Consider the following 144,179-nt stretch of genomic DNA (forward strand, 5'->3'; position numbering starts at 1 on the left):
AGAGGGTTCCGTAGACCTCCCTTGCTATATGGTCGGTCTTTTTGATGTATGTATCTAATACGAATTTGTATCCGTATAGTAACACTTATCTTAATTTATCCACTCCTCCCACCTCTCCCTTTAGATGAGCATAGTTTGTTTTGTAAGCTTGTGAGCGTCTTTCTCTCTGGAAATATGTTCGTTTGCGTCAGTTATTAGATAACGCCTATAAGTGATATCATAGGATATAGGTCTTTTGCTTTCCGACTTACCTCCTGTTTTGTGATTATCTCCAGGCTCATCTGTGGTGCCTCAAAGAGCAGTGTTTCATTGTTTTCCATGGCTAATATTCCGTCGTGTACATGGACCACTTCTTCTCTATCCATTCACCAGTTGATGGACATTTTGGTCGCTTCACTGTCTTGGCTATTGTGAATAAGGCTGCAGTGCAGCAGCTTTTGCGGCCTGTGTCTTCTCGATTCGGGTCTTCTCAGGTGAGAGGCCCAGTGGTGCGCCTGCTGGATTGAATGGTACCTCCATTTTTACTTTTAAACGCAGCTCCTTTCTGTTCTCATTATTGGCTGTTACCACTTTACATCTCACCAGCAGGTGGAGGGTACACAGGTCTCTAAAACCCCTTCAGCATTTACGGTTTGTAGACCTTTTGCTGATGGTCAGTCGACTGGTGTGCGGTGAAACCGTTTTGTAGATTAGATTGCATGAGTCTAATACTTCCTGAGCTTGAGCTTTTATGCATTGTCCTTTTCTGTAGAGAGAGTGAGTAAAACTTACCTCCTCATACTATCTTCTTGAAGGATTTGCCTGTTTTGAATTTTTTTGTCCATTCCCTACCTCAGCACGATTTTTGAGGGCAGGTGTCCTTTACAGCCCCGAGTCCTTGTGACTGTGAAGTGACCATGAGCTGTGGGTTTAAAGCTGCTCTTGCGGGAAACGGCCGCAAGGCGGCAGCATTTCTCCTTTACCAAACCTGGTTACTAGGGCAACAGAGCCTTAAGGGAAGTGGTGTTGTAGGTTGTAAATTAGAATGCAGTGTGCCAGGAAAAAGCCCTTTAAGTTTATGGCTCATTACTTCTTGTTCGTACTTTTCACTTAATCTTTATTTTTTTATCACAGCAAATTTGATTACAATGTTTTGTTTGTTCTAGGTGTGCAAGATGTGGTTCTTTCACACATATCCATATATGTATTCTTCTTCGGATCCTTTTCCCACGTAGGTTATGACACAATGTTGAGTAGTCTTTTCTTGGTATTCCGTAGCTCTTTGGTGATTATATATTTCACATGTGTTTGTATATCTCTGTTAACCCCATTATCGGAATGTATCCAATCCTCACACCTTTCCATTTGGTGAACCATAAGTTTGTTTAATGAATCTGTGATTGCCTTTCTCTGTGGAGATGTCTTCATCGGTATCAATTTTTAGGTAACAGCTGTAAGTGATATGATAGGATATGTGTCTTTCGCTTACTCACTTACTACAAGTTGCGTGATTCCTTCTACACTCATCTGCGGCGCTGCAAATGGCATTGTTGCATTTTTTCGCTAGCTGAAATTCCATCTCGAAATGTAGAAGTTCTTCCTGGTCCACCCATCTGTTGGTGGACTTTTTTGGTTCCTTCCATATCTTGGCTATGATAATACTGTGCAATGCAGATTTGCCTGCCTGTGTCTTTCCGATTCTGTCTTCTTAGGTTATAGGTCCAGGAATGGGCCTGCTGCATAATATGGGAGCTCACTGTTTACCTTTTAAAGGCCCCTCCATTCTGTTCTCATTAGGGGCTCTTTCCAGGTTACGTCCCTCTTAAAGTTGAGGGTATGCCTTTCTCCACAACTCCTTCAGCATTTATTGTTTATAGTTGTCTTGCTGATGGTTATTCTGACTGGTGTGTGCTGATACCGCTTTGTGGTTGAGTTTGCTTGTGTCTCATAATCCGTTGAAATTGAGCTTTAAGGCATGTCCTTTTTTTTTTCAAAACTGTGATTACAGCTTAGTTCTTCAAAGTGTTTTCTTAAAGTATGTGTCACATTTTGAAATGTTTTGGCCATTACCCCCCTCAAGACATTTTGAGGGCAGGTGTCACTTACAGCTCTGCAGTACTTGTTCATATGAAGTGCCCATTAGCACAGGCTTTAAAGCTGCTCTTGCAGGTAACGGCCAGAGGGCGGCATCCTTTCTACGTTCCCCGCTCTGGTAACTAGGGAAACAGACCTCCCGACCAGTGGTGTTCCTCGCTTATAAATTAGAGTGGAATGTGCCCAGATAAACCCTCAAAAGCTGATGTCTCCTTACTTTTGTTTGTTTGTTTTTAAATTTTAATGTACATTTTTTATGGGAGTAGTATTCCATCGTGTACATGGACCACGTCTTCTTGGTGCATTCCTCTGTTGATGGACATTTTCGTTGCTTCCAAGTGCTGGCTGTGGTAAATATTGCTGGAGTGCAGGATTGCCAGCCTGTGACTTTTTGATTCTCGTTTTCTCAGGGGATAGGCCCAGCAGTGGGTGTGATTGATTGACTGGTAGCTCAATGTTCCCCGTTTCAAAGCACCTCCATTTTCTTTTCATTAGTGGCTAGTACCACGTCCCCCTTAGAACCGAGGGTACGCATTTCTCCACAATCCCTTCAGCATTTATTGTTTGCAGCATTTTTGCTAACGGCCATTCTGACTGCTGTGGGCTGATAGGTTTTGGGAACTTCGGTTTGCATGCCTTTAAAAATTCCTAAAATTCACCATTTTTCCAGGCCTTTTTCTTTTCTGTTAGAAAAAAGAAAAGAAAAAAGTGTGAGTACAGTATACCTCCTGAAATTGTCTTCTTGGAAGGTTGCGCTCTTTTGAATTTTTGGGTCGATTTTCGACCCCCGGTTTTTTTTTTGGGGAGGGCAGGTGTCATTTACAGAACTGCAAGTTTGGTGAATACTTAGGGACCTTTAGCAATGGGTTTAAAGCTGCTGTTATGGGAAACGGCCACAGGAGGCAGCATTTCTCCATTCCCAAATCTGGGTAGTAGGGCAGCAGAGCCTTTCTGGAAGTCGTGTTCCTAGGTTGTAAATTAGAATGGCACGTGCCAGGAGAATCCCCCGTAAGTTTTTGTCTCATTACTTCTTCTTGTTTTTTTTAAATTGTTTAAGTCGGGGTAAAGATTAGAATATTGTTTGTCCTAGGTGTCCACAATCTGGTTCATTTGTACATTTTATATGTCTATTCCTGTACAGATCCTCTTCCCGTGTAAAATATTACAGAGGGTTCCGTAGACCTCCCTTGCTATATGGTCGGTCTTTTTGATGTATGTATCTAATACGAATTTGTATCCGTATAGTAACACTTATCTTAATTTATCCACTCCTCCCACCTCTCCCTTTAGATGAGCATAGTTTGTTTTGTAAGCTTGTGAGCGTCTTTCTCTCTGGAAATATGTTCGTTTGCGTCAGTTATTAGATAACGCCTATAAGTGATATCATAGGATATAGGTCTTTTGCTTTCCGACTTACCTCCTGTTTTGTGATTATCTCCAGGCTCATCTGTGGTGCCTCAAAGAGCAGTGTTTCATTGTTTTCCATGGCTAATATTCCGTCGTGTACATGGACCACTTCTTCTCTATCCATTCACCAGTTGATGGACATTTTGGTCGCTTCACTGTCTTGGCTATTGTGAATAAGGCTGCAGTGCAGCAGCTTTTGCGGCCTGTGTCTTCTCGATTCGGGTCTTCTCAGGTGAGAGGCCCAGTGGTGCGCCTGCTGGATTGAATGGTACCTCCATTTTTACTTTTAAACGCAGCTCCTTTCTGTTCTCATTATTGGCTGTTACCACTTTACATCTCACCAGCAGGTGGAGGGTACACAGGTCTCTAAAACCCCTTCAGCATTTACGGTTTGTAGACCTTTTGCTGATGGTCAGTCGACTGGTGTGCGGTGAAACCGTTTTGTAGATTAGATTGCATGAGTCTAATACTTCCTGAGCTTGAGCTTTTATGCATTGTCCTTTTCTGTAGAGAGAGTGAGTAAAACTTACCTCCTCATACTATCTTCTTGAAGGATTTGCCTGTTTTGAATTTTTTTGTCCATTCCCTACCTCAGCACGATTTTTGAGGGCAGGTGTCCTTTACAGCCCCGAGTCCTTGTGACTGTGAAGTGACCATGAGCTGTGGGTTTAAAGCCGCTCTTGCGGGAAACGGCCGCAAGGCGGCAGCATTTCTCCTTTACCAAACCTGGTTACTAGGGCAACAGAGCCTTAAGGGAAGTGGTGTTGTAGGTTGTAAATTAGAATGCAGTGTGCCAGGAAAAAGCCCTTTAAGTTTATGGCTCATTACTTCTTGTTCGTACTTTTCACTTAATCTTTATTTTTTTATCACAGCAAATTTGATTACAATGTTTTGTTTGTTCTAGGTGTGCAAGATGTGGTTCTTTCACACATATCCATATATGTATTCTTCTTCGGATCCTTTTCCCACGTAGGTTATGACACAATGTTGAGTAGTCTTTTCTTGGTATTCCGTAGCTCTTTGGTGATTATATATTTCACATGTGTTTGTATATCTCTGTTAACCCCATTATCGGAATGTATCCAATCCTCACACCTTTCCATTTGGTGAACCATAAGTTTGTTTAATGAATCTGTGATTGCCTTTCTCTGTGGAGATGTCTTCATCGGTATCAATTTTTAGGTAACAGCTGTAAGTGATATGATAGGATATGTGTCTTTCGCTTACTCACTTACTACAAGTTGCGTGATTCCTTCTACACTCATCTGCGGCGCTGCAAATGGCATTGTTGCATTTTTTCGCTAGCTGAAATTCCATCTCGAAATGTAGAAGTTCTTCCTGGTCCACCCATCTGTTGGTGGACTTTTTTGGTTCCTTCCATATCTTGGCTATGATAATACTGTGCAATGCAGATTTGCCTGCCTGTGTCTTTCCGATTCTGTCTTCTTAGGTTATAGGTCCAGGAATGGGCCTGCTGCATAATATGGGAGCTCACTGTTTACCTTTTAAAGGCCCCTCCATTCTGTTCTCATTAGGGGCTCTTTCCAGGTTACGTCCCTCTTAAAGTTGAGGGTATGCCTTTCTCCACAACTCCTTCAGCATTTATTGTTTATAGTTGTCTTGCTGATGGTTATTCTGACTGGTGTGTGCTGATACCGCTTTGTGGTTGAGTTTGCTTGTGTCTCATAATCCGTTGAAATTGAGCTTTAAGGCATGTCCTTTTTTTTTTCAAAACTGTGATTACAGCTTAGTTCTTCAAAGTGTTTTCTTAAAGTATGTGTCACATTTTGAAATGTTTTGGCCATTACCCCCCTCAAGACATTTTGAGGGCAGGTGTCACTTACAGCTCTGCAGTACTTGTTCATATGAAGTGCCCATTAGCACAGGCTTTAAAGCTGCTCTTGCAGGTAACGGCCAGAGGGCGGCATCCTTTCTACGTTCCCCGCTCTGGTAACTAGGGAAACAGACCTCCCGACCAGTGGTGTTCCTCGCTTATAAATTAGAGTGGAATGTGCCCAGATAAACCCTCAAAAGCTGATGTCTCCTTACTTTTGTTTGTTTGTTTTTAAATTTTAATGTACATTTTTTATGGGAGTAGTATTCCATCGTGTACATGGACCACGTCTTCTTGGTGCATTCCTCTGTTGATGGACATTTTCGTTGCTTCCAAGTGCTGGCTGTGGTAAATATTGCTGGAGTGCAGGATTGCCAGCCTGTGACTTTTTGATTCTCGTTTTCTCAGGGGATAGGCCCAGCAGTGGGTGTGATTGATTGACTAGTAGCTCAATGTTCCCCGTTTCAAAGCACCTCCATTTTCTTTTCATTAGTGGCTAGTACCACGTCCCCCTTAGAACCGAGGGTACGCATTTCTCCACAATCCCTTCAGCATTTATTGTTTGCAGCATTTTTGCTAACGGCCATTCTGACTGCTGTGGGCTGATAGGTTTTGGGAACTTCGGTTTGCATGCCTTTAAAAATTCCTAAAATTCACCATTTTTCCAGGCCTTTTTCTTTTCTGTTAGAAAAAAGAAAAGAAAAAAGTGTGAGTACAGTATACCTCCTGAAATTGTCTTCTTGGAAGGTTGCGCTCTTTTGAATTTTTGGGTCGATTTTCGACCCCCGGTTTTTTTTTGGGGGAGGGCAGGTGTCATTTACAGAACTGCAAGTTTGGTGAATACTTAGGGACCTTTAGCAATGGGTTTAAAGCTGCTGTTATGGGAAACGGCCACAGGAGGCAGCATTTCTCCATTCCCAAATCTGGGTAGTAGGGCAGCAGAGCCTTTCTGGAAGTCGTGTTCCTAGGTTGTAAATTAGAATGGCACGTGCCAGGAGAATCCCCCGTAAGTTTTTGTCTCATTACTTCTTCTTGTTTTTTTTAAATTGTTTAAGTCGGGGTAAAGATTAGAATATTGTTTGTCCTAGGTGTCCACAATCTGGTTCATTTGTACATTTTATATGTCTATTCCTGTACAGATCCTCTTCCCGTGTAAAATATTACAGAGGGTTCCGTAGACCTCCCTTGCTATATGGTCGGTCTTTTTGATGTATGTATCTAATACGAATTTGTATCCGTATAGTAACACTTATCTTAATTTATCCACTCCTCCCACCTCTCCCTTTAGATGAGCATAGTTTGTTTTGTAAGCTTGTGAGCGTCTTTCTCTCTGGAAATATGTTCGTTTGCGTCAGTTATTAGATAACGCCTATAAGTGATATCATAGGATATAGGTCTTTTGCTTTCCGACTTACCTCCTGTTTTGTGATTATCTCCAGGCTCATCTGTGGTGCCTCAAAGAGCAGTGTTTCATTGTTTTCCATGGCTAATATTCCGTCGTGTACATGGACCACTTCTTCTCTATCCATTCACCAGTTGATGGACATTTTGGTCGCTTCACTGTCTTGGCTATTGTGAATAAGGCTGCAGTGCAGCAGCTTTTGCGGCCTGTGTCTTCTCGATTCGGGTCTTCTCAGGTGAGAGGCCCAGTGGTGCGCCTGCTGGATTGAATGGTACCTCCATTTTTACTTTTAAACGCAGCTCCTTTCTGTTCTCATTATTGGCTGTTACCACTTTACATCTCACCAGCAGGTGGAGGGTACACAGGTCTCTAAAACCCCTTCAGCATTTACGGTTTGTAGACCTTTTGCTGATGGTCAGTCGACTGGTGTGCGGTGAAACCGTTTTGTAGATTAGATTGCATGAGTCTAATACTTCCTGAGCTTGAGCTTTTATGCATTGTCCTTTTCTGTAGAGAGAGTGAGTAAAACTTACCTCCTCATACTATCTTCTTGAAGGATTTGCCTGTTTTGAATTTTTTTGTCCATTCCCTACCTCAGCACGATTTTTGAGGGCAGGTGTCCTTTACAGCCCCGAGTCCTTGTGACTGTGAAGTGACCATGAGCTGTGGGTTTAAAGCTGCTCTTGCGGGAAACGGCCGCAAGGCGGCAGCATTTCTCCTTTACCAAACCTGGTTACTAGGGCAACAGAGCCTTAAGGGAAGTGGTGTTGTAGGTTGTAAATTAGAATGCAGTGTGCCAGGAAAAAGCCCTTTAAGTTTATGGCTCATTACTTCTTGTTCGTACTTTTCACTTAATCTTTATTTTTTTATCACAGCAAATTTGATTACAATGTTTTGTTTGTTCTAGGTGTGCAAGATGTGGTTCTTTCACACATATCCATATATGTATTCTTCTTCGGATCCTTTTCCCACGTAGGTTATGACACAATGTTGAGTAGTCTTTTCTTGGTATTCCGTAGCTCTTTGGTGATTATATATTTCACATGTGTTTGTATATCTCTGTTAACCCCATTATCGGAATGTATCCAATCCTCACACCTTTCCATTTGGTGAACCATAAGTTTGTTTAATGAATCTGTGATTGCCTTTCTCTGTGGAGATGTCTTCATCGGTATCAATTTTTAGGTAACAGCTGTAAGTGATATGATAGGATATGTGTCTTTCGCTTACTCACTTACTACAAGTTGCGTGATTCCTTCTAGACTCATCTGCGGCGCTGCAAATGGCATTGTTGCATTTTTTCGCTAGCTGAAATTCCATCTCGAAATGTAGAAGTTCTTCCTGGTCCACCCATCTGTTGGTGGACTTTTTTGGTTCCTTCCATATCTTGGCTATGATAATACTGTGCAATGCAGATTTGCCTGCCTGTGTCTTTCCGATTCTGTCTTCTTAGGTGATAGGTCCAGGAATGGGCCTGCTGCATAATATGGGAGCTCACTGTTTACCTTTTAAAGGCCCCTCCATTCTGTTCTCATTAGGGGCTCTTTCCAGGTTACGTCCCTCTTAAAGTTGAGGGTATGCCTTTCTCCACAACTCCTTCAGCATTTATTGTTTATAGTTGTCTTGCTGATGGTTATTCTGACTGGTGTGTGCTGATACCGCTTTGTGGTTGAGTTTGCTTGTGTCTCATAATCCGTTGAAATTGAGCTTTAAGGCATGTCCTTTTTTTTTTCAAAACTGTGATTACAGCTTAGTTCTTCAAAGTGTTTTCTTAAAGTATGTGTCACATTTTGAAATGTTTTGGCCATTAGCCCCCTCAAGACATTTTGAGGGCAGGTGTCACTTACAGCTCTGCAGTACTTGTTCATATGAAGTGCCCATTAGCACAGGCTTTAAAGCTGCTCTTGCAGGTAACGGCCAGAGGGCGGCATCCTTTCTACGTTCCCCGCTCTGGTAACTAGGGAAACAGACCTCCCGACCAGTGGTGTTCCTCGCTTATAAATTAGAGTGGAATGTGCCCAGATAAACCCTCAAAAGCTGATGTCTCCTTACTTTTGTTTGTTTGTTTTTAAATTTTAATGTACATTTTTTATGGGAGTAGTATTCCATCGTGTACATGGACCACGTCTTCTTGGTGCATTCCTCTGTTGATGGACATTTTCGTTGCTTCCAAGTGCTGGCTGTGGTAAATATTGCTGGAGTGCAGGATTGCCAGCCTGTGACTTTTTGATTCTCGTTTTCTCAGGGGATAGGCCCAGCAGTGGGTGTGATTGATTGACTGGTAGCTCAATGTTCCCCGTTTCAAAGCACCTCCATTTTCTTTTCATTAGTGGCTAGTACCACGTCCCCCTTAGAACCGAGGGTACGCATTTCTCCACAATCCCTTCAGCATTTATTGTTTGCAGCATTTTTGCTAACGGCCATTCTGACTGCTGTGGGCTGATAGGTTTTGGGAACTTCGGTTTGCATGCCTTTAAAAATTCCTAAAATTCACCATTTTTCCAGGCCTTTTTCTTTTCTGTTAGAAAAAAGAAAAGAAAAAAGTGTGAGTACAGTATACCTCCTGAAATTGTCTTCTTGGAAGGTTGCGCTCTTTTGAATTTTTGGGTCGATTTTCGACCCCCGGTTTTTTTTTTGGGGAGGGCAGGTGTCATTTACAGAACTGCAAGTTTGGTGAATACTTAGGGACCTTTAGCAATGGGTTTAAAGCTGCTGTTATGGGAAACGGCCACAGGAGGCAGCATTTCTCCATTCCCAAATCTGGGTAGTAGGGCAGCAGAGCCTTTCTGGAAGTCGTGTTCCTAGGTTGTAAATTAGAATGGCACGTGCCAGGAGAATCCCCCGTAAGTTTTTGTCTCATTACTTCTTCTTGTTTTTTTTAAATTGTTTAAGTCGGGGTAAAGATTAGAATATTGTTTGTCCTAGGTGTCCACAATCTGGTTCATTTGTACATTTTATATGTCTATTCCTGTACAGATCCTCTTCCCGTGTAAAATATTACAGAGGGTTCCGTAGACCTCCCTTGCTATATGGTCGGTCTTTTTGATGTATGTATCTAATACGAATTTGTATCCGTATAGTAACACTTATCTTAATTTATCCACTCCTCCCACCTCTCCCTTTAGATGAGCATAGTTTGTTTTGTAAGCTTGTGAGCGTCTTTCTCTCTGGAAATATGTTCGTTTGCGTCAGTTATTAGATAACGCCTATAAGTGATATCATAGGATATAGGTCTTTTGCTTTCCGACTTACCTCCTGTTTTGTGATTATCTCCAGGCTCATCTGTGGTGCCTCAAAGAGCAGTGTTTCATTGTTTTCCATGGCTAATATTCCGTCGTGTACATGGACCACTTCTTCTCTATCCATTCACCAGTTGATGGACATTTTGGTCGCTTCACTGTCTTGGCTATTGTGAATAAGGCTGCAGTGCAGCAGCTTTTGCGGCCTGTGTCTTCTCGATTCGGGTCTTCTCAGGTGAGAGGCCCAGTGGTGCGCCTGCTGGATTGAATGGTACCTCCATTTTTACTTTTAAACGCAGCTCCTTTCTGTTCTCATTATTGGCTGTTACCACTTTACATCTCACCAGCAGGTGGAGGGTACACAGGTCTCTAAAACCCCTTCAGCATTTACGGTTTGTAGACCTTTTGCTGATGGTCAGTCGACTGGTGTGCGGTGAAACCGTTTTGTAGATTAGATTGCATGAGTCTAATACTTCCTGAGCTTGAGCTTTTATGCATTGTCCTTTTCTGTAGAGAGAGTGAGTAAAACTTACCTCCTCATACTATCTTCTTGAAGGATTTGCCTGTTTTGAATTTTTTTGTCCATTCCCTACCTCAGCACGATTTTTGAGGGCAGGTGTCCTTTACAGCCCCGAGTCCTTGTGACTGTGAAGTGACCATGAGCTGTGGGTTTAAAGCCGCTCTTGCGGGAAACGGCCGCAAGGCGGCAGCATTTCTCCTTTACCAAACCTGGTTACTAGGGCAACAGAGCCTTAAGGGAAGTGGTGTTGTAGGTTGTAAATTAGAATGCAGTGTGCCAGGAAAAAGCCCTTTAAGTTTATGGCTCATTACTTCTTGTTCGTACTTTTCACTTAATCTTTATTTTTTTATCACAGCAAATTTGATTACAATGTTTTGTTTGTTCTAGGTGTGCAAGATGTGGTTCTTTCACACATATCCATATATGTATTCTTCTTCGGATCCTTTTCCCACGTAGGTTATGACACAATGTTGAGTAGTCTTTTCTTGGTATTCCGTAGCTCTTTGGTGATTATATATTTCACATGTGTTTGTATATCTCTGTTAACCCCATTATCGGAATGTATCCAATCCTCACACCTTTCCATTTGGTGAACCATAAGTTTGTTTAATGAATCTGTGATTGCCTTTCTCTGTGGAGATGTCTTCATTGGTATCAATTTTTAGGTAACAGCTGTAAGTGATATGATAGGATATGTGTCTTTCGCTTACTCACTTACTACAAGTTGCGTGATTCCTTCTAGACTCATCTGCGGCGCTGCAAATGGCATTGTTGCATTTTTTCGCTAGCTGAAATTCCATCTCGAAATGTAGAAGTTCTTCCTGGTCCACCCATCTGTTGGTGGACTTTTTTGGTTCCTTCCATATCTTGGCTATGATAATACTGTGCAATGCAGATTTGCCTGCCTGTGTCTTTCCGATTCTGTCTTCTTAGGTTATAGGTCCAGGAATGGGCCTGCTGCATAATATGGGAGCTCACTGTTTACCTTTTAAAGGCCCCTCCATTCTGTTCTCATTAGGGGCTCTTTCCAGGTTACGTCCCTCTTAAAGTTGAGGGTATGCCTTTCTCCACAACTCCTTCAGCATTTATTGTTTATAGTTGTCTTGCTGATGGTTATTCTGACTGGTGTGTGCTGATACCGCTTTGTGGTTGAGTTTGCTTGTGTCTCATAATCCGTTGAAATTGAGCTTTAAGGCATGTCCTTTTTTTTTTCAAAACTGTGATTACAGCTTAGTTCTTCAAAGTGTTTTCTTAAAGTATGTGTCACATTTTGAAATGTTTTGGCCATTACCCCCCTCAAGACATTTTGAGGGCAGGTGTCACTTACAGCTCTGCAGTACTTGTTCATATGAAGTGCCCATTAGCACAGGCTTTAAAGCTGCTCTTGCAGGTAACGGCCAGAGGGCGGCATCCTTTCTACGTTCCCCGCTCTGGTAACTAGGGAAACAGACCTCCCGACCAGTGGTGTTCCTCGCTTATAAATTAGAGTGGAATGTGCCCAGATAAACCCTCAAAAGCTGATGTCTCCTTACTTTTGTTTGTTTGTTTTTAAATTTTAATGTACATTTTTTATGGGAGTAGTATTCCATCGTGTACATGGACCACGTCTTCTTGGTGCATTCCTCTGTTGATGGACATTTTCGTTGCTTCCAAGTGCTGGCTGTGGTAAATATTGCTGGAGTGCAGGATTGCCAGCCTGTGACTTTTTGATTCTCGTTTTCTCAGGGGATAGGCCCAGCAGTGGGTGTGATTGATTGACTGGTAGCTCAATGTTCCCCGTTTCAAAGCACCTCCATTTTCTTTTCATTAGTGGCTAGTACCACGTCCCCCTTAGAACCGAGGGTACGCATTTCTCCACAATCCCTTCAGCATTTATTGTTTGCAGCATTTTTGCTAACGGCCATTCTGACTGCTGTGGGCTGATAGGTTTTGGGAACTTCGGTTTGCATGCCTTTAAAAATTCCTAAAATTCACCATTTTTCCAGGCCTTTTTCTTTTCTGTTAGAAAAAAGAAAAGAAAAAAGTGTGAGTACAGTATACCTCCTGAAATTGTCTTCTTGGAAGGTTGCGCTCTTTTGAATTTTTGGGTCGATTTTCGACCCCCGGTTTTTTTTTGGGGGAGGGCAGGTGTCATTTACAGAACTGCAAGTTTGGTGAATACTTAGGGACCTTTAGCAATGGGTTTAAAGCTGCTGTTATGGGAAACGGCCACAGGAGGCAGCATTTCTCCATTCCCAAATCTGGGTAGTAGGGCAGCAGAGCCTTTCTGGAAGTCGTGTTCCTAGGTTGTAAATTAGAATGGCACGTGCCAGGAGAATCCCCCGTAAGTTTTTGTCTCATTACTTCTTCTTGTTTTTTTTAAATTGTTTAAGTCGGGGTAAAGATTAGAATATTGTTTGTCCTAGGTGTCCACAATCTGGTTCATTTGTACATTTTATATGTCTATTCCTGTACAGATCCTCTTCCCGTGTAAAATATTACAGAGGGTTCCGTAGACCTCCCTTGCTATATGGTCGGTCTTTTTGATGTATGTATCTAATACGAATTTGTATCCGTATAGTAACACTTATCTTAATTTATCCACTCCTCCCACCTCTCCCTTTAGATGAGCATAGTTTGTTTTGTAAGCTTGTGAGCGTCTTTCTCTCTGGAAATATGTTCGTTTGCGTCAGTTATTAGATAACGCCTATAAGTGATATCATAGGATATAGGTCTTTTGCTTTCCGACTTACCTCCTGTTTTGTGATTATCTCCAGGCTCATCTGTGGTGCCTCAAAGAGCAGTGTTTCATTGTTTTCCATGGCTAATATTCCGTCGTGTACATGGACCACTTCTTCTCTATCCATTCACCAGTTGATGGACATTTTGGTCGCTTCACTGTCTTGGCTATTGTGAATAAGGCTGCAGTGCAGCAGCTTTTGCGGCCTGTGTCTTCTCGATTCGGGTCTTCTCAGGTGAGAGGCCCAGTGGTGCGCCTGCTGGATTGAATGGTACCTCCATTTTTACTTTTAAACGCAGCTCCTTTCTGTTCTCATTATTGGCTGTTACCACTTTACATCTCACCAGCAGGTGGAGGGTACACAGGTCTCTAAAACCCCTTCAGCATTTACGGTTTGTAGACCTTTTGCTGATGGTCAGTCGACTGGTGTGCGGTGAAACCGTTTTGTAGATTAGATTACATGAGTCTAATACTTCCTGAGCTTGAGCTTTTATGCATTGTCCTTTTCTGTAGAGAGAGTGAGTAAAACTTACCTCCTCATACTATCTTCTTGAAGGATTTGCCTGTTTTGAATTTTTTTGTCCATTCCCTACCTCAGCACGATTTTTGAGGGCAGGTGTCCTTTACAGCCCCGAGTCCTTGTGACTGTGAAGTGACCATGAGCTGTGGGTTTAAAGCTGCTCTTGCGGGAAACGGCCGCAAGGCGGCAGCATTTCTCCTTTACCAAACCTGGTTACTAGGGCAACAGAGCCTTAAGGGAAGTGGTGTTGTAGGTTGTAAATTAGAATGCAGTGTGCCAGGAAAAAGCCCTTTAAGTTTATGGCTCATTACTTCTTGTTCGTACTTTTCACTTAATCTTTATTTTTTTATCACAGCAAATTTGATTACAATGTTTTGTTTGTTCTAGGTGTGCAAGATGTGGTTCTTTCACACATATCCATATATGTATTCTTCTTCGGATCCTTTTCCCACGTAGGTTATGACACAATGTTGAGTAGTCTTTTCTTGGTATTCCGTAGCTCTTTGGTGATTATATATTTCACATGTGTTTGTATATCTCTGTTAACCCCATTATCGGAATGTATCCAATCCTCACACCTTTCCATTTGGTGAACCATAAGTTTGTTTAATGAATCTGTGATTGCCTTTCTCTGTGGAGATGTCTTCATCGGTATCAATTTTTAGGTAACAGCTGTAAGTGATATGATAGGATATGTGTCTTTCGCTTACTCACTTACTACAAGTTGCGTGATTCCTTCTAGACTCATCTGCGGCGCTGCAAATGGCATTGTTGCATTTTTTCGCTAGCTGAAATTCCATCTCGAAATGTAGAAGTTCTTCCTGGTCCACCCATCTGTTGGTGGACTTTTTTGGTTCCTTCCATATCTTGGCTATGATAATACTGTGCAATGCAGATTTGCCTGCCTGTGTCTTTCCGATTCTGTCTTCTTAGGTTATAGGTCCAGGAATGGGCCTGCTGCATAATATGGGAGCTCACTGTTTACCTTTTAAAGGCCCCTCCATTCTGTTCTCATTAGGGGCTCTTTCCAGGTTACGTCCCTCTTAAAGTTGAGGGTATGCCTTTCTCCACAACTCCTTCAGCATTTATTGTTTATAGTTGTCTTGCTGATGGTTATTCTGACTGGTGTGTGCTGATACCGCTTTGTGGTTGAGTTTGCTTGTGTCTCATAATCTGTTGAAATTGAGCTTTAAGGCATGTCCTTTTTTTTTTCAAAACTGTGATTACAGCTTAGTTCTTCAAAGTGTTTTCTTAAAGTATGTGTCACATTTTGAAATGTTTTGGCCATTACCCCCCTCAAGACATTTTGAGGGCAGGTGTCACTTACAGCTCTGCAGTACTTGTTCATATGAAGTGCCCATTAGCACAGGCTTTAAAGCTGCTCTTGCAGGTAACGGCCAGAGGGCGGCATCCTTTCTACGTTCCCCGCTCTGGTAACTAGGGAAACAGACCTCCCGACCAGTGGTGTTCCTCGCTTATAAATTAGAGTGGAATGTGCCCAGATAAACCCTCAAAAGCTGATGTCTCCTTACTTTTGTTTGTTTGTTTTTAAATTTTAATGTACATTTTTTATGGGAGTAGTATTCCATCGTGTACATGGACCACGTCTTCTTGGTGCATTCCTCTGTTGATGGACATTTTCGTTGCTTCCAAGTGCTGGCTGTGGTAAATATTGCTGGAGTGCAGGATTGCCAGCCTGTGACTTTTTGATTCTCGTTTTCTCAGGGGATAGGCCCAGCAGTGGGTGTGATTGATTGACTGGTAGCTCAATGTTCCCCGTTTCAAAGCACCTCCATTTTCTTTTCATTAGTGGCTAGTACCACGTCCCCCTTAGAACCGAGGGTACGCATTTCTCCACAATCCCTTCAGCATTTATTGTTTGCAGCATTTTTGCTAACGGCCATTCTGACTGCTGTGGGCTGATAGGTTTTGGGAACTTCGGTTTGCATGCCTTTAAAAATTCCTAAAATTCACCATTTTTCCAGGCCTTTTTCTTTTCTGTTAGAAAAAAGAAAAGAAAAAAGTGTGAGTACAGTATACCTCCTGAAATTGTCTTCTTGGAAGGTTGCGCTCTTTTGAATTTTTGGGTCGATTTTCGACCCCCGGTTTTTTTTTTGGGGAGGGCAGGTGTCATTTACAGAACTGCAAGTTTGGTGAATACTTAGGGACCTTTAGCAATGGGTTTAAAGCTGCTGTTATGGGAAACGGCCACAGGAGGCAGCATTTCTCCATTCCCAAATCTGGGTAGTAGGGCAGCAGAGCCTTTCTGGAAGTCGTGTTCCTAGGTTGTAAATTAGAATGGCACGTGCCAGGAGAATCCCCCGTAAGTTTTTGTCTCATTACTTCTTCTTGTTTTTTTTAAATTGTTTAAGTCGGGGTAAAGATTAGAATATTGTTTGTCCTAGGTGTCCACAATCTGGTTCATTTGTACATTTTATATGTCTATTCCTGTACAGATCCTCTTCCCGTGTAAAATATTACAGAGGGTTCCGTAGACCTCCCTTGCTATATGGTCGGTCTTTTTGATGTATGTATCTAATACGAATTTGTATCCGTATAGTAACACTTATCTTAATTTATCCACTCCTCCCACCTCTCCCTTTAGATGAGCATAGTTTGTTTTGTAAGCTTGTGAGCGTCTTTCTCTCTGGAAATATGTTCGTTTGCGTCAGTTATTAGATAACGCCTATAAGTGATATCATAGGATATAGGTCTTTTGCTTTCCGACTTACCTCCTGTTTTGTGATTATCTCCAGGCTCATCTGTGGTGCCTCAAAGAGCAGTGTTTCATTGTTTTCCATGGCTAATATTCCGTCGTGTACATGGACCACTTCTTCTCTATCCATTCACCAGTTGATGGACATTTTGGTCGCTTCACTGTCTTGGCTATTGTGAATAAGGCTGCAGTGCAGCAGCTTTTGCGGCCTGTGTCTTCTCGATTCGGGTCTTCTCAGGTGAGAGGCCCAGTGGTGCGCCTGCTGGATTGAATGGTACCTCCATTTTTACTTTTAAACGCAGCTCCTTTCTGTTCTCATTATTGGCTGTTACCACTTTACATCTCACCAGCAGGTGGAGGGTACACAGGTCTCTAAAACCCCTTCAGCATTTACGGTTTGTAGACCTTTTGCTGATGGTCAGTCGACTGGTGTGCGGTGAAACCGTTTTGTAGATTAGATTGCATGAGTCTAATACTTCCTGAGCTTGAGCTTTTATGCATTGTCCTTTTCTGTAGAGAGAGTGAGTAAAACTTACCTCCTCATACTATCTTCTTGAAGGATTTGCCTGTTTTGAATTTTTTTGTCCATTCCCTACCTCAGCACGATTTTTGAGGGCAGGTGTCCTTTACAGCCCCGAGTCCTTGTGACTGTGAAGTGACCATGAGCTGTGGGTTTAAAGCTGCTCTTGCGGGAAACGGCCGCAAGGCGGCAGCATTTCTCCTTTACCAAACCTGGTTACTAGGGCAACAGAGCCTTAAGGGAAGTGGTGTTGTAGGTTGTAAATTAGAATGCAGTGTGCCAGGAAAAAGCCCTTTAAGTTTATGGCTCATTACTTCTTGTTCGTACTTTTCACTTAATCTTTATTTTTTTATCACAGCAAATTTGATTACAATGTTTTGTTTGTTCTAGGTGTGCAAGATGTGGTTCTTTCACACATATCCATATATGTATTCTTCTTCGGATCCTTTTCCCACGTAGGTTATGACACAATGTTGAGTAGTCTTTTCTTGGTATTCCGTAGCTCTTTGGTGATTATATATTTCACATGTGTTTGTATATCTCTGTTAACCCCATTATCGGAATGTATCCAATCCTCACACCTTTCCATTTGGTGAACCATAAGTTTGTTTAATGAATCTGTGATTGCCTTTCTCTGTGGAGATGTCTTCATCGGTATCAATTTTTAGGTAACAGCTGTAAGTGATATGATAGGATATGTGTCTTTCGCTTACTCACTTACTACAAGTTGCGTGATTCCTTCTACACTCATCTGCGGCGCTGCAAATGGCATTGTTGCATTTTTTCGCTAGCTGAAATTCCATCTCGAAATGTAGAAGTTCTTCCTGGTCCACCCATCTGTTGGTGGACTTTTTTGGTTCCTTCCATATCTTGGCTATGATAATACTGTGCAATGCAGATTTGCCTGCCTGTGTCTTTCCGATTCTGTCTTCTTAGGTTATAGGTCCAGGAATGGGCCTGCTGCATAATATGGGAGCTCACTGTTTACCTTTTAAAGGCCCCTCCATTCTGTTCTCATTAGGGGCTCTTTCCAGGTTACGTCCCTCTTAAAGTTGAGGGTATGCCTTTCTCCACAACTCCTTCAGCATTTATTGTTTATAGTTGTCTTGCTGATGGTTATTCTGACTGGTGTGTGCTGATACCGCTTTGTGGTTGAGTTTGCTTGTGTCTCATAATCCGTTGAAATTGAGCTTTAAGGCATGTCCTTTTTTTTTTCAAAACTGTGATTACAGCTTAGTTCTTCAAAGTGTTTTCTTAAAGTATGTGTCACATTTTGAAATGTTTTGGCCATTACCCCCCTCAAGACATTTTGAGGGCAGGTGTCACTTACAGCTCTGCAGTACTTGTTCATATGAAGTGCCCATTAGCACAGGCTTTAAAGCTGCTCTTGCAGGTAACGGCCAGAGGGCGGCATCCTTTCTACGTTCCCCGCTCTGGTAACTAGGGAAACAGACCTCCCGACCAGTGGTGTTCCTCGCTTATAAATTAGAGTGGAATGTGCCCAGATAAACCCTCAAAAGCTGATGTCTCCTTACTTTTGTTTGTTTGTTTTTAAATTTTAATGTACATTTTTTATGGGAGTAGTATTCCATCGTGTACATGGACCACGTCTTCTTGGTGCATTCCTCTGTTGATGGACATTTTCGTTGCTTCCAAGTGCTGGCTGTGGTAAATATTGCTGGAGTGCAGGATTGCCAGCCTGTGACTTTTTGATTCTCGTTTTCTCAGGGGATAGGCCCAGCAGTGGGTGTGATTGATTGACTGGTAGCTCAATGTTCCCCGTTTCAAAGCACCTCCATTTTCTTTTCATTAGTGGCTAGTACCACGTCCCCCTTAGAACCGAGGGTACGCATTTCTCCACAATCCCTTCAGCATTTATTGTTTGCAGCATTTTTGCTAACGGCCATTCTGACTGCTGTGGGCTGATAGGTTTTGGGAACTTCGGTTTGCATGCCTTTAAAAATTCCTAAAATTCACCATTTTTCCAGGCCTTTTTCTTTTCTGTTAGAAAAAAGAAAAGAAAAAAGTGTGAGTACAGTATACCTCCTGAAATTGTCTTCTTGGAAGGTTGCGCTCTTTTGAATTTTTGGGTCGATTTTCGACCCCCGGTTTTTTTTTTGGGGAGGGCAGGTGTCATTTACAGAACTGCAAGTTTGGTGAATACTTAGGGACCTTTAGCAATGGGTTTAAAGCTGCTGTTATGGGAAACGGCCACAGGAGGCAGCATTTCTCCATTCCCAAATCTGGGTAGTAGGGCAGCAGAGCCTTTCTGGAAGTCGTGTTCCTAGGTTGTAAATTAGAATGGCACGTGCCAGGAGAATCCCCCGTAAGTTTTTGTCTCATTACTTCTTCTTGTTTTTTTTAAATTGTTTAAGTCGGGGTAAAGATTAGAATATTGTTTGTCCTAGGTGTCCACAATCTGGTTCATTTGTACATTTTATATGTCTATTCCTGTACAGATCCTCTTCCCGTGTAAAATATTACAGAGGGTTCCGTAGACCTCCCTTGCTATATGGTCGGTCTTTTTGATGTATGTATCTAATACGAATTTGTATCCGTATAGTAACACTTATCTTAATTTATCCACTCCTCCCACCTCTCCCTTTAGATGAGCATAGTTTGTTTTGTAAGCTTGTGAGCGTCTTTCTCTCTGGAAATATGTTCGTTTGCGTCAGTTATTAGATAACGCCTATAAGTGATATCATAGGATATAGGTCTTTTGCTTTCCGACTTACCTCCTGTTTTGTGATTATCTCCAGGCTCATCTGTGGTGCCTCAAAGAGCAGTGTTTCATTGTTTTCCATGGCTAATATTCCGTCGTGTACATGGACCACTTCTTCTCTATCCATTCACCAGTTGATGGACATTTTGGTCGCTTCACTGTCTTGGCTATTGTGAATAAGGCTGCAGTGCAGCAGCTTTTGCGGCCTGTGTCTTCTCGATTCGGGTCTTCTCAGGTGAGAGGCCCAGTGGTGCGCCTGCTGGATTGAATGGTACCTCCATTTTTACTTTTAAACGCAGCTCCTTTCTGTTCTCATTATTGGCTGTTACCACTTTACATCTCACCAGCAGGTGGAGGGTACACAGGTCTCTAAAACCCCTTCAGCATTTACGGTTTGTAGACCTTTTGCTGATGGTCAGTCGACTGGTGTGCGGTGAAACCGTTTTGTAGATTAGATTGCATGAGTCTAATACTTCCTGAGCTTGAGCTTTTATGCATTGTCCTTTTCTGTAGAGAGAGTGAGTAAAACTTACCTCCTCATACTATCTTCTTGAAGGATTTGCCTGTTTTGAATTTTTTTGTCCATTCCCTACCTCAGCACGATTTTTGAGGGCAGGTGTCCTTTACAGCCCCGAGTCCTTGTGACTGTGAAGTGACCATGAGCTGTGGGTTTAAAGCCGCTCTTGCGGGAAACGGCCGCAAGGCGGCAGCATTTCTCCTTTACCAAACCTGGTTACTAGGGCAACAGAGCCTTAAGGGAAGTGGTGTTGTAGGTTGTAAATTAGAATGCAGTGTGCCAGGAAAAAGCCCTTTAAGTTTATGGCTCATTACTTCTTGTTCGTACTTTTCACTTAATCTTTATTTTTTTATCACAGCAAATTTGATTACAATGTTTTGTTTGTTCTAGGTGTGCAAGATGTGGTTCTTTCACACATATCCATATATGTATTCTTCTTCGGATCCTTTTCCCACGTAGGTTATGACACAATGTTGAGTAGTCTTTTCTTGGTATTCCGTAGCTCTTTGGTGATTATATATTTCACATGTGTTTGTATATCTCTGTTAACCCCATTATCGGAATGTATCCAATCCTCACACCTTTCCATTTGGTGAACCATAAGTTTGTTTAATGAATCTGTGATTGCCTTTCTCTGTGGAGATGTCTTCATCGGTATCAATTTTTAGGTAACAGCTGTAAGTGATATGATAGGATATGTGTCTTTCGCTTACTCACTTACTACAAGTTGCGTGATTCCTTCTACACTCATCTGCGGCGCTGCAAATGGCATTGTTGCATTTTTTCGCTAGCTGAAATTCCATCTCGAAATGTAGAAGTTCTTCCTGGTCCACCCATCTGTTGGTGGACTTTTTTGGTTCCTTCCATATCTTGGCTATGATAATACTGTGCAATGCAGATTTGCCTGCCTGTGTCTTTCCGATTCTGTCTTCTTAGGTTATAGGTCCAGGAATGGGCCTGCTGCATAATATGGGAGCTCACTGTTTACCTTTTAAAGGCCCCTCCATTCTGTTCTCATTAGGGGCTCTTTCCAGGTTACGTCCCTCTTAAAGTTGAGGGTATGCCTTTCTCCACAACTCCTTCAGCATTTATTGTTTATAGTTGTCTTGCTGATGGTTATTCTGACTGGTGTGTGCTGATACCGCTTTGTGGTTGAGTTTGCTTGTGTCTCATAATCCGTTGAAATTGAGCTTTAAGGCATGTCCTTTTTTTTTTCAAAACTGTGATTACAGCTTAGTTCTTCAAAGTGTTTTCTTAAAGTATGTGTCACATTTTGAAATGTTTTGGCCATTACCCCCCTCAAGACATTTTGAGGGCAGGTGTCACTTACAGCTCTGCAGTACTTGTTCATATGAAGTGCCCATTAGCACAGGCTTTAAAGCTGCTCTTGCAGGTAACGGCCAGAGGGCGGCATCCTTTCTACGTTCCCCGCTCTGGTAACTAGGGAAACAGACCTCCCGACCAGTGGTGTTCCTCGCTTATAAATTAGAGTGGAATGTGCCCAGATAAACCCTCAAAAGCTGATGTCTCCTTACTTTTGTTTGTTTGTTTTTAAATTTTAATGTACATTTTTTATGGGAGTAGTATTCCATCGTGTACATGGACCACGTCTTCTTGGTGCATTCCTCTGTTGATGGACATTTTCGTTGCTTCCAAGTGCTGGCTGTGGTAAATATTGCTGGAGTGCAGGATTGCCAGCCTGTGACTTTTTGATTCTCGTTTTCTCAGGGGATAGGCCCAGCAGTGGGTGTGATTGATTGACTAGTAGCTCAATGTTCCCCGTTTCAAAGCACCTCCATTTTCTTTTCATTAGTGGCTAGTACCACGTCCCCCTTAGAACCGAGGGTACGCATTTCTCCACAATCCCTTCAGCATTTATTGTTTGCAGCATTTTTGCTAACGGCCATTCTGACTGCTGTGGGCTGATAGGTTTTGGGAACTTCGGTTTGCATGCCTTTAAAAATTCCTAAAATTCACCATTTTTCCAGGCCTTTTTCTTTTCTGTTAGAAAAAAGAAAAGAAAAAAGTGTGAGTACAGTATACCTCCTGAAATTGTCTTCTTGGAAGGTTGCGCTCTTTTGAATTTTTGGGTCGATTTTCGACCCCCGGTTTTTTTTTGGGGGAGGGCAGGTGTCATTTACAGAACTGCAAGTTTGGTGAATACTTAGGGACCTTTAGCAATGGGTTTAAAGCTGCTGTTATGGGAAACGGCCACAGGAGGCAGCATTTCTCCATTCCCAAATCTGGGTAGTAGGGCAGCAGAGCCTTTCTGGAAGTCGTGTTCCTAGGTTGTAAATTAGAATGGCACGTGCCAGGAGAATCCCCCGTAAGTTTTTGTCTCATTACTTCTTCTTGTTTTTTTTAAATTGTTTAAGTCGGGGTAAAGATTAGAATATTGTTTGTCCTAGGTGTCCACAATCTGGTTCATTTGTACATTTTATATGTCTATTCCTGTACAGATCCTCTTCCCGTGTAAAATATTACAGAGGGTTCCGTAGACCTCCCTTGCTATATGGTCGGTCTTTTTGATGTATGTATCTAATACGAATTTGTATCCGTATAGTAACACTTATCTTAATTTATCCACTCCTCCCACCTCTCCCTTTAGATGAGCATAGTTTGTTTTGTAAGCTTGTGAGCGTCTTTCTCTCTGGAAATATGTTCGTTTGCGTCAGTTATTAGATAACGCCTATAAGTGATATCATAGGATATAGGTCTTTTGCTTTCCGACTTACCTCCTGTTTTGTGATTATCTCCAGGCTCATCTGTGGTGCCTCAAAGAGCAGTGTTTCATTGTTTTCCATGGCTAATATTCCGTCGTGTACATGGACCACTTCTTCTCTATCCATTCACCAGTTGATGGACATTTTGGTCGCTTCACTGTCTTGGCTATTGTGAATAAGGCTGCAGTGCAGCAGCTTTTGCGGCCTGTGTCTTCTCGATTCGGGTCTTCTCAGGTGAGAGGCCCAGTGGTGCGCCTGCTGGATTGAATGGTACCTCCATTTTTACTTTTAAACGCAGCTCCTTTCTGTTCTCATTATTGGCTGTTACCACTTTACATCTCACCAGCAGGTGGAGGGTACACAGGTCTCTAAAACCCCTTCAGCATTTACGGTTTGTAGACCTTTTGCTGATGGTCAGTCGACTGGTGTGCGGTGAAACCGTTTTGTAGATTAGATTGCATGAGTCTAATACTTCCTGAGCTTGAGCTTTTATGCATTGTCCTTTTCTGTAGAGAGAGTGAGTAAAACTTACCTCCTCATACTATCTTCTTGAAGGATTTGCCTGTTTTGAATTTTTTTGTCCATTCCCTACCTCAGCACGATTTTTGAGGGCAGGTGTCCTTTACAGCCCCGAGTCCTTGTGACTGTGAAGTGACCATGAGCTGTGGGTTTAAAGCTGCTCTTGCGGGAAACGGCCGCAAGGCGGCAGCATTTCTCCTTTACCAAACCTGGTTACTAGGGCAACAGAGCCTTAAGGGAAGTGGTGTTGTAGGTTGTAAATTAGAATGCAGTGTGCCAGGAAAAAGCCCTTTAAGTTTATGGCTCATTACTTCTTGTTCGTACTTTTCACTTAATCTTTATTTTTTTATCACAGCAAATTTGATTACAATGTTTTGTTTGTTCTAGGTGTGCAAGATGTGGTTCTTTCACACATATCCATATATGTATTCTTCTTCGGATCCTTTTCCCACGTAGGTTATGACACAATGTTGAGTAGTCTTTTCTTGGTATTCCGTAGCTCTTTGGTGATTATATATTTCACATGTGTTTGTATATCTCTGTTAACCCCATTATCGGAATGTATCCAATCCTCACACCTTTCCATTTGGTGAACCATAAGTTTGTTTAATGAATCTGTGATTGCCTTTCTCTGTGGAGATGTCTTCATCGGTATCAATTTTTAGGTAACAGCTGTAAGTGATATGATAGGATATGTGTCTTTCGCTTACTCACTTACTACAAGTTGCGTGATTCCTTCTAGACTCATCTGCGGCGCTGCAAATGGCATTGTTGCATTTTTTCGCTAGCTGAAATTCCATCTCGAAATGTAGAAGTTCTTCCTGGTCCACCCATCTGTTGGTGGACTTTTTTGGTTCCTTCCATATCTTGGCTATGATAATACTGTGCAATGCAGATTTGCCTGCCTGTGTCTTTCCGATTCTGTCTTCTTAGGTGATAGGTCCAGGAATGGGCCTGCTGCATAATATGGGAGCTCACTGTTTACCTTTTAAAGGCCCCTCCATTCTGTTCTCATTAGGGGCTCTTTCCAGGTTACGTCCCTCTTAAAGTTGAGGGTATGCCTTTCTCCACAACTCCTTCAGCATTTATTGTTTATAGTTGTCTTGCTGATGGTTATTCTGACTGGTGTGTGCTGATACCGCTTTGTGGTTGAGTTTGCTTGTGTCTCATAATCCGTTGAAATTGAGCTTTAAGGCATGTCCTTTTTTTTTTCAAAACTGTGATTACAGCTTAGTTCTTCAAAGTGTTTTCTTAAAGTATGTGTCACATTTTGAAATGTTTTGGCCATTAGCCCCCTCAAGACATTTTGAGGGCAGGTGTCACTTACAGCTCTGCAGTACTTGTTCATATGAAGTGCCCATTAGCACAGGCTTTAAAGCTGCTCTTGCAGGTAACGGCCAGAGGGCGGCATCCTTTCTACGTTCCCCGCTCTGGTAACTAGGGAAACAGACCTCCCGACCAGTGGTGTTCCTCGCTTATAAATTAGAGTGGAATGTGCCCAGATAAACCCTCAAAAGCTGATGTCTCCTTACTTTTGTTTGTTTGTTTTTAAATTTTAATGTACATTTTTTATGGGAGTAGTATTCCATCGTGTACATGGACCACGTCTTCTTGGTGCATTCCTCTGTTGATGGACATTTTCGTTGCTTCCAAGTGCTGGCTGTGGTAAATATTGCTGGAGTGCAGGATTGCCAGCCTGTGACTTTTTGATTCTCGTTTTCTCAGGGGATAGGCCCAGCAGTGGGTGTGATTGATTGACTGGTAGCTCAATGTTCCCCGTTTCAAAGCACCTCCATTTTCTTTTCATTAGTGGCTAGTACCACGTCCCCCTTAGAACCGAGGGTACGCATTTCTCCACAATCCCTTCAGCATTTATTGTTTGCAGCATTTTTGCTAACGGCCATTCTGACTGCTGTGGGCTGATAGGTTTTGGGAACTTCGGTTTGCATGCCTTTAAAAATTCCTAAAATTCACCATTTTTCCAGGCCTTTTTCTTTTCTGTTAGAAAAAAGAAAAGAAAAAAGTGTGAGTACAGTATACCTCCTGAAATTGTCTTCTTGGAAGGTTGCGCTCTTTTGAATTTTTGGGTCGATTTTCGACCCCCGGTTTTTTTTTTGGGGAGGGCAGGTGTCATTTACAGAACTGCAAGTTTGGTGAATACTTAGGGACCTTTAGCAATGGGTTTAAAGCTGCTGTTATGGGAAACGGCCACAGGAGGCAGCATTTCTCCATTCCCAAATCTGGGTAGTAGGGCAGCAGAGCCTTTCTGGAAGTCGTGTTCCTAGGTTGTAAATTAGAATGGCACGTGCCAGGAGAATCCCCCGTAAGTTTTTGTCTCATTACTTCTTCTTGTTTTTTTTAAATTGTTTAAGTCGGGGTAAAGATTAGAATATTGTTTGTCCTAGGTGTCCACAATCTGGTTCATTTGTACATTTTATATGTCTATTCCTGTACAGATCCTCTTCCCGTGTAAAATATTACAGAGGGTTCCGTAGACCTCCCTTGCTATATGGTCGGTCTTTTTGATGTATGTATCTAATACGAATTTGTATCCGTATAGTAACACTTATCTTAATTTATCCACTCCTCCCACCTCTCCCTTTAGATGAGCATAGTTTGTTTTGTAAGCTTGTGAGCGTCTTTCTCTCTGGAAATATGTTCGTTTGCGTCAGTTATTAGATAACGCCTATAAGTGATATCATAGGATATAGGTCTTTTGCTTTCCGACTTACCTCCTGTTTTGTGATTATCTCCAGGCTCATCTGTGGTGCCTCAAAGAGCAGTGTTTCATTGTTTTCCATGGCTAATATTCCGTCGTGTACATGGACCACTTCTTCTCTATCCATTCACCAGTTGATGGACATTTTGGTCGCTTCACTGTCTTGGCTATTGTGAATAAGGCTGCAGTGCAGCAGCTTTTGCGGCCTGTGTCTTCTCGATTCGGGTCTTCTCAGGTGAGAGGCCCAGTGGTGCGCCTGCTGGATTGAATGGTACCTCCATTTTTACTTTTAAACGCAGCTCCTTTCTGTTCTCATTATTGGCTGTTACCACTTTACATCTCACCAGCAGGTGGAGGGTACACAGGTCTCTAAAACCCCTTCAGCATTTACGGTTTGTAGACCTTTTGCTGATGGTCAGTCGACTGGTGTGCGGTGAAACCGTTTTGTAGATTAGATTGCATGAGTCTAATACTTCCTGAGCTTGAGCTTTTATGCATTGTCCTTTTCTGTAGAGAGAGTGAGTAAAACTTACCTCCTCATACTATCTTCTTGAAGGATTTGCCTGTTTTGAATTTTTTTGTCCATTCCCTACCTCAGCACGATTTTTGAGGGCAGGTGTCCTTTACAGCCCCGAGTCCTTGTGACTGTGAAGTGACCATGAGCTGTGGGTTTAAAGCCGCTCTTGCGGGAAACGGCCGCAAGGCGGCAGCATTTCTCCTTTACCAAACCTGGTTACTAGGGCAACAGAGCCTTAAGGGAAGTGGTGTTGTAGGTTGTAAATTAGAATGCAGTGTGCCAGGAAAAAGCCCTTTAAGTTTATGGCTCATTACTTCTTGTTCGTACTTTTCACTTAATCTTTATTTTTTTATCACAGCAAATTTGATTACAATGTTTTGTTTGTTCTAGGTGTGCAAGATGTGGTTCTTTCACACATATCCATATATGTATTCTTCTTCGGATCCTTTTCCCACGTAGGTTATGACACAATGTTGAGTAGTCTTTTCTTGGTATTCCGTAGCTCTTTGGTGATTATATATTTCACATGTGTTTGTATATCTCTGTTAACCCCATTATCGGAATGTATCCAATCCTCACACCTTTCCATTTGGTGAACCATAAGTTTGTTTAATGAATCTGTGATTGCCTTTCTCTGTGGAGATGTCTTCATTGGTATCAATTTTTAGGTAACAGCTGTAAGTGATATGATAGGATATGTGTCTTTCGCTTACTCACTTACTACAAGTTGCGTGATTCCTTCTAGACTCATCTGCGGCGCTGCAAATGGCATTGTTGCATTTTTTCGCTAGCTGAAATTCCATCTCGAAATGTAGAAGTTCTTCCTGGTCCACCCATCTGTTGGTGGACTTTTTTGGTTCCTTCCATATCTTGGCTATGATAATACTGTGCAATGCAGATTTGCCTGCCTGTGTCTTTCCGATTCTGTCTTCTTAGGTTATAGGTCCAGGAATGGGCCTGCTGCATAATATGGGAGCTCACTGTTTACCTTTTAAAGGCCCCTCCATTCTGTTCTCATTAGGGGCTCTTTCCAGGTTACGTCCCTCTTAAAGTTGAGGGTATGCCTTTCTCCACAACTCCTTCAGCATTTATTGTTTATAGTTGTCTTGCTGATGGTTATTCTGACTGGTGTGTGCTGATACCGCTTTGTGGTTGAGTTTGCTTGTGTCTCATAATCCGTTGAAATTGAGCTTTAAGGCATGTCCTTTTTTTTTTCAAAACTGTGATTACAGCTTAGTTCTTCAAAGTGTTTTCTTAAAGTATGTGTCACATTTTGAAATGTTTTGGCCATTACCCCCCTCAAGACATTTTGAGGGCAGGTGTCACTTACAGCTCTGCAGTACTTGTTCATATGAAGTGCCCATTAGCACAGGCTTTAAAGCTGCTCTTGCAGGTAACGGCCAGAGGGCGGCATCCTTTCTACGTTCCCCGCTCTGGTAACTAGGGAAACAGACCTCCCGACCAGTGGTGTTCCTCGCTTATAAATTAGAGTGGAATGTGCCCAGATAAACCCTCAAAAGCTGATGTCTCCTTACTTTTGTTTGTTTGTTTTTAAATTTTAATGTACATTTTTTATGGGAGTAGTATTCCATCGTGTACATGGACCACGTCTTCTTGGTGCATTCCTCTGTTGATGGACATTTTCGTTGCTTCCAAGTGCTGGCTGTGGTAAATATTGCTGGAGTGCAGGATTGCCAGCCTGTGACTTTTTGATTCTCGTTTTCTCAGGGGATAGGCCCAGCAGTGGGTGTGATTGATTGACTGGTAGCTCAATGTTCCCCGTTTCAAAGCACCTCCATTTTCTTTTCATTAGTGGCTAGTACCACGTCCCCCTTAGAACCGAGGGTACGCATTTCTCCACAATCCCTTCAGCATTTATTGTTTGCAGCATTTTTGCTAACGGCCATTCTGACTGCTGTGGGCTGATAGGTTTTGGGAACTTCGGTTTGCATGCCTTTAAAAATTCCTAAAATTCACCATTTTTCCAGGCCTTTTTCTTTTCTGTTAGAAAAAAGAAAAGAAAAAAGTGTGAGTACAGTATACCTCCTGAAATTGTCTTCTTGGAAGGTTGCGCTCTTTTGAATTTTTGGGTCGATTTTCGACCCCCGGTTTTTTTTTGGGGGAGGGCAGGTGTCATTTACAGAACTGCAAGTTTGGTGAATACTTAGGGACCTTTAGCAATGGGTTTAAAGCTGCTGTTATGGGAAACGGCCACAGGAGGCAGCATTTCTCCATTCCCAAATCTGGGTAGTAGGGCAGCAGAGCCTTTCTGGAAGTCGTGTTCCTAGGTTGTAAATTAGAATGGCACGTGCCAGGAGAATCCCCCGTAAGTTTTTGTCTCATTACTTCTTCTTGTTTTTTTTAAATTGTTTAAGTCGGGGTAAAGATTAGAATATTGTTTGTCCTAGGTGTCCACAATCTGGTTCATTTGTACATTTTATATGTCTATTCCTGTACAGATCCTCTTCCCGTGTAAAATATTACAGAGGGTTCCGTAGACCTCCCTTGCTATATGGTCGGTCTTTTTGATGTATGTATCTAATACGAATTTGTATCCGTATAGTAACACTTATCTTAATTTATCCACTCCTCCCACCTCTCCCTTTAGATGAGCATAGTTTGTTTTGTAAGCTTGTGAGCGTCTTTCTCTCTGGAAATATGTTCGTTTGCGTCAGTTATTAGATAACGCCTATAAGTGATATCATAGGATATAGGTCTTTTGCTTTCCGACTTACCTCCTGTTTTGTGATTATCTCCAGGCTCATCTGTGGTGCCTCAAAGAGCAGTGTTTCATTGTTTTCCATGGCTAATATTCCGTCGTGTACATGGACCACTTCTTCTCTATCCATTCACCAGTTGATGGACATTTTGGTCGCTTCACTGTCTTGGCTATTGTGAATAAGGCTGCAGTGCAGCAGCTTTTGCGGCCTGTGTCTTCTCGATTCGGGTCTTCTCAGGTGAGAGGCCCAGTGGTGCGCCTGCTGGATTGAATGGTACCTCCATTTTTACTTTTAAACGCAGCTCCTTTCTGTTCTCATTATTGGCTGTTACCACTTTACATCTCACCAGCAGGTGGAGGGTACACAGGTCTCTAAAACCCCTTCAGCATTTACGGTTTGTAGACCTTTTGCTGATGGTCAGTCGACTGGTGTGCGGTGAAACCGTTTTGTAGATTAGATTACATGAGTCTAATACTTCCTGAGCTTGAGCTTTTATGCATTGTCCTTTTCTGTAGAGAGAGTGAGTAAAACTTACCTCCTCATACTATCTTCTTGAAGGATTTGCCTGTTTTGAATTTTTTTGTCCATTCCCTACCTCAGCACGATTTTTGAGGGCAGGTGTCCTTTACAGCCCCGAGTCCTTGTGACTGTGAAGTGACCATGAGCTGTGGGTTTAAAGCTGCTCTTGCGGGAAACGGCCGCAAGGCGGCAGCATTTCTCCTTTACCAAACCTGGTTACTAGGGCAACAGAGCCTTAAGGGAAGTGGTGTTGTAGGTTGTAAATTAGAATGCAGTGTGCCAGGAAAAAGCCCTTTAAGTTTATGGCTCATTACTTCTTGTTCGTACTTTTCACTTAATCTTTATTTTTTTATCACAGCAAATTTGATTACAATGTTTTGTTTGTTCTAGGTGTGCAAGATGTGGTTCTTTCACACATATCCATATATGTATTCTTCTTCGGATCCTTTTCCCACGTAGGTTATGACACAATGTTGAGTAGTCTTTTCTTGGTATTCCGTAGCTCTTTGGTGATTATATATTTCACATGTGTTTGTATATCTCTGTTAACCCCATTATCGGAATGTATCCAATCCTCACACCTTTCCATTTGGTGAACCATAAGTTTGTTTAATGAATCTGTGATTGCCTTTCTCTGTGGAGATGTCTTCATCGGTATCAATTTTTAGGTAACAGCTGTAAGTGATATGATAGGATATGTGTCTTTCGCTTACTCACTTACTACAAGTTGCGTGATTCCTTCTAGACTCATCTGCGGCGCTGCAAATGGCATTGTTGCATTTTTTCGCTAGCTGAAATTCCATCTCGAAATGTAGAAGTTCTTCCTGGTCCACCCATCTGTTGGTGGACTTTTTTGGTTCCTTCCATATCTTGGCTATGATAATACTGTGCAATGCAGATTTGCCTGCCTGTGTCTTTCCGATTCTGTCTTCTTAGGTTATAGGTCCAGGAATGGGCCTGCTGCATAATATGGGAGCTCACTGTTTACCTTTTAAAGGCCCCTCCATTCTGTTCTCATTAGGGGCTCTTTCCAGGTTACGTCCCTCTTAAAGTTGAGGGTATGCCTTTCTCCACAACTCCTTCAGCATTTATTGTTTATAGTTGTCTTGCTGATGGTTATTCTGACTGGTGTGTGCTGATACCGCTTTGTGGTTGAGTTTGCTTGTGTCTCATAATCTGTTGAAATTGAGCTTTAAGGCATGTCCTTTTTTTTTTCAAAACTGTGATTACAGCTTAGTTCTTCAAAGTGTTTTCTTAAAGTATGTGTCACATTTTGAAATGTTTTGGCCATTACCCCCCTCAAGACATTTTGAGGGCAGGTGTCACTTACAGCTCTGCAGTACTTGTTCATATGAAGTGCCCATTAGCACAGGCTTTAAAGCTGCTCTTGCAGGTAACGGCCAGAGGGCGGCATCCTTTCTACGTTCCCCGCTCTGGTAACTAGGGAAACAGACCTCCCGACCAGTGGTGTTCCTCGCTTATAAATTAGAGTGGAATGTGCCCAGATAAACCCTCAAAAGCTGATGTCTCCTTACTTTTGTTTGTTTGTTTTTAAATTTTAATGTACATTTTTTATGGGAGTAGTATTCCATCGTGTACATGGACCACGTCTTCTTGGTGCATTCCTCTGTTGATGGACATTTTCGTTGCTTCCAAGTGCTGGCTGTGGTAAATATTGCTGGAGTGCAGGATTGCCAGCCTGTGACTTTTTGATTCTCGTTTTCTCAGGGGATAGGCCCAGCAGTGGGTGTGATTGATTGACTGGTAGCTCAATGTTCCCCGTTTCAAAGCACCTCCATTTTCTTTTCATTAGTGGCTAGTACCACGTCCCCCTTAGAACCGAGGGTACGCATTTCTCCACAATCCCTTCAGCATTTATTGTTTGCAGCATTTTTGCTAACGGCCATTCTGACTGCTGTGGGCTGATAGGTTTTGGGAACTTCGGTTTGCATGCCTTTAAAAATTCCTAAAATTCACCATTTTTCCAGGCCTTTTTCTTTTCTGTTAGAAAAAAGAAAAGAAAAAAGTGTGAGTACAGTATACCTCCTGAAATTGTCTTCTTGGAAGGTTGCGCTCTTTTGAATTTTTGGGTCGATTTTCGACCCCCGGTTTTTTTTTGGGGGAGGGCAGGTGTCATTTACAGAACTGCAAGTTTGGTGAATACTTAGGGACCTTTAGCAATGGGTTTAAAGCTGCTGTTATGGGAAACGGCCACAGGAGGCAGCATTTCTCCATTCCCAAATCTGGGTAGTAGGGCAGCAGAGCCTTTCTGGAAGTCGTGTTCCTAGGTTGTAAATTAGAATGGCACGTGCCAGGAGAATCCCCCGTAAGTTTTTGTCTCATTACTTCTTCTTGTTTTTTTTAAATTGTTTAAGTCGGGGTAAAGATTAGAATATTGTTTGTCCTAGGTGTCCACAATCTGGTTCATTTGTACATTTTATATGTCTATTCCTGTACAGATCCTCTTCCCGTGTAAAATATTACAGAGGGTTCCGTAGACCTCCCTTGCTATATGGTCGGTCTTTTTGATGTATGTATCTAATACGAATTTGTATCCGTATAGTAACACTTATCTTAATTTATCCACTCCTCCCACCTCTCCCTTTAGATGAGCATAGTTTGTTTTGTAAGCTTGTGAGCGTCTTTCTCTCTGGAAATATGTTCGTTTGCGTCAGTTATTAGATAACGCCTATAAGTGATATCATAGGATATAGGTCTTTTGCTTTCCGACTTACCTCCTGTTTTGTGATTATCTCCAGGCTCATCTGTGGTGCCTCAAAGAGCAGTGTTTCATTGTTTTCCATGGCTAATATTCCGTCGTGTACATGGACCACTTCTTCTCTATCCATTCACCAGTTGATGGACATTTTGGTCGCTTCACTGTCTTGGCTATTGTGAATAAGGCTGCAGTGCAGCAGCTTTTGCGGCCTGTGTCTTCTCGATTCGGGTCTTCTCAGGTGAGAGGCCCAGTGGTGCGCCTGCTGGATTGAATGGTACCTCCATTTTTACTTTTAAACGCAGCTCCTTTCTGTTCTCATTATTGGCTGTTACCACTTTACATCTCACCAGCAGGTGGAGGGTACACAGGTCTCTAAAACCCCTTCAGCATTTACGGTTTGTAGACCTTTTGCTGATGGTCAGTCGACTGGTGTGCGGTGAAACCGTTTTGTAGATTAGATTACATGAGTCTAATACTTCCTGAGCTTGAGCTTTTATGCATTGTCCTTTTCTGTAGAGAGAGTGAGTAAAACTTACCTCCTCATACTATCTTCTTGAAGGATTTGCCTGTTTTGAATTTTTTTGTCCATTCCCTACCTCAGCACGATTTTTGAGGGCAGGTGTCCTTTACAGCCCCGAGTCCTTGTGACTGTGAAGTGACCATGAGCTGTGGGTTTAAAGCTGCTCTTGCGGGAAACGGCCGCAAGGCGGCAGCATTTCTCCTTTACCAAACCTGGTTACTAGGGCAACAGAGCCTTAAGGGAAGTGGTGTTGTAGGTTGTAAATTAGAATGCAGTGTGCCAGGAAAAAGCCCTTTAAGTTTATGGCTCATTACTTCTTGTTCGTACTTTTCACTTAATCTTTATTTTTTTATCACAGCAAATTTGATTACAATGTTTTGTTTGTTCTAGGTGTGCAAGATGTGGTTCTTTCACACATATCCATATATGTATTCTTCTTCGGATCCTTTTCCCACGTAGGTTATGACACAATGTTGAGTAGTCTTTTCTTGGTATTCCGTAGCTCTTTGGTGATTATATATTTCACATGTGTTTGTATATCTCTGTTAACCCCATTATCGGAATGTATCCAATCCTCACACCTTTCCATTTGGTGAACCATAAGTTTGTTTAATGAATCTGTGATTGCCTTTCTCTGTGGAGATGTCTTCATCGGTATCAATTTTTAGGTAACAGCTGTAAGTGATATGATAGGATATGTGTCTTTCGCTTACTCACTTACTACAAGTTGCGTGATTCCTTCTAGACTCATCTGCGGCGCTGCAAATGGCATTGTTGCATTTTTTCGCTAGCTGAAATTCCATCTCGAAATGTAGAAGTTCTTCCTGGTCCACCCATCTGTTGGTGGACTTTTTTGGTTCCTTCCATATCTTGGCTATGATAATACTGTGCAATGCAGATTTGCCTGCCTGTGTCTTTCCGATTCTGTCTTCTTAGGTTATAGGTCCAGGAATGGGCCTGCTGCATAATATGGGAGCTCACTGTTTACCTTTTAAAGGCCCCTCCATTCTGTTCTCATTAGGGGCTCTTTCCAGGTTACGTCCCTCTTAAAGTTGAGGGTATGCCTTTCTCCACAACTCCTTCAGCATTTATTGTTTATAGTTGTCTTGCTGATGGTTATTCTGACTGGTGTGTGCTGATACCGCTTTGTGGTTGAGTTTGCTTGTGTCTCATAATCTGTTGAAATTGAGCTTTAAGGCATGTCCTTTTTTTTTTCAAAACTGTGATTACAGCTTAGTTCTTCAAAGTGTTTTCTTAAAGTATGTGTCACATTTTGAAATGTTTTGGCCATTACCCCCCTCAAGACATTTTGAGGGCAGGTGTCACTTACAGCTCTGCAGTACTTGTTCATATGAAGTGCCCATTAGCACAGGCTTTAAAGCTGCTCTTGCAGGTAACGGCCAGAGGGCGGCATCCTTTCTACGTTCCCCGCTCTGGTAACTAGGGAAACAGACCTCCCGACCAGTGGTGTTCCTCGCTTATAAATTAGAGTGGAATGTGCCCAGATAAACCCTCAAAAGCTGATGTCTCCTTACTTTTGTTTGTTTGTTTTTAAATTTTAATGTACATTTTTTATGGGAGTAGTATTCCATCGTGTACATGGACCACGTCTTCTTGGTGCATTCCTCTGTTGATGGACATTTTCGTTGCTTCCAAGTGCTGGCTGTGGTAAATATTGCTGGAGTGCAGGATTGCCAGCCTGTGACTTTTTGATTCTCGTTTTCTCAGGGGATAGGCCCAGCAGTGGGTGTGATTGATTGACTGGTAGCTCAATGTTCCCCGTTTCAAAGCACCTCCATTTTCTTTTCATTAGTGGCTAGTACCACGTCCCCCTTAGAACCGAGGGTACGCATTTCTCCACAATCCCTTCAGCATTTATTGTTTGCAGCATTTTTGCTAACGGCCATTCTGACTGCTGTGGGCTGATAGGTTTTGGGAACTTCGGTTTGCATGCCTTTAAAAATTCCTAAAATTCACCATTTTTCCAGGCCTTTTTCTTTTCTGTTAGAAAAAAGAAAAGAAAAAAGTGTGAGTACAGTATACCTCCTGAAATTGTCTTCTTGGAAGGTTGCGCTCTTTTGAATTTTTGGGTCGATTTTCGACCCCCGGTTTTTTTTTGGGGGAGGGCAGGTGTCATTTACAGAACTGCAAGTTTGGTGAATACTTAGGGACCTTTAGCAATGGGTTTAAAGCTGCTGTTATGGGAAACGGCCACAGGAGGCAGCATTTCTCCATTCCCAAATCTGGGTAGTAGGGCAGCAGAGCCTTTCTGGAAGTCGTGTTCCTAGGTTGTAAATTAGAATGGCACGTGCCAGGAGAATCCCCCGTAAGTTTTTGTCTCATTACTTCTTCTTGTTTTTTTTAAATTGTTTAAGTCGGGGTAAAGATTAGAATATTGTTTGTCCTAGGTGTCCACAATCTGGTTCATTTGTACATTTTATATGTCTATTCCTGTACAGATCCTCTTCCCGTGTAAAATATTACAGAGGGTTCCGTAGACCTCCCTTGCTATATGGTCGGTCTTTTTGATGTATGTATCTAATACGAATTTGTATCCGTATAGTAACACTTATCTTAATTTATCCACTCCTCCCACCTCTCCCTTTAGATGAGCATAGTTTGTTTTGTAAGCTTGTGAGCGTCTTTCTCTCTGGAAATATGTTCGTTTGCGTCAGTTATTAGATAACGCCTATAAGTGATATCATAGGATATAGGTCTTTTGCTTTCCGACTTACCTCCTGTTTTGTGATTATCTCCAGGCTCATCTGTGGTGCCTCAAAGAGCAGTGTTTCATTGTTTTCCATGGCTAATATTCCGTCGTGTACATGGACCACTTCTTCTCTATCCATTCACCAGTTGATGGACATTTTGGTCGCTTCACTGTCTTGGCTATTGTGAATAAGGCTGCAGTGCAGCAGCTTTTGCGGCCTGTGTCTTCTCGATTCGGGTCTTCTCAGGTGAGAGGCCCAGTGGTGCGCCTGCTGGATTGAATGGTACCTCCATTTTTACTTTTAAACGCAGCTCCTTTCTGTTCTCATTATTGGCTGTTACCACTTTACATCTCACCAGCAGGTGGAGGGTACACAGGTCTCTAAAACCCCTTCAGCATTTACGGTTTGTAGACCTTTTGCTGATGGTCAGTCGACTGGTGTGCGGTGAAACCGTTTTGTAGATTAGATTACATGAGTCTAATACTTCCTGAGCTTGAGCTTTTATGCATTGTCCTTTTCTGTAGAGAGAGTGAGTAAAACTTACCTCCTCATACTATCTTCTTGAAGGATTTGCCTGTTTTGAATTTTTTTGTCCATTCCCTACCTCAGCACGATTTTTGAGGGCAGGTGTCCTTTACAGCCCCGAGTCCTTGTGACTGTGAAGTGACCATGAGCTGTGGGTTTAAAGCTGCTCTTGCGGGAAACGGCCGCAAGGCGGCAGCATTTCTCCTTTACCAAACCTGGTTACTAGGGCAACAGAGCCTTAAGGGAAGTGGTGTTGTAGGTTGTAAATTAGAATGCAGTGTGCCAGGAAAAAGCCCTTTAAGTTTATGGCTCATTACTTCTTGTTCGTACTTTTCACTTAATCTTTATTTTTTTATCACAGCAAATTTGATTACAATGTTTTGTTTGTTCTAGGTGTGCAAGATGTGGTTCTTTCACACATATCCATATATGTATTCTTCTTCGGATCCTTTTCCCACGTAGGTTATGACACAATGTTGAGTAGTCTTTTCTTGGTATTCCGTAGCTCTTTGGTGATTATATATTTCACATGTGTTTGTATATCTCTGTTAACCCCATTATCGGAATGTATCCAATCCTCACACCTTTCCATTTGGTGAACCATAAGTTTGTTTAATGAATCTGTGATTGCCTTTCTCTGTGGAGATGTCTTCATCGGTATCAATTTTTAGGTAACAGCTGTAAGTGATATGATAGGATATGTGTCTTTCGCTTACTCACTTACTACAAGTTGCGTGATTCCTTCTACACTCATCTGCGGCGCTGCAAATGGCATTGTTGCATTTTTTCGCTAGCTGAAATTCCATCTCGAAATGTAGAAGTTCTTCCTGGTCCACCCATCTGTTGGTGGACTTTTTTGGTTCCTTCCATATCTTGGCTATGATAATACTGTGCAATGCAGATTTGCCTGCCTGTGTCTTTCCGATTCTGTCTTCTTAGGTTATAGGTCCAGGAATGGGCCTGCTGCATAATATGGGAGCTCACTGTTTACCTTTTAAAGGCCCCTCCATTCTGTTCTCATTAGGGGCTCTTTCCAGGTTACGTCCCTCTTAAAGTTGAGGGTATGCCTTTCTCCACAACTCCTTCAGCATTTATTGTTTATAGTTGTCTTGCTGATGGTTATTCTGACTGGTGTGTGCTGATACCGCTTTGTGGTTGAGTTTGCTTGTGTCTCATAATCCGTTGAAATTGAGCTTTAAGGCATGTCCTTTTTTTTTTCAAAACTGTGATTACAGCTTAGTTCTTCAAAGTGTTTTCTTAAAGTATGTGTCACATTTTGAAATGTTTTGGCCATTACCCCCCTCAAGACATTTTGAGGGCAGGTGTCACTTACAGCTCTGCAGTACTTGTTCATATGAAGTGCCCATTAGCACAGGCTTTAAAGCTGCTCTTGCAGGTAACGGCCAGAGGGCGGCATCCTTTCTACGTTCCCCGCTCTGGTAACTAGGGAAACAGACCTCCCGACCAGTGGTGTTCCTCGCTTATAAATTAGAGTGGAATGTGCCCAGATAAACCCTCAAAAGCTGATGTCTCCTTACTTTTGTTTGTTTGTTTTTAAATTTTAATGTACATTTTTTATGGGAGTAGTATTCCATCGTGTACATGGACCACGTCTTCTTGGTGCATTCCTCTGTTGATGGACATTTTCGTTGCTTCCAAGTGCTGGCTGTGGTAAATATTGCTGGAGTGCAGGATTGCCAGCCTGTGACTTTTTGATTCTCGTTTTCTCAGGGGATAGGCCCAGCAGTGGGTGTGATTGATTGACTGGTAGCTCAATGTTCCCCGTTTCAAAGCACCTCCATTTTCTTTTCATTAGTGGCTAGTACCACGTCCCCCTTAGAACCGAGGGTACGCATTTCTCCACAATCCCTTCAGCATTTATTGTTTGCAGCATTTTTGCTAACGGCCATTCTGACTGCTGTGGGCTGATAGGTTTTGGGAACTTCGGTTTGCATGCCTTTAAAAATTCCTAAAATTCACCATTTTTCCAGGCCTTTTTCTTTTCTGTTAGAAAAAAGAAAAGAAAAAAGTGTGAGTACAGTATACCTCCTGAAATTGTCTTCTTGGAAGGTTGCGCTCTTTTGAATTTTTGGGTCGATTTTCGACCCCCGGTTTTTTTTTGGGGGAGGGCAGGTGTCATTTACAGAACTGCAAGTTTGGTGAATACTTAGGGACCTTTAGCAATGGGTTTAAAGCTGCTGTTATGGGAAACGGCCACAGGAGGCAGCATTTCTCCATTCCCAAATCTGGGTAGTAGGGCAGCAGAGCCTTTCTGGAAGTCGTGTTCCTAGGTTGTAAATTAGAATGGCACGTGCCAGGAGAATCCCCCGTAAGTTTTTGTCTCATTACTTCTTCTTGTTTTTTTTAAATTGTTTAAGTCGGGGTAAAGATTAGAATATTGTTTGTCCTAGGTGTCCACAATCTGGTTCATTTGTACATTTTATATGTCTATTCCTGTACAGATCCTCTTCCCGTGTAAAATATTACAGAGGGTTCCGTAGACCTCCCTTGCTATATGGTCGGTCTTTTTGATGTATGTATCTAATACGAATTTGTATCCGTATAGTAACACTTATCTTAATTTATCCACTCCTCCCACCTCTCCCTTTAGATGAGCATAGTTTGTTTTGTAAGCTTGTGAGCGTCTTTCTCTCTGGAAATATGTTCGTTTGCGTCAGTTATTAGATAACGCCTATAAGTGATATCATAGGATATAGGTCTTTTGCTTTCCGACTTACCTCCTGTTTTGTGATTATCTCCAGGCTCATCTGTGGTGCCTCAAAGAGCAGTGTTTCATTGTTTTCCATGGCTAATATTCCGTCGTGTACATGGACCACTTCTTCTCTATCCATTCACCAGTTGATGGACATTTTGGTCGCTTCACTGTCTTGGCTATTGTGAATAAGGCTGCAGTGCAGCAGCTTTTGCGGCCTGTGTCTTCTCGATTCGGGTCTTCTCAGGTGAGAGGCCCAGTGGTGCGCCTGCTGGATTGAATGGTACCTCCATTTTTACTTTTAAACGCAGCTCCTTTCTGTTCTCATTATTGGCTGTTACCACTTTACATCTCACCAGCAGGTGGAGGGTACACAGGTCTCTAAAACCCCTTCAGCATTTACGGTTTGTAGACCTTTTGCTGATGGTCAGTCGACTGGTGTGCGGTGAAACCGTTTTGTAGATTAGATTGCATGAGTCTAATACTTCCTGAGCTTGAGCTTTTATGCATTGTCCTTTTCTGTAGAGAGAGTGAGTAAAACTTACCTCCTCATACTATCTTCTTGAAGGATTTGCCTGTTTTGAATTTTTTTGTCCATTCCCTACCTCAGCACGATTTTTGAGGGCAGGTGTCCTTTACAGCCCCGAGTCCTTGTGACTGTGAAGTGACCATGAGCTGTGGGTTTAAAGCCGCTCTTGCGGGAAACGGCCGCAAGGCGGCAGCATTTCTCCTTTACCAAACCTGGTTACTAGGGCAACAGAGCCTTAAGGGAAGTGGTGTTGTAGGTTGTAAATTAGAATGCAGTGTGCCAGGAAAAAGCCCTTTAAGTTTATGGCTCATTACTTCTTGTTCGTACTTTTCACTTAATCTTTATTTTTTTATCACAGCAAATTTGATTACAATGTTTTGTTTGTTCTAGGTGTGCAAGATGTGGTTCTTTCACACATATCCATATATGTATTCTTCTTCGGATCCTTTTCCCACGTAGGTTATGACACAATGTTGAGTAGTCTTTTCTTGGTATTCCGTAGCTCTTTGGTGATTATATATTTCACATGTGTTTGTATATCTCTGTTAACCCCATTATCGGAATGTATCCAATCCTCACACCTTTCCATTTGGTGAACCATAAGTTTGTTTAATGAATCTGTGATTGCCTTTCTCTGTGGAGATGTCTTCATCGGTATCAATTTTTAGGTAACAGCTGTAAGTGATATGATAGGATATGTGTCTTTCGCTTACTCACTTACTACAAGTTGCGTGATTCCTTCTAGACTCATCTGCGGCGCTGCAAATGGCATTGTTGCATTTTTTCGCTAGCTGAAATTCCATCTCGAAATGTAGAAGTTCTTCCTGGTCCACCCATCTGTTGGTGGACTTTTTTGGTTCCTTCCATATCTTGGCTATGATAATACTGTGCAATGCAGATTTGCCTGCCTGTGTCTTTCCGATTCTGTCTTCTTAGGTTATAGGTCCAGGAATGGGCCTGCTGCATAATATGGGAGCTCACTGTTTACCTTTTAAAGGCCCCTCCATTCTGTTCTCATTAGGGGCTCTTTCCAGGTTACGTCCCTCTTAAAGTTGAGGGTATGCCTTTCTCCACAACTCCTTCAGCATTTATTGTTTATAGTTGTCTTGCTGATGGTTATTCTGACTGGTGTGTGCTGATACCGCTTTGTGGTTGAGTTTGCTTGTGTCTCATAATCCGTTGAAATTGAGCTTTAAGGCATGTCCTTTTTTTTTTCAAAACTGTGATTACAGCTTAGTTCTTCAAAGTGTTTTCTTAAAGTATGTGTCACATTTTGAAATGTTTTGGCCATTACCCCCCTCAAGACATTTTGAGGGCAGGTGTCACTTACAGCTCTGCAGTACTTGTTCATATGAAGTGCCCATTAGCACAGGCTTTAAAGCTGCTCTTGCAGGTAACGGCCAGAGGGCGGCATCCTTTCTACGTTCCCCGCTCTGGTAACTAGGGAAACAGACCTCCCGACCAGTGGTGTTCCTCGCTTATAAATTAGAGTGGAATGTGCCCAGATAAACCCTCAAAAGCTGATGTCTCCTTACTTTTGTTTGTTTGTTTTTAAATTTTAATGTACATTTTTTATGGGAGTAGTATTCCATCGTGTACGTGGACCACGTCTTCTTGGTGCATTCCTCTGTTGATGGACATTTTCGTTGCTTCCAAGTGCTGGCTGTGGTAAATATTGCTGGAGTGCAGGATTGCCAGCCTGTGACTTTTTGATTCTCGTTTTCTCAGGGGATAGGCCCAGCAGTGGGTGTGATTGATTGACTGGTAGCTCAATGTTCCCCGTTTCAAAGCACCTCCATTTTCTTTTCATTAGTGGCTAGTACCACGTCCCCCTTAGAACCGAGGGTACGCATTTCTCCACAATCCCTTCAGCATTTATTGTTTGCAGCATTTTTGCTAACGGCCATTCTGACTGCTGTGGGCTGATAGGTTTTGGGAACTTCGGTTTGCATGCCTTTAAAAATTCCTAAAATTCACCATTTTTCCAGGCCTTTTTCTTTTCTGTTAGAAAAAAGAAAAGAAAAAAGTGTGAGTACAGTATACCTCCTGAAATTGTCTTCTTGGAAGGTTGCGCTCTTTTGAATTTTTGGGTCGATTTTCGACCCCCGGTTTTTTTTTGGGGGAGGGCAGGTGTCATTTACAGAACTGCAAGTTTGGTGAATACTTAGGGACCTTTAGCAATGGGTTTAAAGCTGCTGTTATGGGAAACGGCCACAGGAGGCAGCATTTCTCCATTCCCAAATCTGGGTAGTAGGGCAGCAGAGCCTTTCTGGAAGTCGTGTTCCTAGGTTGTAAATTAGAATGGCACGTGCCAGGAGAATCCCCCGTAAGTTTTTGTCTCATTACTTCTTCTTGTTTTTTTTAAATTGTTTAAGTCGGGGTAAAGATTAGAATATTGTTTGTCCTAGGTGTCCACAATCTGGTTCATTTGTACATTTTATATGTCTATTCCTGTACAGATCCTCTTCCCGTGTAAAATATTACAGAGGGTTCCGTAGACCTCCCTTGCTATATGGTCGGTCTTTTTGATGTATGTATCTAATACGAATTTGTATCCGTATAGTAACACTTATCTTAATTTATCCACTCCTCCCACCTCTCCCTTTAGATGAGCATAGTTTGTTTTGTAAGCTTGTGAGCGTCTTTCTCTCTGGAAATATGTTCGTTTGCGTCAGTTATTAGATAACGCCTATAAGTGATATCATAGGATATAGGTCTTTTGCTTTCCGACTTACCTCCTGTTTTGTGATTATCTCCAGGCTCATCTGTGGTGCCTCAAAGAGCAGTGTTTCATTGTTTTCCATGGCTAATATTCCGTCGTGTACATGGACCACTTCTTCTCTATCCATTCACCAGTTGATGGACATTTTGGTCGCTTCACTGTCTTGGCTATTGTGAATAAGGCTGCAGTGCAGCAGCTTTTGCGGCCTGTGTCTTCTCGATTCGGGTCTTCTCAGGTGAGAGGCCCAGTGGTGCGCCTGCTGGATTTAATGGTACCTCCATTTTTACTTTTAAACGCAGCTCCTTTCTGTTCTCATTATTGGCTGTTACCACTTTACATCTCACCAGCAGGTGGAGGGTACACAGGTCTCTAAAACCCCTTCAGCATTTACGGTTTGTAGACCTTTTGCTGATGGTCAGTCGACTGGTGTGCGGTGAAACCGTTTTGTAGATTAGATTACATGAGTCTAATACTTCCTGAGCTTGAGCTTTTATGCATTGTCCTTTTCTGTAGAGAGAGTGAGTAAAACTTACCTCCTCATACTATCTTCTTGAAGGATTTGCCTGTTTTGAATTTTTTTGTCCATTCCCTACCTCAGCACGATTTTTGAGGGCAGGTGTCCTTTACAGCCCCGAGTCCTTGTGACTGTGAAGTGACCATGAGCTGTGGGTTTAAAGCTGCTCTTGCGGGAAACGGCCGCAAGGCGGCAGCATTTCTCCTTTACCAAACCTGGTTACTAGGGCAACAGAGCCTTAAGGGAAGTGGTGTTGTAGGTTGTAAATTAGAATGCAGTGTGCCAGGAAAAAGCCCTTTAAGTTTATGGCTCATTACTTCTTGTTCGTACTTTTCACTTAATCTTTATTTTTTTATCACAGCAAATTTGATTACAATGTTTTGTTTGTTCTAGGTGTGCAAGATGTGGTTCTTTCACACATATCCATATATGTATTCTTCTTCGGATCCTTTTCCCACGTAGGTTATGACACAATGTTGAGTAGTCTTTTCTTGGTATTCCGTAGCTCTTTGGTGATTATATATTTCACATGTGTTTGTATATCTCTGTTAACCCCATTATCGGAATGTATCCAATCCTCACACCTTTCCATTTGGTGAACCATAAGTTTGTTTAATGAATCTGTGATTGCCTTTCTCTGTGGAGATGTCTTCATCGGTATCAATTTTTAGGTAACAGCTGTAAGTGATATGATAGGATATGTGTCTTTCGCTTACTCACTTACTACAAGTTGCGTGATTCCTTCTAGACTCATCTGCGGCGCTGCAAATGGCATTGTTGCATTTTTTCGCTAGCTGAAATTCCATCTCGAAATGTAGAAGTTCTTCCTGGTCCACCCATCTGTTGGTGGACTTTTTTGGTTCCTTCCATATCTTGGCTATGATAATACTGTGCAATGCAGATTTGCCTGCCTGTGTCTTTCCGATTCTGTCTTCTTAGGTTATAGGTCCAGGAATGGGCCTGCTGCATAATATGGGAGCTCACTGTTTACCTTTTAAAGGCCCCTCCATTCTGTTCTCATTAGGGGCTCTTTCCAGGTTACGTCCCTCTTAAAGTTGAGGGTATGCCTTTCTCCACAACTCCTTCAGCATTTATTGTTTATAGTTGTCTTGCTGATGGTTATTCTGACTGGTGTGTGCTGATACCGCTTTGTGGTTGAGTTTGCTTGTGTCTCATAATCCGTTGAAATTGAGCTTTAAGGCATGTCCTTTTTTTTTTCAAAACTGTGATTACAGCTTAGTTCTTCAAAGTGTTTTCTTAAAGTATGTGTCACATTTTGAAATGTTTTGGCCATTACCCCCCTCAAGACATTTTGAGGGCAGGTGTCACTTACAGCTCTGCAGTACTTGTTCATATGAAGTGCCCATTAGCACAGGCTTTAAAGCTGCTCTTGCAGGTAACGGCCAGAGGGCGGCATCCTTTCTACGTTCCCCGCTCTGGTAACTAGGGAAACAGACCTCCCGACCAGTGGTGTTCCTCGCTTATAAATTAGAGTGGAATGTGCCCAGATAAACCCTCAAAAGCTGATGTCTCCTTACTTTTGTTTGTTTGTTTTTAAATTTTAATGTACATTTTTTATGGGAGTAGTATTCCATCGTGTACATGGACCACGTCTTCTTGGTGCATTCCTCTGTTGATGGACATTTTCGTTGCTTCCAAGTGCTGGCTGTGGTAAATATTGCTGGAGTGCAGGATTGCCAGCCTGTGACTTTTTGATTCTCGTTTTCTCAGGGGATAGGCCCAGCAGTGGGTGTGATTGATTGACTGGTAGCTCAATGTTCCCCGTTTCAAAGCACCTCCATTTTCTTTTCATTAGTGGCTAGTACCACGTCCCCCTTAGAACCGAGGGTACGCATTTCTCCACAATCCCTTCAGCATTTATTGTTTGCAGCATTTTTGCTAACGGCCATTCTGACTGCTGTGGGCTGATAGGTTTTGGGAACTTCGGTTTGCATGCCTTTAAAAATTCCTAAAATTCACCATTTTTCCAGGCCTTTTTCTTTTCTGTTAGAAAAAAGAAAAGAAAAAAGTGTGAGTACAGTATACCTCCTGAAATTGTCTTCTTGGAAGGTTGCGCTCTTTTGAATTTTTGGGTCGATTTTCGACCCCCGGTTTTTTTTTGGGGGAGGGCAGGTGTCATTTACAGAACTGCAAGTTTGGTGAATACTTAGGGACCTTTAGCAATGGGTTTAAAGCTGCTGTTATGGGAAACGGCCACAGGCGGCAGCATTTCTCCATTCCCAAATCTGGGTAGTAGGGCAGCAGAGCCTTTCTGGAAGTCGTGTTCCTAGGTTGTAAATTAGAATGGCACGTGCCAGGAGAATCCCCCGTAAGTTTTTGTCTCATTACTTCTTCTTGTTTTTTTTAAATTGTTTAAGTCGGGGTAAAGATTAGAATATTGTTTGTCCTAGGTGTCCACAATCTGGTTCATTTGTACATTTTATATGTCTATTCCTGTACAGATCCTCTTCCCGTGTAAAATATTACAGAGGGTTCCGTAGACCTCCCTTGCTATATGGTCGGTCTTTTTGATGTATGTATCTAATACGAATTTGTATCCGTATAGTAACACTTATCTTAATTTATCCACTCCTCCCACCTCTCCCTTTAGATGAGCATAGTTTGTTTTGTAAGCTTGTGAGCGTCTTTCTCTCTGGAAATATGTTCGTTTGCGTCAGTTATTAGATAACGCCTATAAGTGATATCATAGGATATAGGTCTTTTGCTTTCCGACTTACCTCCTGTTTTGTGATTATCTCCAGGCTCATCTGTGGTGCCTCAAAGAGCAGTGTTTCATTGTTTTCCATGGCTAATATTCCGTCGTGTACATGGACCACTTCTTCTCTATCCATTCACCAGTTGATGGACATTTTGGTCGCTTCACTGTCTTGGCTATTGTGAATAAGGCTGCAGTGCAGCAGCTTTTGCGGCCTGTGTCTTCTCGATTCGGGTCTTCTCAGGTGAGAGGCCCAGTGGTGCGCCTGCTGGATTGAATGGTACCTCCATTTTTACTTTTAAACGCAGCTCCTTTCTGTTCTCATTATTGGCTGTTACCACTTTACATCTCACCAGCAGGTGGAGGGTACACAGGTCTCTAAAACCCCTTCAGCATTTACGGTTTGTAGACCTTTTGCTGATGGTCAGTCGACTGGTGTGCGGTGAAACCGTTTTGTAGATTAGATTACATGAGTCTAATACTTCCTGAGCTTGAGCTTTTATGCATTGTCCTTTTCTGTAGAGAGAGTGAGTAAAACTTACCTCCTCATACTATCTTCTTGAAGGATTTGCCTGTTTTGAATTTTTTTGTCCATTCCCTACCTCAGCACGATTTTTGAGGGCAGGTGTCCTTTACAGCCCCGAGTCCTTGTGACTGTGAAGTGACCATGAGCTGTGGGTTTAAAGCTGCTCTTGCGGGAAACGGCCGCAAGGCGGCAGCATTTCTCCTTTACCAAACCTGGTTACTAGGGCAACAGAGCCTTAAGGGAAGTGGTGTTGTAGGTTGTAAATTAGAATGCAGTGTGCCAGGAAAAAGCCCTTTAAGTTTATGGCTCATTACTTCTTGTTCGTACTTTTCACTTAATCTTTATTTTTTTATCACAGCAAATTTGATTACAATGTTTTGTTTGTTCTAGGTGTGCAAGATGTGGTTCTTTCACACATATCCATATATGTATTCTTCTTCGGATCCTTTTCCCACGTAGGTTATGACACAATGTTGAGTAGTCTTTTCTTGGTATTCCGTAGCTCTTTGGTGATTATATATTTCACATGTGTTTGTATATCTCTGTTAACCCCATTATCGGAATGTATCCAATCCTCACACCTTTCCATTTGGTGAACCATAAGTTTGTTTAATGAATCTGTGATTGCCTTTCTCTGTGGAGATGTCTTCATCGGTATCAATTTTTAGGTAACAGCTGTAAGTGATATGATAGGATATGTGTCTTTCGCTTACTCACTTACTACAAGTTGCGTGATTCCTTCTACACTCATCTGCGGCGCTGCAAATGGCATTGTTGCATTTTTTCGCTAGCTGAAATTCCATCTCGAAATGTAGAAGTTCTTCCTGGTCCACCCATCTGTTGGTGGACTTTTTTGGTTCCTTCCATATCTTGGCTATGATAATACTGTGCAATGCAGATTTGCCTGCCTGTGTCTTTCCGATTCTGTCTTCTTAGGTTATAGGTCCAGGAATGGGCCTGCTGCATAATATGGGAGCTCACTGTTTACCTTTTAAAGGCCCCTCCATTCTGTTCTCATTAGGGGCTCTTTCCAGGTTACGTCCCTCTTAAAGTTGAGGGTATGCCTTTCTCCACAACTCCTTCAGCATTTATTGTTTATAGTTGTCTTGCTGATGGTTATTCTGACTGGTGTGTGCTGATACCGCTTTGTGGTTGAGTTTGCTTGTGTCTCATAATCCGTTGAAATTGAGCTTTAAGGCATGTCCTTTTTTTTTTCAAAACTGTGATTACAGCTTAGTTCTTCAAAGTGTTTTCTTAAAGTATGTGTCACATTTTGAAATGTTTTGGCCATTACCCCCCTCAAGACATTTTGAGGGCAGGTGTCACTTACAGCTCTGCAGTACTTGTTCATATGAAGTGCCCATTAGCACAGGCTTTAAAGCTGCTCTTGCAGGTAACGGCCAGAGGGCGGCATCCTTTCTACGTTCCCCGCTCTGGTAACTAGGGAAACAGACCTCCCGACCAGTGGTGTTCCTCGCTTATAAATTAGAGTGGAATGTGCCCAGATAAACCCTCAAAAGCTGATGTCTCCTTACTTTTGTTTGTTTGTTTTTAAATTTTAATGTACATTTTTTATGGGAGTAGTATTCCATCGTGTACATGGACCACGTCTTCTTGGTGCATTCCTCTGTTGATGGACATTTTCGTTGCTTCCAAGTGCTGGCTGTGGTAAATATTGCTGGAGTGCAGGATTGCCAGCCTGTGACTTTTTGATTCTCGTTTTCTCAGGGGATAGGCCCAGCAGTGGGTGTGATTGATTGACTGGTAGCTCAATGTTCCCCGTTTCAAAGCACCTCCATTTTCTTTTCATTAGTGGCTAGTACCACGTCCCCCTTAGAACCGAGGGTACGCATTTCTCCACAATCCCTTCAGCATTTATTGTTTGCAGCATTTTTGCTAACGGCCATTCTGACTGCTGTGGGCTGATAGGTTTTGGGAACTTCGGTTTGCATGCCTTTAAAAATTCCTAAAATTCACCATTTTTCCAGGCCTTTTTCTTTTCTGTTAGAAAAAAGAAAAGAAAAAAGTGTGAGTACAGTATACCTCCTGAAATTGTCTTCTTGGAAGGTTGCGCTCTTTTGAATTTTTGGGTCGATTTTCGACCCCCGGTTTTTTTTTGGGGGAGGGCAGGTGTCATTTACAGAACTGCAAGTTTGGTGAATACTTAGGGACCTTTAGCAATGGGTTTAAAGCTGCTGTTATGGGAAACGGCCACAGGAGGCAGCATTTCTCCATTCCCAAATCTGGGTAGTAGGGCAGCAGAGCCTTTCTGGAAGTCGTGTTCCTAGGTTGTAAATTAGAATGGCACGTGCCAGGAGAATCCCCCGTAAGTTTTTGTCTCATTACTTCTTCTTGTTTTTTTTAAATTGTTTAAGTCGGGGTAAAGATTAGAATATTGTTTGTCCTAGGTGTCCACAATCTGGTTCATTTGTACATTTTATATGTCTATTCCTGTACAGATCCTCTTCCCGTGTAAAATATTACAGAGGGTTCCGTAGACCTCCCTTGCTATATGGTCGGTCTTTTTGATGTATGTATCTAATACGAATTTGTATCCGTATAGTAACACTTATCTTAATTTATCCACTCCTCCCACCTCTCCCTTTAGATGAGCATAGTTTGTTTTGTAAGCTTGTGAGCGTCTTTCTCTCTGGAAATATGTTCGTTTGCGTCAGTTATTAGATAACGCCTATAAGTGATATCATAGGATATAGGTCTTTTGCTTTCCGACTTACCTCCTGTTTTGTGATTATCTCCAGGCTCATCTGTGGTGCCTCAAAGAGCAGTGTTTCATTGTTTTCCATGGCTAATATTCCGTCGTGTACATGGACCACTTCTTCTCTATCCATTCACCAGTTGATGGACATTTTGGTCGCTTCACTGTCTTGGCTATTGTGAATAAGGCTGCAGTGCAGCAGCTTTTGCGGCCTGTGTCTTCTCGATTCGGGTCTTCTCAGGTGAGAGGCCCAGTGGTGCGCCTGCTGGATTGAATGGTACCTCCATTTTTACTTTTAAACGCAGCTCCTTTCTGTTCTCATTATTGGCTGTTACCACTTTACATCTCACCAGCAGGTGGAGGGTACACAGGTCTCTAAAACCCCTTCAGCATTTACGGTTTGTAGACCTTTTGCTGATGGTCAGTCGACTGGTGTGCGGTGAAACCGTTTTGTAGATTAGATTGCATGAGTCTAATACTTCCTGAGCTTGAGCTTTTATGCATTGTCCTTTTCTGTAGAGAGAGTGAGTAAAACTTACCTCCTCATACTATCTTCTTGAAGGATTTGCCTGTTTTGAATTTTTTTGTCCATTCCCTACCTCAGCACGATTTTTGAGGGCAGGTGTCCTTTACAGCCCCGAGTCCTTGTGACTGTGAAGTGACCATGAGCTGTGGGTTTAAAGCCGCTCTTGCGGGAAACGGCCGCAAGGCGGCAGCATTTCTCCTTTACCAAACCTGGTTACTAGGGCAACAGAGCCTTAAGGGAAGTGGTGTTGTAGGTTGTAAATTAGAATGCAGTGTGCCAGGAAAAAGCCCTTTAAGTTTATGGCTCATTACTTCTTGTTCGTACTTTTCACTTAATCTTTATTTTTTTATCACAGCAAATTTGATTACAATGTTTTGTTTGTTCTAGGTGTGCAAGATGTGGTTCTTTCACACATATCCATATATGTATTCTTCTTCGGATCCTTTTCCCACGTAGGTTATGACACAATGTTGAGTAGTCTTTTCTTGGTATTCCGTAGCTCTTTGGTGATTATATATTTCACATGTGTTTGTATATCTCTGTTAACCCCATTATCGGAATGTATCCAATCCTCACACCTTTCCATTTGGTGAACCATAAGTTTGTTTAATGAATCTGTGATTGCCTTTCTCTGTGGAGATGTCTTCATCGGTATCAATTTTTAGGTAACAGCTGTAAGTGATATGATAGGATATGTGTCTTTCGCTTACTCACTTACTACAAGTTGCGTGATTCCTTCTAGACTCATCTGCGGCGCTGCAAATGGCATTGTTGCATTTTTTCGCTAGCTGAAATTCCATCTCGAAATGTAGAAGTTCTTCCTGGTCCACCCATCTGTTGGTGGACTTTTTTGGTTCCTTCCATATCTTGGCTATGATAATACTGTGCAATGCAGATTTGCCTGCCTGTGTCTTTCCGATTCTGTCTTCTTAGGTTATAGGTCCAGGAATGGGCCTGCTGCATAATATGGGAGCTCACTGTTTACCTTTTAAAGGCCCCTCCATTCTGTTCTCATTAGGGGCTCTTTCCAGGTTACGTCCCTCTTAAAGTTGAGGGTATGCCTTTCTCCACAACTCCTTCAGCATTTATTGTTTATAGTTGTCTTGCTGATGGTTATTCTGACTGGTGTGTGCTGATACCGCTTTGTGGTTGAGTTTGCTTGTGTCTCATAATCCGTTGAAATTGAGCTTTAAGGCATGTCCTTTTTTTTTTCAAAACTGTGATTACAGCTTAGTTCTTCAAAGTGTTTTCTTAAAGTATGTGTCACATTTTGAAATGTTTTGGCCATTACCCCCCTCAAGACATTTTGAGGGCAGGTGTCACTTACAGCTCTGCAGTACTTGTTCATATGAAGTGCCCATTAGCACAGGCTTTAAAGCTGCTCTTGCAGGTAACGGCCAGAGGGCGGCATCCTTTCTACGTTCCCCGCACAGGTAACTAGGGAAACAGACCTCCCGACCAGTGGTGTTCCTCGCTTATAAATTAGAGTGGAATGTGCCCAGATAAACCCTCAAAAGCTGATGTCTCCTTACTTTTGTTTGTTTGTTTTTAAATTTTAATGTACATTTTTTATGGGAGTAGTATTCCATCGTGTACGTGGACCACGTCTTCTTGGTGCATTCCTCTGTTGATGGACATTTTCGTTGCTTCCAAGTGCTGGCTGTGGTAAATATTGCTGGAGTGCAGGATTGCCAGCCTGTGACTTTTTGATTCTCGTTTTCTCAGGGGATAGGCCCAGCAGTGGGTGTGATTGATTGACTGGTAGCTCAATGTTCCCCGTTTCAAAGCACCTCCATTTTCTTTTCATTAGTGGCTAGTACCACGTCCCCCTTAGAACCGAGGGTACGCATTTCTCCACAATCCCTTCAGCATTTATTGTTTGCAGCATTTTTGCTAACGGCCATTCTGACTGCTGTGGGCTGATAGGTTTTGGGAACTTCGGTTTGCATGCCTTTAAAAATTCCTAAAATTCACCATTTTTCCAGGCCTTTTTCTTTTCTGTTAGAAAAAAGAAAAGAAAAAAGTGTGAGTACAGTATACCTCCTGAAATTGTCTTCTTGGAAGGTTGCGCTCTTTTGAATTTTTGGGTCGATTTTCGACCCCCGGTTTTTTTTTGGGGGAGGGCAGGTGTCATTTACAGAACTGCAAGTTTGGTGAATACTTAGGGACCTTTAGCAATGGGTTTAAAGCTGCTGTTATGGGAAACGGCCACAGGAGACAGCATTTCTCCATTCCCAAATCTGGGTAGTAGGGCAGCAGAGCCTTTCTGGAAGTCGTGTTCCTAGGTTGTAAATTAGAATGGCACGTGCCAGGAGAATCCCCCGTAAGTTTTTGTCTCATTACTTCTTCTTGTTTTTTTTAAATTGTTTAAGTCGGGGTAAAGATTAGAATATTGTTTGTCCTAGGTGTCCACAATCTGGTTCATTTGTACATTTTATATGTCTATTCCTGTACAGATCCTCTTCCCGTGTAAAATATTACAGAGGGTTCCGTAGACCTCCCTTGCTATATGGTCGGTCTTTTTGATGTATGTATCTAATACGAATTTGTATCCGTATAGTAACACTTATCTTAATTTATCCACTCCTCCCACCTCTCCCTTTAGATGAGCATAGTTTGTTTTGTAAGCTTGTGAGCGTCTTTCTCTCTGGAAATATGTTCGTTTGCGTCAGTTATTAGATAACGCCTATAAGTGATATCATAGGATATAGGTCTTTTGCTTTCCGACTTACCTCCTGTTTTGTGATTATCTCCAGGCTCATCTGTGGTGCCTCAAAGAGCAGTGTTTCATTGTTTTCCATGGCTAATATTCCGTCGTGTACATAGACCACTTCTTCTCTATCCTCACCAGTTGATGGACATTTTGGTCGCTTCACTGTCTTGGCTATTGTGAATAAGGCTGCAGTGCAGCAGCTTTTGCGGCCTGTGTCTTCTCGATTCGAGTCTTCTCTGGTGAGAGGCCCAGTGGTGCGCCTGCTGGATTGAATGGTACCTCCATTCTTACTTTTAAACGCAGCTCCTTTCTGTTCTCATTATTGGCTGTTACCACTTTACATCTCCCCAGCAGGTGGAGGGTACACAGGTCTCTAAAACCCCTTCAGCATTTACGGTTTGTAGACCTTTTGCTGATGGTCAGTCGACTGGTGTGCGGTGAAACCGTTTTGTAGATTAGATTGCATGAGTCTAATACTTCCTGAGCTTGAGCTTTTATGCATTGTCCTTTTCTGTAGAGAGAGTGAGTAAAACTTACCTCCTCATACTATCTTCTTGAAGGATTTGCCTGTTTTGAATTTTTTTGTCCATTCCCTACCTCAGCACGATTTTTGAGGGCAGGTGTCCTTTACAGCCCCGAGTCCTTGTGACTGTGAAGTGACCATGAGCTGTGGGTTTAAAGCCGCTCTTGCGGGAAACGGACGCAAGGCGGCAGCATTTCTCCTTTACCAAACCTGGTTACTAGGGCAACAGAGCCTTAAGGGAAGTGGTGTTGTAGGTTGTAAATTAGAATGCAGTGTGCCAGGAAAAAGCCCTTTAAGTTTTTGGCTCATTACTTCTTGTTCGTACTTTTCACTTAATCTTTATTTTTTTATCACAGCAAATTTGATTACAATGTTTTGTTTGTTCTAGGTGTGCAAGATGTGGTTCTTTCACACATATCCATATATGTATTCTTCTTCGGATCCTTTTCCCACGTAGGTTATGACACAATGTTGAGTAGTCTTTTCTTGGTATTCCGTAGCTCTTTGGTGATTATATATTTCACATGTGTTTGTATATCTCTGTTAACCCCATTATCGGAATGTATCCAATCCTCACACCTTTCCATTTGGTGAACCATAAGTTTGTTTAATGAATCTGTGATTGCCTTTCTCTGTGGAGATGTCTTCATCGGTATCAATTTTTAGGTAACAGCTGTAAGTGATATGATAGGATATGTGTCTTTCGCTTACTCACTTACTACAAGTTGCGTGATTCCTTCTAGACTCATCTGCGGCGCTGCAAATGGCATTGTTGCATTTTTTCACTAGCTGAAATTCCATCTCGAAATGTAGAAGTTCTTCCTGGTCCACCCATCTGTTGGTGGACTTTTTTGGTTCCTTCCATATCTTGGCTATGATAATACTGTGCAATGCAGATTTGCCTGCCTGTGTCTTTCCGATTCTGTCTTCTTAGGTTATAGGTCCAGGAATGGGCCTGCTGCATAATATGGGAGCTCACTGTTTACCTTTTAAAGGCCCCTCCATTCTGTTCTCATTAGGGGCTCTTTCCAGGTTACGTCCCTCTTAAAGTTGAGGGTATGCCTTTCTCCACAACTCCTTCAGCATTTATTGTTTATAGTTGTCTTGCTGATGGTTATTCTGACTGGTGTGTGCTGATACCGCTTTGTGGTTGAGTTTGCTTGTGTCTCATAATCCGTTGAAATTGAGCTTTAAGGCATGTCCTTTTTTTTTTCAAAACTGTGATTACAGCTTAGTTCTTCAAAGTGTTTTCTTAAAGTATGTGTCACATTTTGAAATGTTTTGGCCATTACCCCCCTCAAGACATTTTGAGGGCAGGTGTCACTTACAGCTCTGCAGTACTTGTTCATATGAAGTGCCCATTAGCACAGGCTTTAAAGCTGCTCTTGCAGGTAACGGCCAGAGGGCAGCATCCTTTCTACGTTCCCCGCTCTGGTAACTAGGGAAACAGACCTCCCGACCAGTGGTGTTCCTCGCTTATAAATTAGAGTGGAATGTGCCCAGATAAACCCTCAAAAGCTGATGTCTCCTTACTTTTGTTTGTTTGTTTTTAAATTTTAATGTACATTTTTTATGGGAGTAGTATTCCATCGTGTACATGGACCACGTCTTCTTGGTGCATTCCTCTGTTGATGGACATTTTCGTTGCTTCCAAGTGCTGGCTGTGGTAAATATTGCTGGAGTGCAGGATTGCCAGCCTGTGACTTTTTGATTCTCGTTTTCTCAGGGGATAGGCCCAGCAGTGGGTGTGATTGATTGACTGGTAGCTCAATGTTCCCCGTTTCAAAGCACCTCCATTTTCTTTTCATTAGTGGCTAGTACCACGTCCCCCTTAGAACCGAGGGTACGCATTTCTCCACAATCCCTTCAGCATTTATTGTTTGCAGCATTTTTGCTAACGGCCATTCTGACTGCTGTGGGCTGATAGGTTTTGGGAACTTCGGTTTGCGTGCCTTTAAAAATTCCTAAAATTCACCATTTTTCCAGGCCTTTTTCTTTTCTGTTAGAAAAAAGAAAAGAAAAAAGTGTGAGTACAGTATACCTCCTGAAATTGTCTTCTTGGAAGGTTGCGCTCTTTTGAATTTTTGGGTCGATTTTCGACCCCCGGTTTTTTTTTTGGGGAGGGCAGGTGTCATTTACAGAACTGCAAGTTTGGTGAATACTTAGGGACCTTTAGCAATGGGTTTAAAGCTGCTGTTATGGGAAACGGCCACAGGAGGCAGCATTTCTCCATTCCCAAATCTGGGTAGTAGGGCAGCAGAGCCTTTCTGGAAGTCGTGTTCCTAGGTTGTAAATTAGAATGGCACGTGCCAGGAGAATCCCCCGTAAGTTTTTGTCTCATTACTTCTTCTTGTTTTTTTTAAATTGTTTAAGTCGGGGTAAAGATTAGAATATTGTTTGTCCTAGGTGTCCACAATCTGGTTCATTTGTACATTTTATATGTCTATTCCTGTACAGATCCTCTTCCCGTGTAAAATATTACAGAGGGTTCCGTAGACCTCCCTTGCTATATGGTCGGTCTTTTTGATGTATGTATCTAATACGAATTTGTATCCGTATAGTAACACTTATCTTAATTTATCCACTCCTCCCACCTCTCCCTTTAGATGAGCATAGTTTGTTTTGTAAGCTTGTGAGCGTCTTTCTCTCTGGAAATATGTTCGTTTGCGTCAGTTATTAGATAACGCCTATAAGTGATATCATAGGATATAGGTCTTTTGCTTTCCGACTTACCTCCTGTTTTGTGATTATCTCCAGGCTCATCTGTGGTGCCTCAAAGAGCAGTGTTTCATTGTTTTCCATGGCTAATATTCCGTCGTGTACATGGACCACTTCTTCTCTATCCATTCACCAGTTGATGGACATTTTGGTCGCTTCACTGTCTTGGCTATTGTGAATAAGGCTGCAGTGCAGCAGCTTTTGCGGCCTGTGTCTTCTCGATTCGGGTCTTCTCAGGTGAGAGGCCCAGTGGTGCGCCTGCTGGATTGAATGGTACCTCCATTTTTACTTTTAAACGCAGCTCCTTTCTGTTCTCATTATTGGCTGTTACCACTTTACATCTCACCAGCAGGTGGAGGGTACACAGGTCTCTAAAACCCCTTCAGCATTTACGGTTTGTAGACCTTTTGCTGATGGTCAGTCGACTGGTGTGCGGTGAAACCGTTTTGTAGATTAGATTGCATGAGTCTAATACTTCCTGAGCTTGAGCTTTTATGCATTGTCCTTTTCTGTAGAGAGAGTGAGTAAAACTTACCTCCTCATACTATCTTCTTGAAGGATTTGCCTGTTTTGAATTTTTTTGTCCATTCCCTACCTCAGCACGATTTTTGAGGGCAGGTGTCCTTTACAGCCCCGAGTCCTTGTGACTGTGAAGTGACCATGAGCTGTGGGTTTAAAGCCGCTCTTGCGGGAAACGGCCGCAAGGCGGCAGCATTTCTCCTTTACCAAACCTGGTTACTAGGGCAACAGAGCCTTAAGGGAAGTGGTGTTGTAGGTTGTAAATTAGAATGCAGTGTGCCAGGAAAAAGCCCTTTAAGTTTATGGCTCATTACTTCTTGTTCGTACTTTTCACTTAATCTTTATTTTTTTATCACAGCAAATTTGATTACAATGTTTTGTTTGTTCTAGGTGTGCAAGATGTGGTTCTTTCACACATATCCATATATGTATTCTTCTTCGGATCCTTTTCCCACGTAGGTTATGACACAATGTTGAGTAGTCTTTTCTTGGTATTCCGTAGCTCTTTGGTGATTATATATTTCACATGTGTTTGTATATCTCTGTTAACCCCATTATCGGAATGTATCCAATCCTCACACCTTTCCATTTGGTGAACCATAAGTTTGTTTAATGAATCTGTGATTGCCTTTCTCTGTGGAGATGTCTTCATCGGTATCAATTTTTAGGTAACAGCTGTAAGTGATATGATAGGATATGTGTCTTTCGCTTACTCACTTACTACAAGTTGCGTGATTCCTTCTAGACTCATCTGCGGCGCTGCAAATGGCATTGTTGCATTTTTTCGCTAGCTGAAATTCCATCTCGAAATGTAGAAGTTCTTCCTGGTCCACCCATCTGTTGGTGGACTTTTTTGGTTCCTTCCATATCTTGGCTATGATAATACTGTGCAATGCAGATTTGCCTGCCTGTGTCTTTCCGATTCTGTCTTCTTAGGTTATAGGTCCAGGAATGGGCCTGCTGCATAATATGGGAGCTCACTGTTTACCTTTTAAAGGCCCCTCCATTCTGTTCTCATTAGGGGCTCTTTCCAGGTTACGTCCCTCTTAAAGTTGAGGGTATGCCTTTCTCCACAACTCCTTCAGCATTTATTGTTTATAGTTGTCTTGCTGATGGTTATTCTGACTGGTGTGTGCTGATACCGCTTTGTGGTTGAGTTTGCTTGTGTCTCATAATCCGTTGAAATTGAGCTTTAAGGCATGTCCTTTTTTTTTTCAAAACTGTGATTACAGCTTAGTTCTTCAAAGTGTTTTCTTAAAGTATGTGTCACATTTTGAAATGTTTTGGCCATTACCCCCCTCAAGACATTTTGAGGGCAGGTGTCACTTACAGCTCTGCAGTACTTGTTCATATGAAGTGCCCATTAGCACAGGCTTTAAAGCTGCTCTTGCAGGTAACGGCCAGAGGGCAGCATCCTTTCTACGTTCCCCGCTCTGGTAACTAGGGAAACAGACCTCCCGACCAGTGGTGTTCCTCGCTTATAAATTAGAGTGGAATGTGCCCAGATAAACCCTCAAAAGCTGATGTCTCCTTACTTTTGTTTGTTTGTTTTTAAATTTTAATGTACATTTTTTATGGGAGTAGTATTCCATCGTGTACATGGACCACGTCTTCTTGGTGCATTCCTCTGTTGATGGACATTTTCGTTGCTTCCAAGTGCTGGCTGTGGTAAATATTGCTGGAGTGCAGGATTGCCAGCCTGTGACTTTTTGATTCTCGTTTTCTCAGGGGATAGGCCCAGCAGTGGGTGTGATTGATTGACTGGTAGCTCAATGTTCCCCGTTTCAAAGCACCTCCATTTTCTTTTCATTAGTGGCTAGTACCACGTCCCCCTTAGAACCGAGGGTACGCATTTCTCCACAATCCCTTCAGCATTTATTGTTTGCAGCATTTTTGCTAACGGCCATTCTGACTGCTGTGGGCTGATAGGTTTTGGGAACTTCGGTTTGCATGCCTTTAAAAATTCCTAAAATTCACCATTTTTCCAGGCCTTTTTCTTTTCTGTTAGAAAAAAGAAAAGAAAAAAGTGTGAGTACAGTATACCTCCTGAAATTGTCTTCTTGGAAGGTTGCGCTCTTTTGAATTTTTGGGTCGATTTTCGACCCCCGGTTTTTTTTTGGGGGAGGGCAGGTGTCATTTACAGAACTGCAAGTTTGGTGAATACTTAGGGACCTTTAGCAATGGGTTTAAAGCTGCTGTTATGGGAAACGGCCACAGGAGGCAGCATTTCTCCATTCCCAAATCTGGGTAGTAGGGCAGCAGAGCCTTTCTGGAAGTCGTGTTCCTAGGTTGTAAATTAGAATGGCACGTGCCAGGAGAATCCCCCGTAAGTTTTTGTCTCATTACTTCTTCTTGTTTTTTTTAAATTGTTTAAGTCGGGGTAAGGATTAGAATATTGTTTGTCCTAGGTGTCCACAATCTGGTTCATTTGTACATTTTATATGTCTATTCCTGTACAGATCCTCTTCCCGTGTAAAATATTACAGAGGGTTCCGTAGACCTCCCTTGCTATATGGTCGGTCTTTTTGATGTATGTATCTAATACGAATTTGTATCCGTATAGTAACACTTATCTTAATTTATCCACTCCTCCCACCTCTCCCTTTAGATGAGCATAGTTTGTTTTGTAAGCTTGTGAGCGTCTTTCTCTCTGGAAATATGTTCGTTTGCGTCAGTTATTAGATAACGCCTATAAGTGATATCATAGGATATAGGTCTTTTGCTTTCCGACTTACCTCCTGTTTTGTGATTATCTCCAGGCTCATCTGTGGTGCCTCAAAGAGCAGTGTTTCATTGTTTTCCATGGCTAATATTCCGTCGTGTACATGGACCACTTCTTCTCTATCCATTCACCAGTTGATGGACATTTTGGTCGCTTCACTGTCTTGGCTATTGTGAATAAGGCTGCAGTGCAGCAGCTTTTGCGGCCTGTGTCTTCTCGATTCGGGTCTTCTCAGGTGAGAGGCCCAGTGGTGCGCCTGCTGGATTGAATGGTACCTCCATTTTTACTTTTAAACGCAGCTCCTTTCTGTTCTCATTATTGGCTGTTACCACTTTACATCTCCCCAGCAGGTGGAGGGTACACAGGTCTCTAAAACCCCTTCAGCATTTACGGTTTGTAGACCTTTTGCTGATGGTCAGTCGACTGGTGTGCGGTGAAACCATTTTGTAGATTAGATTGCATGAGTCTAATACTTCCTGAGCTTGAGCTTTTATGCATTGTCCTTTTCTGTAGAGAGAGTGAGTAAAACTTACCTCCTCATACTATCTTCTTGAAGGATTTGCCTGTTTTGAATTTTTTTGTCCATTCCCTACCTCAGCACGATTTTTGAGGGCAGGTGTCCTTTACAGCCCCGAGTCCTTGTGACTGTGAAGTGACCATGAGCTGTGGGTTTAAAGCCGCTCTTGCGGGAAACGGACGCAAGGCGGCAGCATTTCTCCTTTACCAAACCTGGTTACTAGGGCAACAGAGCCTTAAGGGAAGTGGTGTTGTAGGTTGTAAATTAGAATGCAGTGTGCCAGGAAAAAGCCCTTTAAGTTTTTGGCTCATTACTTCTTGTTCGTACTTTTCACTTAATCTTTATTTTTTTATCACAGCAAATTTGATTACAATGTTTTGTTTGTTCTAGGTGTGCAAGATGTGGTTCTTTCACACATATCCATATATGTATTCTTCTTCGGATCCTTTTCCCACGTAGGTTATGACACAATGTTGAGTAGTCTTTTCTTGGTATTCCGTAGCTCTTTGGTGATTATATATTTCACATGTGTTTGTATATCTCTGTTAACCCCATTATCGGAATGTATCCAATCCTCACACCTTTCCATTTGGTGAACCATAAGTTTGTTTAATGAATCTGTGATTGCCTTTCTCTGTGGAGATGTCTTCATCGGTATCAATTTTTAGGTAACAGCTGTAAGTGATATGATAGGATATGTGTCTTTCGCTTACTCACTTACTACAAGTTGCGTGATTCCTTCTAGACTCATCTGCGGCGCTGCAAATGGCATTGTTGCATTTTTTCACTAGCTGAAATTCCATCTCGAAATGTAGAAGTTCTTCCTGGTCCACCCATCTGTTGGTGGACTTTTTTGGTTCCTTCCATATCTTGGCTATGATAATACTGTGCAATGCAGATTTGCCTGCCTGTGTCTTTCCGATTCTGTCTTCTTAGGTTATAGGTCCAGGAATGGGCCTGCTGCATAATATGGGAGCTCACTGTTTACCTTTTAAAGGCCCCTCCATTCTGTTCTCATTAGGGGCTCTTTCCAGGTTACGTCCCTCTTAAAGTTGAGGGTATGCCTTTCTCCACAACTCCTTCAGCATTTATTGTTTATAGTTGTCTTGCTGATGGTTATTCTGACTGGTGTGTGCTGATACCGCTTTGTGGTTGAGTTTGCTTGTGTCTCATAATCCGTTGAAATTGAGCTTTAAGGCATGTCCTTTTTTTTTTCAAAACTGTGATTACAGCTTAGTTCTTCAAAGTGTTTTCTTAAAGTATGTGTCACATTTTGAAATGTTTTGGCCATTACCCCCCTCAAGACATTTTGAGGGCAGGTGTCACTTACAGCTCTGCAGTACTTGTTCATATGAAGTGCCCATTAGCACAGGCTTTAAAGCTGCTCTTGCAGGTAACGGCCAGAGGGCAGCATCCTTTCTACGTTCCCCGCTCTGGTAACTAGGGAAACAGACCTCCCGACCAGTGGTGTTCCTCGCTTATAAATTAGAGTGGAATGTGCCCAGATAAACCCTCAAAAGCTGATGTCTCCTTACTTTTGTTTGTTTGTTTTTAAATTTTAATGTACATTTTTTATGGGAGTAGTATTCCATCGTGTACGTGGACCACGTCTTCTTGGTGCATTCCTCTGTTGATGGACATTTTCGTTGCTTCCAAGTGCTGGCTGTGGTAAATATTGCTGGAGTGCAGGATTGCCAGCCTGTGACTTTTTGATTCTCGTTTTCTCAGGGGATAGGCCCAGCAGTGGGTGTGATTGATTGACTGGTAGCTCAATGTTCCCCGTTTCAAAGCACCTCCATTTTCTTTTCATTAGTGGCTAGTACCACGTCCCCCTTAGAACCGAGGGTACGCATTTCTCCACAATCCCTTCAGCATTTATTGTTTGCAGCATTTTTGCTAACGGCCATTCTGACTGCTGTGGGCTGATAGGTTTTGGGAACTTCGGTTTGCGTGCCTTTAAAAATTCCTAAAATTCACCATTTTTCCAGGCCTTTTTCTTTTCTGTTAGAAAAAAGAAAAGAAAAAAGTGTGAGTACAGTATACCTCCTGAAATTGTCTTCTTGGAAGGTTGCGCTCTTTTGAATTTTTGGGTCGATTTTCGACCCCCGGTTTTTTTTTTGGGGAGGGCAGGTGTCATTTACAGAACTGCAAGTTTGGTGAATACTTAGGGACCTTTAGCAATGGGTTTAAAGCTGCTGTTATGGGAAACGGCCACAGGAGGCAGCATTTCTCCATTCCCAAATCTGGGTAGTAGGGCAGCAGAGCCTTTCTGGAAGTCGTGTTCCTAGGTTGTAAATTAGAATGGCACGTGCCAGGAGAATCCCCCGTAAGTTTTTGTCTCATTACTTCTTCTTGTTTTTTTTAAATTGTTTAAGTCGGGGTAAAGATTAGAATATTGTTTGTCCTAGGTGTCCACAATCTGGTTCATTTGTACATTTTATATGTCTATTCCTGTACAGATCCTCTTCCCGTGTAAAATATTACAGAGGGTTCCGTAGACCTCCCTTGCTATATGGTCGGTCTTTTTGATGTATGTATCTAATACGAATTTGTATCCGTATAGTAACACTTATCTTAATTTATCCACTCCTCCCACCTCTCCCTTTAGATGAGCATAGTTTGTTTTGTAAGCTTGTGAGCGTCTTTCTCTCTGGAAATATGTTCGTTTGCGTCAGTTATTAGATAACGCCTATAAGTGATATCATAGGATATAGGTCTTTTGCTTTCCGACTTACCTCCTGTTTTGTGATTATCTCCAGGCTCATCTGTGGTGCCTCAAAGAGCAGTGTTTCATTGTTTTCCATGGCTAATATTCCGTCGTGTACATGGACCACTTCTTCTCTATCCATTCACCAGTTGATGGACATTTTGGTCGCTTCACTGTCTTGGCTATTGTGAATAAGGCTGCAGTGCAGCAGCTTTTGCGGCCTGTGTCTTCTCGATTCGGGTCTTCTCAGGTGAGAGGCCCAGTGGTGCGCCTGCTGGATTGAATGGTACCTCCATTTTTACTTTTAAACGCAGCTCCTTTCTGTTCTCATTATTGGCTGTTACCACTTTACATCTCACCAGCAGGTGGAGGGTACACAGGTCTCTAAAACCCCTTCAGCATTTACGGTTTGTAGACCTTTTGCTGATGGTCAGTCGACTGGTGTGCGGTGAAACCGTTTTGTAGATTAGATTGCATGAGTCTAATACTTCCTGAGCTTGAGCTTTTATGCATTGTCCTTTTCTGTAGAGAGAGTGAGTAAAACTTACCTCCTCATACTATCTTCTTGAAGGATTTGCCTGTTTTGAATTTTTTTGTCCATTCCCTACCTCAGCACGATTTTTGAGGGCAGGTGTCCTTTACAGCCCCGAGTCCTTGTGACTGTGAAGTGACCATGAGCTGTGGGTTTAAAGCCGCTCTTGCGGGAAACGGCCGCAAGGCGGCAGCATTTCTCCTTTACCAAACCTGGTTACTAGGGCAACAGAGCCTTAAGGGAAGTGGTGTTGTAGGTTGTAAATTAGAATGCAGTGTGCCAGGAAAAAGCCCTTTAAGTTTATGGCTCATTACTTCTTGTTCGTACTTTTCACTTAATCTTTATTTTTTTATCACAGCAAATTTGATTACAATGTTTTGTTTGTTCTAGGTGTGCAAGATGTGGTTCTTTCACACATATCCATATATGTATTCTTCTTCGGATCCTTTTCCCACGTAGGTTATGACACAATGTTGAGTAGTCTTTTCTTGGTATTCCGTAGCTCTTTGGTGATTATATATTTCACATGTGTTTGTATATCTCTGTTAACCCCATTATCGGAATGTATCCAATCCTCACACCTTTCCATTTGGTGAACCATAAGTTTGTTTAATGAATCTGTGATTGCCTTTCTCTGTGGAGATGTCTTCATCGGTATCAATTTTTAGGTAACAGCTGTAAGTGATATGATAGGATATGTGTCTTTCGCTTACTCACTTACTACAAGTTGCGTGATTCCTTCTAGACTCATCTGCGGCGCTGCAAATGGCATTGTTGCATTTTTTCGCTAGCTGAAATTCCATCTCGAAATGTAGAAGTTCTTCCTGGTCCACCCATCTGTTGGTGGACTTTTTTGGTTCCTTCCATATCTTGGCTATGATAATACTGTGCAATGCAGATTTGCCTGCCTGTGTCTTTCCGATTCTGTCTTCTTAGGTGATAGGTCCAGGAATGGGCCTGCTGCATAATATGGGAGCTCACTGTTTACCTTTTAAAGGCCCCTCCATTCTGTTCTCATTAGGGGCTCTTTCCAGGTTACGTCCCTCTTAAAGTTGAGGGTATGCCTTTCTCCACAACTCCTTCAGCATTTATTGTTTATAGTTGTCTTGCTGATGGTTATTCTGACTGGTGTGTGCTGATACCGCTTTGTGGTTGAGTTTGCTTGTGTCTCATAATCCGTTGAAATTGAGCTTTAAGGCATGTCCTTTTTTTTTTCAAAACTGTGATTACAGCTTAGTTCTTCAAAGTGTTTTCTTAAAGTATGTGTCACATTTTGAAATGTTTTGGCCATTACCCCCCTCAAGACATTTTGAGGGCAGGTGTCACTTACAGCTCTGCAGTACTTGTTCATATGAAGTGCCCATTAGCACAGGCTTTAAAGCTGCTCTTGCAGGTAACGGCCAGAGGGCAGCATCCTTTCTACATTCCCCGCTCTGGTAACTAGGGAAACAGACCTCCCGACCAGTGGTGTTCCTCGCTTATAAATTAGAGTGGAATGTGCCCAGATAAACCCTCAAAAGCTGATGTCTCCTTACTTTTGTTTGTTTGTTTTTAAATTTTAATGTACATTTTTTATGGGAGTAGTATTCCATCGTGTACATGGACCACGTCTTCTTGGTGCATTCCTCTGTTGATGGACATTTTCGTTGCTTCCAAGTGCTGGCTGTGGTAAATATTGCTGGAGTGCAGGATTGCCAGCCTGTGACTTTTTGATTCTCGTTTTCTCAGGGGATAGGCCCAGCAGTGGGTGTGATTGATTGACTGGTAGCTCAATGTTCCCCGTTTCAAAGCACCTCCATTTTCTTTTCATTAGTGGCTAGTACCACGTCCCCCTTAGAACCGAGGGTACGCATTTCTCCACAATCCCTTCAGCATTTATTGTTTGCAGCATTTTTGCTAACGGCCATTCTGACTGCTGTGGGCTGATAGGTTTTGGGAACTTCGGTTTGCATGCCTTTAAAAATTCCTAAAATTCACCATTTTTCCAGGCCTTTTTCTTTTCTGTTAGAAAAAAGAAAAGAAAAAAGTGTGAGTACAGTATACCTCCTGAAATTGTCTTCTTGGAAGGTTGCGCTCTTTTGAATTTTTGGGTCGATTTTCGACCCCCGGTTTTTTTTTGGGGGAGGGCAGGTGTCATTTACAGAACTGCAAGTTTGGTGAATACTTAGGGACCTTTAGCAATGGGTTTAAAGCTGCTGTTATGGGAAACGGCCACAGGAGGCAGCATTTCTCCATTCCCAAATCTGGGTAGTAGGGCAGCAGAGCCTTTCTGGAAGTCGTGTTCCTAGGTTGTAAATTAGAATGGCACGTGCCAGGAGAATCCCCCGTAAGTTTTTGTCTCATTACTTCTTCTTGTTTTTTTTAAATTGTTTAAGTCGGGGTAAGGATTAGAATATTGTTTGTCCTAGGTGTCCACAATCTGGTTCATTTGTACATTTTATATGTCTATTCCTGTACAGATCCTCTTCCCGTGTAAAATATTACAGAGGGTTCCGTAGACCTCCCTTGCTATATGGTCGGTCTTTTTGATGTATGTATCTAATACGAATTTGTATCCGTATAGTAACACTTATCTTAATTTATCCACTCCTCCCACCTCTCCCTTTAGATGAGCATAGTTTGTTTTGTAAGCTTGTGAGCGTCTTTCTCTCTGGAAATATGTTCGTTTGCGTCAGTTATTAGATAACGCCTATAAGTGATATCATAGGATATAGGTCTTTTGCTTTCCGACTTACCTCCTGTTTTGTGATTATCTCCAGGCTCATCTGTGGTGCCTCAAAGAGCAGTGTTTCATTGTTTTCCATGGCTAATATTCCGTCGTGTACATGGACCACTTCTTCTCTATCCATTCACCAGTTGATGGACATTTTGGTCGCTTCACTGTCTTGGCTATTGTGAATAAGGCTGCAGTGCAGCAGCTTTTGCGGCCTGTGTCTTCTCGATTCGGGTCTTCTCAGGTGAGAGGCCCAGTGGTGCGCCTGCTGGATTGAATGGTACCTCCATTTTTACTTTTAAACGCAGCTCCTTTCTGTTCTCATTATTGGCTGTTACCACTTTACATCTCACCAGCAGGTGGAGGGTACACAGGTCTCTAAAACCCCTTCAGCATTTACGGTTTGTAGACCTTTTGCTGATGGTCAGTCGACTGGTGTGCGGTGAAACCGTTTTGTAGATTAGATTGCATGAGTCTAATACTTCCTGAGCTTGAGCTTTTATGCATTGTCCTTTTCTGTAGAGAGAGTGAGTAAAACTTACCTCCTCATACTATCTTCTTGAAGGATTTGCCTGTTTTGAATTTTTTTGTCCATTCCCTACCTCAGCACGATTTTTGAGGGCAGGTGTCCTTTACAGCCCCGAGTCCTTGTGACTGTGAAGTGACCATGAGCTGTGGGTTTAAAGCCGCTCTTGCGGGAAACGGCCGCAAGGCGGCAGCATTTCTCCTTTACCAAACCTGGTTACTAGGGCAACAGAGCCTTAAGGGAAGTGGTGTTGTAGGTTGTAAATTAGAATGCAGTGTGCCAGGAAAAAGCCCTTTAAGTTTATGGCTCATTACTTCTTGTTCGTACTTTTCACTTAATCTTTATTTTTTTATCACAGCAAATTTGATTACAATGTTTTGTTTGTTCTAGGTGTGCAAGATGTGGTTCTTTCACACATATCCATATATGTATTCTTCTTCGGATCCTTTTCCCACGTAGGTTATGACACAATGTTGAGTAGTCTTTTCTTGGTATTCCGTAGCTCTTTGGTGATTATATATTTCACATGTGTTTGTATATCTCTGTTAACCCCATTATCGGAATGTATCCAATCCTCACACCTTTCCATTTGGTGAACCATAAGTTTGTTTAATGAATCTGTGATTGCCTTTCTCTGTGGAGATGTCTTCATCGGTATCAATTTTTAGGTAACAGCTGTAAGTGATATGATAGGATATGTGTCTTTCGCTTACTCACTTACTACAAGTTGCGTGATTCCTTCTAGACTCATCTGCGGCGCTGCAAATGGCATTGTTGCATTTTTTCGCTAGCTGAAATTCCATCTCGAAATGTAGAAGTTCTTCCTGGTCCACCCATCTGTTGGTGGACTTTTTTGGTTCCTTCCATATCTTGGCTATGATAATACTGTGCAATGCAGATTTGCCTGCCTGTGTCTTTCCGATTCTGTCTTCTTAGGTTATAGGTCCAGGAATGGGCCTGCTGCATAATATGGGAGCTCACTGTTTACCTTTTAAAGGCCCCTCCATTCTGTTCTCATTAGGGGCTCTTTCCAGGTTACGTCCCTCTTAAAGTTGAGGGTATGCCTTTCTCCACAACTCCTTCAGCATTTATTGTTTATAGTTGTCTTGCTGATGGTTATTCTGACTGGTGTGTGCTGATACCGCTTTGTGGTTGAGTTTGCTTGTGTCTCATAATCCGTTGAAATTGAGCTTTAAGGCATGTCCTTTTTTTTTTCAAAACTGTGATTACAGCTTAGTTCTTCAAAGTGTTTTCTTAAAGTATGTGTCACATTTTGAAATGTTTTGGCCATTACCCCCCTCAAGACATTTTGAGGGCAGGTGTCACTTACAGCTCTGCAGTACTTGTTCATATGAAGTGCCCATTAGCACAGGCTTTAAAGCTGCTCTTGCAGGTAACGGCCAGAGGGCGGCATCCTTTCTACGTTCCCCGCTCTGGTAACTAGGGAAACAGACCTCCCGACCAGTGGTGTTCCTCGCTTATAAATTAGAGTGGAATGTGCCCAGATAAACCCTCAAAAGCTGATGTCTCCTTACTTTTGTTTGTTTGTTTTTAAATTTTAATGTACATTTTTTATGGGAGTAGTATTCCATCGTGTACATGGACCACGTCTTCTTGGTGCATTCCTCTGTTGATGGACATTTTCGTTGCTTCCAAGTGCTGGCTGTGGTAAATATTGCTGGAGTGCAGGATTGCCAGCCTGTGACTTTTTGATTCTCGTTTTCTCAGGGGATAGGCCCAGCAGTGGGTGTGATTGATTGACTGGTAGCTCAATGTTCCCCGTTTCAAAGCACCTCCATTTTCTTTTCATTAGTGGCTAGTACCACGTCCCCCTTAGAATCGAGGGTACGCATTTCTCCACAATCCCTTCAGCATTTATTGTTTGCAGCATTTTTGCTAACGGCCATTCTGACTGCTGTGGGCTGATAGGTTTTGGGAACTTCGGTTTGCATGCCTTTAAAAATTCCTAAAATTCACCATTTTTCCAGGCCTTTTTCTTTTCTGTTAGAAAAAAGAAAAGAAAAAAGTGTGAGTACAGTATACCTCCTGAAATTGTCTTCTTGGAAGGTTGCGCTCTTTTGAATTTTTGGGTCGATTTTCGACCCCCGGTTTTTTTTTTGGGGAGGGCAGGTGTCATTTACAGAACTGCAAGTTTGGTGAATACTTAGGGACCTTTAGCAATGGGTTTAAAGCTGCTGTTATGGGAAACGGCCACAGGAGGCAGCATTTCTCCATTCCCAAATCTGGGTAGTAGGGCAGCAGAGCCTTTCTGGAAGTCGTGTTCCTAGGTTGTAAATTAGAATGGCACGTGCCAGGAGAATCCCCCGTAAGTTTTTGTCTCATTACTTCTTCTTGTTTTTTTTAAATTGTTTAAGTCGGGGTAAAGATTAGAATATTGTTTGTCCTAGGTGTCCACAATCTGGTTCATTTGTACATTTTATATGTCTATTCCTGTACAGATCCTCTTCCCGTGTAAAATATTACAGAGGGTTCCGTAGACCTCCCTTGCTATATGGTCGGTCTTTTTGATGTATGTATCTAATACGAATTTGTATCCGTATAGTAACACTTATCTTAATGTATCCACTCCTCCCACCTCTCCCTTTAGATGAGCATAGTTTGTTTTGTAAGCTTGTGAGCGTCTTTCTCTCTGGAAATATGTTCGTTTGCGTCAGTTATTAGATAACGCCTATAAGTGATATCATAGGATATAGGTCTTTTGCTTTCCGACTTACCTCCTGTTTTGTGATTATCTCCAGGCTCATCTGTGGTGCCTCAAAGAGCAGTGTTTCATTGTTTTCCATGGCTAATATTCCGTCGTGTACATGGACCACTTCTTCTCTATCCATTCACCAGTTGATGGACATTTTGGTCGCTTCACTGTCTTGGCTATTGTGAATAAGGCTGCAGTGCAGCAGCTTTTGCGGCCTGTGTCTTCTCGATTCGGGTCTTCTCAGGTGAGAGGCCCAGTGGTGCGCCTGCTGGATTGAATGGTACCTCCATTTTTACTTTTAAACGCAGCTCCTTTCTGTTCTCATTATTGGCTGTTACCACTTTACATCTCACCAGCAGGTGGAGGGTACACAGGTCTCTAAAACCCCTTCAGCATTTACGGTTTGTAGACCTTTTGCTGATGGTCAGTCGACTGGTGTGCGGTGAAACCGTTTTGTAGATTAGATTGCATGAGTCTAATACTTCCTGAGCTTGAGCTTTTATGCATTGTCCTTTTCTGTAGAGAGAGTGAGTAAAACTTACCTCCTCATACTATCTTCTTGAAGGATTTGCCTGTTTTGAATTTTTTTGTCCATTCCCTACCTCAGCACGATTTTTGAGGGCAGGTGTCCTTTACAGCCCCGAGTCCTTGTGACTGTGAAGTGACCATGAGCTGTGGGTTTAAAGCCGCTCTTGCGGGAAACGGCCGCAAGGCGGCAGCATTTCTCCTTTACCAAACCTGGTTACTAGGGCAACAGAGCCTTAAGGGAAGTGGTGTTGTAGGTTGTAAATTAGAATGCAGTGTGCCAGGAAAAAGCCCTTTAAGTTTATGGCTCATTACTTCTTGTTCGTACTTTTCACTTAATCTTTATTTTTTTATCACAGCAAATTTGATTACAATGTTTTGTTTGTTCTAGGTGTGCAAGATGTGGTTCTTTCACACATATCCATATATGTATTCTTCTTCGGATCCTTTTCCCACGTAGGTTATGACACAATGTTGAGTAGTCTTTTCTTGGTATTCCGTAGCTCTTTGGTGATTATATATTTCACATGTGTTTGTATATCTCTGTTAACCCCATTATCGGAATGTATCCAATCCTCACACCTTTCCATTTGGTGAACCATAAGTTTGTTTAATGAATCTGTGATTGCCTTTCTCTGTGGAGATGTCTTCATCGGTATCAATTTTTAGGTAACAGCTGTAAGTGATATGATAGGATATGTGTCTTTCGCTTACTCACTTACTACAAGTTGCGTGATTCCTTCTAGACTCATCTGCGGCGCTGCAAATGGCATTGTTGCATTTTTTCGCTAGCTGAAATTCCATCTCGAAATGTAGAAGTTCTTCCTGGTCCACCCATCTGTTGGTGGACTTTTTTGGTTCCTTCCATATCTTGGCTATGATAATACTGTGCAATGCAGATTTGCCTGCCTGTGTCTTTCCGATTCTGTCTTCTTAGGTTATAGGTCCAGGAATGGGCCTGCTGCATAATATGGGAGCTCACTGTTTACCTTTTAAAGGCCCCTCCATTCTGTTCTCATTAGGGGCTCTTTCCAGGTTACGTCCCTCTTAAAGTTGAGGGTATGCCTTTCTCCACAACTCCTTCAGCATTTATTGTTTATAGTTGTCTTGCTGATGGTTATTCTGACTGGTGTGTGCTGATACCGCTTTGTGGTTGAGTTTGCTTGTGTCTCATAATCCGTTGAAATTGAGCTTTAAGGCATGTCCTTTTTTTTTTTTTCAAAACTGTGATTACAGCTTAGTTCTTCAAAGTGTTTTCTTAAAGTATGTGTCACATTTTGAAATGTTTTGGCCATTACCCCCCTCAAGACATTTTGAGGGCAGGTGTCACTTACAGCTCTGCAGTACTTGTTCATATGAAGTGCCCATTAGCACAGGCTTTAAAGCTGCTCTTGCAGGTAACGGCCAGAGGGCGGCATCCTTTCTACGTTCCCCGCTCTGGTAACTAGGGAAACAGACCTCCCGACCAGTGGTGTTCCTCGCTTATAAATTAGAGTGGAATGTGCCCAGATAAACCCTCAAAAGCTGATGTCTCCTTACTTTTGTTTGTTTGTTTTTAAATTTTAATGTACATTTTTTATGGGAGTAGTATTCCATCGTGTACATGGACCACGTCTTCTTGGTGCATTCCTCTGTTGATGGACATTTTCGTTGCTTCCAAGTGCTGGCTGTGGTAAATATTGCTGGAGTGCAGGATTGCCAGCCTGTGACTTTTTGATTCTCGTTTTCTCAGGGGATAGGCCCAGCAGTGGGTGTGATTGATTGACTGGTAGCTCAATGTTCCCCGTTTCAAAGCACCTCCATTTTCTTTTCATTAGTGGCTAGTACCACGTCCCCCTTAGAACCGAGGGTACGCATTTCTCCACAATCCCTTCAGCATTTATTGTTTGCAGCATTTTTGCTAACGGCCATTCTGACTGCTGTGGGCTGATAGGTTTTGGGAACTTCGGTTTGCGTGCCTTTAAAAATTCCTAAAATTCACCATTTTTCCAGGCCTTTTTCTTTTCTGTTAGAAAAAAGAAAAGAAAAAAGTGTGAGTACAGTATACCTCCTGAAATTGTCTTCTTGGAAGGTTGCGCTCTTTTGAATTTTTGGGTCGATTTTCGACCCCCGGTTTTTTTTGGGGGAGGGCAGGTGTCATTTACAGAACTGCAAGTTTGGTGAATACTTAGGGACCTTTAGCAATGGGTTTAAAGCTGCTGTTATGGGAAACGGCCACAGGAGGCAGCATTTCTCCATTCCCAAATCTGGGTAGTAGGGCAGCAGAGCCTTTCTGGAAGTCGTGTTCCTAGGTTGTAAATTAGAATGGCACGTGCCAGGAGAATCCCCCGTAAGTTTTTGTCTCATTACTTCTTCTTGTTTTTTTTAAATTGTTTAAGTCGGGGTAAAGATTAGAATATTGTTTGTCCTAGGTGTACACAATCTGGTTCATTTGTACATTTTATATGTCTATTCCTGTACAGATCCTCTTCCCGTGTAAAATATTACAGAGGGTTCTGTAGACCTCCCTTGCTATATGGTCGGTCTTTTTGATGTATGTATCTAATACGAATTTGTATCCGTATAGTAACACTTATCTTAATGTATCCACTCCTCCCACCTCTCCCTTTAGATGAGCATAGTTTGTTTTGTAAGCTTGTGAGCGTCTTTCTCTCTGGAAATATGTTCGTTTGCGTCAGTTATTAGATAACGCCTATAAGTGATATCATAGGATATAGGTCTTTTGCTTTCCGACTTACCTCCTGTTTTGTGATTATCTCCAGGCTCATCTGTGGTGCCTCAAAGAGCAGTGTTTCATTGTTTTCCATGGCTAATATTCCGTCGTGTACATGGACCACTTCTTCTCTATCCATTCACCAGTTGATGGACATTTTGGTCGCTTCACTGTCTTGGCTATTGTGAATAAGGCTGCAGTGCAGCAGCTTTTGCGGCCTGTGTCTTCTCGATTCGGGTCTTCTCAGGTGAGAGGCCCAGTGGTGCGCCTGCTGGATTGAATGGTACCTCCATTTTTACTTTTAAACGCAGCTCCTTTCTGTTCTCATTATTGGCTGTTACCACTTTACATCTCACCAGCAGGTGGAGGGTACACAGGTCTCTAAAACCCCTTCAGCATTTACGGTTTGTAGACCTTTTGCTGATGGTCAGTCGACTGGTGTGCGGTGAAACCGTTTTGTAGATTAGATTGCATGAGTCTAATACTTCCTGAGCTTGAGCTTTTATGCATTGTCCTTTTCTGTAGAGAGAGTGAGTAAAACTTACCTCCTCATACTATCTTCTTGAAGGATTTGCCTGTTTTGAATTTTTTTGTCCATTCCCTACCTCAGCACGATTTTTGAGGGCAGGTGTCCTTTACAGCCCCGAGTCCTTGTGACTGTGAAGTGACCATGAGCTGTGGGTTTAAAGCCGCTCTTGCGGGAAACGGCCGCAAGGCGGCAGCATTTCTCCTTTACCAAACCTGGTTACTAGGGCAACAGAGCCTTAAGGGAAGTGGTGTTGTAGGTTGTAAATTAGAATGCAGTGTGCCAGGAAAAAGCCCTTTAAGTTTATGGCTCATTACTTCTTGTTCGTACTTTTCACTTAATCTTTATTTTTTTATCACAGCAAATTTGATTACAATGTTTTGTTTGTTCTAGGTGTGCAAGATGTGGTTCTTTCACACATATCCATATATGTATTCTTCTTCGGATCCTTTTCCCACGTAGGTTATGACACAATGTTGAGTAGTCTTTTCTTGGTATTCCGTAGCTCTTTGGTGATTATATGTTTCACATGTGTTTGTATATCTCTGTTAACCCCATTATCGGAATGTATCCAATCCTCACACCTTTCCATTTGGTGAACCATAAGTTTGTTTAATGAATCTGTGATTGCCTTTCTCTGTGGAGATGTCTTCATTGGTATCAATTTTTAGGTAACAGCTGTAAGTGATATGATAGGATATGTGTCTTTCGCTCACTCACTTACTACAAGTTGCGTGATTCCTTCTAGACTCATCTGCGGCGCTGCAAATGGCATTGTTGCATTTTTTCGCTAGCTGAAATTCCATCTCGAAATGTAGAAGTTCTTCCTGGTCCACCCATCTGTTGGTGGACTTTTTTGGTTCCTTCCATATCTTGGCTATGATAATACTGTGCAATGCAGATTTGCCTGCCTGTGTCTTTCCGATTCTGTCTTCTTAGGTTATAGGTCCAGGAATGGGCCTGCTGCATAATATGGGAGCTCACTGTTTACCTTTTAAAGGCCCCTCCATTCTGTTCTCATTAGGGGCTCTTTCCAGGTTACGTCCCTCTTAAAGTTGAGGGTATGCCTTTCTCCACAACTCCTTCAGCATTTATTGTTTATAGTTGTCTTGCTGATGGTTATTCTGACTGGTGTGTGCTGATACCGCTTTGTGGTTGAGTTTGCTTGTGTCTCATAATCCGTTGAAATTGAGCTTTAAGGCATGTCCTTTTTTTTTTCAAAACTGTGATTACAGCTTAGTTCTTCAAAGTGTTTTCTTAAAGTATGTGTCACATTTTGAAATGTTTTGGCCATTACCCCCCTCAAGACATTTTGAGGGCAGGTGTCACTTACAGCTCTGCAGTACTTGTTCATATGAAGTGCCCATTAGCACAGGCTTTAAAGCTGCTCTTGCAGGTAACGGCCAGAGGGCGGCATCCTTTCTACGTTCCCCGCTCTGGTAACTAGGGAAACAGACCTCCCGACCAGTGGTGTTCCTCGCTTATAAATTAGAGTGGAATGTGCCCAGATAAACCCTCAAAAGCTGATGTCTCCTTACTTTTGTTTGTTTGTTTTTAAATTTTAATGTACATTTTTTATGGGAGTAGTATTCCATCGTGTACATGGACCACGTCTTCTTGGTGCATTCCTCTGTTGATGGACATTTTCGTTGCTTCCAAGTGCTGGCTGTGGTAAATATTGCTGGAGTGCAGGATTGCCAGCCTGTGACTTTTTGATTCTCGTTTTCTCAGGGGATAGGCCCAGCAGTGGGTGTGATTGATTGACTGGTAGCTCAATGTTCCCCGTTTCAAAGCACCTCCATTTTCTTTTCATTAGTGGCTAGTACCACGTCCCCCTTAGAACCGAGGGTACGCATTTCTCCACAATCCCTTCAGCATTTATTGTTTGCAGCATTTTTGCTAACGGCCATTCTGACTGCTGTGGGCTGATAGGTTTTGGGAACTTCGGTTTGCATGCCTTTAAAAATTCCTAAAATTCACCATTTTTCCAGGCCTTTTTCTTTTCTGTTAGAAAAAAGAAAAGAAAAAAGTGTGAGTACAGTATACCTCCTGAAATTGTCTTCTTGGAAGGTTGCGCTCTTTTGAATTTTTGGGTCGATTTTCGACCCCCGGTTTTTTTTTGGGGAGGGCAGGTGTCATTTACAGAACTGCAAGTTTGGTGAATACTTAGGGACCTTTAGCAATGGGTTTAAAGCTGCTGTTATGGGAAACGGCCACAGGAGGCAGCATTTCTCCATTCCCAAATCTGGGTAGTAGGGCAGCAGAGCCTTTCTGGAAGTCGTGTTCCTAGGTTGTAAATTAGAATGGCACGTGCCAGGAGAATCCCCCGTAAGTTTTTGTCTCATTACTTCTTCTTGTTTTTTTTAAATTGTTTAAGTCGGGGTAAAGATTAGAATATTGTTTGTCCTAGGTGTCCACAATCTGGTTCATTTGTACATTTTATATGTCTATTCCTGTACAGATCCTCTTCCCGTGTAAAATATTACAGAGGGTTCCGTAGACCTCCCTTGCTATATGGTCGGTCTTTTTGATGTATGTATCTAATACGAATTTGTATCCGTATAGTAACACTTATCTTAATTTATCCACTCCTCCCACCTCTCCCTTTAGATGAGCATAGTTTGTTTTGTAAGCTTGTGAGCGTCTTTCTCTCTGGAAATATGTTCGTTTGCGTCAGTTATTAGATAACGCCTATAAGTGATATCATAGGATATAGGTCTTTTGCTTTCCGACTTACCTCCTGTTTTGTGATTATCTCCAGGCTCATCTGTGGTGCCTCAAAGAGCAGTGTTTCATTGTTTTCCATGGCTAATATTCCGTCGTGTACATGGACCACTTCTTCTCTATCCATTCACCAGTTGATGGACATTTTGGTCGCTTCACTGTCTTGGCTATTGTGAATAAGGCTGCAGTGCAGCAGCTTTTGCGGCCTGTGTCTTCTCGATTCGGGTCTTCTCAGGTGAGAGGCCCAGTGGTGCGCCTGCTGGATTGAATGGTACCTCCATTTTTACTTTTAAACGCAGCTCCTTTCTGTTCTCATTATTGGCTGTTACCACTTTACATCTCACCAGCAGGTGGAGGGTACACAGGTCTCTAAAACCCCTTCAGCATTTACGGTTTGTAGACCTTTTGCTGATGGTCAGTCGACTGGTGTGCGGTGAAACCGTTTTGTAGATTAGATTGCATGAGTCTAATACTTCCTGAGCTTGAGCTTTTATGCATTGTCCTTTTCTGTAGAGAGAGTGAGTAAAACTTACCTCCTCATACTATCTTCTTGAAGGATTTGCCTGTTTTGAATTTTTTTGTCCATTCCCTACCTCAGCACGATTTTTGAGGGCAGGTGTCCTTTACAGCCCCGAGTCCTTGTGACTGTGAAGTGACCATGAGCTGTGGGTTTAAAGCCGCTCTTGCGGGAAACGGCCGCAAGGCGGCAGCATTTCTCCTTTACCAAACCTGGTTACTAGGGCAACAGAGCCTTAAGGGAAGTGGTGTTGTAGGTTGTAAATTAGAATGCAGTGTGCCAGGAAAAAGCCCTTTAAGTTTATGGCTCATTACTTCTTGTTCGTACTTTTCACTTAATCTTTATTTTTTTATCACAGCAAATTTGATTACAATGTTTTGTTTGTTCTAGGTGTGCAAGATGTGGTTCTTTCACACATATCCATATATGTATTCTTCTTCGGATCCTTTTCCCACGTAGGTTATGACACAATGTTGAGTAGTCTTTTCTTGGTATTCCGTAGCTCTTTGGTGATTATATGTTTCACATGTGTTTGTATATCTCTGTTAACCCCATTATCGGAATGTATCCAATCCTCACACCTTTCCATTTGGTGAACCATAAGTTTGTTTAATGAATCTGTGATTGCCTTTCTCTGTGGAGATGTCTTCATTGGTATCAATTTTTAGGTAACAGCTGTAAGTGATATGATAGGATATGTGTCTTTCGCTCACTCACTTACTACAAGTTGCGTGATTCCTTCTAGACTCATCTGCGGCGCTGCAAATGGCATTGTTGCATTTTTTCGCTAGCTGAAATTCCATCTCGAAATGTAGAAGTTCTTCCTGGTCCACCCATCTGTTGGTGGACTTTTTTGGTTCCTTCCATATCTTGGCTATGATAATACTGTGCAATGCAGATTTGCCTGCCTGTGTCTTTCCGATTCTGTCTTCTTAGGTTATAGGTCCAGGAATGGGCCTGCTGCATAATATGGGAGCTCACTGTTTACCTTTTAAAGGCCCCTCCATTCTGTTCTCATTAGGGGCTCTTTCCAGGTTACGTCCCTCTTAAAGTTGAGGGTATGCCTTTCTCCACAACTCCTTCAGCATTTATTGTTTATAGTTGTCTTGCTGATGGTTATTCTGACTGGTGTGTGCTGATACCGCTTTGTGGTTGAGTTTGCTTGTGTCTCATAATCCGTTGAAATTGAGCTTTAAGGCATGTCCTTTTTTTTTTTCAAAACTGTGATTACAGCTTAGTTCTTCAAAGTGTTTTCTTAAAGTATGTGTCACATTTTGAAATGTTTTGGCCATTACCCCCCTCAAGACATTTTGAGGGCAGGTGTCACTTACAGCTCTGCAGTACTTGTTCATATGAAGTGCCCATTAGCACAGGCTTTAAAGCTGCTCTTGCAGGTAACGGCCAGAGGGCGGCATCCTTTCTACGTTCCCTGCTCTGGTAACTAGGGAAACAGACCTCCCGACCAGTGGTGTTCCTCGCTTATAAATTAGAGTGGAATGTGCCCAGATAAACCCTCAAAAGCTGATGTCTCCTTACTTTTGTTTGTTTGTTTTTAAATTTTAATGTACATTTTTTATGGGAGTAGTATTCCATCGTGTACATGGACCACGTCTTCTTGGTGCATTCCTCTGTTGATGGACATTTTCGTTGCTTCCAAGTGCTGGCTGTGGTAAATATTGCTGGAGTGCAGGATTGCCAGCCTGTGACTTTTTGATTCTCGTTTTCTCAGGGGATAGGCCCAGCAGTGGGTGTGATTGATTGACTGGTAGCTCAATGTTCCCCGTTTCAAAGCACCTCCATTTTCTTTTCATTAGTGGCTAGTACCACGTCCCCCTTAGAACCGAGGGTACGCATTTCTCCACAATCCCGTCAGCATTTATTGTTTGCAGCATTTTTGCTAACGGCCATTCTGACTGCTGTGGGCTGATAGGTTTTGGGAACTTCGGTTTGCATGCCTTTAAAAATTCCTAAAATTCACCATTTTTCCAGGCCTTTTTCTTTTCTGTTAGAAAAAAGAAAAGAAAAAAGTGTGAGTACAGTATACCTCCTGAAATTGTCTTCTTGGAAGGTTGCGCTCTTTTGAATTTTTGGGTCGATTTTCGACCCCCGGTTTTTTTTTGGGGAGGGCAGGTGTCATTTACAGAACTGCAAGTTTGGTGAATACTTAGGGACCTTTAGCAATGGGTTTAAAGCTGCTGTTATGGGAAACGGCCACAGGAGGCAGCATTTCTCCATTCCCAAATCTGGGTAGTAGGGCAGCAGAGCCTTTCTGGAAGTCGTGTTCCTAGGTTGTAAATTAGAATGGCACGTGCCAGGAGAATCCCCCGTAAGTTTTTGTCTCATTACTTCTTCTTGTTTTTTTTAAATTGTTTAAGTCGGGGTAAAGATTAGAATATTGTTTGTCCTAGGTGTCCACAATCTGGTTCATTTGTACATTTTATATGTCTATTCCTGTACAGATCCTCTTCCCGTGTAAAATATTACAGAGGGTTCCGTAGACCTCCCTTGCTATATGGTCGGTCTTTTTGATGTATGTATCTAATACGAATTTGTATCCGTATAGTAACACTTATCTTAATTTATCCACTCCTCCCACCTCTCCCTTTAGATGAGCATAGTTTGTTTTGTAAGCTTGTGAGCGTCTTTCTCTCTGGAAATATGTTCGTTTGTGTCAGTTATTAGATAACGCCTATAAGTGATATCATAGGATATAGGTCTTTTGCTTTCCGACTTACCTCCTGTTTTGTGATTATCTCCAGGCTCATCTGTGGTGCCTCAAAGAGCAGTGTTTCATTGTTTTCCATGGCTAATATTCCGTCGTGTACATGGACCACTTCTTCTCTATCCATTCACCAGTTGATGGACATTTTGGTCGCTTCACTGTCTTGGCTATTGTGAATAAGGCTGCAGTGCAGCAGCTTTTGCGGCCTGTGTCTTCTCGATTCGGGTCTTCTCAGGTGAGAGGCCCAGTGGTGCGCCTGCTGGATTGAATGGTACCTCCATTTTTACTTTTAAACGCAGCTCCTTTCTGTTCTCATTATTGGCTGTTACCACTTTACATCTCACCAGCAGGTGGAGGGTACACAGGTCTCTAAAACCCCTTCAGCATTTACGGTTTGTAGACCTTTTGCTGATGGTCAGTCGACTGGTGTGCGTTGAAACCGTTTTGTAGATTAGATTGCATGAGTCTAATACTTCCTGAGCTTGAGCTTTTATGCATTGTCCTTTTCTGTAGAGAGAGTGAGTAAAACTTACCTCCTCATACTATCTTCTTGAAGGATTTGCCTGTTTTGAATTTTGTTGTCCATTCCCTACCTCAGCACGATTTTTGAGGGCAGGTGTCCTTTACAGCCCCGAGTCCTTGTGACTGTGAAGTGACCATGAGCTGTGGGTTTAAAGCCGCTCTTGCGGGAAACGGCCGCAAGGCGGCAGCATTTCTCCTTTACCAAACCTGGTTACTAGGGCAACAGAGCCTTAAGGGAAGTGGTGTTGTAGGTTGTAAATTAGAATGCAATGTGCCAGGAAAAAGCCCTTTAAGTTTATGGCTCATTACTTCTTGTTCGTACTTTTCACTTAATCTTTATTTTTTTATCACAGCAAATTTGATTACAATGTTTTGTTTGTTCTAGGTGTGCAAGATGTGGTTCTTTCACACATATCCATATATGTATTCTTCTTCGGATCCTTTTCCCACGTAGGTTATGACACAATGTTGAGTAGTCTTTTCTTGGTATTCCGTAGCTCTTTGGTGATTATATATTTCACATGTGTTTGTATATCTCTGTTAACCCCATTATCGGAATGTATCCAATCCTCACACCTTTCCATTTGGTGAACCATAAGTTTGTTTAATGAATCTGTGATTGCCTTTCTCTGTGGAGATGTCTTCATTGGTATCAATTTTTAGGTAACAGCTGTAAGTGATATGATAGGATATGTGTCTTTCGCTTACTCACTTACTACAAGTTGCGTGATGCCTTCTAGACTCATCTGCGGCGCTGCAAATGGCATTGTTGCATTTTTTCGCTAGCTGAAATTCCATCTCGAAATGTAGAAGTTCTTCCTGGTCCACCCATCTGTTGGTGGACTTTTTTGGTTCCTTCCATATCTTGGCTATGATAATACTGTGCAATGCAGATTTGCCTGCCTGTGTCTTTCCGATTCTGTCTTCTTAGGTTATAGGTCCAGGAATGGGCCTGCTGCATAATATGGGAGCTCACTGTTTACCTTTTAAAGGCCCCTCCATTCTGTTCTCATTAGGGGCTCTTTCCAGGTTACGTCCCTCTTAAAGTTGAGGGTATGCCTTTCTCCACAACTCCTTCAGCATTTATTGTTTATAGTTGTCTTGCTGATGGTTATTCTGACTGGTGTGTGCTGATACCGCTTTGTGGTTGAGTTTGCTTGTGTCTCATAATCCGTTGAAATTGAGCTTTAAGGCATGTCCTTTTTTTTTTCAAAACTGTGATTACAGCTTAGTTCTTCAAAGTGTTTTCTTAAAGTATGTGTCACATTTTGAAATGTTTTGGCCATTACCCCCCTCAAGACATTTTGAGGGCAGGTGTCACTTACAGCTCTGCAGTACTTGTTCATATGAAGTGCCCATTAGCACAGGCTTTAAAGCTGCTCTTGCAGGTAACGGCCAGAGGGCGGCATCCTTTCTACGTTCCCCGCTCTGGTAACTAGGGAAACAGACCTCCCGACCAGTGGTGTTCCTCGCTTATAAATTAGAGTGGAATGTGCCCAGATAAACCCTCAAAAGCTGATGTCTCCTTACTTTTGTTTGTTTGTTTTTAAATTTTAATGTACATTTTTTATGGGAGTAGTATTCCATCGTGTACATGGACCACGTCTTCTTGGTGCATTCCTCTGTTGATGGACATTTTCGTTGCTTCCAAGTGCTGGCTGTGGTAAATATTGCTGGAGTGCAGGATTGCCAGCCTGTGACTTTTTGATTCTCGTTTTCTCAGGGGATAGGCCCAGCAGTGGGTGTGATTGATTGACTGGTAGCTCAATGTTCCCCGTTTCAAAGCACCTCCATTTTCTTTTCATTAGTGGCTAGTACCACGTCCCCCTTAGAACCGAGGGTACGCATTTCTCCACAATCCCGTCAGCATTTATTGTTTGCAGCATTTTTGCTAACGGCCATTCTGACTGCTGTGGGCTGATAGGTTTTGGGAACTTCGGTTTGCGTGCCTTTAAAAATGCCTAAAATTCACCATTTTTCCAGGCCTTTTTCTTTTCTGTTAGAAAAAAGAAAAGAAAAAAGTGTGAGTACAGTATACCTCCTGAAATTGTCTTCTTGGAAGGTTGCGCTCTTTTGAATTTTTGGGTCGATTTTCGACCCCCGGTTTTTTTTTGGGGAGGGCAGGTGTCATTTACAGAACTGCAAGTTTGGTGAATACTTAGGGACCTTTAGCAATGGGTTTAAAGCTGCTGTTATGGGAAACGGCCACAGGAGGCAGCATTTCTCCATTCCCAAATCTGGGTAGTAGGGCAGCAGAGCCTTTCTGGAAGTCGTGTTCCTAGGTTGTAAATTAGAATGGCACGTGCCAGGAGAATCCCCCGTAAGTTTTTGTCTCATTACTTCTTCTTGTTTTTTTTAAATTGTTTAAGTCGGGGTAAAGATTAGAATATTGTTTGTCCTAGGTGTCCACAATCTGGTTCATTTGTACATTTTATATGTCTATTCCTGTACAGATCCTCTTCCCGTGTAAAATATTACAGAGGGTTCCGTAGACCTCCCTTGCTATATGGTCGGTCTTTTTGATGTATGTATCTAATACGAATTTGTATCCGTATAGTAACACTTATCTTAATTTATCCACTCCTCCCACCTCTCCCTTTAGATGAGCATAGTTTGTTTTGTAAGCTTGTGAGCGTCTTTCTCTCTGGAAATATGTTCGTTTGCGTCAGTTATTAGATAACGCCTATAAGTGATATCATAGGATATAGGTCTTTTGCTTTCCGACTTACCTCCTGTTTTGTGATTATCTCCAGGCTCATCTGTGGTGCCTCAAAGAGCAGTGTTTCATTGTTTTCCATGGCTAATATTCCGTCGTGTACATGGACCACTTCTTCTCTATCCATTCACCAGTTGATGGACATTTTGGTCGCTTCACTGTCTTGGCTATTGTGAATAAGGCTGCAGTGCAGCAGCTTTTGCGGCCTGTGTCTTCTCGATTCGGGTCTTCTCAGGTGAGAGGCCCAGTGGTGCGCCTGCTGGATTGAATGGTACCTCCATTTTTACTTTTAAACGCAGCTCCTTTCTGTTCTCATTATTGGCTGTTACCACTTTACATCTCACCAGCAGGTGGAGGGTACACAGGTCTCTAAAACCCCTTCAGCATTTACGGTTTGTAGACCTTTTGCTGATGGTCAGTCGACTGGTGTGCGGTGAAACCGTTTTGTAGATTAGATTGCATGAGTCTAATACTTCCTGAGCTTGAGCTTTTATGCATTGTCCTTTTCTGTAGAGAGAGTGAGTAAAACTTACCTCCTCATACTATCTTCTTGAAGGATTTGCCTGTTTTGAATTTTTTTGTCCATTCCCTACCTCAGCACGATTTTTGAGGGCAGGTGTCCTTTACAGCCCCGAGTCCTTGTGACTGTGAAGTGACCATGAGCTGTGGGTTTAAAGCCGCTCTTGCGGGAAACGGCCGCAAGGCGGCAGCATTTCTCCTTTACCAAACCTCGTTACTAGGGCAACAGAGCCTTAAGGGAAGTGGTGTTGTAGGTTGTAAATTAGAATGCAATGTGCCAGGAAAAAGCCCTTTAAGTTTATGGCTCATTACTTCTTGTTCGTACTTTTCACTTAATCTTTATTTTTTTATCACAGCAAATTTGATTACAATGTTTTGTTTGTTCTAGGTGTGCAAGATGTGGTTCTTTCACACATATCCATATATGTATTCTTCTTCGGATCCTTTTCCCACGTAGGTTATGACACAATGTTGAGTAGTCTTTTCTTGGTATTCCGTAGCTCTTTGGTGATTATATATTTCACATGTGTTTGTATATCTCTGTTAACCCCATTATCGGAATGTATCCAATCCTCACACCTTTCCATTTGGTGAACCATAAGTTTGTTTAATGAATCTGTGATTGCCTTTCTCTGTGGAGATGTCTTCATTGGTATCAATTTTTAGGTAACAGCTGTAAGTGATATGATAGGATATGTGTCTTTCGCTTACTCACTTACTACAAGTTGCGTGATGCCTTCTAGACTCATCTGCGGCGCTGCAAATGGCATTGTTGCATTTTTTCGCTAGCTGAAATTCCATCTCGAAATGTAGAAGTTCTTCCTGGTCCACCCATCTGTTGGTGGACTTTTTTGGTTCCTTCCATATCTTGGCTATGATAATACTGTGCAATGCAGATTTGCCTGCCTGTGTCTTTCCGATTCTGTCTTCTTAGGTTATAGGTCCAGGAATGGGCCTGCTGCATAATATGGGAGCTCACTGTTTACCTTTTAAAGGCCCCTCCATTCTGTTCTCATTAGGGGCTCTTTCCAGGTTACGTCCCTCTTAAAGTTGAGGGTATGCCTTTCTCCACAACTCCTTCAGCATTTATTGTTTATAGTTGTCTTGCTGATGGTTATTCTGACTGGTGTGTGCTGATACCGCTTTGTGGTTGAGTTTGCTTGTGTCTCATAATCCGTTGAAATTGAGCTTTAAGGCATGTCCTTTTTTTTTTCAAAACTGTGATTACAGCTTAGTTCTTCAAAGTGTTTTCTTAAAGTATGTGTCACATTTTGAAATGTTTTGGCCATTACCCCCCTCAAGACATTTTGAGGGCAGGTGTCACTTACAGCTCTGCAGTACTTGTTCATATGAAGTGCCCATTAGCACAGGCTTTAAAGCTGCTCTTGCAGGTAACGGCCAGAGGGCGGCATCCTTTCTACGTTCCCCGCTCTGGTAACTAGGGAAACAGACCTCCCGACCAGTGGTGTTCCTCGCTTATAAATTAGAGTGGAATGTGCCCAGATAAACCCTCAAAAGCTGATGTCTCCTTACTTTTGTTTGTTTGTTTTTAAATTTTAATGTACATTTTTTATGGGAGTAGTATTCCATCGTGTACATGGACCACGTCTTCTTGGTGCATTCCTCTGTTGATGGACATTTTCGTTGCTTCCAAGTGCTGGCTGTGGTAAATATTGCTGGAGTGCAGGATTGCCAGCCTGTGACTTTTTGATTCTCGTTTTCTCAGGGGATAGGCCCAGCAGTGGGTGTGATTGATTGACTGGTAGCTCAATGTTCCCCGTTTCAAAGCACCTCCATTTTCTTTTCATTAGTGGCTAGTACCACGTCCCCCTTAGAACCGAGGGTACGCATTTCTCCACAATCCCGTCAGCATTTATTGTTTGCAGCATTTTTGCTAACGGCCATTCTGACTGCTGTGGGCTGATAGGTTTTGGGAACTTCGGTTTGCGTGCCTTTAAAAATGCCTAAAATTCACCATTTTTCCAGGCCTTTTTCTTTTCTGTTAGAAAAAAGAAAAGAAAAAAGTGTGAGTACAGTATACCTCCTGAAATTGTCTTCTTGGAAGGTTGCGCTCTTTTGAATTTTTGGGTCGATTTTCGACCCCCGGTTTTTTTTTGGGGAGGGCAGGTGTCATTTACAGAACTGCAAGTTTGGTGAATACTTAGGGACCTTTAGCAATGGGTTTAAAGCTGCTGTTATGGGAAACGGCCACAGGAGGCAGCATTTCTCCATTCCCAAATCTGGGTAGTAGGGCAGCAGAGCCTTTCTGGAAGTCGTGTTCCTAGGTTGTAAATTAGAATGGCACGTGCCAGGAGAATCCCCCGTAAGTTTTTGTCTCATTACTTCTTCTTGTTTTTTTTAAATTGTTTAAGTCGGGGTAAAGATTAGAATATTGTTTGTCCTAGGTGTCCACAATCTGGTTCATTTGTACATTTTATATGTCTATTCCTGTACAGATCCTCTTCCCGTGTAAAATATTACAGAGGGTTCCGTAGACCTCCCTTGCTATATGGTCGGTCTTTTTGATGTATGTATCTAATACGAATTTGTATCCGTATAGTAACACTTATCTTAATTTATCCACTCCTCCCACCTCTCCCTTTAGATGAGCATAGTTTGTTTTGTAAGCTTGTGAGCATCTTTCTCTCTGGAAATATGTTCGTTTGCGTCAGTTATTAGATAACGCCTATAAGTGATATCATAGGATATAGGTCTTTTGCTTTCCGACTTACCTCCTGTTTTGTGATTATCTCCAGGCTCATCTGTGGTGCCTCAAAGAGCAGTGTTTCATTGTTTTCCATGGCTAATATTCCGTCGTGTACATGGACCACTTCTTCTCTATCCATTCACCAGTTGATGGACATTTTGGTCGCTTCACTGTCTTGGCTATTGTGAATAAGGCTGCAGTGCAGCAGCTTTTGCGGCCTGTGTCTTCTCGATTCGGGTCTTCTCAGGTGAGAGGCCCAGTGGTGCGCCTGCTGGATTGAATGGTACCTCCATTTTTACTTTTAAACGCAGCTCCTTTCTGTTCTCATTATTGGCTGTTACCACTTTACATCTCACCAGCAGGTGGAGGGTACACAGGTCTCTAAAACCCCTTCAGCATTTACGGTTTGTAGACCTTTTGCTGATGGTCAGTCGACTGGTGTGCGGTGAAACCGTTTTGTAGATTAGATTGCATGAGTCTAATACTTCCTGAGCTTGAGCTTTTATGCATTGTCCTTTTCTGTAGAGAGAGTGAGTAAAACTTACCTCCTCATACTATCTTCTTGAAGGATTTGCCTGTTTTGAATTTTTTTGTCCATTCCCTACCTCAGCACGATTTTTGAGGGCAGGTGTCCTTTACAGCCCCGAGTCCTTGTGACTGTGAAGTGACCATGAGCTGTGGGTTTAAAGCCGCTCTTGCGGGAAACGGCCGCAAGGCGGCAGCATTTCTCCTTTACCAAACCTGGTTACTAGGGCAACAGAGCCTTAAGGGAAGTGGTGTTGTAGGTTGTAAATTAGAATGCAATGTGCCAGGAAAAAGCCCTTTAAGTTTATGGCTCATTACTTCTTGTTCGTACTTTTCACTTAATCTTTATTTTTTTATCACAGCAAATTTGATTACAATGTTTTGTTTGTTCTAGGTGTGCAAGATGTGGTTCTTTCACACATATCCATATATGTATTCTTCTTCGGATCCTTTTCCCACGTAGGTTATGACACAATGTTGAGTAGTCTTTTCTTGGTATTCCGTAGCTCTTTGGTGATTATATATTTCACATGTGTTTGTATATCTCTGTTAACCCCATTATCGGAATGTATCCAATCCTCACACCTTTCCATTTGGTGAACCATAAGTTTGTTTAATGAATCTGTGATTGCCTTTCTCTGTGGAGATGTCTTCATTGGTATCAATTTTTAGGTAACAGCTGTAAGTGATATGATAGGATATGTGTCTTTCGCTTACTCACTTACTACAAGTTGCGTGATTCCTTCTAGACTCATCTGCGGTGCTGCAAATGGCATTGTTGCATTTTTTCGCTAGCTGAAATTCCATCTCGAAATGTAGAAGTTCTTCCTGGTCCACCCATCTGTTGGTGGACTTTTTTGGTTCCTTCCATATCTTGGCTATGATAATACTGTGCAATGCAGATTTGCCTGCCTGTGTCTTTCCGATTCTGTCTTCTTAGGTTATAGGTCCAGGAATGGGCCTGCTGCATAATATGGGAGCTCACTGTTTACCTTTTAAAGGCCCCTCCATTCTGTTCTCATTAGGGGCTCTTTCCAGGTTACGTCCCTCTTAAAGTTGAGGGTATGCCTTTCTCCACAACTCCTTCAGCATTTATTGTTTATAGTTGTCTTGCTGATGGTTATTCTGACTGGTGTGTGCTGATACCGCTTTGTGGTTGAGTTTGCTTGTGTCTCATAATCCGTTGAAATTGAGCTTTAAGGCATGTCCTTTTTTTTTTCAAAACTGTGATTACAGCTTAGTTCTTCAAAGTGTTTTCTTAAAGTATGTGTCACATTTTGAAATGTTTTGGCCATTACCCCCCTCAAGACATTTTGAGGGCAGGTGTCACTTACAGCTCTGCAGTACTTGTTCATACGAAGTGCCCATTAGCACAGGCTTTAAAGCTGCTCTTGCAGGTAACGGCCAGAGGGCGGCATCCTTTCTACGTTCCCCGCTCTGGTAACTAGGGAAACAGACCTCCCGACCAGTGGTGTTCCTCGCTTATAAATTAGAGTGGAATGTGCCCAGATAAACCCTCAAAAGCTGATGTCTCCTTACTTTTGTTTGTTTGTTTTTAAATTTTAATGTACATTTTTTATGGGAGTAGTATTCCATCGTGTACATGGACCACGTCTTCTTGGTGCATTCCTCTGTTGATGGACATTTTCGTTGCTTCCAAGTGCTGGCTGTGGTAAATATTGCTGGAGTGCAGGATTGCCAGCCTGTGACTTTTTGATTCTCGTTTTCTCAGGGGATAGGCCCAGCAGTGGGTGTGATTGATTGACTGGTAGCTCAATGTTCCCCGTTTCAAAGCACCTCCATTTTCTTTTCATTAGTGGCTAGTACCACGTCCCCCTTAGAACCGAGGGTACGCATTTCTCCACAATCCCTTCAGCATTTATTGTTTGCAGCATTTTTGCTAACGGCCATTCTGACTGCTGTGGGCTGATAGGTTTTGGGAACTTCGGTTTGCGTGCCTTTAAAAATTCCTAAAATTCACCATTTTTCCAGGCCTTTTTCTTTTCTGTTAGAAAAAAGAAAAGAAAAATGTGTGAGTACAGTATACCTCCTGAAATTGTCTTCTTGGAAGGTTGCGCTCTTTTGAATTTTTGGGTCGATTTTCGACCCCCGGTTTTTTTTTGGGGAGGGCAGGTGTCATTTACAGAACTGCAAGTTTGGTGAATACTTAGGGACCTTTAGCAATGGGTTTAAAGCTGCTGTTATGGGAAACGGCCAAAGGAGGCAGCATTTCTCCATTCCCAAATCTGGGTAGTAGGGCAGCAGAGCCTTTCTGGAAGTCGTGTTCCTAGGTTGTAAATTAGAATGGCACGTGCCAGGAGAATCCCCCGTAAGTTTTTGTCTCATTACTTCTTCTTGTTTTTTTTAAATTGTTTAAGTCGGGGTAAAGATTAGAATATTGTTTGTCCTAGGTGTACACAATCTGGTTCATTTGTACATTTTATATGTCTATTCCTGTACAGATCCTCTTCCCATGTAAAATATTACAGAGGGTTCCGTAGACCTCCCTTGCTATATGGTCGGTCTTTTTGATGTATGTATCTAATACGAATTTGTATCCGTATAGTAACACTTATCTTAATTTATCCACTCCTCCCACCTCTCCCTTTAGATGAGCATAGTTTGTTTTGTAAGCTTGTGAGCGTCTTTCTCTCTGGAAATATGTTCGTTTGCGTCAGTTATTAGATAACGCCTATAAGTGATATCATAGGATATAGGTCTTTTGCTTTCCGACTTACCTCCTGTTTTGTGATTATCTCCAGGCTCATCTGTGGTGCCTCAAAGAGCAGTGTTTCATTGTTTTCCATGGCTAATATTCCGTCGTGTACATGGACCACTTCTTCTCTATCCATTCACCAGTTGATGGACATTTTGGTCGCTTCACTGTCTTGGCTATTGTGAATAAGGCTGCAGTGCAGCAGCTTTTGCGGCCTGTGTCTTCTCGATTCGGGTCTTCTCAGGTGAGAGGCCCAGTGGTGCGCCTGCTGGATTGAATGGTACCTCCATTTTTACTTTTAAACGCAGCTCCTTTCTGTTCTCATTATTGGCTGTTACCACTTTACATCTCACCAGCAGGTGGAGGGTACACAGGTCTCTAAAACCCCTTCAGCATTTACGGTTTGTAGACCTTTTGCTGATGGTCAGTCGACTGGTGTGCGGTGAAACCGTTTTGTAGATTAGATTGCATGAGTCTAATACTTCCTGAGCTTGAGCTTTTATGCATTGTCCTTTTCTGTAGAGAGAGTGAGTAAAACTTACCTCCTCATACTATCTTCTTGAAGGATTTGCCTGTTTTGAATTTTTTTGTCCATTCCCTACCTCAGCACGATTTTTGAGGGCAGGTGTCCTTTACAGCCCCGAGTCCTTGTGACTGTGAAGTGACCATGAGCTGTGGGTTTAAAGCCGCTCTTGCGGGAAACGGCCGCAAGGCGGCAGCATTTCTCCTTTACCAAACCTGGTTACTAGGGCAACAGAGCCTTAAGGGAAGTGGTGTTGTAGGTTGTAAATTAGAATGCAATGTGCCAGGAAAAAGCCCTTTAAGTTTATGGCTCATTACTTCTTGTTCGTACTTTTCACTTAATCTTTATTTTTTTATCACAGCAAATTTGATTACAATGTTTTGTTTGTTCTAGGTGTGCAAGATGTGGTTCTTTCACACATATCCATATATGTATTCTTCTTCGGATCCTTTTCCCACGTAGGTTATGACACAATGTTGAGTAGTCTTTTCTTGGTATTCCGTAGCTCTTTGGTGATTATATATTTCACATGTGTTTGTATATCTCTGTTAACCCCATTATCGGAATGTATCCAATCCTCACACCTTTCCATTTGGTGAACCATAAGTTTGTTTAATGAATCTGTGATTGCCTTTCTCTGTGGAGATGTCTTCATTGGTATCAATTTTTAGGTAACAGCTGTAAGTGATATGATAGGATATGTGTCTTTCGCTTACTCACTTACTACAAGTTGCGTGATTCCTTCTAGACTCATCTGCGGCGCTGCAAATGGCATTGTTGCATTTTTTCGCTAGCTGAAATTCCATCTCGAAATGTAGAAGTTCTTCCTGGTCCACCCATCTGTTGGTGGACTTTTTTGGTTCCTTCCATATCTTGGCTATGATAATACTGTGCAATGCAGATTTGCCTGCCTGTGTCTTTCCGATTCTGTCTTCTTAGGTTATAGGTCCAGGAATGGGCCTGCTGCATAATATGGGAGCTCACTGTTTACCTTTTAAAGGCCCCTCCATTCTGTTCTCATTAGGGGCTCTTTCCAGGTTACGTCCCTCTTAAAGTTGAGGGTATGCCTTTCTCCACAACTCCTTCAGCATTTATTGTTTATAGTTGTCTTGCTGATGGTTATTCTGACTGGTGTGTGCTGATACCGCTTTGTGGTTGAGTTTGCTTGTGTCTCATAATCCGTTGAAATTGAGCTTTAAGGCATGTCCTTTTTTTTTTCAAAACTGTGATTATAGCTTAGTTCTTCAAAGTGTTTTCTTAAAGTATGTGTCACATTTTGAAATGTTTTGGCCATTACCCCCCTCAAGACATTTTGAGGGCAGGTGTCACTTACAGCTCTGCAGTACTTGTTCATATGAAGTGCCCATTAGCACAGGCTTTAAAGCTGCTCTTGCAGGTAACGGCCAGAGGGCGGCATCCTTTCTACGTTCCCCGCTCTGGTAACTAGGGAAACAGACCTCCCGACCAGTGGTGTTCCTCGCTTATAAATTAGAGTGGAATGTGCCCAGATAAACCCTCAAAAGCTGATGTCTCCTTACTTTTGTTTGTTTGTTTTTAAATTTTAATGTACATTTTTTATGGGAGTAGTATTCCATCGTGTACATGGACCACGTCTTCTTGCTGCATTCCTCTGTTGATGGACATTTTCGTTGCTTCCAAGTGCTGGCTGTGGTAAATATTGCTGGAGTGCAGGATTGCCAGCCTGTGACTTTTTGATTCTCGTTTTCTCAGGGGATAGGCCCAGCAGTGGGTGTGATTGATTGACTGGTAGCTCAATGTTCCCCGTTTCAAAGCACCTCCATTTTCTTTTCATTAGTGGCTAGTACCACGTCCCCCTTAGAACCGAGGGTACGCATTTCTCCACAATCCCGTCAGCATTTATTGTTTGCAGCATTTTTGCTAACGGCCATTCTGACTGCTGTGGGCTGATAGGTTTTGGGAACTTCGGTTTGCGTGCCTTTAAAAATTCCTAAAATTCACCATTTTTCCAGGCCTTTTTCTTTTCTGTTAGAAAAAAGAAAAGAAAAAAGTGTGAGTACAGTATACCTCCTGAAATTGTCTTCTTGGAAGGTTGCGCTCTTTTGAATTTTTGGGTCGATTTTCGACCCCCGGTTTTTTTTTGGGGAGGGCAGGTGTCATTTACAGAACTGCAAGTTTGGTGAATACTTAGGGACCTTTAGCAATGGGTTTAAAGCTGCTGTTATGGGAAACGGCCACAGGAGGCAGCATTTCTCCATTCCCAAATCTGGGTAGTAGGGCAGCAGAGCCTTTCTGGAAGTCGTGTTCCTAGGTTGTAAATTAGAATGGCACGTGCCAGGAGAATCCCCCGTAAGTTTTTGTCTCATTACTTCTTCTTGTTTTTTTTAAATTGTTTAAGTCGGGGTAAAGATTAGAATATTGTTTGTCCTAGGTGTCCACAATCTGGTTCATTTGTACATTTTATATGTCTATTCCTGTACAGATCCTCTTCCCGTGTAAAATATTACAGAGGGTTCCGTAGACCTCCCTTGCTATATGGTCGGTCTTTTTGATGTATGTATCTAATACGAATTTGTATCCGTATAGTAACACTTATCTTAATTTATCCACTCCTCCCACCTCTCCCTTTAGATGAGCATAGTTTGTTTTGTAAGCTTGTGAGCGTCTTTCTCTCTGGAAATATGTTCGTTTGCGTCAGTTATTAGATAACGCCTATAAGTGATATCATAGGATATAGGTCTTTTGCTTTCCGACTTACCTCCTGTTTTGTGATTATCTCCAGGCTCATCTGTGGTGCCTCAAAGAGCAGTGTTTCATTGTTTTCCATGGCTAATATTCCGTCGTGTACATGGACCACTTCTTCTCTATCCATTCACCAGTTGATGGACATTTTGGTCGCTTCACTGTCTTGGCTATTGTGAATAAGGCTGCAGTGCAGCAGCTTTTGCGGCCTGTGTCTTCTCGATTCGGGTCTTCTCAGGTGAGAGGCCCAGTGGTGCGCCTGCTGGATTGAATGGTACCTCCATTTTTACTTTTAAACGCAGCTCCTTTCTGTTCTCATTATTGGCTGTTACCACTTTACATCTCACCAGCAGGTGGAGGGTACACAGGTCTCTAAAACCCCTTCAGCATTTACGGTTTGTAGACCTTTTGCTGATGGTCAGTCGACTGGTGTGCGGTGAAACCGTTTTGTAGATTAGATTGCATGAGTCTAATACTTCCTGAGCTTGAGCTTTTATGCATTGTCCTTTTCTGTAGAGAGAGTGAGTAAAACTTACCTCCTCATACTATCTTCTTGAAGGATTTGCCTGTTTTGAATTTTTTTGTCCATTCCCTACCTCAGCACGATTTTTGAGGGCAGGTGTCCTTTACAGCCCCGAGTCCTTGTGACTGTGAAGTGACCATGAGCTGTGGGTTTAAAGCCGCTCTTGCGGGAAACGGCCGCAAGGCGGCAGCATTTCTCCTTTACCAAACCTGGTTACTAGGGCAACAGAGCCTTAAGGGAAGTGGTGTTGTAGGTTGTAAATTAGAATGCAATGTGCCAGGAAAAAGCCCTTTAAGTTTATGGCTCATTACTTCTTGTTCGTACTTTTCACTTAATCTTTATTTTTTTATCACAGCAAATTTGATTACAATGTTTTGTTTGTTCTAGGTGTGCAAGATGTGGTTCTTTCACACATATCCATATATGTATTCTTCTTCGGATCCTTTTCCCACGTAGGTTATGACACAATGTTGAGTAGTCTTTTCTTGGTATTCCGTAGCTCTTTGGTGATTATATATTTCACATGTGTTTGTATATCTCTGTTAACCCCATTATCGGAATGTATCCAATCCTCACACCTTTCCATTTGGTGAACCATAAGTTTGTTTAATGAATCTGTGATTGCCTTTCTCTGTGGAGATGTCTTCATTGGTATCAATTTTTAGGTAACAGCTGTAAGTGATATGATAGGATATGTGTCTTTCGCTTACTCACTTACTACAAGTTGCGTGATTCCTTCTAGACTCATCTGCGGCGCTGCAAATGGCATTGTTGCATTTTTTCGCTAGCTGAAATTCCATCTCGAAATGTAGAAGTTCTTCCTGGTCCACCCATCTGTTGGTGGACTTTTTTGGTTCCTTCCATATCTTGGCTATGATAATACTGTGCAATGCAGATTTGCCTGCCTGTGTCTTTCCGATTCTGTCTTCTTAGGTTATAGGTCCAGGAATGGGCCTGCTGCATAATATGGGAGCTCACTGTTTACCTTTTAAAGGCCCCTCCATTCTGTTCTCATTAGGGGCTCTTTCCAGGTTACGTCCCTCTTAAAGTTGAGGGTATGCCTTTCTCCACAACTCCTTCAGCATTTATTGTTTATAGTTGTCTTGCTGATGGTTATTCTGACTGGTGTGTGCTGATACCGCTTTGTGGTTGAGTTTGCTTGTGTCTCATAATCCGTTGAAATTGAGCTTTAAGGCATGTCCTTTTTTTTTTCAAAACTGTGATTACAGCTTAGTTCTTCAAAGTGTTTTCTTAAAGTATGTGTCACATTTTGAAATGTTTTGGCCATTACCCCCCTCAAGACATTTTGAGGGCAGGTGTCACTTACAGCTCTGCAGTACTTGTTCATATGAAGTGCCCATTAGCACAGGCTTTAAAGCTGCTCTTGCAGGTAACGGCCAGAGGGCGGCATCCTTTCTACGTTCCCCGCTCTGGTAACTAGGGAAACAGACCTCCCGACCAGTGGTGTTCCTCGCTTATAAATTAGAGTGGAATGTGCCCAGATAAACCCTCAAAAGCTGATGTCTCCTTACTTTTGTTTGTTTGTTTTTAAATTTTAATGTACATTTTTTATGGGAGTAGTATTCCATCGTGTACATGGACCACGTCTTCTTGGTGCATTCCTCTGTTGATGGACATTTTCGTTGCTTCCAAGTGCTGGCTGTGGTAAATATTGCTGGAGTGCAGGATTGCCAGCCTGTGACTTTTTGATTCTCGTTTTCTCAGGGGATAGGCCCAGCAGTGGGTGTGATTGATTGACTGGTAGCTCAATGTTCCCCGTTTCAAAGCACCTCCATTTTCTTTTCATTAGTGGCTAGTACCACGTCCCCCTTAGAACCGAGGGTACGCATTTCTCCACAATCCCGTCAGCATTTATTGTTTGCAGCATTTTTGCTAACGGCCATTCTGACTGCTGTGGGCTGATAGGTTTTGGGAACTTCGGTTTGCGTGCCTTTAAAAATTCCTAAAATTCACCATTTTTCCAGGCCTTTTTCTTTTCTGTTAGAAAAAAGAAAAGAAAAAAGTGTGAGTACAGTATACCTCCTGAAATTGTCTTCTTGGAAGGTTGCACTCTTTTGAATTTTTGGGTCGATTTTCGACCCCCGTTTTTTTTCTGGGGAGGGCAGGTGTCATTTACAGAACTGCAAGTTTGGTGAATACTTAGGGACCTTTAGCAATGGGTTTAAAGCTGCTGTTATGGGAAACGGCCACAGGAGGCAGCATTTCTCCATTCCCAAATCTGGGTAGTAGGGCAGCAGAGCCTTTCTGGAAGTCGTGTTCCTAGGTTGTAAATTAGAATGGCACATGCCAGGAGAATCCCCCGTAAGTTTTTGTCTCATTACTTCTTCTTGTTTTTTTTAAATTGTTTAAGTCGGGGTAAAGATTAGAATATTGTTTGTCCTAGGTGTCCACAATCTGGTTCATTTGTACATTTTATATGTCTATTCCTGTACAGATCCTCTTCCCGTGTAAAATATTACAGAGGGTTCCGTAGACCTCCCTTGCTATATGGTCGGTCTTTTTGATGTATGTATCTAATACGAATTTGTATCCGTATAGTAACACTTATCTTAATTTATCCACTCCTCCCACCTCTCCCTTTAGATGAGCATAGTTTGTTTTGTAAGCTTGTGAGCGTCTTTCTCTCTGGAAATATGTTCGTTTGCGTCAGTTATTAGATAACGCCTATAAGTGATATCATAGGATATAGGTCTTTTGCTTTCCGACTTACCTCCTGTTTTGTGATTATCTCCAGGCTCATCTGTGGTGCCTCAAAGAGCAGTGTTTCATTGTTTTCCATGGCTAATATTCCGTCGTGTACATGGACCACTTCTTCTCTATCCATTCACCAGTTGATGGACATTTTGGTCGCTTCACTGTCTTGGCTATTGTGAATAAGGCTGCAGTGCAGCAGCTTTTGCGGCCTGTGTCTTCTCGATTCGGGTCTTCTCAGGTGAGAGGCCCAGTGGTGCGCCTGCTGGATTGAATGGTACCTCCATTTTTACTTTTAAACGCAGCTCCTTTCTGTTCTCATTATTGGCTGTTACCACTTTACATCTCACCAGCAGGTGGAGGGTACACAGGTCTCTAAAACCCCTTCAGCATTTACGGTTTGTAGACCTTTTGCTGATGGTCAGTCGACTGGTGTGCGTTGAAACCGTTTTGTAGATTAGATTGCATGAGTCTAATACTTCCTGAGCTTGAGCTTTTATGCATTGTCCTTTTCTGTAGAGAGAGTGAGTAAAACTTACCTCCTCATACTATCTTCTTGAAGGATTTGCCTGTTTTGAATTTTTTTGTCCATTCCCTACCTCAGCACGATTTTTGAGGGCAGGTGTCCTTTACAGCCCCGAGTCCTTGTGACTGTGAAGTGACCATGAGCTGTGGGTTTAAAGCCGCTCTTGCGGGAAACGGCCGCAAGGCGGCAGCATTTCTCCTTTACCAAACCTGGTTACTAGGGCAACAGAGCCTTAAGGGAAGTGGCGTTGTAGGTTGTAAATTAGAATGCAATGTGCCAGGAAAAAGCCCTTTAAGTTTATGGCTCATTACTTCTTGTTCGTACTTTTCACTTAATCTTTATTTTTTTATCACAGCAAATTTGATTACAATGTTTTGTTTGTTCTAGGTGTGCAAGATGTGGTTCTTTCACACATATCCATATATGTATTCTTCTTCGGAACCTTTTCCCACGTAGGTTATGACACAATGTTGAGTAGTCTTTTCTTGGTATTCCGTAGCTCTTTGGTGATTATATATTTCACATGTGTTTGTATATCTCTGTTAACCCCATTATCGGAATGTATCCAATCCTCACACCTTTCCATTTGGTGAACCATAAGTTTGTTTAATGAATCTGTGATTGCCTTTCTCTGTGGAGATGTCTTCATCGGTATCAATTTTTAGGTAACAGCTGTAAGTGATATGATAGGATATGTGTCTTTCGCTTACTCTCTTACTACAAGTTGCGTGATTCCTTCTACACTCATCTGCGGCGCTGCAAATGGCATTGTTGCATTTTTTCGCTAGCTGAAATTCCATCTCGAAATGTAGAAGTTCTTCCTGGTCCACCCATCTGTTGGTGGACTTTTTTGGTTCCTTCCATATCTTGGCTATGATAATACTGTGCAATGCAGATTTGCCTGCCTGTGTCTTTCCGATTCTGTCTTCTTAGGTTATAGGTCCAGGAATGGGCCTGCTGCATAATATGGGAGCTCACTGTTTACCTTTTAAAGGCCCCTCCATTCTGTTCTCATTAGGGGCTCTTTCCAGGTTACGTCCCTCTTAAAGTTGAGGGTATGCCTTTCTCCACAACTCCTTCAGCATTTATTGTTTATAGTTGTCTTGCTGATGGTTATTCTGACTGGTGTGTGCTGATACCGCTTTGTGGTTGAGTTTGCTTGTGTCTCATAATCCGTTGAAATTGAGCTTTAAGGCATGTCCTTTTTTTTTTCAAAACTGTGATTACAGCTTAGTTCTTCAAAGTGTTTTCTTAAAGTATGTGTCACATTTTGAAATGTTTTGGCCATTACCCCCCTCAAGACATTTTGAGGGCAGGTGTCACTTACAGCTCTGCAGTACTTGTTCATATGAAGTGCCCATTAGCACAGGCTTTAAAGCTGCTCTTGCAGGTAACGGCCAGAGGGCGGCATCCTTTCTACGTTCCCCGCTCTGGTAACTAGGGAAACAGACCTCCCGACCAGTGGTGTTCCTCGCTTATAAATTAGAGTGGAATGTGCCCAGATAAACCCTCAAAAGCTGATGTCTCCTTACTTTTGTTTGTTTGTTTTTAAATTTTAATGTACATTTTTTATGGGAGTAGTATTCCATCGTGTACATGGACCACGTCTTCTTGGTGCATTCCTCTGTTGATGGACATTTTCGTTGCTTCCAAGTGCTGGCTGTGGTAAATATTGCTGGAGTGCAGGATTGCCAGCCTGTGACTTTTTGATTCTCGTTTTCTCAGGGGATAGGCCCAGCAGTGGGTGTGATTGATTGACTGGTAGCTCAATGTTCCCCGTTTCAAAGCACCTCCATTTTCTTTTCATTAGTGGCTAGTACCACGTCCCCCTTAGAACCGAGGGTACGCATTTCTCCACAATCCCGTCAGCATTTATTGTTTGCAGCATTTTTGCTAACGGCCATTCTGACTGCTGTGGGCTGATAGGTTTTGGGAACTTCGGTTTGCATGCCTTTAAAAATTCCTAAAATTCACCATTTTTCCAGGCCTTTTTCTTTTCTGTTAGAAAAAAGAAAAGAAAAAAGTGTGAGTACAGTATACCTCCTGAAATTGTCTTCTTGGAAGGTTGCGCTCTTTTGAATTTTTGGGTCGATTTTCGACCCCCGGTTTTTTTCTGGGGAGGGCAGGTGTCATTTACAGAACTGCAAGTTTGGTGAATACTTAGGGACCTTTAGCAATGGGTTTAAAGCTGCTGTTATGGGAAACGGCCACAGGAGGCAGCATTTCTCCATTCCCAAATCTGGGTAGTAGGGCAGCAGAGCCTTTCTGGAAGTCGTGTTCCTAGGTTGTAAATTAGAATGGCACGTGCCAGGAGAATCCCCCGTAAGTTTTTGTCTCATTACTTCTTCTTGTTTTTTTTAAATTGTTTAAGTCGGGGTAAAGATTAGAATATTGTTTGTCCTAGGTGTCCACAATCTGGTTCATTTGTACATTTTATATGTCTATTCCTGTACAGATCCTCTTCCCGTGTAAAATATTACAGAGGGTTCCGTAGACCTCCCTTGCTATATGGTCAGTCTTTTTGATGTATGTATCTAATACGAATTTGTATCCGTATAGTAACACTTATCTTAATTTATCCACTCCTCCCACCTCTCCCTTTAGATGAGCATAGTTTGTTTTGTAAGCTTGTGAGCGTCTTTCTCTCTGGAAATATGTTCGTTTGCGTCAGTTATTAGATAACGCCTATAAGTGATATCATAGGATATAGGTCTTTTGCTTTCCGACTTACCTCCTGTTTTGTGATTATCTCCAGGCTCATCTGTGGTGCCTCAAAGAGCAGTGTTTCATTGTTTTCCATGGCTAATATTCCGTCGTGTACATGGACCACTTCTTCTCTATCCATTCACCAGTTGATGGACATTTTGGTTGCTTCACTGTCTTGGCTATTGTGAATAAGGCTGCAGTGCAGCAGCTTTTGCGGCCTGTGTCTTCTCGATTCGGGTCTTCTCAGGTGAGAGGCCCAGTGGTGCGCCTGCTGGATTGAATGGTACCTCCATTTTTACTTTTAAACGCAGCTCCTTTCTGTTCTCATTATTGGCTGTTACCACTTTACATCTCCCCAGCAGGTGGAGGGTACACAGGTCTCTAAAACCCCTTCAGCATTTACGGTTTGTAGACCTTTTGCTGATGGTCAGTCGACTGGTGTGCGTTGAAACCGTTTTGTAGATTAGATTGCATGAGTCTAATACTTCCTGAGCTTGAGCTTTTATGCATTGTCCTTTTCTGTAGAGAGAGTGAGTAAAACTTACCTCCTCATACTATCTTCTTGAAGGATTTGCCTGTTTTGAATTTTTTTGTCCATTCCCTACCTCAGCACGATTTTTGAGGGCAGGTGTCCTTTACAGCCCCGAGTCCTTGTGACTGTGAAGTGACCATGAGCTGTGGGTTTAAAGCCGCTCTTGCAGGAAACGGCCGCAAGGCGGCAGCATTTCTCCTTTACCAAACCTGGTTACTAGGGCAACAGAGCCTTAAGGGAAGTGGCGTTGTAGGTTGTAAATTAGAATGCAATGTGCCAGGAAAAAGCCCTTTAAGTTTATGGCTCATTACTTCTTGTTCGTACTTTTCACTTAATCTTTATTTTTTTATCACAGCAAATTTGATTACAATGTTTTGTTTGTTCTAGGTGTGCAAGATGTGGTTCTTTCACACATATCCATATATGTATTCTTCTTCGGATCCTTTTCCCACGTAGGTTATGACACAATGTTGAGTAGTCTTTTCTTGGTATTCCGTAGCTCTTTGGTGATTATATATTTCACATGTGTTTGTATATCTCTGTTAACCCCATTATCGGAATGTATCCAATCCTCACACCTTTCCATTTGGTGAACCATAAGTTTGTTTAATGAATCTGTGATTGCCTTTCTCTGTGGAGATGTCTTCATTGGTATCAATTTTTAGGTAACAGCTGTAAGTGATATGATAGGATATGTGTCTTTCGCTTACTCACTTACTACAAGTTGCGTGATGCCTTCTAGACTCATCTGCGGCGCTGCAAATGGCATTGTTGCATTTTTCCGCTAGCTGAAATTCCATCTCGAAATGTAGAAGTTCTTCCTGGTCCACCCATCTGTTGGTGGACTTTTTTGGTTCCTTCCATATCTTGGCTATGATAATACTGTGCAATGCAGATTTGCCTGCCTGTGTCTTTCCGATTCTGTCTTCTTAGGTTATAGGTCCAGGAATGGGCCTGCTGCATAATATGGGAGCTCACTGTTTACCTTTTAAAGGCCCCTCCATTCTGTTCTCATTAGGGGCTCTTTCCAGGTTACGTCCCTCTTAAAGTTGAGGGTATGCCTTTCTCCACAACTCCTTCAGCATTTATTGTTTATAGTTGTCTTGCTGATGGTTATTCTGACTGGTGTGTGCTGATACCGCTTTGTGGTTGAGTTTGCTTGTGTCTCATAATCCGTTGAAATTGAGCTTTAAGGCATGTCCTTTTTTTTTTCAAAACTGTGATTACAGCTTAGTTCTTCAAAGTGTTTTCTTAAAGTATGTGTCACATTTTGAAATGTTTTGGCCATTACCCCCCTCAAGACATTTTGAGGGCAGGTGTCACTTACAGCTCTGCAGTACTTGTTCATATGAAGTGCCCATTAGCACAGGCTTTAAAGCTGCTTTTGCAGGTAACGGCCAGAGGGCGGCATCCTTTCTACGTTCCCCGCTCTGGTAACTAGGGAAACAGACCTCCCGACCAGTGGTGTCCCTCGCTTATAAATTAGAGTGGAATGTGCCCAGATAAACCCTCAAAAGCTGATGTCTCCTTACTTTTGTTTGTTTGTTTTTAAATTTTAATGTACATTTTTTATGGGAGTAGTATTCCGTCGTGTACATGGACCACGTCTTCTTGGTGCATTCCTCTGTTGATGGACATTTTCGTTGCTTCCAAGTGCTGGCTGTGGTAAATATTGCTGGAGTGCAGGATTGCCAGCCTGTGACTTTTTGATTCTCGTTTTCTCAGGGGATAGGCCCAGCAGTGGGTGTGATTGATTGACTGGTAGCTCAATGTTCCCCGTTTCAAAGCACCTCCATTTTCTTTTCATTAGTGGCTAGTACCACGTCCCCCTTAGAACCGAGGGTACGCATTTCTCCACAATCCCGTCAGCATTTATTGTTTGCAGCATTTTTGCTAACGGCCATTCTGACTGCTGTGGGCTGATAGGTTTTGGGAACTTCGGTTTGCATGCCTTTAAAAATTCCTAAAATTCACCATTTTTCCAGGCCTTTTTCTTTTCTGTTAGAAAAAAGAAAAGAAAAAAGTGTGAGTACAGTATACCTCCTGAAATTGTCTTCTTGGAAGGTTGCGCTCTTTTGAATTTTTGGGTCGATTTTCGACCCCCGGTTTTTTTCTGGGGAGGGCAGGTGTCATTTACAGAACTGCAAGTTTGGTGAATACTTAGGGACCTTTAGCAATGGGTTTAAAGCTGCTGTTATGGGAAACGGCCACAGGAGGCAGCATTTCTCCATTCCCAAATCTGGGTAGTAGGGCAGCAGAGCCTTTCTGGAAGTCGTGTTCCTAGGTTGTAAATTAGAATGGCACGTGCCAGGAGAATCCCCCGTAAGTTTTTGTCTCATTACTTCTTCTTGTTTTTTTTAAATTGTTTAAGTCGGGGTAAAGATTAGAATATTGTTTGTCCTAGGTGTCCACAATCTGGTTCATTTGTACATTTTATATGTCTATTCCTGTACAGATCCTCTTCCCGTGTAAAATATTACAGAGGGTTCCGTAGACCTCCCTTGCTATATGGTCAGTCTTTTTGATGTATGTATCTAATACGAATTTGTATCCGTATAGTAACACTTATCTTAATTTATCCACTCCTCCCACCTCTCCCTTTAGATGAGCATAGTTTGTTTTGTAAGCTTGTGAGCGTCTTTCTCTCTGGAAATATGTTCGTTTGCGTCAGTTATTAGATAACGCCTATAAGTGATATCATAGGATATAGGTCTTTTGCTTTCCGACTTACCTCCTGTTTTGTGATTATCTCCAGGCTCATCTGTGGTGCCTCAAAGAGCAGTGTTTCATTGTTTTCCATGGCTAATATTCCGTCGTGTACATGGACCACTTCTTCTCTATCCATTCACCAGTTGATGGACATTTTGGTTGCTTCACTGTCTTGGCTATTGTGAATAAGGCTGCAGTGCAGCAGCTTTTGCGGCCTGTGTCTTCTCGATTCGGGTCTTCTCAGGTGAGAGGCCCAGTGGTGCGCCTGCTGGATTGAATGGTACCTCCATTTTTACTTTTAAACGCAGCTCCTTTCTGTTCTCATTATTGGCTGTTACCACTTTACATCTCACCAGCAGGTGGAGGGTACACAGGTCTCTAAAACCCCTTCAGCATTTACGGTTTGTAGACCTTTTGCTGATGGTCAGTCGACTGGTGTGCGTTGAAACCGTTTTGTAGATTAGATTGCATGAGTCTAATACTTCCTGAGCTTGAGCTTTTATGCATTGTCCTTTTCTGTAGAGAGAGTGAGTAAAACTTACCTCCTCATACTATCTTCTTGAAGGATTTGCCTGTTTTGAATTTTTTTGTCCATTCCCTACCTCAGCACGATTTTTGAGGGCAGGTGTCCTTTACAGCCCCGAGTCCTTGTGACTGTGAAGTGACCATGAGCTGTGGGTTTAAAGCCGCTCTTGCGGGAAACGGCCGCAAGGCGGCAGCATTTCTCCTTTACCAAACCTGGTTACTAGGGCAACAGAGCCTTAAGGGAAGTGGTGTTGTAGGTTGTAAATTAGAATGCAATGTGCCAGGAAAAAGCCCTTTAAGTTTATGGCTCATTACTTCTTGTTCGTACTTTTCACTTAATCTTTATTTTTTTATCACAGCAAATTTGATTACAATGTTTTGTTTGTTCTAGGTGTGCAAGATGTGGTTCTTTCACACATATCCATATATGTATTCTTCTTCGGATCCTTTTCCCACGTAGGTTATGACACAATGTTGAGTAGTCTTTTCTTGGTATTCCGTAGCTCTTTGGTGATTATATATTTCACATGTGTTTGTATATCTCTGTTAACCCCATTATCGGAATGTATCCAATCCTCACACCTTTCCATTTGGTGAACCATAAGTTTGTTTAATGAATCTGTGATTGCCTTTCTCTGTGGAGATGTCTTCATTGGTATCAATTTTTAGGTAACAGCTGTAAGTGATATGATAGGATATGTGTCTTTCGCTTACTCACTTACTACAAGTTGCGTGATGCCTTCTAGACTCATCTGCGGCGCTGCAAATGGCATTGTTGCATTTTTTCGCTAGCTGAAATTCCATCTCGAAATGTAGAAGTTCTTCCTGGTCCACCCATCTGTTGGTGGACTTTTTTGGTTCCTTCCATATCTTGGCTATGATAATACTGTGCAATGCAGATTTGCCTGCCTGTGTCTTTCCGATTCTGTCTTCTTAGGTTATAGGTCCAGGAATGGGCCTGCTGCATAATATGGGAGCTCACTGTTTACCTTTTAAAGGCCCCTCCATTCTGTTCTCATTAGGGGCTCTTTCCAGGTTACGTCCCTCTTAAAGTTGAGGGTATGCCTTTCTCCACAACTCCTTCAGCATTTATTGTTTATAGTTGTCTTGCTGATGGTTATTCTGACTGGTGTGTGCTGATACCGCTTTGTGGTTGAGTTTGCTTGTGTCTCATAATCCGTTGAAATTGAGCTTTAAGGCATGTCCTTTTTTTTTTCAAAACTGTGATTACAGCTTAGTTCTTCAAAGTGTTTTCTTAAAGTATGTGTCACATTTTGAAATGTTTTGGCCATTACCCCCCTCAAGACATTTTGAGGGCAGGTGTCACTTACAGCTCTGCAGTACTTGTTCATATGAAGTGCCCATTAGCACAGGCTTTAAAGCTGCTTTTGCAGGTAACGGCCAGAGGGCGGCATCCTTTCTACGTTCCCCGCTCTGGTAACTAGGGAAACAGACCTCCCGACCAGTGGTGTCCCTCGCTTATAAATTAGAGTGGAATGTGCCCAGATAAACCCTCAAAAGCTGATGTCTCCTTACTTTTGTTTGTTTGTTTTTAAATTTTAATGTACATTTTTTATGGGAGTAGTATTCCGTCGTGTACATGGACCACGTCTTCTTGGTGCATTCCTCTGTTGATGGACATTTTCGTTGCTTCCAAGTGCTGGCTGTGGTAAATATTGCTGGAGTGCAGGATTGCCAGCCTGTGACTTTTTGATTCTCGTTTTCTCAGGGGATAGGCCCAGCAGTGGGTGTGATTGATTGACTGGTAGCTCAATGTTCCCCGTTTCAAAGCACCTCCATTTTCTTTTCATTAGTGGCTAGTACCACGTCCCCCTTAGAACCGAGGGTACGCATTTCTCCACAATCCCGTCAGCATTTATTGTTTGCAGCATTTTTGCTAACGGCCATTCTGACTGCTGTGGGCTGATAGGTTTTGGGAACTTCGGTTTGCATGCCTTTAAAAATGCCTAAAATTCACCATTTTTCCAGGCCTTTTTCTTTTCTGTTAGAAAAAAGAAAAGAAAAAAGTGTGAGTACAGTATACCTCCTGAAATTGTCTTCTTGGAAGGTTGCGCTCTTTTGAATTTTTGGGTCGATTTTCGACCCCCGGTTTTTTTTGGGGGAGGGCAGGTGTCATTTACAGAACTGCAAGTTTGGTGAATACTTAGGGACCTTTAGCAATGGGTTTAAAGCTGCTGTTATGGGAAACGGCCACAGGAGGCAGCATTTCTCCATTCCCAAATCTGGGTAGTAGGGCAGCAGAGCCTTTCTGGAAGTCGTGTTCCTAGGTTGTAAATTAGAATGGCACGTGCCAGGAGAATCCCCCGTAAGTTTTTGTCTCATTACTTCTTCTTGTTTTTTTTAAATTGTTTAAGTCGGGGTAAAGATTAGAATATTGTTTGTCCTAGGTGTACACAATCTGGTTCATTTGTACATTTTATATGTCTATTCCTGTACAGATCCTCTTCCCGTGTAAAATATTACAGAGGGTTCCGTAGACCTCCCTTGCTATATGGTCGGTCTTTTTGATGTATGTATCTAATACGAATTTGTATCCGTATAGTAACACTTATCTTAATTTATCCACTCCTCCCACCTCTCCCTTTAGATGAGCATAGTTTGTTTTGTAAGCTTGTGAGCGTCTTTCTCTCTGGAAATATGTTCGTTTGCGTCAGTTATTAGATAACGCCTATAAGTGATATCATAGGATATAGGTCTTTTGCTTTCCGACTTACCTCCTGTTTTGTGATTATCTCCAGGCTCATCTGTGGTGCCTCAAAGAGCAGTGTTTCATTGTTTTCCATGGCTAATATTCCGTCGTGTACATGGACCACTTCTTCTCTATCCATTCACCAGTTGATGGACATTTTGGTCGCTTCACTGTCTTGGCTATTGTGAATAAGGCTGCAGTGCAGCAGCTTTTGCGGCCTGTGTCTTCTCGATTCGGGTCTTCTCAGGTGAGAGGCCCAGTGGTGCGCCTGCTGGATTGAATGGTACCTCCATTTTTACTTTTAAACGCAGCTCCTTTCTGTTCTCATTATTGGCTGTTACCACTTTACATCTCCCCAGCAGGTGGAGGGTACACAGGTCTCTAAAACCCCTTCAGCATTTACGGTTTGTAGACCTTTTGCTGATGGTCAGTCGACTGGTGTGCGTTGAAACCGTTTTGTAGATTAGATTGCATGAGTCTAATACTTCCTGAGCTTGAGCTTTTATGCATTGTCCTTTTCTGTAGAGAGAGTGAGTAAAACTTACCTCCTCATACTATCTTCTTGAAGGATTTGCCTGTTTTGAGTTTTTTTGTCCATTCCCCACCTCAGCACGATTTTTGAGGGCAGGTGTCCTTTACAGCCCCGAGGCCTTGTGACTGTGAAGTGACCATGAGCTGTGGGTTTAAAGCCGCTCTTGCGGGAAACGGCCGCAAGGCGGCAGCATTTCTCCTTTACCAAACCTGGTTACTAGGGCAACAGAGCCTTAAGGGAAGTGGTGTTGTAGGTTGTAAATTAGAATGCAATGTGCCAGGAAAAAGCCCTTTAAGTTTATGGCTCATTACTTCTTGTTCGTACTTTTCACTTAATCTTTATTTTTTTATCACAGCAAATTTGATTACAATGTTTTGTTTGTTCTAGGTGTGCAAGATGTGGTTCTTTCACACATATCCATATATGTATTCTTCTTCGGATCCTTTTCCCACGTAGGTTATGACACAATGTTGAGTAGTCTTTTCTTGGTATTCCGTAGCTCTTTGGTGATTATATATTTCACATGTGTTTGTATATCTCTGTTAACCCCATTATCGGAATGTATCCAATCCTCACACCTTTCCATTTGGTGAACCATAAGTTTGTTTAATGAATCTGTGATTGCCTTTCTCTGTGGAGATGTCTTCATTGGTATCAATTTTTAGGTAACAGCTGTAAGTGATATGATAGGATATGTGTCTTTCGCTTACTCACTTACTACAAGTTGCGTGATGCCTTCTAGACTCATCTGCGGCGCTGCAAATGGCATTGTTGCATTTTTTCGCTAGCTGAAATTCCATCTCGAAATGTAGAAGTTCTTCCTGGTCCACCCATCTGTTGGTGGACTTTTTTGGTTCCTTCCATATCTTGGCTATGATAGTACTGTGCAATGCAGATTTGCCTGCCTGTGTCTTTCCGATTCTGTCTTCTTAGGTTATAGGTCCAGGAATGGGCCTGCTGCATAATATGGGAGCTCACTGTTTACCTTTTAAAGGCCCCTCCATTCTGTTCTCATTAGGGGCTCTTTCCAGGTTACGTCCCTCTTAAAGTTGAGGGTATGCCTTTCTCCACAACTCCTTCAGCATTTATTGTTTATAGTTGTCTTGCTGATGGTTATTCTGACTGGTGTGTGCTGATACCGCTTTGTGGTTGAGTTTGCTTGTGTCTCATAATCCGTTGAAATTGAGCTTTAAGGCATGTCCTTTTTTTTTTTTCAAAACTGTGATTACAGCTTAGTTCTTCAAAGTGTTTTCTTAAAGTATGTGTCACATTTTGAAATGTTTTGGCCATTACCCCCCTCAAGACATTTTGAGGGCAGGTGTCACTTACAGCTCTGCAGTACTTGTTCATATGAAGTGCCCATTAGCACAGGCTTTAAAGCTGCTCTTGCAGGTAACGGCCAGAGGGCGGCATCCTTTCTACGTTCCCCGCTCTGGTAACTAGGGAAACAGACCTCCCGACCAGTGGTGTTCCTCGCTTATAAATTAGAGTGGAATGTGCCCAGATAAACCCTCAAAAGCTGATGTCTCCTTACTTTTGTTTGTTTGTTTTTAAATTTTAATGTACATTTTTTATGGGAGTAGTATTCCATCGTGTACATGGACCACGTCTTCTTGGTGCATTCCTCTGTTGATGGACATTTTCGTTGCTTCCAAGCGCTGGCTGTGGTAAATATTGCTGGAGTGCAGGATTGCCAGCCTGTGACTTTTTGATTCTCGTTTTCTCAGGGGATAGGCCCAGCAGTGGGTGTGATTGATTGACTGGTAGCTCAATGTTCCCCGTTTCAAAGCACCTCCATTTTCTTTTCATTAGTGGCTAGTACCACGTCCCCCTTAGAACCGAGGGTACGCATTTCTCCACAATCCCTTCAGCATTTATTGTTTGCAGCATTTTTGCTAACGGCCATTCTGACTGCTGTGGGCTGATAGGTTTTGGGAACTTCGGTTTGCATGCCTTTAAAAATTCCTAAAATTCACCATTTTTCCAGGCCTTTTTCTTTTCTGTTAGAAAAAAGAAAAGAAAAAAGTGTGAGTACAGTATACCTCCTGAAATTGTCTTCTTGGAAGGTTGCGCTCTTTTGAATTTTTGGGTCGATTTTCGACCCCCGGTTTTTTTTTGGGGAGGGCAGGTGTCATTTACAGAACTGCAAGTTTGGTGAATACTTAGGGACCTTTAGCAATGGGTTTAAAGCTGCTGTTATGGGAAACGGCCACAGGAGGCAGCATTTCTCCATTCCCAAATCTGGGTAGTAGGGCAGCAGAGCCTTTCTGGAAGTCGTGTTCCTAGGTTGTAAATTAGAATGGCACGTGCCAGGAGAATCCCCCGTAAGTTTTTGTCTCATTACTTCTTCTTGTTTTTTTTAAATTGTTTAAGTCGGGGTAAAGATTAGAATATTGTTTGTCCTAGGTGTCCACAATCTGGTTCATTTGTACATTTTATATGTCTATTCCTGTACAGATCCTCTTCCCGTGTAAAATATTACAGAGGGTTCCGTAGACCTCCCTTGCTATATGGTCGGTCTTTTTGATGTATGTATCTAATACGAATTTGTATCCGTATAGTAACACTTATCTTAATTTATCCACTCCTCCCACCTCTCCCTTTAGATGAGCATAGTTTGTTTTGTAAGCTTGTGAGCGTCTTTCTCTCTGGAAATATGTTCGTTTGCGTCAGTTATTAGATAACGCCTATAAGTGATATCATAGGATATAGGTCTTTTGCTTTCCGACTTACCTCCTGTTTTGTGATTATCTCCAGGCTCATCTGTGGTGCCTCAAAGAGCAGTGTTTCATTGTTTTCCATGGCTAATATTCCGTCGTGTACATGGACCACTTCTTCTCTATCCATTCACCAGTTGATGGACATTTTGGTCGCTTCACTGTCTTGGCTATTGTGAATAAGGCTGCAGTGCAGCAGCTTTTGCGGCCTGTGTCTTCTCGATTCGGGTCTTCTCAGGTGAGAGGCCCAGTGGTGCGCCTGCTGGATTGAATGGTACCTCCATTTTTACTTTTAAACGCAGCTCCTTTCTGTTCTCATTATTGGCTGTTACCACTTTACATCTCACCAGCAGGTGGAGGGTACACAGGTCTCTAAAACCCCTTCAGCATTTACGGTTTGTAGACCTTTTGCTGATGGTCAGTCGACTGGTGTGCGGTGAAACCGTTTTGTAGATTAGATTGCATGAGTCTAATACTTCCTGAGCTTGAGCTTTTATGCATTGTCCTTTTCTGTAGAGAGAGTGAGTAAAACTTACCTCCTCATACTATCTTCTTGAAGGATTTGCCTGTTTTGAATTTTTTTGTCCATTCCCTACCTCAGCACGATTTTTGAGGGCAGGTGTCCTTTACAGCCCCGAGTCCTTGTGACTGTGAAGTGACCATGAGCTGTGGGTTTAAAGCCGCTCTTGCGGGAAACGGCCGCAAGGCGGCAGCATTTCTCCTTTACCAAACCTGGTTACTAGGGCAACAGAGCCTTAAGGGAAGTGGTGTTGTAGGTTGTAAATTAGAATGCAATGTGCCAGGAAAAAGCCCTTTAAGTTTATGGCTCATTACTTCTTGTTCGTACTTTTCACTTAATCTTTATTTTTTTATCACAGCAAATTTGATTACAATGTTTTGTTTGTTCTAGGTGTGCAAGATGTGGTTCTTTCACACATATCCATATATGTATTCTTCTTCGGATCCTTTTCCCACGTAGGTTATGACACAATGTTGAGTAGTCTTTTCTTGGTATTCCGTAGCTCTTTGGTGATTATATATTTCACATGTGTTTGTATATCTCTGTTAACCCCATTATCGGAATGTATCCAATCCTCACACCTTTCCATTTGGTGAACCATAAGTTTGTTTAATGAATCTGTGATTGCCTTTCTCTGTGGAGATGTCTTCATTGGTATCAATTTTTAGGTAACAGCTGTAAGTGATATGATAGGATATGTGTCTTTCGCTTACTCACTTACTACAAGTTGCGTGATTCCTTCTAGACTCATCTGCGGCGCTGCAAATGGCATTGTTGCATTTTTTCGCTAGCTGAAATTCCATCTCGAAATGTAGAAGTTCTTCCTGGTCCACCCATCTGTTGGTGGACTTTTTTGGTTCCTTCCATATCTTGGCTATGATAATACTGTGCAATGCAGATTTGCCTGCCTGTGTCTTTCCGATTCTGTCTTCTTAGGTTATAGGTCCAGGAATGGGCCTGCTGCATAATATGGGAGCTCACTGTTTACCTTTTAAAGGCCCCTCCATTCTGTTCTCATTAGGGGCTCTTTCCAGGTTACGTCCCTCTTAAAGTTGAGGGTATGCCTTTCTCCACAACTCCTTCAGCATTTATTGTTTATAGTTGTCTTGCTGATGGTTATTCTGACTGGTGTGTGCTGATACCGCTTTGTGGTTGAGTTTGCTTGTGTCTCATAATCCGTTGAAATTGAGCTTTAAGGCATGTCCTTTTTTTTTTCAAAACTGTGATTACAGCTTAGTTCTTCAAAGTGTTTTCTTAAAGTATGTGTCACATTTTGAAATGTTTTGGCCATTACCCCCCTCAAGACATTTTGAGGGCAGGTGTCACTTACAGCTCTGCAGTACTTGTTCATATGAAGTGCCCATTAGCACAGGCTTTAAAGCTGCTCTTGCAGGTAACGGCCAGAGGGCGGCATCCTTTCTACGTTCCCCGCTCTGGTAACTAGGGAAACAGACCTCCCGACCAGTGGTGTTCCTCGCTTATAAATTAGAGTGGAATGTGCCCAGATAAACCCTCAAAAGCTGATGTCTCCTTACTTTTGTTTGTTTGTTTTTAAATTTTAATGTACATTTTTTATGGGAGTAGTATTCCATCGTGTACATGGACCACGTCTTCTTGGTGCATTCCTCTGTTGATGGACATTTTCGTTGCTTCCAAGTGCTGGCTGTGGTAAATATTGCTGGAGTGCAGGATTGCCAGCCTGTGACTTTTTGATTCTCGTTTTCTCAGGGGATAGGCCCAGCAGTGGGTGTGATTGATTGACTGGTAGCTCAATGTTCCCCGTTTCAAAGCACCTCCATTTTCTTTTCATTAGTGGCTAGTACCACGTCCCCCTTAGAACCGAGGGTACGCATTTCTCCACAATCCCGTCAGCATTTATTGTTTGCAGCATTTTTGCTAACGGCCATTCTGACTGCTGTGGGCTGATAGGTTTTGGGAACTTCGGTTTGCATGCCTTTAAAAATGCCTAAAATTCACCATTTTTCCAGGCCTTTTTCTTTTCTGTTAGAAAAAAGAAAAGAAAAAAGTGTGAGTACAGTATACCTCCTGAAATTGTCTTCTTGGAAGGTTGCGCTCTTTTGAATTTTTGGGTCGATTTTCGACCCCCGGTTTTTTTTTGGGGAGGGCAGGTGTCATTTACAGAACTGCAAGTTTGGTGAATACTTAGGGACCTTTAGCAATGGGTTTAAAGCTGCTGTTATGGGAAACGGCCACAGGAGGCAGCATTTCTCCATTCCCAAATCTGGGTAGTAGGGCAGCAGAGCCTTTCTGGAAGTCGTGTTCCTAGGTTGTAAATTAGAATGGCACGTGCCAGGAGAATCCCCCGTAAGTTTTTGTCTCATTACTTCTTCTTGTTTTTTTTAAATTGTTTAAGTCGGGGTAAAGATTAGAATATTGTTTGTCCTAGGTGTCCACAATCTGGTTCATTTGTACATTTTATATGTCTATTCCTGTACAGATCCTCTTCCCGTGTAAAATATTACAGAGGGTTCCGTAGACCTCCCTTGCTATATGGTCGGTCTTTTTGATGTATGTATCTAATACGAATTTGTATCCGTATAGTAACACTTATCTTAATTTATCCACTCCTCCCACCTCTCCCTTTAGATGAGCATAGTTTGTTTTGTAAGCTTGTGAGCGTCTTTCTCTCTGGAAATATGTTCGTTTGCGTCAGTTATTAGATAACGCCTATAAGTGATATCATAGGATATAGGTCTTTTGCTTTCCGACTTACCTCCTGTTTTGTGATTATCTCCAGGCTCATCTGTGGTGCCTCAAAGAGCAGTGTTTCATTGTTTTCCATGGCTAATATTCCGTCGTGTACATGGACCACTTCTTCTCTATCCATTCACCAGTTGATGGACATTTTGGTCGCTTCACTGTCTTGGCTATTGTGAATAAGGCTGCAGTGCAGCAGCTTTTGCGGCCTGTGTCTTCTCGATTCGGGTCTTCTCAGGTGAGAGGCCCAGTGGTGCGCCTGCTGGATTGAATGGTACCTCCATTTTTACTTTTAAACGCAGCTCCTTTCTGTTCTCATTATTGGCTGTTACCACTTTACATCTCCCCAGCAGGTGGAGGGTACACAGGTCTCTAAAACCCCTTCAGCATTTACGGTTTGTAGACCTTTTGCTGATGGTCAGTCGACTGGTGTGCGTTGAAACCGTTTTGTAGATTAGATTGCATGAGTCTAATACTTCCTGAGCTTGAGCTTTTATGCATTGTCCTTTTCTGTAGAGAGAGTGAGTAAAACTTACCTCCTCATACTATCTTCTTGAAGGATTTGCCTGTTTTGAGTTTTTTTGTCCATTCCCCACCTCAGCACGATTTTTGAGGGCAGGTGTCCTTTACAGCCCCGAGGCCTTGTGACTGTGAAGTGACCATGAGCTGTGGGTTTAAAGCCGCTCTTGCGGGAAACGGCCGCAAGGCGGCAGCATTTCTCCTTTACCAAACCTGGTTACTAGGGCAACAGAGCCTTAAGGGAAGTGGCGTTGTAGGTTGTAAATTAGAATGCAATGTGCCAGGAAAAAGCCCTTTAAGTTTATGGCTCATTACTTCTTGTTCGTACTTTTCACTTAATCTTTATTTTTTTATCACAGCAAATTTGATTACAATGTTTTGTTTGTTCTAGGTGTGCAAGATGTGGTTCTTTCACACATATCCATATATGTATTCTTCTTCGGATCCTTTTCCCACGTAGGTTATGACACAATGTTGAGTAGTCTTTTCTTGGTATTCCGTAGCTCTTTGGTGATTATATATTTCACATGTGTTTGTATATCTCTGTTAACCCCATTATCGGAATGTATCCAATCCTCACACCTTTCCATTTGGTGAACCATAAGTTTGTTTAATGAATCTGTGATTGCCTTTCTCTGTGGAGATGTCTTCATTGGTATCAATTTTTAGGTAACAGCTGTAAGTGATATGATAGGATATGTGTCTTTCGCTTACTCACTTACTACAAGTTGCGTGATGCCTTCTAGACTCATCTGCGGCGCTGCAAATGGCATTGTTGCATTTTTTCGCTAGCTGAAATTCCATCTCGAAATGTAGAAGTTCTTCCTGGTCCACCCATCTGTTGGTGGACTTTTTTGGTTCCTTCCATATCTTGGCTATGATAGTACTGTGCAATGCAGATTTGCCTGCCTGTGTCTTTCCGATTCTGTCTTCTTAGGTTATAGGTCCAGGAATGGGCCTGCTGCATAATATGGGAGCTCACTGTTTACCTTTTAAAGGCCCCTCCATTCTGTTCTCATTAGGGGCTCTTTCCAGGTTACGTCCCTCTTAAAGTTGAGGGTATGCCTTTCTCCACAACTCCTTCAGCATTTATTGTTTATAGTTGTCTTGCTGATGGTTATTCTGACTGGTGTGTGCTGATACCGCTTTGTGGTTGAGTTTGCTTGTGTCTCATAATCCGTTGAAATTGAGCTTTAAGGCATGTCCTTTTTTTTTTTTCAAAACTGTGATTACAGCTTAGTTCTTCAAAGTGTTTTCTTAAAGTATGTGTCACATTTTGAAATGTTTTGGCCATTACCCCCCTCAAGACATTTTGAGGGCAGGTGTCACTTACAGCTCTGCAGTACTTGTTCATATGAAGTGCCCATTAGCACAGGCTTTAAAGCTGCTCTTGCAGGTAACGGCCAGAGGGCGGCATCCTTTCTACGTTCCCCGCTCTGGTAACTAGGGAAACAGACCTCCCGACCAGTGGTGTCCCTCGCTTATAAATTAGAGTGGAATGTGCCCAGATAAACCCTCAAAAGCTGATGTCTCCTTACTTTTGTTTGTTTGTTTTTAAATTTTAATGTACATTTTTTATGGGAGTAGTATTCCATCGTGTACATGGACCACGTCTTCTTGGTGCATTCCTCTGTTGATGGACATTTTCGTTGCTTCCAAGTGCTGGCTGTGGTAAATATTGCTGGAGTGCAGGATTGCCAGCCTGTGACTTTTTGATTCTCGTTTTCTCAGGGGATAGGCCCAGCAGTGGGTGTGATTGATTGACTGGTAGCTCAATGTTCCCCGTTTCAAAGCACCTCCATTTTCTTTTCATTAGTGGCTAGTACCACGTCCCCCTTAGAACCGAGGGTACGCATTTCTCCACAATCCCGTCAGCATTTATTGTTTGCAGCATTTTTGCTAACGGCCATTCTGACTGCTGTGGGCTGATAGGTTTTGGGAACTTCGGTTTGCATGCCTTTAAAAATGCCTAAAATTCACCATTTTTCCAGGCCTTTTTCTTTTCTGTTAGAAAAAAGAAAAGAAAAAAGTGTGAGTACAGTATACCTCCTGAAATTGTCTTCTTGGAAGGTTGCGCTCTTTTGAATTTTTGGGTCGATTTTCGACCCCCGGTTTTTTTTTGGGGAGGGCAGGTGTCATTTACAGAACTGCAAGTTTGGTGAATACTTAGGGACCTTTAGCAATGGGTTTAAAGCTGCTGTTATGGGAAACGGCCACAGGAGGCAGCATTTCTCCATTCCCAAATCTGGGTAGTAGGGCAGCAGAGCCTTTCTGGAAGTCGTGTTCCTAGGTTGTAAATTAGAATGGCACGTGCCAGGAGAATCCCCCGTAAGTTTTTGTCTCATTACTTCTTCTTGTTTTTTTTAAATTGTTTAAGTCGGGGTAAAGATTAGAATATTGTTTGTCCTAGGTGTACACAATCTGGTTCATTTGTACATTTTATATGTCTATTCCTGTACAGATCCTCTTCCCGTGTAAAATATTACAGAGGGTTCCGTAGACCTCCCTTGCTATATGGTCGGTCTTTTTGATGTATGTATCTAATACGAATTTGTATCCGTATAGTAACACTTATCTTAATTTATCCACTCCTCCCACCTCTCCCTTTAGATGAGCATAGTTTGTTTTGTAAGCTTGTGAGCGTCTTTCTCTCTGGAAATATGTTCGTTTGCGTCAGTTATTAGATAACGCCTATAAGTGATATCATAGGATATAGGTCTTTTGCTTTCCGACTTACCTCCTGTTTTGTGATTATCTCCAGGCTCATCTGTGGTGCCTCAAAGAGCAGTGTTTCATTGTTTTCCATGGCTAATATTCCGTCGTGTACATGGACCACTTCTTCTCTATCCATTCACCAGTTGATGGACATTTTGGTCGCTTCACTGTCTTGGCTATTGTGAATAAGGCTGCAGTGCAGCAGCTTTTGCGGCCTGTGTCTTCTCGATTCGGGTCTTCTCAGGTGAGAGGCCCAGTGGTGCGCCTGCTGGATTGAATGGTACCTCCATTTTTACTTTTAAACGCAGCTCCTTTCTGTTCTCATTATTGGCTGTTACCACTTTACATCTCACCAGCAGGTGGAGGGTACACAGGTCTCTAAAACCCCTTCAGCATTTACGGTTTGTAGACCTTTTGCTGATGGTCAGTCGACTGGTGTGCGTTGAAACCGTTTTGTAGATTAGATTGCATGAGTCTAATACTTCCTGAGCTTGAGCTTTTATGCATTGTCCTTTTCTGTAGAGAGAGTGAGTAAAACTTACCTCCTCATACTATCTTCTTGAAGGATTTGCCTGTTTTGAGTTTTTTTGTCCATTCCCCACCTCAGCACGATTTTTGAGGGCAGGTGTCCTTTACAGCCCCGAGGCCTTGTGACTGTGAAGTGACCATGAGCTGTGGGTTTAAAGCCGCTCTTGCGGGAAACGGCCGCAAGGCGGCAGCATTTCTCCTTTACCAAACCTGGTTACTAGGGCAACAGAGCCTTAAGGGAAGTGGCGTTGTAGGTTGTAAATTAGAATGCAATGTGCCAGGAAAAAGCCCTTTAAGTTTATGGCTCATTACTTCTTGTTCGTACTTTTCACTTAATCTTTATTTTTTTATCACAGCAAATTTGATTACAATGTTTTGTTTGTTCTAGGTGTGCAAGATGTGGTTCTTTCACACATATCCATATATGTATTCTTCTTCGGATCCTTTTCCCACGTAGGTTATGACACAATGTTGAGTAGTCTTTTCTTGGTATTCCGTAGCTCTTTGGTGATTATATATTTCACATGTGTTTGTATATCTCTGTTAACCCCATTATCGGAATGTATCCAATCCTCACACCTTTCCATTTGGTGAACCATAAGTTTGTTTAATGAATCTGTGATTGCCTTTCTCTGTGGAGATGTCTTCATTGGTATCAATTTTTAGGTAACAGCTGTAAGTGATATGATAGGATATGTGTCTTTCGCTTACTCACTTACTACAAGTTGCGTGATGCCTTCTAGACTCATCTGCGGCGCTGCAAATGGCATTGTTGCATTTTTTCGCTAGCTGAAATTCCATCTCGAAATGTAGAAGTTCTTCCTGGTCCACCCATCTGTTGGTGGACTTTTTTGGTTCCTTCCATATCTTGGCTATGATAGTACTGTGCAATGCAGATTTGCCTGCCTGTGTCTTTCCGATTCTGTCTTCTTAGGTTATAGGTCCAGGAATGGGCCTGCTGCATAATATGGGAGCTCACTGTTTACCTTTTAAAGGCCCCTCCATTCTGTTCTCATTAGGGGCTCTTTCCAGGTTACGTCCCTCTTAAAGTTGAGGGTATGCCTTTCTCCACAACTCCTTCAGCATTTATTGTTTATAGTTGTCTTGCTGATGGTTATTCTGACTGGTGTGTGCTGATACCGCTTTGTGGTTGAGTTTGCTTGTGTCTCATAATCTGTTGAAATTGAGCTTTAAGGCATGTCCTTTTTTTTTTCAAAACTGTGATTACAGCTTAGTTCTTCAAAGTGTTTTCTTAAAGTATGTGTCACATTTTGAAATGTTTTGGCCATTACCCCCCTCAAGACATTTTGAGGGCAGGTGTCACTTACAGCTCTGCAGTACTTGTTCATATGAAGTGCCCATTAGCACAGGCTTTAAAGCTGCTTTTGCAGGTAACGGCCAGAGGGCGGCATCCTTTCTACGTTCCCCGCTCTGGTAACTAGGGAAACAGACCTCCCGACCAGTGGTGTCCCTCGCTTATAAATTAGAGTGGAATGTGCCCAGATAAACCCTCAAAAGCTGATGTCTCCTTACTTTTGTTTGTTTGTTTTTAAATTTTAATGTACATTTTTTATGGGAGTAGTATTCCATCGTGTACATGGACCACGTCTTCTTGGTGCATTCCTCTGTTGATGGACATTTTCGTTGCTTCCAAGTGCTGGCTGTGGTAAATATTGCTGGAGTGCAGGATTGCCAGCCTGTGACTTTTTGATTCTCGTTTTCTCAGGGGATAGGCCCAGCAGTGGGTGTGATTGATTGACTGGTAGCTCAATGTTCCCCGTTTCAAAGCACCTCCATTTTCTTTTCATTAGTGGCTAGTACCACGTCCCCCTTAGAACCGAGGGTACGCATTTCTCCACAATCCCGTCAGCATTTATTGTTTGCAGCATTTTTGCTAACGGCCATTCTGACTGCTGTGGGCTGATAGGTTTTGGGAACTTCGGTTTGCATGCCTTTAAAAATTCCTAAAATTCACCATTTTTCCAGGCCTTTTTCTTTTCTGTTAGAAAAAAGAAAAGAAAAAAGTGTGAGTACAGTATACCTCCTGAAATTGTCTTCTTGGAAGGTTGCGCTCTTTTGAATTTTTGGGTCGATTTTCGACCCCCGGTTTTTTTTTGGGGAGGGCAGGTGTCATTTACAGAACTGCAAGTTTGGTGAATACTTAGGGACCTTTAGCAATGGGTTTAAAGCTGCTGTTATGGGAAACGGCCACAGGAGGCAGCATTTCTCCATTCCCAAATCTGGGTAGTAGGGCAGCAGAGCCTTTCTGGAAGTCGTGTTCCTAGGTTGTAAATTAGAATGGCACGTGCCAGGAGAATCCCCCGTAAGTTTTTGTCTCATTACTTCTTCTTGTTTTTTTTAAATTGTTTAAGTCGGGGTAAAGATTAGAATATTGTTTGTCCTAGGTGTACACAATCTGGTTCATTTGTACATTTTATATGTCTATTCCTGTACAGATCCTCTTCCCGTGTAAAATATTACAGAGGGTTCCGTAGACCTCCCTTGCTATATGGTCGGTCTTTTTGATGTATGTATCTAATACGAATTTGTATCCGTATAGTAACACTTATCTTAATTTATCCACTCCTCCCACCTCTCCCTTTAGATGAGCATAGTTTGTTTTGTAAGCTTGTGAGCGTCTTTCTCTCTGGAAATATGTTCGTTTGCGTCAGTTATTAGATAACGCCTATAAGTGATATCATAGGATATAGGTCTTTTGCTTTCCGACTTACCTCCTGTTTTGTGATTATCTCCAGGCTCATCTGTGGTGCCTCAAAGAGCAGTGTTTCATTGTTTTCCATGGCTAATATTCCGTCGTGTACATGGACCACTTCTTCTCTATCCATTCACCAGTTGATGGACATTTTGGTCGCTTCACTGTCTTGGCTATTGTGAATAAGGCTGCAGTGCAGCAGCTTTTGCGGCCTGTGTCTTCTCGATTCGGGTCTTCTCAGGTGAGAGGCCCAGTGGTGCGCCTGCTGGATTGAATGGTACCTCCATTTTTACTTTTAAACGCAGCTCCTTTCTGTTCTCATTATTGGCTGTTACCACTTTACATCTCACCAGCAGGTGGAGGGTACACAGGTCTCTAAAACCCCTTCAGCATTTACGGTTTGTAGACCTTTTGCTGATGGTCAGTCGACTGGTGTGCGGTGAAACCGTTTTGTAGATTAGATTGCATGAGTCTAATACTTCCTGAGCTTGAGCTTTTATGCATTGTCCTTTTCTGTAGAGAGAGTGAGTAAAACTTACCTCCTCATACTATCTTCTTGAAGGATTTGCCTGTTTTGAATTTTTTTGTCCATTCCCCACCTCAGCACGATTTTTGAGGGCAGGTGTCCTTTACAGCCCCGAGGCCTTGTGACTGTGAAGTGACCATGAGCTGTGGGTTTAAAGCCGCTCTTGCGGGAAACGGCCGCAAGGCGGCAGCATTTCTCCTTTACCAAACCTGGTTACTAGGGCAACAGAGCCTTAAGGGAAGTGGTGTTGTAGGTTGTAAATTAGAATGCAATGTGCCAGGAAAAAGCCCTTTAAGTTTATGGCTCATTACTTCTTGTTCGTACTTTTCACTTAATCTTTATTTTTCTATCACAGCAAATTTGATTACAATGTTTTGTTTGTTCTAGGTGTGCAAGATGTGGTTCTTTCACACATATCCATATATGTATTCTTCTTCGGATCCTTTTCCCACGTAGGTTATGACACAATGTTGAGTAGTCTTTTCTTGGTATTCCGTAGCTCTTTGGTGATTATATATTTCACATGTGTTTGTATATCTCTGTTAACCCCATTATCGGAATGTATCCAATCCTCACACCTTTCCATTTGGTGAACCATAAGTTTGTTTAATGAATCTGTGATTGCCTTTCTCTGTGGAGATGTCTTCATTGGTATCAATTTTTAGGTAACAGCTGTAAGTGATATGATAGGATATGTGTCTTTCGCTTACTCACTTACTACAAGTTGCGTGATGCCTTCTAGACTCATCTGCGGCGCTGCAAATGGCATTGTTGCATTTTTTCGCTAGCTGAAATTCCATCTCGAAATGTAGAAGTTCTTCCTGGTCCACCCATCTGTTGGTGGACTTTTTTGGTTCCTTCCATATCTTGGCTATGATAGTACTGTGCAATGCAGATTTGCCTGCCTGTGTCTTTCCGATTCTGTCTTCTTAGGTTATAGGTCCAGGAATGGGCCTGCTGCATAATATGGGAGCTCACTGTTTACCTTTTAAAGGCCCCTCCATTCTGTTCTCATTAGGGGCTCTTTCCAGGTTACGTCCCTCTTAAAGTTGAGGGTATGCCTTTCTCCACAACTCCTTCAGCATTTATTGTTTATAGTTGTCTTGCTGATGGTTATTCTGACTGGTGTGTGCTGATACCGCTTTGTGGTTGAGTTTGCTTGTGTCTCATAATCCGTTGAAATTGAGCTTTAAGGCATGTCCTTTTTTTTTTTCAAAACTGTGATTACAGCTTAGTTCTTCAAAGTGTTTTCTTAAAGTATGTGTCACATTTTGAAATGTTTTGGCCATTACCCCCCTCAAGACATTTTGAGGGCAGGTGTCACTTACAGCTCTGCAGTACTTGTTCATATGAAGTGCCCATTAGCACAGGCTTTAAAGCTGCTTTTGCAGGTAACGGCCAGAGGGCGGCATCCTTTCTACGTTCCCCTCTCTGGTAACTAGGGAAACAGACCACCCGACCAGTGGTGTTCCTCGCTTATAAATTAGAGTGGAATGTGCCCAGATAAACCCTCAAAAGCTGATGTCTCCTTACTTTTGTTTGTTTGTTTTTAAATTTTAATGTACATTTTTTATGGGAGTAGTATTCCATCGTGTACATGGACCACGTCTTCTTGGTGCATTCCTCTGTTGATGGACATTTTCGTTGCTTCCAAGCGCTGGCTGTGGTAAATATTGCTGGAGTGCAGGATTGCCAGCCTGTGACTTTTTGATTCTCGTTTTCTCAGGGGATAGGCCCAGCAGTGGGTGTGATTGATTGACTGGTAGCTCAATGTTCCCCGTTTCAAAGCACCTCCATTTTCTTTTCATTAGTGGCTAGTACCACGTCCCCCTTAGAACCGAGGGTACGCATTTCTCCACAATCCCGTCAGCATTTATTGTTTGCAGCATTTTTGCTAACGGCCATTCTGACTGCTGTGGGCTGATAGGTTTTGGGAACTTCGGTTTGCATGCCTTTAAAAATTCCTAAAATTCATCATTTTTCCAGGCCTTTTTCTTTTCTGTTAGAAAAAAGAAAAGAAAAAAGTGTGAGTACAGTATACCTCCTGAAATTGTCTTCTTGGAAGGTTGCGCTCTTTTGAATTTTTGGGTCGATTTTCGACCCCCGGTTTTTCTTGGGAGGGCAGGTGTCATTTACAGAACTGCAAGTTTGGTGAATACTTAGGGACCTTTAGCAATGGGTTTAAAGCTGCTGTTATGGGAAACGGCCACAGGAGGCAGCATTTCTCCATTCCCAAATCTGGGTAGTAGGGCAGCAGAGCCTTTCTGGAAGTCGTGTTCCTAGGTTGTAAATTAGAATGGCACGTGCCAGGAGAATCCCCCGTAAGTTTTTGTCTCATTACTTCTTCTTGTTTTTTTTAAATTGTTTAAGTCGGGGTAAAGATTAGAATATTGTTTGTCCTAGGTGTACACAATCTGGTTCATTTGTACATTTTATATGTCTATTCCTGTACAGATCCTCTTCCCGTGTAAAATATTACAGAGGGTTCCGTAGACCTCCCTTGCTATATGGTCGGTCTTTTTGATGTATGTATCTAATACGAATTTGTATCCGTATAGTAACACTTATCTTAATTTATCCACTCCTCCCACCTCTCCCTTTAGATGAGCATAGTTTGTTTTGTAAGCTTGTGAGCGTCTTTCTCTCTGGAAATATGTTCGTTTGCGTCAGTTATTAGATAACGCCTATAAGTGATATCATAGGATATAGGTCTTTTGCTTTCCGACTTACCTCCTGTTTTGTGATTATCTCCAGGCTCATCTGTGGTGCCTCAAAGAGCAGTGTTTCATTGTTTTCCATGGCTAATATTCCGTCGTGTACATGGACCACTTCTTCTCTATCCATTCACCAGTTGATGGACATTTTGGTCGCTTCACTGTCTTGGCTATTGTGAATAAGGCTGCAGTGCAGCAGCTTTTGCGGCCTGTGTCTTCTCGATTCGGGTCTTCTCAGGTGAGAGGCCCAGTGGTGCGCCTGCTGGATTGAATGGTACCTCCATTTTTACTTTTAAACGCAGCTCCTTTCTGTTCTCATTATTGGCTGTTACCACTTTACATCTCCCCAGCAGGTGGAGGGTACACAGGTCTCTAAAACCCCTTCAGCATTTACGGTTTGTAGACCTTTTGCTGATGGTCAGTCGACTGGTGTGCGTTGAAACCGTTTTGTAGATTAGATTGCATGAGTCTAATACTTCCTGAGCTTGAGCTTTTATGCATTGTCCTTTTCTGTAGAGAGAGTGAGTAAAACTTACCTCCTCATACTATCTTCTTGAAGGATTTGCCTGTTTTGAATTTTTTTGTCCATTCCCTACCTCAGCACGATTTTTGAGGGCAGGTGTCCTTTACAGCCCCGAGTCCTTGTGACTGTGAAGTGACCATGAGCTGTGGGTTTAAAGCCGCTCTTGCGGGAAACGGCCGCAAGGCGGCAGCATTTCTCCTTTACCAAACCTGGTTACTAGGGCAACAGAGCCTTAAGGGAAGTGGCGTTGTAGGTTGTAAATTAGAATGCAATGTGCCAGGAAAAAGCCCTTTAAGTTTATGGCTCATTACTTCTTGTTCGTACTTTTCACTTAATCTTTATTTTTTTATCACAGCAAATTTGATTACAATGTTTTGTTTGTTCTAGGTGTGCAAGATGTGGTTCTTTCACACATATCCATATATGTATTCTTCTTCGGATCCTTTTCCCACGTAGGTTATGACACAATGTTGAGTAGTCTTTTCTTGGTATTCCGTAGCTCTTTGGTGATTATATATTTCACATGTGTTTGTATATCTCTGTTAACCCCATTATCGGAATGTATCCAATCCTCACACCTTTCCATTTGGTGAACCATAAGTTTGTTTAATGAATCTGTGATTGCCTTTCTCTGTGGAGATGTCTTCATTGGTATCAATTTTTAGGTAACAGCTGTAAGTGATATGATAGGATATGTGTCTTTCGCTTACTCACTTACTACAAGTTGCGTGATGCCTTCTAGACTCATCTGCGGCGCTGCAAATGGCATTGTTGCATTTTTTCGCTAGCTGAAATTCCATCTCGAAATGTAGAAGTTCTTCCTGGTCCACCCATCTGTTGGTGGACTTTTTTGGTTCCTTCCATATCTTGGCTATGATAATACTGTGCAATGCAGATTTGCCTGCCTGTGTCTTTCCGATTCTGTCTTCTTAGGTTATAGGTCCAGGAATGGGCCTGCTGCATAATATGGGAGCTCACTGTTTACCTTTTAAAGGCCCCTCCATTCTGTTCTCATTAGGGGCTCTTTCCAGGTTACGTCCCTCTTAAAGTTGAGGGTATGCCTTTCTCCACAACTCCTTCAGCATTTATTGTTTATAGTTGTCTTGCTGATGGTTATTCTGACTGGTGTGTGCTGATACCGCTTTGTGGTTGAGTTTGCTTGTGTCTCATAATCCGTTGAAATTGAGCTTTAAGGCATGTCCTTTTTTTTTTCAAAACTGTGATTACAGCTTAGTTCTTCAAAGTGTTTTCTTAAAGTATGTGTCACATTTTGAAATGTTTTGGCCATTACCCCCCTCAAGACATTTTGAGGGCAGGTGTCACTTACAGCTCTGCAGTACTTGTTCATATGAAGTGCCCATTAGCACAGGCTTTAAAGCTGCTTTTGCAGGTAACGGCCAGAGGGCGGCATCCTTTCTACGTTCCCCGCTCTGGTAACTAGGGAAACAGACCTCCCGACCAGTGGTGTCCCTCGCTTATAAATTAGAGTGGAATGTGCCCAGATAAACCCTCAAAAGCTGATGTCTCCTTACTTTTGTTTGTTTGTTTTTAAATTTTAATGTACATTTTTTATGGGAGTAGTATTCCATCGTGTACATGGACCACGTCTTCTTGGTGCATTCCTCTGTTGATGGACATTTTCGTTGCTTCCAAGTGCTGGCTGTGGTAAATATTGCTGGAGTGCAGGATTGCCAGCCTGTGACTTTTTGATTCTCGTTTTCTCAGGGGATAGGCCCAGCAGTGGGTGTGATTGATTGACTGGTAGCTCAATGTTCCCCGTTTCAAAGCACCTCCATTTTCTTTTCATTAGTGGCTAGTACCACGTCCCCCTTAGAACCGAGGGTACGCATTTCTCCACAATCCCGTCAGCATTTATTGTTTGCAGCATTTTTGCTAACGGCCATTCTGACTGCTGTGGGCTGATAGGTTTTGGGAACTTCGGTTTGCATGCCTTTAAAAATGCCTAAAATTCACCATTTTTCCAGGCCTTTTTCTTTTCTGTTAGAAAAAAGAAAAGAAAAAAGTGTGAGTACAGTATACCTCCTGAAATTGTCTTCTTGGAAGGTTGCGCTCTTTTGAATTTTTGGGTCGATTTTCGACCCCCGGTTTTTTTTTGGGGAGGGCAGGTGTCATTTACAGAACTGCAAGTTTGGTGAATACTTAGGGACCTTTAGCAATGGGTTTAAAGCTGCTGTTATGGGAAACGGCCACAGGAGGCAGCATTTCTCCATTCCCAAATCTGGGTAGTAGGGCAGCAGAGCCTTTCTGGAAGTCGTGTTCCTAGGTTGTAAATTAGAATGGCACGTGCCAGGAGAATCCCCCGTAAGTTTTTGTCTCATTACTTCTTCTTGTTTTTTTTAAATTGTTTAAGTCGGGGTAAAGATTAGAATATTGTTTGTCCTAGGTGTACACAATCTGGTTCATTTGTACATTTTATATGTCTATTCCTGTACAGATCCTCTTCCCGTGTAAAATATTACAGAGGGTTCCGTAGACCTCCCTTGCTATATGGTCGGTCTTTTTGATGTATGTATCTAATACGAATTTGTATCCGTATAGTAACACTTATCTTAATTTATCCACTCCTCCCACCTCTCCCTTTAGATGAGCATAGTTTGTTTTGTAAGCTTGTGAGCGTCTTTCTCTCTGGAAATATGTTCGTTTGCGTCAGTTATTAGATAACGCCTATAAGTGATATCATAGGATATAGGTCTTTTGCTTTCCGACTTACCTCCTGTTTTGTGATTATCTCCAGGCTCATCTGTGGTGCCTCAAAGAGCAGTGTTTCATTGTTTTCCATGGCTAATATTCCGTCGTGTACATGGACCACTTCTTCTCTATCCATTCACCAGTTGATGGACATTTTGGTCGCTTCACTGTCTTGGCTATTGTGAATAAGGCTGCAGTGCAGCAGCTTTTGCGGCCTGTGTCTTCTCGATTCGGGTCTTCTCAGGTGAGAGGCCCAGTGGTGCGCCTGCTGGATTGAATGGTACCTCCATTTTTACTTTTAAACGCAGCTCCTTTCTGTTCTCATTATTGGCTGTTACCACTTTACATCTCCCCAGCAGGTGGAGGGTACACAGGTCTCTAAAACCCCTTCAGCATTTACGGTTTGTAGACCTTTTGCTGATGGTCAGTCGACTGGTGTGCGTTGAAACCGTTTTGTAGATTAGATTGCATGAGTCTAATACTTCCTGAGCTTGAGCTTTTATGCATTGTCCTTTTCTGTAGAGAGAGTGAGTAAAACTTACCTCCTCATACTATCTTCTTGAAGGATTTGCCTGTTTTGAGTTTTTTTGTCCATTCCCCACCTCAGCACGATTTTTGAGGGCAGGTGTCCTTTACAGCCCCGAGGCCTTGTGACTGTGAAGTGACCATGAGCTGTGGGTTTAAAGCCGCTCTTGCGGGAAACGGCCGCAAGGCGGCAGCATTTCTCCTTTACCAAACCTGGTTACTAGGGCAACAGAGCCTTAAGGGAAGTGGTGTTGTAGGTTGTAAATTAGAATGCAATGTGCCAGGAAAAAGCCCTTTAAGTTTATGGCTCATTACTTCTTGTTCGTACTTTTCACTTAATCTTTATTTTTTTATCACAGCAAATTTGATTACAATGTTTTGTTTGTTCTAGGTGTGCAACATGTGGTTCTTTCACACATATCCATATATGTATTCTTCTTCGGATCCTTTTCCCACGTAGGTTATGACACAATGTTGAGTAGTCTTTTCTTGGTATTCCGTAGCTCTTTGGTGATTATATATTTCACATGTGTTTGTATATCTCTGTTAACCCCATTATCGGAATGTATCCAATCCTCACACCTTTCCATTTGGTGAACCATAAGTTTGTTTAATGAATCTGTGATTGCCTTTCTCTGTGGAGATGTCTTCAGTGGTATCAATTTTTAGGTAACAGCTGTAAGTGATATGATAGGATATGTGTCTTTCGCTTACTCACTTACTACAAGTTGCGTGATGCCTTCTAGACTCATCTGCGGCGCTGCAAATGGCATTGTTGCATTTTTTCGCTAGCTGAAATTCCATCTCGAAATGTAGAAGTTCTTCCTGGTCCACCCATCTGTTGGTGGACTTTTTTGGTTCCTTCCATATCTTGGCTATGATAGTACTGTGCAATGCAGATTTGCCTGCCTGTGTCTTTCCGATTCTGTCTTCTTAGGTTATAGGTCCAGGAATGGGCCTGCTGCATAATATGGGAGCTCACTGTTTACCTTTTAAAGGCCCCTCCATTCTGTTCTCATTAGGGGCTCTTTCCAGGTTACGTCCCTCTTAAAGTTGAGGGTATGCCTTTCTCCACAACTCCTTCAGCATTTATTGTTTATAGTTGTCTTGCTGATGGTTATTCTGACTGGTGTGTGCTGATACCGCTTTGTGGTTGAGTTTGCTTGTGTCTCATAATCCGTTGAAATTGAGCTTTAAGGCATGTCCTTTTTTTTTTTTCAAAACTGTGATTACAGCTTAGTTCTTCAAAGTGTTTTCTTAAAGTATGTGTCACATTTTGAAATGTTTTGGCCATTACCCCCCTCAAGACATTTTGAGGGCAGGTGTCACTTACAGCTCTGCAGTACTTGTTCATATGAAGTGCCCATTAGCACAGGCTTTAAAGCTGCTTTTGCAGGTAACGGCCAGAGGGCGGCATCCTTTCTACGTTCCCCGCTCTGGTAACTAGGGAAACAGACCTCCCGACCAGTGGTGTCCCTCGCTTATAAATTAGAGTGGAATGTGCCCAGATAAACCCTCAAAAGCTGATGTCTCCTTACTTTTGTTTGTTTGTTTTTAAATTTTAATGTACATTTTTTATGGGAGTAGTATTCCATCGTGTACATGGACCACGTCTTCTTGGTGCATTCCTCTGTTGATGGACATTTTCGTTGCTTCCAAGCGCTGGCTGTGGTAAATATTGCTGGAGTGCAGGATTGCCAGCCTGTGACTTTTTGATTCTCGTTTTCTCAGGGGATAGGCCCAGCAGTGGGTGTGATTGATTGACTGGTAGCTCAATGTTCCCCGTTTCAAAGCACCTCCATTTTCTTTTCATTAGTGGCTAGTACCACGTCCCCCTTAGAACCGAGGGTACGCATTTCTCCACAATCCCGTCAGCATTTATTGTTTGCAGCATTTTTGCTAACGGCCATTCTGACTGCTGTGGGCTGATAGGTTTTGGGAACTTCGGTTTGCATGCCTTTAAAAATGCCTAAAATTCACCATTTTTCCAGGCCTTTTTCTTTTCTGTTAGAAAAAAGAAAAGAAAAAAGTGTGAGTACAGTATACCTCCTGAAATTGTCTTCTTGGAAGGTTGCGCTCTTTTGAATTTTTGGGTCGATTTTCGACCCCCGGTTTTTCTTGGGAGGGCAGGTGTCATTTACAGAACTGCAAGTTTGGTGAATACTTAGGGACCTTTAGCAATGGGTTTAAAGCTGCTGTTATGGGAAACGGCCACAGGAGGCAGCATTTCTCCATTCCCAAATCTGGGTAGTAGGGCAGCAGAGCCTTTCTGGAAGTCGTGTTCCTAGGTTGTAAATTAGAATGGCACGTGCCAGGAGAATCCCCCGTAAGTTTTTGTCTCATTACTTCTTCTTGTTTTTTTTAAATTGTTTAAGTCGGGGTAAAGATTAGAATATTGTTTGTCCTAGGTGTACACAATCTGGTTCATTTGTACATTTTATATGTCTATTCCTGTACAGATCCTCTTCCCGTGTAAAATATTACAGAGGGTTCCGTAGACCTCCCTTGCTATATGGTCGGTCTTTTTGATGTATGTATCTAATACGAATTTGTATCCGTATAGTAACACTTATCTTAATTTATCCACTCCTCCCACCTCTCCCTTTAGATGAGCATAGTTTGTTTTGTAAGCTTGTGAGCGTCTTTCTCTCTGGAAATATGTTCGTTTGCGTCAGTTATTAGATAACGCCTATAAGTGATATCATAGGATATAGGTCTTTTGCTTTCCGACTTACCTCCTGTTTTGTGATTATCTCCAGGCTCATCTGTGGTGCCTCAAAGAGCAGTGTTTCATTGTTTTCCATGGCTAATATTCCGTCGTGTACATGGACCACTTCTTCTCTATCCATTCACCAGTTGATGGACATTTTGGTCGCTTCACTGTCTTGGCTATTGTGAATAAGGCTGCAGTGCAGCAGCTTTTGCGGCCTGTGTCTTCTCGATTCGGGTCTTCTCAGGTGAGAGGCCCAGTGGTGCGCCTGCTGGATTGAATGGTACCTCCATTTTTACTTTTAAACGCAGCTCCTTTCTGTTCTCATTATTGGCTGTTACCACTTTACATCTCCCCAGCAGGTGGAGGGTACACAGGTCTCTAAAACCCCTTCAGCATTTACGGTTTGTAGACCTTTTGCTGATGGTCAGTCGACTGGTGTGCGTTGAAACCGTTTTGTAGATTAGATTGCATGAGTCTAATACTTCCTGAGCTTGAGCTTTTATGCATTGTCCTTTTCTGTAGAGAGAGTGAGTAAAACTTACCTCCTCATACTATCTTCTTGAAGGATTTGCCTGTTTTGAGTTTTTTTGTCCATTCCCCACCTCAGCACGATTTTTGAGGGCAGGTGTCCTTTACAGCCCCGAGGCCTTGTGACTGTGAAGTGACCATGAGCTGTGGGTTTAAAGCCGCTCTTGCGGGAAACGGCCGCAAGGCGGCAGCATTTCTCCTTTACCAAACCTGGTTACTAGGGCAACAGAGCCTTAAGGGAAGTGGTGTTGTAGGTTGTAAATTAGAATGCAATGTGCCAGGAAAAAGCCCTTTAAGTTTATGGCTCATTACTTCTTGTTCGTACTTTTCACTTAATCTTTATTTTTTTATCACAGCAAATTTGATTACAATGTTTTGTTTGTTCTAGGTGTGCAAGATGTGGTTCTTTCACACATATCCATATATGTATTCTTCTTCGGATCCTTTTCCCACGTAGGTTATGACACAATGTTGAGTAGTCTTTTCTTGGTATTCCGTAGCTCTTTGGTGATTATATATTTCACATGTGTTTGTATATCTCTGTTAACCCCATTATCGGAATGTATCCAATCCTCACACCTTTCCATTTGGTGAACCATAAGTTTGTTTAATGAATCTGTGATTGCCTTTCTCTGTGGAGATGTCTTCATTGGTATCAATTTTTAGGTAACAGCTGTAAGTGATATGATAGGATATGTGTCTTTCGCTTACTCACTTACTACAAGTTGCGTGATGCCTTCTAGACTCATCTGCGGCGCTGCAAATGGCATTGTTGCATTTTTTCGCTAGCTGAAATTCCATCTCGAAATGTAGAAGTTCTTCCTGGTCCACCCATCTGTTGGTGGACTTTTTTGGTTCCTTCCATATCTTGGCTATGATAATACTGTGCAATGCAGATTTGCCTGCCTGTGTCTTTCCGATTCTGTCTTCTTAGGTTATAGGTCCAGGAATGGGCCTGCTGCATAATATGGGAGCTCACTGTTTACCTTTTAAAGGCCCCTCCATTCTGTTCTCATTAGGGGCTCTTTCCAGGTTACGTCCCTCTTAAAGTTGAGGGTATGCCTTTCTCCACAACTCCTTCAGCATTTATTGTTTATAGTTGTCTTGCTGATGGTTATTCTGACTGGTGTGTGCTGATACCGCTTTGTGGTTGAGTTTGCTTGTGTCTCATAATCCGTTGAAATTGAGCTTTAAGGCATGTCCTTTTTTTTTTTCAAAACTGTGATTACAGCTTAGTTCTTCAAAGTGTTTTCTTAAAGTATGTGTCACATTTTGAAATGTTTTGGCCATTACCCCCCTCAAGACATTTTGAGGGCAGGTGTCACTTACAGCTCTGCAGTACTTGTTCATATGAAGTGCCCATTAGCACAGGCTTTAAAGCTGCTTTTGCAGGTAACGGCCAGAGGGCGGCATCCTTTCTACGTTCCCCTCTCTGGTAACTAGGGAAACAGACCACCCGACCAGTGGTGTTCCTCGCTTATAAATTAGAGTGGAATGTGCCCAGATAAACCCTCAAAAGCTGATGTCTCCTTACTTTTGTTTGTTTGTTTTTAAATTTTAATGTACATTTTTTATGGGAGTAGTATTCCATCGTGTACATGGACCACGTCTTCTTGGTGCATTCCTCTGTTGATGGACATTTTCGTTGCTTCCAAGCGCTGGCTGTGGTAAATATTGCTGGAGTGCAGGATTGCCAGCCTGTGACTTTTTGATTCTCGTTTTCTCAGGGGATAGGCCCAGCAGTGGGTGTGATTGATTGACTGGTAGCTCAATGTTCCCCGTTTCAAAGCACCTCCATTTTCTTTTCATTAGTGGCTAGTACCACGTCCCCCTTAGAACCGAGGGTACGCATTTCTCCACAATCCCGTCAGCATTTATTGTTTGCAGCATTTTTGCTAACGGCCATTCTGACTGCTGTGGGCTGATAGGTTTTGGGAACTTCGGTTTGCATGCCTTTAAAAATTCCTAAAATTCATCATTTTTCCAGGCCTTTTTCTTTTCTGTTAGAAAAAAGAAAAGAAAAAAGTGTGAGTACAGTATACCTCCTGAAATTGTCTTCTTGGAAGGTTGCGCTCTTTTGAATTTTTGGGTCGATTTTCGACCCCCGGTTTTTCTTGGGAGGGCAGGTGTCATTTACAGAACTGCAAGTTTGGTGAATACTTAGGGACCTTTAGCAATGGGTTTAAAGCTGCTGTTATGGGAAACGGCCACAGGAGGCAGCATTTCTCCATTCCCAAATCTGGGTAGTAGGGCAGCAGAGCCTTTCTGGAAGTCGTGTTCCTAGGTTGTAAATTAGAATGGCACGTGCCAGGAGAATCCCCCGTAAGTTTTTGTCTCATTACTTCTTCTTGTTTTTTTTAAATTGTTTAAGTCGGGGTAAAGATTAGAATATTGTTTGTCCTAGGTGTACACAATCTGGTTCATTTGTACATTTTATATGTCTATTCCTGTACAGATCCTCTTCCCGTGTAAAATATTACAGAGGGTTCCGTAGACCTCCCTTGCTATATGGTCGGTCTTTTTGATGTATGTATCTAATACGAATTTGTATCCGTATAGTAACACTTATCTTAATTTATCCACTCCTCCCACCTCTCCCTTTAGATGAGCATAGTTTGTTTTGTAAGCTTGTGAGCGTCTTTCTCTCTGGAAATATGTTCGTTTGCGTCAGTTATTAGATAACGCCTATAAGTGATATCATAGGATATAGGTCTTTTGCTTTCCGACTTACCTCCTGTTTTGTGATTATCTCCAGGCTCATCTGTGGTGCCTCAAAGAGCAGTGTTTCATTGTTTTCCATGGCTAATATTCCGTCGTGTACATGGACCACTTCTTCTCTATCCATTCACCAGTTGATGGACATTTTGGTCGCTTCACTGTCTTGGCTATTGTGAATAAGGCTGCAGTGCAGCAGCTTTTGCGGCCTGTGTCTTCTCGATTCGGGTCTTCTCAGGTGAGAGGCCCAGTGGTGCGCCTGCTGGATTGAATGGTACCTCCATTTTTACTTTTAAACGCAGCTCCTTTCTGTTCTCATTATTGGCTGTTACCACTTTACATCTCCCCAGCAGGTGGAGGGTACACAGGTCTCTAAAACCCCTTCAGCATTTACGGTTTGTAGACCTTTTGCTGATGGTCAGTCGACTGGTGTGCGTTGAAACCGTTTTGTAGATTAGATTGCATGAGTCTAATACTTCCTGAGCTTGAGCTTTTATGCATTGTCCTTTTCTGTAGAGAGAGTGAGTAAAACTTACCTCCTCATACTATCTTCTTGAAGGATTTGCCTGTTTTGAATTTTTTTGTCCATTCCCCACCTCAGCACGATTTTTGAGGGCAGGTGTCCTTTACAGCCCCGAGTCCTTGTGACTGTGAAGTGACCATGAGCTGTGGGTTTAAAGCCGCTCTTGCGGGAAACGGCCGCAAGGCGGCAGCATTTCTCCTTTACCAAACCTGGTTACTAGGGCAACAGAGCCTTAAGGGAAGTGGTGTTGTAGGTTGTAAATTAGAATGCAATGTGCCAGGAAAAAGCCCTTTAAGTTTATGGCTCATTACTTCTTGTTCGTACTTTTCACTTAATCTTTATTTTTTTATCACAGCAAATTTGATTACAATGTTTTGTTTGTTCTAGGTGTGCAAGATGTGGTTCTTTCACACATATCCATATATGTATTCTTCTTCGGATCCTTTTCCCACGTAGGTTATGACACAATGTTGAGTAGTCTTTTCTTGGTATTCCGTAGCTCTTTGGTGATTATATATTTCACATGTGTTTGTATATCTCTGTTAACCCCATTATCGGAATGTATCCAATCCTCACACCTTTCCATTTGGTGAACCATAAGTTTGTTTAATGAATCTGTGATTGCCTTTCTCTGTGGAGATGTCTTCATTGGTATCAATTTTTAGGTAACAGCTGTAAGTGATATGATAGGATATGTGTCTTTCGCTTACTCACTTACTACAAGTTGCGTGATGCCTTCTAGACTCATCTGCGGCGCTGCAAATGGCATTGTTGCATTTTTTCGCTAGCTGAAATTCCATCTCGAAATGTAGAAGTTCTTCCTGGTCCACCCATCTGTTGGTGGACTTTTTTGGTTCCTTCCATATCTTGGCTATGATAGTACTGTGCAATGCAGATTTGCCTGCCTGTGTCTTTCCGATTCTGTCTTCTTAGGTTATAGGTCCAGGAATGGGCCTGCTGCATAATATGGGAGCTCACTGTTTACCTTTTAAAGGCCCCTCCATTCTGTTCTCATTAGGGGCTCTTTCCAGGTTACGTCCCTCTTAAAGTTGAGGGTATGCCTTTCTCCACAACTCCTTCAGCATTTATTGTTTATAGTTGTCTTGCTGATGGTTATTCTGACTGGTGTGTGCTGATACCGCTTTGTGGTTGAGTTTGCTTGTGTCTCATAATCCGTTGAAATTGAGCTTTAAGGCATGTCCTTTTTTTTTTTTCAAAACTGTGATTACAGCTTAGTTCTTCAAAGTGTTTTCTTAAAGTATGTGTCACATTTTGAAATGTTTTGGCCATTACCCCCCTCAAGACATTTTGAGGGCAGGTGTCACTTACAGCTCTGCAGTACTTGTTCATATGAAGTGCCCATTAGCACAGGCTTTAAAGCTGCTTTTGCAGGTAACGGCCAGAGGGCGGCATCCTTTCTACGTTCCCCGCTCTGGTAACTAGGGAAACAGACCTCCCGACCAGTGGTGTTCCTCGCTTATAAATTAGAGTGGAATGTGCCCAGATAAACCCTCAAAAGCTGATGTCTCCTTACTTTTGTTTGTTTGTTTTTAAATTTTAATGTACATTTTTTATGGGAGTAGTATTCCATCGTGTACATGGACCACGTCTTCTTGGTGCATTCCTCTGTTGATGGACATTTTCGTTGCTTCCAAGCGCTGGCTGTGGTAAATATTGCTGGAGTGCAGGATTGCCAGCCTGTGACTTTTTGATTCTCGTTTTCTCAGGGGATAGGCCCAGCAGTGGGTGTGATTGATTGACTGGTAGCTCAATGTTCCCCGTTTCAAAGCACCTCCATTTTCTTTTCATTAGTGGCTAGTACCACGTCCCCCTTAGAACCGAGGGTACGCATTTCTCCACAATCCCGTCAGCATTTATTGTTTGCAGCATTTTTGCTAACGGCCATTCTGACTGCTGTGGGCTGATAGGTTTTGGGAACTTCGGTTTGCATGCCTTTAAAAATTCCTAAAATTCATCATTTTTCCAGGCCTTTTTCTTTTCTGTTAGAAAAAAGAAAAGAAAAAAGTGTGAGTACAGTATACCTCCTGAAATTGTCTTCTTGGAAGGTTGCGCTCTTTTGAATTTTTGGGTCGATTTTCGACCCCCGGTTTTTCTTGGGAGGGCAGGTGTCATTTACAGAACTGCAAGTTTGGTGAATACTTAGGGACCTTTAGCAATGGGTTTAAAGCTGCTGTTATGGGAAACGGCCACAGGAGGCAGCATTTCTCCATTCCCAAATCTGGGTAGTAGGGCAGCAGAGCCTTTCTGGAAGTCGTGTTCCTAGGTTGTAAATTAGAATGGCACGTGCCAGGAGAATCCCCCGTAAGTTTTTGTCTCATTACTTCTTCTTGTTTTTTTTAAATTGTTTAAGTCGGGGTAAAGATTAGAATATTGTTTGTCCTAGGTGTACACAATCTGGTTCATTTGTACATTTTATATGTCTATTCCTGTACAGATCCTCTTCCCGTGTAAAATATTACAGAGGGTTCCGTAGACCTCCCTTGCTATATGGTCGGTCTTTTTGATGTATGTATCTAATACGAATTTGTATCCGTATAGTAACACTTATCTTAATTTATCCACTCCTCCCACCTCTCCCTTTAGATGAGCATAGTTTGTTTTGTAAGCTTGTGAGCGTCTTTCTCTCTGGAAATATGTTCGTTTGCGTCAGTTATTAGATAACGCCTATAAGTGATATCATAGGATATAGGTCTTTTGCTTTCCGACTTACCTCCTGTTTTGTGATTATCTCCAGGCTCATCTGTGGTGCCTCAAAGAGCAGTGTTTCATTGTTTTCCATGGCTAATATTCCGTCGTGTACATGGACCACTTCTTCTCTATCCATTCACCAGTTGATGGACATTTTGGTCGCTTCACTGTCTTGGCTATTGTGAATAAGGCTGCAGTGCAGCAGCTTTTGCGGCCTGTGTCTTCTCGATTCGGGTCTTCTCAGGTGAGAGGCCCAGTGGTGCGCCTGCTGGATTGAATGGTACCTCCATTTTTACTTTTAAACGCAGCTCCTTTCTGTTCTCATTATTGGCTGTTACCACTTTACATCTCACCAGCAGGTGGAGGGTACACAGGTCTCTAAAACCCCTTCAGCATTTACGGTTTGTAGACCTTTTGCTGATGGTCAGTCGACTGGTGTGCGTTGAAACCGTTTTGTAGATTAGATTGCATGAGTCTAATACTTCCTGAGCTTGAGCTTTTATGCATTGTCCTTTTCTGTAGAGAGAGTGAGTAAAACTTACCTCCTCATACTATCTTCTTGAAGGATTTGCCTGTTTTGAATTTTTTTGTCCATTCCCCACCTCAGCACGATTTTTGAGGGCAGGTGTCCTTTACAGCCCCGAGTCCTTGTGACTGTGAAGTGACCATGAGCTGTGGGTTTAAAGCCGCTCTTGCGGGAAACGGCCGCAAGGCGGCAGCATTTCTCCTTTACCAAACCTGGTTACTAGGGCAACAGAGCCTTAAGGGAAGTGGTGTTGTAGGTTGTAAATTAGAATGCAATGTGCCAGGAAAAAGCCCTTTAAGTTTATGGCTCATTACTTCTTGTTCGTACTTTTCACTTAATCTTTATTTTTTTATCACAGCAAATTTGATTACAATGTTTTGTTTGTTCTAGGTGTGCAAGATGTGGTTCTTTCACACATATCCATATATGTATTCTTCTTCGGATCCTTTTCCCACGTAGGTTATGACACAATGTTGAGTAGTCTTTTCTTGGTATTCCGTAGCTCTTTGGTGATTATATATTTCACATGTGTTTGTATATCTCTGTTAACCCCATTATCGGAATGTATCCAATCCTCACACCTTTCCATTTGGTGAACCATAAGTTTGTTTAATGAATCTGTGATTGCCTTTCTCTGTGGAGATGTCTTCATTGGTATCAATTTTTAGGTAACAGCTGTAAGTGATATGATAGGATATGTGTCTTTCGCTTACTCACTTACTACAAGTTGCGTGATGCCTTCTAGACTCATCTGCGGCGCTGCAAATGGCATTGTTGCATTTTTTCGCTAGCTGAAATTCCATCTCGAAATGTAGAAGTTCTTCCTGGTCCACCCATCTGTTGGTGGACTTTTTTGGTTCCTTCCATATCTTGGCTATGATAGTACTGTGCAATGCAGATTTGCCTGCCTGTGTCTTTCCGATTCTGTCTTCTTAGGTTATAGGTCCAGGAATGGGCCTGCTGCATAATATGGGAGCTCACTGTTTACCTTTTAAAGGCCCCTCCATTCTGTTCTCATTAGGGGCTCTTTCCAGGTTACGTCCCTCTTAAAGTTGAGGGTATGCCTTTCTCCACAACTCCTTCAGCATTTATTGTTTATAGTTGTCTTGCTGATGGTTATTCTGACTGGTGTGTGCTGATACCGCTTTGTGGTTGAGTTTGCTTGTGTCTCATAATCCGTTGAAATTGAGCTTTAAGGCATGTCCTTTTTTTTTTTTCAAAACTGTGATTACAGCTTAGTTCTTCAAAGTGTTTTCTTAAAGTATGTGTCACATTTTGAAATGTTTTGGCCATTACCCCCCTCAAGACATTTTGAGGGCAGGTGTCACTTACAGCTCTGCAGTACTTGTTCATATGAAGTGCCCATTAGCACAGGCTTTAAAGCTGCTTTTGCAGGTAACGGCCAGAGGGCGGCATCCTTTCTACGTTCCCCGCTCTGGTAACTAGGGAAACAGACCTCCCGACCAGTGGTGTTCCTCGCTTATAAATTAGAGTGGAATGTGCCCAGATAAACCCTCAAAAGCTGATGTCTCCTTACTTTTGTTTGTTTGTTTTTAAATTTTAATGTACATTTTTTATGGGAGTAGTATTCCATCGTGTACATGGACCACGTCTTCTTGGTGCATTCCTCTGTTGATGGACATTTTCGTTGCTTCCAAGCGCTGGCTGTGGTAAATATTGCTGGAGTGCAGGATTGCCAGCCTGTGACTTTTTGATTCTCGTTTTCTCAGGGGATAGGCCCAGCAGTGGGTGTGATTGATTGACTGGTAGCTCAATGTTCCCCGTTTCAAAGCACCTCCATTTTCTTTTCATTAGTGGCTAGTACCACGTCCCCCTTAGAACCGAGGGTACGCATTTCTCCACAATCCCGTCAGCATTTATTGTTTGCAGCATTTTTGCTAACGGCCATTCTGACTGCTGTGGGCTGATAGGTTTTGGGAACTTCGGTTTGCATGCCTTTAAAAATTCCTAAAATTCATCATTTTTCCAGGCCTTTTTCTTTTCTGTTAGAAAAAAGAAAAGAAAAAAGTGTGAGTACAGTATACCTCCTGAAATTGTCTTCTTGGAAGGTTGCGCTCTTTTGAATTTTTGGGTCGATTTTCGACCCCCGGTTTTTCTTGGGAGGGCAGGTGTCATTTACAGAACTGCAAGTTTGGTGAATACTTAGGGACCTTTAGCAATGGGTTTAAAGCTGCTGTTATGGGAAACGGCCACAGGAGGCAGCATTTCTCCATTCCCAAATCTGGGTAGTAGGGCAGCAGAGCCTTTCTGGAAGTCGTGTTCCTAGGTTGTAAATTAGAATGGCACGTGCCAGGAGAATCCCCCGTAAGTTTTTGTCTCATTACTTCTTCTTGTTTTTTTTAAATTGTTTAAGTCGGGGTAAAGATTAGAATATTGTTTGTCCTAGGTGTACACAATCTGGTTCATTTGTACATTTTATATGTCTATTCCTGTACAGATCCTCTTCCCGTGTAAAATATTACAGAGGGTTCCGTAGACCTCCCTTGCTATATGGTCGGTCTTTTTGATGTATGTATCTAATACGAATTTGTATCCGTATAGTAACACTTATCTTAATTTATCCACTCCTCCCACCTCTCCCTTTAGATGAGCATAGTTTGTTTTGTAAGCTTGTGAGCGTCTTTCTCTCTGGAAATATGTTCGTTTGCGTCAGTTATTAGATAACGCCTATAAGTGATATCATAGGATATAGGTCTTTTGCTTTCTGACTTACCTCCTGTTTTGTGATTATCTCCAGGCTCATCTGTGGTGCCTCAAAGAGCAGTGTTTCATTGTTTTCCATGGCTAATATTCCGTCGTGTACATGGACCACTTCTTCTCTATCCATTCACCAGTTGATGGACATTTTGGTCGCTTCACTGTCTTGGCTATTGTGAATAAGGCTGCAGTGCAGCAGCTTTTGCGGCCTGTGTCTTCTCGATTCGGGTCTTCTCAGGTGAGAGGCCCAGTGGTGCGCCTGCTGGATTGAATGGTACCTCCATTTTTACTTTTAAACGCAGCTCCTTTCTGTTCTCATTATTGGCTGTTACCACTTTACATCTCACCAGCAGGTGGAGGGTACACAGGTCTCTAAAACCCCTTCAGCATTTACGGTTTGTAGACCTTTTGCTGATGGTCAGTCGACTGGTGTGCGTTGAAACCGTTTTGTAGATTAGATTGCATGAGTCTAATACTTCCTGAGCTTGAGCTTTTATGCATTGTCCTTTTCTGTAGAGAGAGTGAGTAAAACTTACCTCCTCATACTATCTTCTTGAAGGATTTGCCTGTTTTGAGTTTTTTTGTCCATTCCCCACCTCAGCACGATTTTTGAGGGCAGGTGTCCTTTACAGCCCCGAGGCCTTGTGACTGTGAAGTGACCATGAGCTGTGGGTTTAAAGCCGCTCTTGCGGGAAACGGCCGCAAGGCGGCAGCATTTCTCCTTTACCAAACCTGGTTACTAGGGCAACAGAGCCTTAAGGGAAGTGGTGTTGTAGGTTGTAAATTAGAATGCAATGTGCCAGGAAAAAGCCCTTTAAGTTTATGGCTCATTACTTCTTGTTCGTACTTTTCACTTAATCTTTATTTTTTTATCACAGCAAATTTGATTACAATGTTTTGTTTGTTCTAGGTGTGCAAGATGTGGTTCTTTCACACATATCCATATATGTATTCTTCTTCGGATCCTTTTCCCACGTAGGTTATGACACAATGTTGAGTAGTCTTTTCTTGGTATTCCGTAGCTCTTTGGTGATTATATATTTCACATGTGTTTGTATATCTCTGTTAACCCCATTATCGGAATGTATCCAATCCTCACACCTTTCCATTTGGTGAACCATAAGTTTGTTTAATGAATCTGTGATTGCCTTTCTCTGTGGAGATGTCTTCATTGGTATCAATTTTTAGGTAACAGCTGTAAGTGATATGATAGGATATGTGTCTTTCGCTTACTCACTTACTACAAGTTGCGTGATGCCTTCTAGACTCATCTGCGGCGCTGCAAATGGCATTGTTGCATTTTTTCGCTAGCTGAAATTCCATCTCGAAATGTAGAAGTTCTTCCTGGTCCACCCATCTGTTGGTGGACTTTTTTGGTTCCTTCCATATCTTGGCTATGATAGTACTGTGCAATGCAGATTTGCCTGCCTGTGTCTTTCCGATTCTGTCTTCTTAGGTTATAGGTCCAGGAATGGGCCTGCTGCATAATATGGGAGCTCACTGTTTACCTTTTAAAGGCCCCTCCATTCTGTTCTCATTAGGGGCTCTTTCCAGGTTACGTCCCTCTTAAAGTTGAGGGTATGCCTTTCTCCACAACTCCTTCAGCATTTATTGTTTATAGTTGTCTTGCTGATGGTTATTCTGACTGGTGTGTGCTGATACCGCTTTGTGGTTGAGTTTGCTTGTGTCTCATAATCCGTTGAAATTGAGCTTTAAGGCATGTCCTTTTTTTTTTTTCAAAACTGTGATTACAGCTTAGTTCTTCAAAGTGTTTTCTTAAAGTATGTGTCACATTTTGAAATGTTTTGGCCATTACCCCCCTCAAGACATTTTGAGGGCAGGTGTCACTTACAGCTCTGCAGTACTTGTTCATATGAAGTGCCCATTAGCACAGGCTTTAAAGCTGCTTTTGCAGGTAACGGCCAGAGGGCGGCATCCTTTCTACGTTCCCCGCTCTGGTAACTAGGGAAACAGACCTCCCGACCAGTGGTGTTCCTCGCTTATAAATTAGAGTGGAATGTGCCCAGATAAACCCTCAAAAGCTGATGTCTCCTTACTTTTGTTTGTTTGTTTTTAAATTTTAATGTACATTTTTTATGGGAGTAGTATTCCATCGTGTACATGGACCACGTCTTCTTGGTGCATTCCTCTGTTGATGGACATTTTCGTTGCTTCCAAGCGCTGGCTGTGGTAAATATTGCTGGAGTGCAGGATTGCCAGCCTGTGACTTTTTGATTCTCGTTTTCTCAGGGGATAGGCCCAGCAGTGGGTGTGATTGATTGACTGGTAGCTCAATGTTCCCCGTTTCAAAGCACCTCCATTTTCTTTTCATTAGTGGCTAGTACCACGTCCCCCTTAGAACCGAGGGTACGCATTTCTCCACAATCCCGTCAGCATTTATTGTTTGCAGCATTTTTGCTAACGGCCATTCTGACTGCTGTGGGCTGATAGGTTTTGGGAACTTCGGTTTGCATGCCTTTAAAAATTCCTAAAATTCATCATTTTTCCAGGCCTTTTTCTTTTCTGTTAGAAAAAAGAAAAGAAAAAAGTGTGAGTACAGTATACCTCCTGAAATTGTCTTCTTGGAAGGTTGCGCTCTTTTGAATTTTTGGGTCGATTTTCGACCCCCGGTTTTTCTTGGGAGGGCAGGTGTCATTTACAGAACTGCAAGTTTGGTGAATACTTAGGGACCTTTAGCAATGGGTTTAAAGCTGCTGTTATGGGAAACGGCCACAGGAGGCAGCATTTCTCCATTCCCAAATCTGGGTAGTAGGGCAGCAGAGCCTTTCTGGAAGTCGTGTTCCTAGGTTGTAAATTAGAATGGCACGTGCCAGGAGAATCCCCCGTAAGTTTTTGTCTCATTACTTCTTCTTGTTTTTTTTAAATTGTTTAAGTCGGGGTAAAGATTAGAATATTGTTTGTCCTAGGTGTACACAATCTGGTTCATTTGTACATTTTATATGTCTATTCCTGTACAGATCCTCTTCCCGTGTAAAATATTACAGAGGGTTCCGTAGACCTCCCTTGCTATATGGTCGGTCTTTTTGATGTATGTATCTAATACGAATTTGTATCCGTATAGTAACACTTATCTTAATTTATCCACTCCTCCCACCTCTCCCTTTAGATGAGCATAGTTTGTTTTGTAAGCTTGTGAGCGTCTTTCTCTCTGGAAATATGTTCGTTTGCGTCAGTTATTAGATAACGCCTATAAGTGATATCATAGGATATAGGTCTTTTGCTTTCTGACTTACCTCCTGTTTTGTGATTATCTCCAGGCTCATCTGTGGTGCCTCAAAGAGCAGTGTTTCATTGTTTTCCATGGCTAATATTCCGTCGTGTACATGGACCACTTCTTCTCTATCCATTCACCAGTTGATGGACATTTTGGTCGCTTCACTGTCTTGGCTATTGTGAATAAGGCTGCAGTGCAGCAGCTTTTGCGGCCTGTGTCTTCTCGATTCGGGTCTTCTCAGGTGAGAGGCCCAGTGGTGCGCCTGCTGGATTGAATGGTACCTCCATTTTTACTTTTAAACGCAGCTCCTTTCTGTTCTCATTATTGGCTGTTACCACTTTACATCTCCCCAGCAGGTGGAGGGTACACAGGTCTCTAAAACCCCTTCAGCATTTACGGTTTGTAGACCTTTTGCTGATGGTCAGTCGACTGGTGTGCGTTGAAACCGTTTTGTAGATTAGATTGCATGAGTCTAATACTTCCTGAGCTTGAGCTTTTATGCATTGTCCTTTTCTGTAGAGAGAGTGAGTAAAACTTACCTCCTCATACTATCTTCTTGAAGGATTTGCCTGTTTTGAGTTTTTTTGTCCATTCCCCACCTCAGCACGATTTTTGAGGGCAGGTGTCCTTTACAGCCCCGAGGCCTTGTGACTGTGAAGTGACCATGAGCTGTGGGTTTAAAGCCGCTCTTGCGGGAAACGGCCGCAAGGCGGCAGCATTTCTCCTTTACCAAACCTGGTTACTAGGGCAACAGAGCCTTAAGGGAAGTGGTGTTGTAGGTTGTAAATTAGAATGCAATGTGCCAGGAAAAAGCCCTTTAAGTTTATGGCTCATTACTTCTTGTTCGTACTTTTCACTTAATCTTTATTTTTTTATCACAGCAAATTTGATTACAATGTTTTGTTTGTTCTAGGTGTGCAAGATGTGGTTCTTTCACACATATCCATATATGTATTCTTCTTCGGATCCTTTTCCCACGTAGGTTATGACACAATGTTGAGTAGTCTTTTCTTGGTATTCCGTAGCTCTTTGGTGATTATATATTTCACATGTGTTTGTATATCTCTGTTAACCCCATTATCGGAATGTATCCAATCCTCACACCTTTCCATTTGGTGAACCATAAGTTTGTTTAATGAATCTGTGATTGCCTTTCTCTGTGGAGATGTCTTCATTGGTATCAATTTTTAGGTAACAGCTGTAAGTGATATGATAGGATATGTGTCTTTCGCTTACTCACTTACTACAAGTTGCGTGATGCCTTCTAGACTCATCTGCGGCGCTGCAAATGGCATTGTTGCATTTTTTCGCTAGCTGAAATTCCATCTCGAAATGTAGAAGTTCTTCCTGGTCCACCCATCTGTTGGTGGACTTTTTTGGTTCCTTCCATATCTTGGCTATGATAGTACTGTGCAATGCAGATTTGCCTGCCTGTGTCTTTCCGATTCTGTCTTCTTAGGTTATAGGTCCAGGAATGGGCCTGCTGCATAATATGGGAGCTCACTGTTTACCTTTTAAAGGCCCCTCCATTCTGTTCTCATTAGGGGCTCTTTCCAGGTTACGTCCCTCTTAAAGTTGAGGGTATGCCTTTCTCCACAACTCCTTCAGCATTTATTGTTTATAGTTGTCTTGCTGATGGTTATTCTGACTGGTGTGTGCTGATACCGCTTTGTGGTTGAGTTTGCTTGTGTCTCATAATCCGTTGAAATTGAGCTTTAAGGCATGTCCTTTTTTTTTTTTCAAAACTGTGATTACAGCTTAGTTCTTCAAAGTGTTTTCTTAAAGTATGTGTCACATTTTGAAATGTTTTGGCCATTACCCCCCTCAAGACATTTTGAGGGCAGGTGTCACTTACAGCTCTGCAGTACTTGTTCATATGAAGTGCCCATTAGCACAGGCTTTAAAGCTGCTTTTGCAGGTAACGGCCAGAGGGCGGCATCCTTTCTACGTTCCCCGCTCTGGTAACTAGGGAAACAGACCTCCCGACCAGTGGTGTTCCTCGCTTATAAATTAGAGTGGAATGTGCCCAGATAAACCCTCAAAAGCTGATGTCTCCTTACTTTTGTTTGTTTGTTTTTAAATTTTAATGTACATTTTTTATGGGAGTAGTATTCCATCGTGTACATGGACCACGTCTTCTTGGTGCATTCCTCTGTTGATGGACATTTTCGTTGCTTCCAAGCGCTGGCTGTGGTAAATATTGCTGGAGTGCAGGATTGCCAGCCTGTGACTTTTTGATTCTCGTTTTCTCAGGGGATAGGCCCAGCAGTGGGTGTGATTGATTGACTGGTAGCTCAATGTTCCCCGTTTCAAAGCACCTCCATTTTCTTTTCATTAGTGGCTAGTACCACGTCCCCCTTAGAACCGAGGGTACGCATTTCTCCACAATCCCGTCAGCATTTATTGTTTGCAGCATTTTTGCTAACGGCCATTCTGACTGCTGTGGGCTGATAGGTTTTGGGAACTTCGGTTTGCATGCCTTTAAAAATTCCTAAAATTCATCATTTTTCCAGGCCTTTTTCTTTTCTGTTAGAAAAAAGAAAAGAAAAAAGTGTGAGTACAGTATACCTCCTGAAATTGTCTTCTTGGAAGGTTGCGCTCTTTTGAATTTTTGGGTCGATTTTCGACCCCCGGTTTTTCTTGGGAGGGCAGGTGTCATTTACAGAACTGCAAGTTTGGTGAATACTTAGGGACCTTTAGCAATGGGTTTAAAGCTGCTGTTATGGGAAACGGCCACAGGAGGCAGCATTTCTCCATTCCCAAATCTGGGTAGTAGGGCAGCAGAGCCTTTCTGGAAGTCGTGTTCCTAGGTTGTAAATTAGAATGGCACGTGCCAGGAGAATCCCCCGTAAGTTTTTGTCTCATTACTTCTTCTTGTTTTTTTTAAATTGTTTAAGTCGGGGTAAAGATTAGAATATTGTTTGTCCTAGGTGTACACAATCTGGTTCATTTGTACATTTTATATGTCTATTCCTGTACAGATCCTCTTCCCGTGTAAAATATTACAGAGGGTTCCGTAGACCTCCCTTGCTATATGGTCGGTCTTTTTGATGTATGTATCTAATACGAATTTGTATCCGTATAGTAACACTTATCTTAATTTATCCACTCCTCCCACCTCTCCCTTTAGATGAGCATAGTTTGTTTTGTAAGCTTGTGAGCGTCTTTCTCTCTGGAAATATGTTCGTTTGCGTCAGTTATTAGATAACGCCTATAAGTGATATCATAGGATATAGGTCTTTTGCTTTCCGACTTACCTCCTGTTTTGTGATTATCTCCAGGCTCATCTGTGGTGCCTCAAAGAGCAGTGTTTCATTGTTTTCCATGGCTAATATTCCGTCGTGTACATGGACCACTTCTTCTCTATCCATTCACCAGTTGATGGACATTTTGGTCGCTTCACTGTCTTGGCTATTGTGAATAAGGCTGCAGTGCAGCAGCTTTTGCGGCCTGTGTCTTCTCGATTCGGGTCTTCTCAGGTGAGAGGCCCAGTGGTGCGCCTGCTGGATTGAATGGTACCTCCATTTTTACTTTTAAACGCAGCTCCTTTCTGTTCTCATTATTGGCTGTTACCACTTTACATCTCACCAGCAGGTGGAGGGTACACAGGTCTCTAAAACCCCTTCAGCATTTACGGTTTGTAGACCTTTTGCTGATGGTCAGTCGACTGGTGTGCGTTGAAACCGTTTTGTAGATTAGATTGCATGAGTCTAATACTTCCTGAGCTTGAGCTTTTATGCATTGTCCTTTTCTGTAGAGAGAGTGAGTAAAACTTACCTCCTCATACTATCTTCTTGAAGGATTTGCCTGTTTTGAATTTTTTTGTCCATTCCCCACCTCAGCACGATTTTTGAGGGCAGGTGTCCTTTACAGCCCCGAGTCCTTGTGACTGTGAAGTGACCATGAGCTGTGGGTTTAAAGCCGCTCTTGCGGGAAACGGCCGCAAGGCGGCAGCATTTCTCCTTTACCAAACCTGGTTACTAGGGCAACAGAGCCTTAAGGGAAGTGGTGTTGTAGGTTGTAAATTAGAATGCAATGTGCCAGGAAAAAGCCCTTTAAGTTTATGGCTCATTACTTCTTGTTCGTACTTTTCACTTAATCTTTATTTTTTTATCACAGCAAATTTGATTACAATGTTTTGTTTGTTCTAGGTGTGCAAGATGTGGTTCTTTCACACATATCCATATATGTATTCTTCTTCGGATCCTTTTCCCACGTAGGTTATGACACAATGTTGAGTAGTCTTTTCTTGGTATTCCGTAGCTCTTTGGTGATTATATATTTCACATGTGTTTGTATATCTCTGTTAACCCCATTATCGGAATGTATCCAATCCTCACACCTTTCCATTTGGTGAACCATAAGTTTGTTTAATGAATCTGTGATTGCCTTTCTCTGTGGAGATGTCTTCATTGGTATCAATTTTTAGGTAACAGCTGTAAGTGATATGATAGGATATGTGTCTTTCGCTTACTCACTTACTACAAGTTGCGTGATGCCTTCTAGACTCATCTGCGGCGCTGCAAATGGCATTGTTGCATTTTTTCGCTAGCTGAAATTCCATCTCGAAATGTAGAAGTTCTTCCTGGTCCACCCATCTGTTGGTGGACTTTTTTGGTTCCTTCCATATCTTGGCTATGATAGTACTGTGCAATGCAGATTTGCCTGCCTGTGTCTTTCCGATTCTG

The sequence above is a fragment of the Eubalaena glacialis genome, chromosome 6 (assembly GCF_028564815.1).
Source record: "Eubalaena glacialis isolate mEubGla1 chromosome 6, mEubGla1.1.hap2.+ XY, whole genome shotgun sequence".
NCBI lineage: Eukaryota > Metazoa > Chordata > Mammalia > Artiodactyla > Balaenidae > Eubalaena > Eubalaena glacialis.